The sequence below is a fragment of the Neovison vison genome, chromosome 2 (genome assembly GCF_020171115.1).
Source record: "Neovison vison isolate M4711 chromosome 2, ASM_NN_V1, whole genome shotgun sequence".
In the NCBI taxonomy this organism is placed as follows: domain Eukaryota; kingdom Metazoa; phylum Chordata; class Mammalia; order Carnivora; family Mustelidae; genus Neogale; species Neogale vison.
Window position 1 is genome coordinate 239,685,848 of NC_058092.1, and position 138,655 is coordinate 239,824,502.

At 60.8% G+C, this 138,655-nt stretch overlaps 2 protein-coding genes across 2 annotated transcripts; both read right to left on the bottom strand.

Annotated features, from left to right (window-relative positions):
• Positions 1 to 4,951: 4,951 nt before the first annotated feature.
• Positions 4,952 to 29,342, bottom strand: LOC122899308 (cilia- and flagella-associated protein 46-like). Its single transcript, XM_044236856.1, has 21 exons — positions 29,013 to 29,342; positions 25,117 to 25,299; positions 24,263 to 24,451; positions 22,753 to 22,857; positions 22,498 to 22,677; positions 21,853 to 22,023; positions 18,003 to 18,100; positions 17,499 to 17,575; positions 16,830 to 16,954; positions 16,274 to 16,395; positions 15,446 to 15,512; positions 14,077 to 14,260; positions 10,042 to 10,106; positions 9,907 to 9,967; positions 9,802 to 9,837; positions 9,176 to 9,278; positions 8,058 to 8,170; positions 6,813 to 6,894; positions 6,119 to 6,255; positions 5,936 to 6,016; positions 4,952 to 5,076 (listed from the first exon to the last, which is right to left on the bottom strand). Exons 1-21 carry the CDS (start codon positions 29,340 to 29,342, stop codon positions 4,952 to 4,954), a joined length of 2,634 nt encoding a protein of 877 aa, XP_044092791.1.
• Positions 29,343 to 29,394: 52 nt separating this feature from the next.
• On the bottom strand, positions 29,395 to 92,342 carry CFAP46 (cilia and flagella associated protein 46). Its single transcript, XM_044240769.1, has 40 exons — positions 92,281 to 92,342; positions 91,521 to 91,645; positions 91,198 to 91,329; positions 90,575 to 90,639; positions 89,222 to 89,386; positions 88,223 to 88,346; positions 87,683 to 87,777; positions 86,789 to 86,899; positions 82,682 to 82,781; positions 72,121 to 72,219; positions 70,866 to 71,056; positions 67,367 to 67,595; positions 67,130 to 67,250; positions 65,897 to 66,020; positions 65,576 to 65,706; positions 64,951 to 65,078; positions 64,020 to 64,153; positions 62,712 to 62,924; positions 61,521 to 61,686; positions 61,072 to 61,221; positions 60,449 to 60,556; positions 60,049 to 60,215; positions 52,765 to 52,896; positions 52,252 to 52,414; positions 48,206 to 48,290; positions 46,818 to 46,956; positions 46,294 to 46,477; positions 43,751 to 43,910; positions 43,353 to 43,558; positions 42,409 to 42,549; positions 41,670 to 41,819; positions 36,333 to 36,481; positions 35,450 to 35,548; positions 34,943 to 35,075; positions 34,051 to 34,197; positions 32,144 to 32,344; positions 31,957 to 32,063; positions 30,744 to 30,920; positions 29,547 to 29,682; positions 29,395 to 29,445 (listed from the first exon to the last, which is right to left on the bottom strand). The coding sequence occupies exons 1-40, from the start codon at positions 92,327 to 92,329 to the stop codon at positions 29,395 to 29,397; spliced, it is 5,487 nt and encodes a 1,828-aa protein (XP_044096704.1). The 5' UTR covers positions 92,330 to 92,342.
• Positions 92,343 to 138,655: the final 46,313 nt, after the last annotated feature.

Here is a 138,655-nt window from a genome sequence, read left to right on the forward strand (position 1 = left end):
TCAGCAGCCCCAGACTGGGGCCTGGGGGACGGGTGGTGGGGTGGGGGATCGATGCTGAGGGAGATGGGAGCGGGCAGCCCCTGGGGGCTGACCCCGAGGGAGGGGCAGCACGTCCAGCCGGTGCGCAGACCCTCACGGGCCACGTCTCCCTGAGGGGCGTCCCCAGCGTGCGGGGTCCGGGCCCCGAGCACCCCACCGAGGGCTGCGAGCCGAGACGGTCTGCGGCGGCCCTGTTGAGCGCCCGGGCGGCCAGCCCTGCCCTAGAGCGGCACTGCCGGCTTCTTCCTCCGTTTAAGGGTGAAGACGTGTTGAAAATTGATTTCTGCTGGAAATGGGATAATTAAACAGGTTGTTTCTATCTCCATCATCGTCATAATAAAACGAGGGACAGCAGGGTTGTGCATGGCATGAAGTAATATTGTCCGTCTTAATGCAAGGGAGCATTAATTGAATACAGATGGCCTTCCTGGAGCGGCTCGGTTATATTTCAGAGAAACGGGATAATGACGCCAGTTAATCATTTTTACAAGATAGAAAATTACTGGCTCCTCGGGGAAGATCATTAAGGAAAACAATTGTTCACAGCAATTGAAAATAGAGTTTTAATTATTTAATATAGAAATTAAACTATTGGAGACGGGTGCTGGACGACGGAACTTAATAGAAATTTATACACAAGCATCTGTGAGCGTTTTAGCTTTATTAACCCGCCTAATTTCTTAACCTGGGTCCAGCAGGGAGCCTGCTTCAGCCGTGGCTGGACTTACTGCTTGCGGAGGGCCTGGCGCACAGGCGCCTGCGGACCCCACACTCGCTGTCCCAGGAGCACCTGCTGGGAGCCGCTGGGGCCGGGGGGGGGTACCCAGGAGCCCAGAGCACCTGCGCCAGGAGGCGCATACGCCCGTCCAGGACGGGCCGCGGCCAGGGTCTCCCGCTCGGCAGAGGCAGTGGGGCGTGTGAGGGCCGCATCACAGAGGGGGCACCTCGGGTGCGGCCGGGTGATGCTGCTCCACGGGGACTGAGGCACGCATGTGAAGGGTTAAGCTGGGGCAACCCACCTTACGGGCCACGTGACTGTGACCCCCTGGGGGTCCTGGCCAGAGCGAGGTACTGACCCCGGCTGGTCGGGCTCAGAGCCCTTGTGACCCGAGCCCCCAGCCCACTCCTCCTCAGGCTCACCTCCCCAGGGCGGAGGGGGACACCCCCATACTGCCTGCCGGATCTGAGGACCCTCAGTGCTGGCGCACTGGGCTCCCACGTGGGCAAGTGTCCCCTGGAGGCCAGGGTGCTTTCAAGACTTCTGACTCAAACATCTGGGAATGGGAACCCCTGCTGAGCGGCCGCCTGGGGGGCGGCTGAGCATAGGAACGCGGGCAGAGAAATCCAGAAATCCATCCAAACACCGACCTCAGGTGTGGGCTGGGAGCACATTTTTCCCTTTGTTTTTATTCTCCAAATTTCCTACAAGAAAACAGTTTAAAAAAAAGTCCTTTTTAAAAAAATATGGAAATCACAGGGCACCTGGGCGACTCAGCGGGTTGAGGGTGGGATTCAGCTGAGGTCCTGGTCTCGGGCACTGAGATCCAGGCCCACCTCTGTGCTCAGCGGCAAGCCTGCTGGGGGTTCTCACGCCCTCTGCCCCTCCCCCACCTCTCTACGCTATGCGACTCTTGAAAAAATATGGAAATCACTATTTTCTTCTTTTTTTTAAGATTTTATTTATTTGACAGACAGATCACAAGCAGGCAGAGGGGGCGGGGGAAGCAGGCTCCCCGCTGAGCAGGGAGCCCGATGCGGGGCTCGATCCCAGGACCCTGAGATCATGACCTGAGCCGAAGGCAGAGGCTCAACCCCCTGAGCCCCCCAGGCGCCCCAGCAATCACTATTTTCAGGACTTGTATTAGAAAAGTGGAGGCCGCTTTTAAAAAGGTGGTGACGCGCACGCAGAGAACCCCGGGTGCGAGCGAGGGGCCCCGCCACGCTGGGCTGGGCCTGCGCCGGCAGTCGGCCCCCTCCCGTCCCCCGCAGGCCCCAGCCCTGGGCAGCTGAGGCCGGGGCTCACGAGCGAGGGGCTCCGGTCAGGAAGCCTGGCTCCGGCCAAGGGCTCCTGCGACCAGCGGTGCAGGGAGGGCCTCCTGGAGCCCCCCGGCCCTCGCGACATTGCCGATCCGACCGCCCTTCCTCTGAGGGCTGCCGCTGTTCTAATTACAGACTGTCTATTATGACCTATAAATTCCGAGCGATCTTTTTTCTCCTTATAGTTTTTAGGGTTCCATAAATCCCCCCTTTGCAATTTTCCGTGCTTGAATATATTACGGAATGCCACGTCTGTTACAGAAGCAAATTGATAACGTGATTCGTCATGTGGCTGGGCATAATTCAGAAAGGTATTTCAAAGCCTCCGATACGCGGACCAGCACTCGCGTTTCATATTTCTCACAGGAGCAGACACGGTGCGAGGTAAAAAATGTGGGCTGTGCAGATGAAATATTCCCAGAGGCTTTTATTCTCACTGTTTGGGTGGGAGCCAGCAGCGCCCCAGAAGGGAGCTCATCTGTCCACGGCGGCTCGGACTTGAATTTATTTCCTGATCATTAGTTAGCTCTTTTTTTTTTTAAACTGGAAGAAGTATGTGTACATGTTTGACAAAAGGGAAAAATTAACCAAGGAGGAGGGAGTCACCATGCTTAGACGCTGTCAGTGATGAGCTGCTTTTAAACTCCCCTGCGGAGCGGCTTACGGACGTCCGAGAAGTTGCAGAAACAGCGCTGTGGACGCGCCCTTCACCGGCCGCCCTGGGGCAGCGTGGGAGCCCCCGGGCACAGTGCCACGCACAGACAGCGGACCATGCTCCGTCCGCCACGTTCACAGGCCACGTGCAAGGGTTTCCCACACGCGGATCTCTGGCCTGTGGCTGTGGGGGCTCCCTCCTGCCCCCCCATGCTGTGCCCGCGACGCCTGCTCTCCCCGACTGCGGCTTTGACATCTGCGGAACCGGCAGAGAAGACGATGACCTCGTCCGGGTGTGACCTTGCCGTCGTGGCCCTTGCTCGCGGCCTTGTGCCCCTGGAGCCATCTGGGGGCCATCGTCCGCGGCTTCTCCTCGTGGAGTCCCGTTGGCTCGTGAACTGGAGCTTGCTCAGCCGTCCCCGGCGAAGGACCCTCTTGATCCTAGGGCTTGCTCTGGGGGGGTAAGGCCGCTGTGGACGCGCCCGTACGTGTTCTCTGGGACGCGTGCCCGGGAGCGCAGGGCCTGCCCACAAGCTGGTCACAGGCAGAGTTCCTGAGAACCCGTCCAACGGTCGTCCTATGGCCGGGGTCCTTTCACAGTCTCAGCACGGACGGGTGTGGGCCCGGGTGCCCCCCGCCTTCCCCAGCACGCCGTGTAGGCGCTGGTGTCTGCTTCAGCGGCTTTAGGGGTGCGCTGGGATACCTCATTGCTGTCCGATTTCTCACCGTGTGGCCCGGCCTGCGCTCCGACCCAGGTGGCCCAGGGCGGGTCCGTCTGACTCAGGGCAGGGAGGCTACAGTGTGGGCTTCCCTCCCTCCCCCGAGTCCAGGACACATCAGGATGAAACCCCACCTTCCACACCCCCTCACGTGCCTCACGGACGTGTGCTATCTCCCATCCACTTAGCTCCTGGTTCTCACAGCCCAGAGGGGACCAGTGGGCACCTGGCCTGAGGCCTGACACCCTCTGGCCTGTGGGTCATTGTCTCTGGCTCCCCGGGGGCCCCCGTGGTGGTGCTTAGAGGCCAGAAGTCTCCAGGTGAGGCAGGCAGAAGACATGACCTCTGGGCGGACACCTCGCCGGGTCGGGGGCCTGGGAAGAGCTGTCCTAGCAGCCCCCAGGGCCAGCGTCCCCAGGCCTTGCCACAGGCTTCCGGGGGCCCAGGGCGTTCTGTGGCCTGGCCCTGGCCGATGTCTGAGGGGCTGCTTGCCAGGACCCAGTGCCCGAAGACACTTCGACCCGCTTGCCCCCCGACCATGGGCTCTCTAACGGCACCGGCTCCACCGGAGAGAAACCTGGAGCTCTCCCTGTCCCCGTCCCCGTCCCCAGCCCGCGAGACTCTTGGGACACAGGCTCCTACTCCCTCCTAGCACCTCGCCCTGGTCTCCCTGCGGGCCAGGAAGGCTTGGGGCCCGGTGGGAGAACGCCTTCTTCCAACGGCCACCCTCGAGTCTGGCTGAGCGTCCAGCTCTGCGGACAGCGGCTTCTCCCCAGGCTCCCCCGGTCTGCTGCGGTGCCCACAGGCGGCTGCGGCACGCTCTGCCCTGGGGCCTCTGAGACCCACTTCCGGCCTCCAGCAGACTCACTGTGGCTCTCCATGGAGCTTCTGGTCCTCTCCTGGGGGGCATCCACGGGCCCTGGGCTGGATTTCACGCATTCACTCATTCGGCAAACACTGGCTGAGCGCCACCTGGCACAGCGCTGGACAGAGAGCGTCCCCTTCCGGGGACTCGGGCCTTGCTGCGCACCCAGGGTCACAGACCACAGCACAGACACGTGATGCAGACACTCGATGTCATTTACTAAAGCGCTTACACCAAACACGATGGCTTTCCTTGTCCGGGGACCACCGTGGGCCTCGAGGGACCGAGAGCCTCAGCCCCAGGGCCAGCCCCTGCCCCAAATACAGGCGGCTCCCCCACCACTGGGACCCGAGGGAACGCACAGGGCAGGGGAGGGTTCTGGGGGTCCTGGCTGCTGTGTGGTCAGCCCCCAGGCAGAGCCCCCCAGAGACGCTCCTCACCCCGCAAGGGGCCCCGTGCGGGCTGGGCAGGAGGAAGCTGAGGAGGCACTGCCAGAGCAGATCAGACTCGGGAGGGCCCTGGCGTGACGGAACAGAACTGGGGTCCGGGGGCAGGGCCACCGCAGGAGGGGCACCCTAGGTCGGCAGGGCTGGTGGTGGGTCCTGGGAGGGGCAGTCCACGTCCTTCCCAGGGGGAGTCACCCGATGGCCAGGTGCGGCAGCCCGTACAGGACCAAGTTGAGGGCGACGGGCAGGCGCTCAGAGTCGCTGAGCTGTGGCGGGGGGGACAGCTGCTTGTCCCTGGAGGCCCACGGAGGCTCGCCTGAGGGAGAGTGGGGCAGCGCGGCTCACTGGGGTGGGGCTCGCCGTGGACAAGGGTGCTCCTGCCCCTGCCTCCAGACGCAGCCTTACCTGTGGACCTGCCACGCATCCACATCCACGGACACGGAGGCCCACAGGCGGTGGCACCCAGCCAGGGAGGGACCTCGCCAGGCCTGGGCCCGCCTGCCCCTCCCACACCAGTCCCAGCCCTGCGGGCCAGGGGCCGGAAGATCCCACCTGCTCTGGGCCTCTCTGGCCACCAGCTGACGGCCACCCTGACCATTGGGGGGACTGTATGACAGTCACGGTTTCGTCCCTTCCTTTCAGTGCACATCCACATGGGACAACAGGCCACGCGGCGCCGTGGCTTCCCCTTCTTCTGTCCCCAAAGCGACTCCCTAGCAGCTGCTCACCCCACGGACTCGTCTAGCCGTCCCCCCCTCTTCAGGCACCGGCCAGCGCCTGGCCCTCCCTCCCTTCCTCCCACACGCGTTCAATAGCCTCTACTGTTTGGTGGCCGCGTTCTGGGCACTGTGGACTATGTCACTTCTAAGTTTTCAGCTCCTTTTGCACAGTGCGTTTTGAAGGTTTCATGCTCCCGCCCCAGAGAGCACGCCTGGCCTTCCAGAACGTGGGCGCCTTGAGCCTTTCCAGCGCCCGGTGTGTTTGGCCCTGAGGACCTGTGCTGCCAGCACTCACTGGGGAGGCTGTGCTCTCGGGCAGCACGTGCTGAGCCCCAGAAGTGGCCTGGAAATGGCGGGCACCCCAGCCCTGCAGCACCGCGGGGACGCTGGCTGGGAGGTGGCCCTGCACAGCCGGAGCAGCAGCAGGGACAGGGGATGGGGGACAGCATCCATTACCGTGGTTCCTTGGGTCACCAGCTCCCATTCTCTGAAGGAGACGGACGGCTCTCCCGATCGGCCGGCCAACAGTTAGCATGCCTAGGAAGGAAACCTCCCTCAGACTGGCCGGGGCGCTGCTGGCGGGCTTCAAGAGAGGCCCACAGGGCTGGGGACGGACCTGGGACACCCGCGCCCGCTCACTTTCCCACAGGATGCTGGCCCGCAGCGCGTTGTCCTGCAGGAATGTCGGCCACTGGTTTGCCAGGATGCTCCTGACCCCCACCAGACTCAGAAGGACGGCGGTCTTGATGGGGTCCTCCAAGGACAGCTGGGGCACACTGGGGGGGATCGAGGTCCAGTGGGACGGCCTGAGCCAACCCCAGGCCACAGCCCAACTGGCACCAAGTATGGACTGACAACTCTTCAGGTTCTTAAAAGACTCAAGAACCACCTCCCCCCACCCCCGCCCGCTTGAAATGCCATTTAACAAAACAAGGCTTCCGGAGTTTCGCGACCCACTCCCAGCCTTGCGGTGGAATCAGAAGACAAAGCATCACGGCTGCCACCTTGGCAGCCCACATAGGCCCTGGGGTGCATGAGATGTGGGGAGCTTGGAAGCCAGGGCGCCCTCCAGCTGCCTGCCCTCCGCCCCCTGGCCCAGTCCCCACAGGCCTTAGTTGGCCGCTGCTCCCCACCCTCCTCCACTGCACACACCCCCAACAAGACTCTTCCAGGAAAGGCACTGGGGGCAAATGGCTCTGCCCAGGGACACAGGGACACTCTGTCCCCCTCCTCCCTGGGAAGCACACCCATCAGTCGTAGGCCCTGGACACCCCCATTCAGTGTGTGGAGGCCAGGCTGCTGGCTCAAGCTGGTGTAGGGGGACGGCAGGCACCTCTTCTTCTCGGAGTTCTCCATATGCCGCTGCATGCTCTCGTAGGACCGCATCAGGTCCAGCAGGACCATCATCTGGCACTCTGCGGGGCACAGGAGGGACAGTCCTGCAGTCGCACGCCCAGGAGCAGGAGGCCGGTGCAGCCCGGTGCAGCCCGGGGTGTTGCCCGGGGTGTGGGAGCCTCAGGGAAACGCAGCCCAACATGCCCGAGGCTCAGACCTGACGTCCATATGCCCTTTCCCAAGACCCACCGGCTGCACCAGCACACGGGGACGTTATCTGCCTCGGGAACCCCACACCCTTCCAGTCATCTTGCGCAACTGGCTCAGCTCTGGCTCCCCAAACTGCCGGGGATGGTCTCAGGCTCACGGCCCTGTGTGCCCAATGACACGGCAACACTCGGCCGTGGGCATGCCGGCAGCCCCATGCGCGCAGTCGGCTCCCCGCTTCCTGCAGTGGCCTGGCCGAGGGCGGGCACCAGGACCAGCCTCGGTTGGGAACAGAGGCTCCAGGAGCGCTGCTGCTCCCGCACGAGCCTGCTGGGCCTAAGAATTCCTGCGACCTCACACATCTGAGCCTTGTTTCTACCTCCACTTGGGGCAAGGAACGCGCCGCGGGCAGGCTTCCGGGGCTAGGCGGGCCGTTGCATGGCCCTTCTCCAGGGGGCTGGGAGGGAGCCAGACAGCAGATAATGATGTGAGGGTGTTCAGGTGCCCTGACCACGGGACACATGCCCACGTGCTTGTTATGCCGTCATCACTGGGCTACGGGCCTCTTGAGGGTCCCTGAAAAGGCTCTCCTAGTGACAGTGTGGTGCGGCCGGTCTGCCCCTGCCTCGGGAACAAGGTCACTCAAGAGCGAGACAGACCACCCACTCAGAAGTCCTCAGGGGGCAGCCAGAGGGATCGCAAGGCCTAGAGTGCCCATGTTTACCGGGGGGGGGGGGCTCTCGTCAGTGTGTTCTGGAAGTGCCCACCGTAGCCCTCCTGGTCTCTGCAGGCCCAGCTCTGCGGGTGACCCTCCCAGTTCCTGCCTCCGGCTGAACCGCCCAGGTCTGGAATTCTGAACTGGGTCTCTGAGAAATGGGGGAGGGGACATCCCCCAGAGCCGTGTTGTGCTCGCCCGGGCCCCCTGAACCCTTCTTTAGACAATGACCGATGGGGTCACAGGAGCCTTGCTCTGTCCCTGAGTGGACGCATCTCACGCACTTGGGGGGCTGCTGGGGGCTCCGAGGGACCGTCTCACCTCGTAGGTTCATGGCAGCCAAGCGCTCCACCAGGATGTGGGACAGAAAGCTCTCCATCCCGTAGAAGAAGAAGCCGCTGCAGCTGCCCAGGAGCTGCTCCCACTCGGCCTGGCTGCGGAGGGAAGCAGGGAGCCCGGGGGGCTGGGGCCGGAGGCAGGCAGCGGGAGTCAGGGTGCCCCGGGGGTGCTGGGGCCCGGACCGCATCTGGCGCACGGCAGCAGGCCCGACAGACGTCAGGACGTGCTCTGAAAGCACAGCCTGCCCTGCGCTCCTCACTCCCCGCCCCACCCCTGCCGGGACAAGGCTAACGTCCACCGTCCTGGAGCAGGTCCACCTCCGTCTCGGGTTCTAGCCCCGGTTCTCCCGAGAATGGACCTCAGGTACCGCAACGCTCTCTCCTCTCGCTGAGCAGTGGCTCTGGAAAGGGCTGGAAGGACTCTTCCCTGATGGCCAACCACCCCCAGGTTTCTGAGAAAACGCCCGGGGGGGTGGGGGGGTAGGGGGGGAGCGTCCCCGCCCCCAGCAGGCCGCACCCCAGCAGGCCCCGCCCCTCCCACAGGCCCCGCCCACTCAGGCCCCGCCCGCGGGCCCCGCCTTTTCTCTCGCAGCCCCGCCCCATGGGGGCCCCACCTTCTCTCTCTCTCGCGCAGTCCACAGTCCGGCAGTCCGTCCCTCTCCAGCAGGTTCTCCCTCACACACACCCCTCCACCCCTCCCACCTCCCCACGCCCCTCTGCAAGTCTCAAGTCCGGAAGCCGGGGGCACGCCCTGCACTGGACCGGCTGGGGGACCCCGGGGCAGCAGCACACTCCAGGGGCCCTCGTCTGTGAGGCAGGGGCAAGGGCAGTGAGGCCTCCACGCAGGCGCCATGAGGACCGGGGAGCCTACTGTGTGATGAAGGAAGGCCAGACACTGGGCTCCTCTGCGGATGGGGTGGGGGGTGGGGGGAGTTGACAGGACAGAATGGGGGGGCTCAGGGTTGGGGAGCCTGAGGGAGAGAGGAAGGAGGGACGGGGGGAGGGGGGCGGAGGACAGCAGTCCCTCCCACCGTGTGTGCAGCACCCCAGCTAGCTCACGTGGACCTGCAGGACCGTGTCCCCAGACGCCCCGACACCAACCTGGGGACGTGCTTGTTTCCCAGATGCCCCACCCAGAGCGCAGTGAGCGAGTCTCGGTGTCTTTCCAAGATGTCCCGGGTGACGAAGACAGGAGTCAGCTTTTCTGCAGCAGGAATTGAACGACACAGAACACGGGAGCTCGTCTGACAGGGGGACTCGGAGGGGTGGGCAGCAGGCAGCCCCTGGCGTGGCCCCTGGCGTGGAGATCCCAGACGTGCTGGAGTCGGTCTGGTGTTTGTGCAAATGCCCGTGCTCCTTCCATCCTTCGTAAAGAGATTTTACACTTGATCTTGGCCAAAAGGCCGAGAAGTGATGGAAAGAAATTTTAAAAACCCATTTAGAAAAGAAGAACCACAGGAATTAGACACTTAGGCTGCGGAGGGTGGGGGGTTTCCGGCTCTGGGAAGGGGGCGGCGTACCTCACTTCAGGGTTCACTTTTCCTACCGTATCGTCCTGACTTGGCTGTGATGGCCACAGGCCACAGGACCCCACTGCCCTCACCTCCCGTGGTCCGTGGAATGGGAGGCAGCTGAAGGCAGAGCCCGGAGGGTGGCATGTGGCTTGTGTATGTGCACGTGTGTGTGCACGTGTGTGTGTGCGTCGAGGGCCCGAGGGAGGCGCTCACCGATGCCCCGCGCCTCCTCGTAGGGGTCCACGACGACTAGGTCTGGGTTAAGGAGAAACAGCGCTCGCCCCGGGGTGTCCCGGGCAGCGGGGCCATAAAGGATACACTTGAAGTTGTCGGTGTCCACGAGGATGCAGTCATGGGGGAGGAGCCGGGGCGGGGCGTCCTGCACCAGAGACAAGGGTCGTTGGAGGCCTGCGTCCTGCGGTGGGGGCCCCGCCCCCCACGCCCGCCTGCCACCTTCGGTCCCTTCTTCGCGGGGCTCCTCTTCCTGCTGCGGCCCTCCTTCCTCACGGCCCCCTCGGCTGTGGACAGCAGCAGAAGAAGAAGGGGGTGTTTGGGGCTAGACAGGAGGTAGCATTCTGAACACACGAAATGCCCCTGAACGGTTCACTTTATTTTTTTTTTAAAGGTTTTATTTATTTATTTGACAGAGAGAGATCACAAGCAGGCACAGAGGCAGAGAGAGAGGGGGAAGCAGGCTCCCCGCTGAGCAGAGAGCCCGATGCGGGGCTCGATCCAGGACCCTGGGATCATGACCTGAGCCGAAGGCAGAGGCTTTAACCCACTGAGCCCCCCAAGCGCCCCTGAACGGTTCACTTTAAAATGGTTAATTTTTTCACCTTAATAGAAAAATGCATAACGTGGTGAGAACAACTGGCTTTCAGGTTCATAAAGCCAAGAAAGCCAGAGTTTCTGAAACGTGAAGGCGCGCAGGGCCCGGAGCAGAACAGTCACTGGAGGCTCCGCAGCCGGCCTGGCTGTCCGTTCGCCCAGCGCGCCCGCGGCGGCTTGGTCAGAGGCCCCGGGCCCAGCGGCTCCTGTGCCTGCTGCTGGCAGATGTGAACGTCTCTGTTCCAGCGGCTGCCGGATTCTGCGGCAAAATCGCGGTGGGCCCCAAACCCAGGACAGTTCCCTTCCCCTCCTTCCGCCCCCGCCGCTCCTTTCTGCCGGGGCAGCTCCCTGGCTGTGCCGTCGGGCCCAGGTTCTGCACGGGCTTCCCCGGGGCGCAGGGTGTTCCATGCGTCCCACTCGCGGGCCACGTCTGTCACGAACGCACACATCGGCCCGCTGCTCTCCGCCTGCAGTGACGGCCCCGCATAGACGTCCGCTTCCCCGTAACCCGATGTGACCACCCCGGTGAGCTCTTGAGGGCAGGCTGGGCGGCGCGCGTTCTGTTTTACTTTCTTGTGCTGCTCTTGGCCGTTTGGGTGTCGGGGGCCGACAGAAGCCTAGGACGGGTTGGCCCCTTTCCCTCCTCTCAGGGAGGTCTGTTGAGACTGATGTGAACTGTTTCTGGAAAGTCTGATGATCTCAAAGGAGCAGCTCTGTCTTCTCCCTTCCGGGCTGGTTCCGGGAACGCGGGCTTTTCCCTCTTGAGTCTGGGAGCTGTTTTTCCGCAGGACTTGGTCCGCTTTGCCTCAGGGTGCGAATACGCTGTCCTCAGGGCTCTTAGGATCTAAGTCTCTGATGCATCTTGGAGTTGGTGTCTTTTCATTCCTAACTTTGTGAATTTGTGCCCCATCTGCTTTTTTTCTTGGTCATTCTTACCAGAATGTGTCTATTTTACGAGTTTGTAAAACTTTTTATTTCCAGATGCCTGGCGGGGGCTCAGTCGTTAAGCATCTGCCCTCGGCTCACATCCTGATCCTGGGGTCCTGCCCTGGGCGTGGGCCGCTCCTTGCTTCAGATGCTACTGGGATCCTGGGATCGCGTCCCGCATCGGGCTCCCCGCTCGGTGGGGAGTCTGCTTCTCCCTCTCCTCCCCCCACTAGTGCTCTCTCCCTCTCTGCCAAATAAACAAATACTGTATTTTTAAAAATGCAAATTGCTTTGTTTTGTTTTGTCTGCTCACGTGCTCATTGCACACGTTCCCCGGCTTTCTTGGGGTCTTTCTCCCGTTTCGTGTGCTGTCCTTGCTCCAGCTGCGGGAGCCGGGGCTCGGCTCGCGCGCCTCCAGCCCCCCTGCTCTGACACGAACGTCGGGAGCCGCGAGCCCCTTCGCACCTGCTGCTCTAACACGGGTCCCGCGCGGCCACGGGGCTGGCAGGTGTGGCCCCGTGCTGACTTCCGACCGCGCGGACTCCTGCCCGCCACGGTGCCCTTTGACTTTTATTCTTCCCACTCGTCCTCCCGCTGGCCGCTGGGGCGAGCTGTCCGCATCGCTTCTTCTCCTGCCGGTTTCCTCTGTTGGTCTGGAGGTCAAGCACCGGTTCTGTCTCCGGTGGTTCTCCTGAAAGACCTACCGGGAACGTTTCACCCTCAAGCCTGCCTGCGGCCAGAGCAGCTCCCGGCCTCGGGCTGCGCGGGGCCCTCAGCGCTCGGCGCCGCGTGCAGACCCTGAGCTCACACTCGGCCGGCATTTCCCGTGGCCGCGGCAGCAAATTACCCCACACGTGTGGTGTCTCACAGACCTGGAGGTCAGGGTCGAACGGGGTCCCCATGGGCGACAATCAGGGTGTGGGTGTGGCGCTGGGGAGAACCGGGTTCGTCTCCTGCAGCCTCTAATGGCCACGGCGGGGCCTCCCCGTCCTCAGAGGCAGCAGCCCGGCCTCCTCCCGAGTCTCTGTGACCCTCCTGCCTCCGTCTTGGGAGAGGCCGGTGCTGTCCTCGGGGCTCCCGGCTCATCCAGGACACGCTCCCGTGCCAGCCCGGCCCCCGGGTCCTACTCCCAGATCGCAGCAAACTGGGGGTGCACGTCCAGGCCAGCACGCCTCCCGCCGCCCCGGGGAGGCTCTTCTCTGCCGCGGCCGCCAGCCCTGGCCACGCGGAGTGGAGGAGAAAGGATAGTCCCGTCGAGGGCGCTCGCACGGGGAGAAAGGGAGCCGCACCTCCCGCTGTGGGCAGGGAGGGAAAACAGACGGACTTATGCGGTGTCACGGAGAGGAGCTTCATGGCCGCGAAGTAAGAAAACAAGTTTTTACAAAGGCCCAAAGCGCCAGCAGGTGAGAGGCAGAAGGATCCTTTGGCTCTATTAGAACCTCGTGCTGGAAAAGGGCCACAGAGGCCCGCGAGCGGACGCGCTAGAGCGGGAGACGGCCTCTGTCCCTCACTTAAATAATCAGCAGCTCCATGTGGAAACCTACGGAACCCCACAAACCGAAAAGAACAAAAGCCAGATAACTGGCAAAACGTGGCCCCAGACGCGGACACGAGCACGTCTACAACGCAGCCCGGAACGTGGGGCGGCCAGTGGCCGTCCCGTTGTTTGAGGGGGTCTCGGACCCCGCGAGCTGCCCCGCGGAGGGCCTCCCTGCTGGTCGCGGCCGGCCCCGTCCGAGGAGGGCACGTGCGCCGCTGTCCGTCTCCCCGGCCCCTCCGCTCTTCGTGCCGCTGTCCCTCTTTTCCTGCCTTTTCCACATTCTCCTGAGCTCGGTGCTCCCCTCGCCTTCACGGTGTGTGGGGGCCGGTGGCTGTCGCTCGCCGCCGGGCTGTCTCCGTCGGAAGTCGGGGTCTCTCCTGCCCTCGCTTCCGCGTGGCCCGTGGCAGCTGCTGAGCTCTCGTCCCTCTGAACACCTTCCCCGGACTCTCCGCTTCCTCTGTCTGGGGTTTATGGAAACTTCTGGACACATGGGCTTACGGTTTTCATCAGATCGCGGTGGGGGGAGACACTGGCCATACTAATTCCTGTGTCCCCCTCCGAGGGCTCTGACGCCAGGTGGTCAGCTCCTCTGGGCGCACGGCCCGTCCTCCGTGGGTCGGCCGTGTTCTCAGGGACCGGGCTCCACGCGGCCTGTCCTCCGCTGTCCGAAACCCACGCGCTACCTATTCCGGTCTTCATTTGTCCCGCTGGAGGGCAAATTCGGTCCGTTAGCTCCTCCTGATGGAAGCCAAAGTCCAAGCTAGTTGTCTTTAGCCGAGCAGCAGCCCGCACAGAGCACAGGCGACCGGCACTGGGCACGTGGGCGCGAACAGCCCCCGGGACACGCACGGTCCGCCCGAGTGCGCGGCTGCCCCTGGCCTGAGTGCCCTCCGTCCTCCTGGTCGCCTCCCTCACCGCCTCTCACACCTGGGAAAGGAGGAGCCCTAGGGTGGGTCACAGCCATCCCCGCCTTCCGAGCAGAGGTCTGGGAGGCAAGAACGACGCGTTGTGTCCCCTTCAGCTTTGGCCCCTCGCTGACACGGGGCGCACGGCAGGGGCTCTCTGACCACCTCCGAGCAGAGGAGGGCCTGGACAGGAGCGGGACAAGCAGCCTCTGATAGGAGCACACGCGAGGCACTTCAGACGGGCCCGGACGGACGGTCAGTGTGAGTGTGGCCCGGGGCGCCCCTTACCTGTGTCCTCCTTACGGAGGCGGTTGCACAGCATCTGCAGGGAGAAGTCTCGGGACAGAGCGGAGACCGTCCCCTCCTCGAACACGGGAAGACCTTCCAGCGGCAGCTCCAGGAGATGCTTGTCCACCAAGAGGACGACGTTGTCTGCAGCGTCGAGCTGAACTGTGGACCGGGGAGACACCAGCTACAAAGGCAGCAGGAGACACGCTCCCGCGGACGGGCAAGGCCCTGGGTGGGTCTGTCTGGGTCCGTCTGTCCACGGGGCAGCCGATGGCTCACACGCACAGGAAAAGTCTGGGCTGGGCTCGGCCTGTGAGGAGTAGGGCCTGGGGCGCGCCTGGATTCTCTGGGGGAAAGGGACACCGGTTCAGGCTGAGTCACAGCTCAGACCCAGGCAGGGCCCAGGTCACAGGGCCATTGCGTCCTCCGTGTTTCGAGGACCTGCCCCCCATGGGGCAGCCAGTTCCCAGGGCAGGTCCAGGAATGTCATGACTCCTCCCAGCCTCGGAATGAAGACATAAGCTAAAGGGCTTGCACCCCGCAGTGTGGCAGCCTCTCCGGGGGCCATGCAGCCCGTGGAGGAGCTATCGGACCCCCCGGCCTGGGAGAAAACCGGCTCTTTGTGGCAGGTGTAAGGGGACAAGGGGCAAGGCCACTACACGGGGACCAGATTCACTGTACAAAGTGATCGGAGGCCTTAATCTGGGGAATTTTTAGGGCAGAATCTCGTTCACAAAAGTGGTCTCAGGTGGGCAAACTCTGGCCCCTCACCCTCAGGGCCGGCCCCAGGAGGCGGGGCCCCGGCGTGGGAGCTGGAGTGGCCGTGTCTGGGGCGTGCTGTCGGCCCGAAGCCTCTGCCAGGCGCTTTTGGGATGGAGCCGCCCGCCTTTCCCTTCTATTGAATAATTCCGTGGGGGCGACAGAAGATCAACCAATGAAAATGCCCCCGAGAAAGTGATTTATAAAACGGCAGGTGCCGGGCTGAGTGACTGAACCGCACGGACAGGCCACAGCCCAGCGGCGGCTCCTGGCACACCTTCCTTCAAGGTCAGCGGATCGCGCACACAGCAGCTCTCTGCCCCTCGTGTCCTCTGGGGTGCGCACTCAGGACGCGCTGGGCAGCGGGACAGCAGACCAACAGCAACACGGTCACTGCCACTTCCCCAGGAGGGGCAAACACGCCGGGGTCGGCGGGGCTGTCGGCAGCGGCCCCAGCCCCCACACGGGGACCTCCCACCTCTCCGGGAGCCCCTCTGGGGAGGCCTGTTCCCATTCTGCCTGGGCTCTCCCAGAGGGACGGGCAAATCCCAGCCCAAGTTCTCCAGCAGACGCTCCCCTCGGGCCCCCACTCACCGTGGGACAGAGACACTTTCCTTTCCTTGTCTTTACCCTTTGATTTCCCGTGGGAATCTGCAGCGGCCGTGGGAATCTGTGTTCTGGAAGTCAAAGGCATGTCCTCAGGTTCTTACAAACATGTAAACATCACATGTACTAAGAATAGGGGGAACATCAGGGCAGTGAGCGCCATGAGGCCCTTTCCGTGGCTCACTCCTGGGGACAGGTCTCCCTGCGCTGGGGGCCAGCGATAACGGCACACGCGGGAACAAACGGGGCTCAGGGTTGTCTCCGACCTCCAGGCAAGTCTCAAAACTACCACGTGCCCAAGCTCTCCAACTCCTTCTCTACCGAGCCTGAATCACGGGGGCTCGGGACCTGGGCCGCACCCCCCACAGCCCCCAGCAGCAGAGGGGACCAGAGTGGCCAGGATGCGCCCCCAGAGAAGACTTGGAGCAGCACAAGGGCTTGATCCCTACGACAGAGGGTCCCAAGTCGGGCATCGTGGATGCGAGTTCTGCAGGGTTTGACTCAGCTTCACGACGTCCAAGGCTCAGAGGTCCACGTGGGAACAGCGTCCCCATCCCACAGCCGGCTCCTCCCAGGATTCAGGGAGGCAACAGAGGAGGCCTGCAGGCTGAGCCCCCCCACCCTGTCCGCCCCGGCTCCCAGGCACCCTATCCCTGACTGCCCCCACCATTTCAAGGCCCTGCTGGGGACAGAAAGATGGTGGCCCTCCTGTCTGTCCCAAGAAGGATGCCAACTTGGGGCCCGAAGCCCACCCCCAATCAGGAGATGTGGCCGGCCCCTCCCTGGCCCCCCGCAGACCCTGCCCTCGGAGCTGGCAGCCCACAGCCGGCACCTGGTCTCCGGGCATCTGAGCACTGGGAACAGCGGCCTCAGGTAATCCTCCACGGACGCGAGGACGTCACTGAATCGCTGCAGAGACCGTCCTTCCCTTTCTGGGCGCGCACTTTCCAATTCCTGTGCCAACCCCAACGTCACCCGGGATCAGGAGGGTCTGGGGGCGGGGGAGGGGCTCATAACCCCCCACCCGGGTAGAGCAGAGAGTGGGAAGGGCCCTGTGGAGCCCTCGAACCTGCCCTTCCCCCCAAAACCTGGGCTCCCTGCACCCCCTACTCCACAACCAGGGCCCACCCGAGCCCCCACAGACCGAGTTCCTCCGCAAGGCCCCCCGCCCCCGCCTGGCGTGTCTGCGGACGCCGGGAGGAAGCCAAGCTCAAGAACTCCGAGAGCCGGCTACGTGAGGGAACCCGCCCGGGCGTCCAGCAGTGCCCGGGGTCTGGATGGCCGGTGCCACTCACCTAGCCCTCCCGCCCCACCCTGCAGCAGCCGTACCGGGACCGGCCCCTGCACTGTGGCCATGGCACTCCGGGAGTTGGGCTCAGGGGCCTCACCATGCCTGAGCTGGGAGCCGGGTCTTCATTGCTGACCTCGGCCATCTCCCTGCACCGCTGGGCACCGGCCAATAGGCAGGAGAGGGTGTCTGGATTCACGGCCACCCGTGTCACCTGGCAAGAGCCTGTGGAGAGCGACACCCTCCTGTCCCCACCCCACGGCCTCACAGACCGCCCTCGGGCAGAGGACAGCACGGGGGTGTGCGTGAGCACGGGGGGCGGGAAGCGTGAGCAGAGGGCGGGCACGGGGCTGCTCCACGTGAGAAGAAGGTCCCGGCTGTGGACAGGGCTGGCTCGGGGGCGCTCGTGAGGGCTGGCAGAAGCGGGGACACAGACGGATGTCTCCGTTCCACAGAGACATGCTTTACATGAAATGTTAAGTGGGATTATATGCCTGAGACGTAAGGAAGAAAGTGGGAATGTGCGGGTTTTGGGAGAAGAAATCCTGGAGGGGGAGGGGGCAGCTGATCCATATCTGTGTGGCACTGGCCCCAAGGGCTGCGGGGGTCCAGGAAGCACACACCCCACCTCCTTCCCTGTCTCTCGTGGGCTCAACAACCCCACGCAAGCATAGGAAGGGCTGGGCCCCAAGTGTGGGTCGTGGACCCGCCTGCAGCATGTGTCCCCGGGCCAGGCGCGCCCCGGGGCTGCCGAGGAGGCAGGACTCACCTCCCACTTGCAGCAACTTCCCTTTGGCCGCGGGAACCGGCCTGGGTCTCTCATAAGCAGCGCAGTACAGATGCGTCCTGTGGGCAGGACGCAGGGCGGGGTCACCAGACCGTGGGGTCCCAGACGAGCCCCAGAGATGCAGACTCAGTGAACCGCCTACCTCCATCCCGGCCGGAGCCCCGCCCCAGGATCGCCGCGGCCACGTCGGGAGCCAGAACGGACACAGGCCCATCTGGACTGCGCCCGGCAAGCCTTCTGCCCCACGGTGACCGTGGCCTTCACCCGCCGCATGGGCGCCATGCTGCGGACTGCAGGAGCCAGCCTGGCCTCGACGGGGGCCGTGCTGCCCCACCCATCTCGGCTGGGCGCCTCGGCCAGCCTGGGGGGGCCTTTGGTCCACCCCAACATGCCCTCCAGCCTGGCAGCCCCGGTGCCCGTTCGCGCCCACGGCCAGATGTGCTAGCAGGGTGGGGAGCGGCCCCAGAGAGGGGCGGGAAGGCGCACCTGTCCGGCGAGTGCTGCAGAGTGAGGACCCGAAAGCTGGGCGGGATTTCGTTCAGGAGGGTCAAGTGCTGCTCCGTGACCCTGAGATTCTGCCAGGCCTGTGGGTGACCGGCAGCAATCACTGCCCGCGCCGCTGCAGGCCCCTCGCCGAGAGGTCCGCAGAGGCTCTGTGCAGGGTGCGGGGCGCTCAGACCGGGTGCCCTGTGGCCCGGCTGGGGCGCGACCCCTGCAGGACTCGTGGCCGCCACTGGGGGCAGAGGGCGCACCAGGAATCCCCGCCGGGTCTCCCGCACAAAGCTGACCTGCGGGCGCCAGTGAGCCTGAGAGCCCCAGCAAGCAGCGGCGGGAAGCCTGTCTGGCCAGCTCGAGCCCTCCCTCCGCCCTCTGCCCGTGCCCCGAGCGCCCCCGGCGACACGCACACGGCCCCCTGCCTTCTGCGCCGTGGCCCCGCAGCCTTCCCGGAGCAGCCACCGCGCCCCCAAGCACAGTTCCCCACTTGCTGATGAAACCAGCTTTGCGTTTGCAAGTGTGCTGGGGGCCGCACGGTGTCCTCGCCCCAAACCCCCAGCGGGTGACGCCCGTCAGCGCGGAGGAGAAGCCAGGATCGGGGGTCGCAGGCGCAGAGTCCTGGGCTGTCCGTGCGCGTCCGTGGCCTGTGTCCGCTCCGGGCCATGTCTGCTTTGGCCGAAGCCACTGGACGGGCCCTGGGGACCGGGAGCACCTGCGCCGGGGGCAGGCCGCCCGCCGGGGTGCCGAGGCTCTTCCATCCTGCGCCCGCTGGTGCCGCAGCACGGGCCCGTGGCAGCTGTCCGGGTGGCCCGGCGGTGACGGAAGCCGCCTTCCTCTGTGCACTTGCCCGGGAACGAATGAAGCTGGGCGCCGTTCGGAATGTTTGCGGACCTTCTGCTGTCTTTTGGGATGTTCCCGTCTGTGGGAGCGTCTGTCTTACTCTTATCGAAGGGAGAACAGAACACGCGCTCCGAGAGTCCCCTCGGGGGTTCGCTCATTGTTTAGGTTTTTATTTTAACAGCAGCAGGGCTGACACAGTGTTGTACGAGTCTCGTGCACAGCATCGTGGCCCGACACTCGCACGTGTCTCCGGAGCTCAGCACAAGGGCACGCCTCCACCCCGTCACCTAACTGTCCCCCTACTCCCCGCTGGGGACCATCAGCCCCTTCTTTAGAGTTACAGTCTGTCCCTTGGCTTGTCTTTTTCTGTCGGGTCATTTTGTTTCTTAAATTCCATATATGGGTGAAATCCTATGGTATCTGTTTTTCTCTGACTTCCTTTGCTTAGCACGACACTGTCTAGCCCCATCCTTGTCGTTGTAAAGGGCGAGATTTCATTCTTATGGCTTAATAATTCTCCATTGTACTCACAGACCCCCTCTCCTTTCTCCGTTCATCAGTCAGGGGACACTTGGGCGGCTTCTATCTCTCGTCCACTGTAAATAATGCTGCTAAAAACATCGGGGTTCGTGTGTCCCTTTGAATTGGTGTTTCTGTATTTCTTGGGTAAATAGCCCGTCGTGCAAGCCCTGGGTCATATGGAAGTGGTATTGTAGTTCGTCTGAGGGACCTCCATACAGTTTTCCAGAGTGGCCACCAGCTTGCATTCCACAGCAGCGTAATACGAGGGTCCCCTTTCTCCACATCCTCACCAAGTGGGCTGGGATTTTTCTTTGCAGGGTTTTTAATAAAAGATTCAATTTCTTTAACAGATAATAAATTACTCAGATTTTCCGTTCTATCAGCTTTGGTAATTTGTATTTTTTGAGAAATTTCTCTATTCCATCCAGATTGTCCAACTTTGCTGGAGTATGGTTATATAGAACATGTCCTAATGGCTGTGGGAAGTCTGAAGGTGGTCCGTCATGTCTTTTTATCACCGATAGTGGAATTTGGGGTTTTCTTTCTTTCTTTTTTTCTTTTTTTTTCTTTCTCCTTTTCAGATCGTCTAAATGTTCATCAGTTTCTTTAGTCTTCTCTTTGGAACGCTTCTACCACTGCTGGTGTCCTCTACCATTTTAATTCCATTGTTTCTATTGTAGTTCTTACTACCGTTTATTTTTCTTAGGGGTGTTCTTATTCTAGCTTCTAGAATTCAAAACCTAGATTACTGTTTGTGAGATTTTCTCCCTGTATTCAAGGCTGTATTTTTCCTCTAAGCCCTGCTTTAGATAAGTCTCATAGGTTTTGACATATGATATTTTCATTCTCTAAGTTAGCTTAAAACATTTTCTAAATTTCATTGTGATTTCTCCTTTGACTGATTGATGATGGTAAGGATATTGTTTAATTTCAAACTGATTGTATCTTTCAGTTGTTGATTTCTAATTTAATTGCATTGTGGCAGGACGACAAAGGGAACGATTTTCCTTCAGCTGGAGAGTCTTCAGGCTTTGCTAGGGCCAGCACTGGTCCATAGAGCACACGCTCCCTGCAAGCTTGGTAAGAAGAGAACCCAGTCATAGTCAGCGCTGTGCTCAGGGGATGTCTCTGTGAATGTCCGGGCAGACCCGCATGCGAACAACTCTCCTACACGTCCCTGCATGCTTACTGATCTATATAGGGTCCGTGGCTTCCACGGGAAGCTGAGGCGGCGTGGATGTCCTGACCAGCACTACTTTATTCCCACCACTTCTGTTTCGTGCCTGTGAAGCTTGATGATGGCACGTACGGACCAAGGACGTGGATTCCCTGCTGAATGATCCTCGGGTCACCTGGCTTTCACCGGACGAGTGTCTTCATGACTTAGATACTGTTTCTCAGCTTTTCCTTCCAACATTTCTGTGTCCTTACATGGGAAGCAGGTCTCTCTTAAGCAACATATAATTCAATTTTGTTTTTCTTCTCAGCCAACCTGACAATCTTGGTTTTTGACCTATAGAGTTTGGTTGATTTACATTTATTGTTATTCTATATTTATATTTGGGTTCCCAACTGCTTTCTTCCTACTGGGACTATTATGGTTTTATATTCTCCCCCCGCCTTTTTTGCCTGTCTTTGGGATAATAAAATGCTACCATTTGATTTTTCTCTTTTTACTAACTTACACATTATTCTAGTGGTTATCCTAGGGACCATGACATTCATCTTTGGTTTACTGTGATCTAATAAAAATGTAACTTTAACCTACCCTAGGAGCGGCAGAACCCATCCTTTGTAAGCTCTAATCTTCCTGCTCTTCGCATCGTCTTCCACAAGATAAGCTCAATTCCACAAGGTGTTAGGATGACGGTTTTACACTCTGAATTTATTTCCCTGTATGTGTGTGCTCTGGGCTGTTCCTAGCTGTCTCCTGCACCCACTGTTTCTGCCTGCCCCTGCCCCAGCTTCTTGCGCTGCAGGCCGCACAGTGGTCCACACAAAGGACAGCCCGACCCCAAGCATCAGAGGGAGAAGAGCAGCCCTGGAGGAAGGGCTGAGGTCAGATCCACACAGGTGCGCCCAGAGAAGCAGGGGGCAGTGGGGGATCCCTCAGAGCGCCCGGGCTGCCGTCCTGATCCATTGCATTTCACTGAGGTTTCTCTAAACACTCCTGCTCACACCTGCTCCTCCAAGCAAAGGAGGAAGTGCTAGTGTCCACGGTGTTCTGCGGTGGCTGAAGGAAGTGCATCCCCTCCAGAAGACCCTCAGGGGCCCTGTGCCCCCCTGACCTGCTGCAGGCCTGGTCACTTACGGTCACCAGGGGGCCCTCGAGGAGGTGGAGGTCAGGGAGGGCGAGGGACACCCCCAGAACCACACAGCTGGTGGGAGGCCGCGCTGGTGCATGCTATCTTCAGGCTGATGACGCGGTGACGCCAGAGGGCTGCGTGGCCAGGGCAGACGTGGACGGCTCGCCACTCACCTTGGAGATGACTTCCAGCCTCTGCTCCACACTCGCATACAAGCTGGTGGACGTCCTCCCCTTCTGCTTCAGCTGGTGCTCGAGATGCAGGAGGGCTGCCAGCTGCGAGCTGCTGGTATTGGCCGTGGCCGTGGACAGGACGTCCCGCATCATCTCTGAAGCCAAGCAGCTCTGAAGAAGACACAGGACGGAGCTAAGAGGCTGAGCCCTGCCAGGGCCTATGGGCGCCCCTGTTGAGGGCGGGAGGGGGAGGAAGGTGTGGCCAGGGGCTGCTCAGCGTCTCCCGGCACCAGCTTCTTGGATGCCGTGCTTCTCCTGGCCACTGGCTGTCACCAGGCCCTGCCCCATGGTGCCCCCGGCATCCGCCCACTTCTCTGCTCTGAGCCTCAAGAGCATGAGGCTTGGTGGACCCACAGGATGTCAGTAGCTAGGGGATGGACCAGGGGACCCTCTGGAGCATAGGGCGCCCTCCCTACTTCCTCCAGAGGGTCCTCTTCCAGCTGAGCGCCACGCTCCCGAGGCAGAGAGGCCGGACGCGGCCCGGGGGCCAACCCACCCGTAGGAGCGAGTGCCGGGTACTCCGGGAACGCCCCCTTCCCAGGCGGCCGAGAAAGGCCTTAGGCAGGGGCGCCGAGCAGACCGTACCTGAGACAGCGCCAGGAACTGGCAGGTGGCCGCGGGGTCCAGGGTGCCGGTACACTCCACCATCTCCAGGCTGGCGGCAGCGGCAACATCCAGGAGACGGCTGGCCAGGGCGACCTGCAGGCCCTGCAGCAGCAGCTCGGAGGCCTGGGCCAGGAACTGCTGGGCCAGCACCATCCTCCTCTGTGGGGGCGCAGGGCTTGGGCTCAGGGGGGCTCTGCGGGCCCAGAATCCTGGGGTGGGGGTGAGTGGCCGTACCTGCTGGTCTGAGCCCTTCCTGCTGTGCTCCTCGTAGTGACCCCTGCCGGCCCCATCCTCGGGGACGGTCTCCAGATGCTTAAGGCCGTTCAGCTCAGCAGTGGCCTGCGGAGAAGTACCTCCTGTCAGCCCGCGCCCGTCCCACCGCCCAGCCTGGCTGCGCCTGCCGCACGTGGGGCATCTCCGTGGGACCTCTCGGTGAGGTGTGCTGCAGGGAGCGGTCGGGCCTCTCGCCAACCGGGTTGACCCCCGAGGCCCTGGCCCAGAATCCCCGGCAGCTGGCAGGTGCAGTGTGTGTGGGGAAGCAGCTCTAGAGAAGCAAGTCTGAGTGTCCCCGGTCTCAGAACAATCGAATTCTGTGCTTACTTTCCTCGGTCCTTCAAAATCACCTCCCCAAGTACAGGCAGCGGCCAGTACCGTGCAGCCCGGACTGAGCAAGTCAGATGCCCGCCCACCCCAGGGACCGCAGGACCAGCCACGCGGACGAGGTCCTCTGGAGTGCCAGGGTACTCTGCCGGGGGGGGGGCGGCAGCAGGCACAGGGGAGCCCCTGGGTCTGTGCGGTCACGGCCAGGAGCAGCAGGGGAAAGCCTGGCTGGGGGACGGGGCTGGGGCTGCGGGGGCACAGGGCCGGGGCTGCGGGGTCACGCTTCTTGGAAGCTGCTTGCGTGTGTTTCCCTGATGGCCTCTGAGAGGGAGCGTTGCCAGTGCCATTCTGTAGGCAAGGACCCCAGCCCCGAGGGGAGGGGGCTACCGGCATCGCTGGCCGACGCCCACCTGCTCAGAGCCACCTGTGCAGGTGCTCAAGGGACACAGACGGAGGGAGGGGCCGGAGTTCCATCATGTCACCCGCGTGTGGGCCCAGTCCCAGGTCCTGGGATCCAGACCGGTGAGGCATCAGGACCGGTGGTGTGGGGCCCTGCTGCTCGGGGCCTGGGTCTTCCTAAAAGAGCAGAGTCCAGGGGGACGAGCCTGACCTTGCCTCTGAGCAGGTGCCCTCCAGACAGAAGGATACATTTAGGACGGTGGCCAGCAGGGTCTACAGCCCGCGGCAGCAGCTGTCCCCAGCCTGCCTTCCTGGCTGCGGTGCTGCCCCGTGACCACCAGGCCTGCCTGGGCAGCCTTGCAGGGGGCTCCGGAGAAGCAGAGGACACCAGACGCTGTGATGGTGGAAGGGAGCTTGGGGTCCCCTGCGGCACATGAGGAGGGGGCTTCGCTCCCAGCACTCAGGCAGACCCCAGACTCCTGGAGGAAAGCTGCCGAGATGCAGACGGGACACCCACTTTGGGGGCTGGGACGTCCTGCCCTTGGACTCTGTATGTGCTTGCCCCCCCTTCTCTCCCGAGTCCGTCCCCAGAAGCCCGTGTTTCTCTCCCACCCACTGGTCACGCCGGACAGACGTCTCGCCTTGTCCTTGCTTTTTCAGGCCGCACGACCCTTCTCAGTCAGGGGCAGTTCGAGGCCTGTCTCCCATCGCCCTCCCTCCTGAGGGGCTGCGGGTGAGCACGTACCGACGGGCCGTCCTCCCAGTGGCAGGTGGGGCGCTCGGGGTCCGTGTGCACAGCCAGCAGGCGGAGGGCCTTCCCCGCCAGGCCCAGGACCTGCGCCCGGATCTGCACGCAGCCGGCGGACAGTGAGTGCAGGCTCCCCAGCTGCGCCAGCGCCGCATGGGCTAGGGTCCGCCGTAGCGTGAACCACTTCTGTGGGGACAGGAGCGCCTTGGGGTTGCCCTGAGCAACAGCAGAGGCTCCCCGACACCCCGACCTTCCCCACCACCCCGTCCCGTCCCTGAGCCCCCTGGTCTGACACCCCCAGGAGGGGCGACGTCCCGGGTGAGAAATGCACCCTCTGGCCTCTGCGGGGGGTGGGGGAGGGCGGCCTCCAGGGCTTAGGTGTTGGGGAGTCACTAAAATCCGCTTAGAGAACCTTGGCTTGGGACTCACTGACAAATAGATAAGCTCATGGTGAGTTCAATTTTAGGGCCAACTTTGACGTATTTACGGTTACATCGAGTTGCTCTGGTTCACAGTGTGTGAAGTCGGAGAAAGTGTCCGAAATGGCAGGATGCTCCCTTCAGAGATGTTCAACCTCAACTTCTTTAACCAACGAACTCACCCCTGCTGAGCCCTTCCTCGTGCGGAAATAATCGGCCCAAGCGCACGCCCAGGGAGGAGAGGGCAGTGCGCCCGGGACATCCCCCAAGAGCCCCCCAAGGCCATCCGACCAGGGGGTGGGGGGCCGGGAGCCCCGGGGGCTGAGGACACAGCGCCGGTCAGAGGGCTCCACCCCCGCCACCCCCTGGTCGGTCCTGCCGTGCCCCCCACACCCTGGTGCCCCGCAGGCAGGAAGCTCTCGGGCCGGTTACCAGGTCCACGGAGGTGACGTCGCTCAGGCTGTGCAGGTAGTCGGCCAGCAGCCTGTCCGCCGAGCCCTGCCCCCGCCGCCGGGCCTGCGCCTCCGCCCACGTGAGCTGCAGCAGGTCCAGGGACGCCTCGGCCAAGTGGAGCCGCAGCCGCGCCAGCTTCCTCGTCAGGGGCGTGCTGACGCTCTGCAGCCCGGCGGGCCAGACACACGCGGTCAGAGCGCCACGGGGAGGGCCACGCCCATGTCCCTGTGCCCCACACCCTCACGCCCCCTTTCTAGCTGGTCCCTCCTGCCCACACAGCCCAGGGCCACACTCCACCCCACGAGCCCATTCGCAGGTTCTAGGGTCCACACAGGGACCGTCCCCGTGGCGGGTGCTCCCTCTGATTGATGCCGCTCACGAGATGACTCGGACCCTCCCGCGCTACTGCCGCGCTCACGCCTGTCCACGGACACGTGTCCACGGACCCGGGGCACCTGCAGTCCAGGAGGGCCCAGCGCGCGTACCCACTCACACGCGGGGCCACTGCAAACCCAGCGGCCGTGAACACGTGTGCACGGGCTTCTGCGTGGACGTGCACTTTCACCTTTCGCAGGCAAATTCCTGGGTGTGGGGTGCCAGCTCCTCCAGGGCCCTGTTTAACGGCCAGGCTGCTGTCCGTGCTTCCGCCCCCGCATCGGTCCCTCTGTGTCCTTGCTGACCCCTGCCACGCCCCGTCTTCTAAGCTGCAGGCGTTTTAGGCGGTGTGCGGTGGTTTCCCTGACTCACCGGTGAGTTCACCGTCCCCTCATGGAATTCTTCATCAGCCACATGTCCTCTTTGGAGAAATGTCTGCTCAACTCTTTGCCCACTTTTTATGGGGGTGTTTCTCTTAGTACTAAGTTTTAAGAGGGTTTTATATTCTGGATACAAGACCTTGTCCATCACATGATTCGCAAATATTTTCTACAGGCTCGTGCCTGGTCTTGGCACCCCCTGAATAGTGTCTTTTGAAGAGCAGGTCTCAGTTTGTCTCCCTAGAGCCGTGTGTAAGGAATCTTTGCTGAACCCAAGGTCCCCAAGGTGTGTTTTCCTCCAGAAGCAGTCTCGGCTCTCACCTTCAGATCTCCCGTCGTCTTGGGTTGAATCTGGCGTCTGGTGTGAGGAATGCACTGAAGCCGTCTGGGTTTCCAGAGGCTCCAACACCACTGCCATACACAGTGGCCTGTCTTCACTGAACTGCCTTTGCTCTTTTGTTGAAAAGCGATCTTCTATTTCCGGATTCACTGTTATGTGCCACTGGTCTGCTCGTCTTACTTCTACACTAAAACCACACGGCGTTGGTTCCTGTCACTTTACAATAAGTCTTACAATCAGGTAGTGTTAGATCTCCAACTCAGTCTTTCTTAAGTTCTGTTTGCTGTGCTACATCTTTTGCAGTTTTAAATGAATTTAAATTTTTTTTTCAAATTTTTATGAAAAGCCTGCAGCTTCTTGGTCAGGATTACAGCAAGTCTTCTGGTCCATGAACATGGTATACCTCGCTATCTACTTAAGTCTTCTTCTCTCAGTGATGTTTTCTAGTTCTCAGGGGTAAATTTTCCCTTTTTTTGGTCAAATTTCATTTTTACACTATCCAATGGTTTTGTTTTTGAACTTCTAATACCTGATCAATTGTTGTGAGTATATAGAAATATAAAATTAATTTTTTATATTGTTCTCGTGTCCTAAGCTTTACGTTACCATTTTTGTAGATTGCATGAGAGTCTTTCTTCCTTTTCTTTTCTAAGAATGCTCAAGTGTGCGAGTAGGTAGGACAGGGGCAGTGGGAGAAGAAAAGAGAATCTTTTTTTTTTTTAAGACTTTATTTGTTTATTTGACAGACAGAGATCACAAAGAGGCAGAGAGGCAGGCAGAGAGAGTGGAGGAAGCAGGCTTCCGGCTGAGCAGAGAGCCTGATGCATGGCTCGATCCCAGGATCCTGGGATCATGACCTGAGCCGAAGGCAGAGGCTTAACCCACTGAGCCACCCAGGCACTCCAGAAAAAAGAATCTTAAATAGGCTTCTAACCCAGCATGGAGCCCAACTCAGGGCTCCATCTCATGACCCTGCGATCAGGATCGGAGCCGAAAATCAAGAGTCGGACGCTCAACCAACTAAGCCACCCAGGTGCCCCTGCATGAGATTTTCTACACAGATGATCATGCCCTCTGTACACAAAGACAGTTTTACTTCTTCCTTTCTAGACTGGGCATTTTTGGTTTCTTCCTCTTACTGAGTTGACTACAACCCAAGTACAATTCAGAATGAAGGTGGGGGGAAGGGGCCATATCAGTGCTTTGCCTTCCCCCATCAGTGTGATGTGAGTCCTAGTGTTTTCACAGATGCAGTCTATCAGCTGGGAGAGCTTTCCTTCTGGTAATAGTTTGCTGAGAGTCTTCCCCCGCCCAGTCAGGAATGAGTGTTGGGTTTTGTCTACTGAGGTGATCATATTTTTAAGGTGATTTTTAAGAAAATACGGTGAGCCAAATTGATTGATTTTTGAAAGTTACAACAATCCCAGGATAACCCCAACTTGGCATTGATGTGTTATCTTTTCTACATTTTTTACATATTTTTACATACTTTCCATATTATTCTTTTTTACATATTATTGGATTTAATTCGCTGAAGTTTTATTTAGAACTTCTGCATCTGTGCTCATGAATCTGTAGGTTTTGTTTTGGTATCACAGTCATGCTAGCCTTACAGATGGGGATGGGTTCTCTCCTTCTCAATTTTCTAGAAGACTCTGTGTTGAATTGGTGTTATGTTCTCCTTAAATGTTTGCTAGGAATCACCAGTAAAACAGTCTGGCTCTGATGTTTTCTTTGTGGAAAGACTTACTAAAAATTCCGTTTCTTTAACAGATGAAGGGCTGTTCAGGTAATCTATTTCTTTTTGAATGAGTTTTGGTTGTTTGTGTCCATCGAGGAATTGTTCTATATCGTCACAAAGTTGCTCAGAATATTCCCTTTTATCCTTTTAATACGCGTAGGCTAGCTGGTGATGCTACAACTCTTATCTCAGATATCGAGCATTTATGTCCTTTTCTTCCCCCTCATCAGTCTGCACAGAAGTGTAGGAACTTTTTTATCTCAAATAACAACCTGTGGTTTTATTGATTTTGCCTTTTATTTTTATGTCTCTGATTTCACTGATCGCTGCTTAGATCTTCAAGCCCCATTTTCCTGCTCATTTGCATTTGGCTCTTCTCTTTCCTTACAATGAAGGCTAAGGTCATTAGTCTGGGATCTTCTTTCTTTTGTCGTGTGGTTATACAGTGCTACAAATTTTCCCCTAAGCACTGCAATTAGAGACGTCATGAAATTTCTGAGGTTTTTTCCGCCTTCAGTTCAGAAATACTTTCGCTTTTGATTTGTTCTCTGGCTCATAGTTATTCTGATAGACGCTATTTACTTTCCAAATATTTGGGTATCTCACCCATAGCTTTCTGGTGTTTTTAATCGAGGTAGAATTCATACGACATAAAACCACCGTTTGGAAGTGCACAGCGCAGGGACCCTTCGTGCCCTCACCCTCGCGGTTCGTCCTTCCAAAAGGGAAACCCCACCTCACTCAGCAGCCTCGTCTTCGGCCCCTCCCTGGCCCCCTCCCCTACAACCACTAATCAGCTTTCTGTATCTATGGACTTAACTCTTCTTTTATGTTGCTTTTTGATTTCTACTTTAATCGCATCCTGGCCTTGACCCACACATTGTCCTCAAGAGTGACTTCTGACTCACTTGTACCCTCGCCCTGTCCCTGTCCTCGTCCTTGCATTGTGACATCCGCGCCGGTTCCCGGTCGGTCCGGACGGACTGGTCCGCATGTTGGGAAGCGTATTTTCCCTGCTTTCTGGCGTGCTGCTTCTCACTGGTTGCCAGACGTCTTCTGGCAGGGACACTTGAGCTGTTGGTTTGCCTTCGCTCCCGGACAGCCGTCGGCAGACACTGTGGCCCTCCCGGGTCTGCGTGCAGCCGACCCAGGGCGGAGTTCGTCCTGGACCCATCACCCCCAGCTGAGATAAGACCTTCCGTCTGCTTGGCGCAGCTCCTGGGGTCACGAGGTTGTCCCGTCTGGCTGGCGGGAGCAGGTGCTGCTCCAGGCCTGAGTGGGGGCCCACCACCTTCCTGAGGGCCCCTTGCTTCCGTGGTAAGTGCGGGCCGGGGTGGGGCCACCCGTGCTCAGGAACGGCGCTGCCCATGTGGGCATCTAGCATGTTGAAAATCTGTTTCACATTTTTGTCTACTCTTTGGTTATTTCGGAAGGGAGGGCGAATCTTGCTGCAATGCTGCGTCCCAGCCGGACTGCAAGGAGGCAGGCTGCCTTTTTAGGGCAAGTGCGGGGTGTATCTGTGTGCGCCGAGGGGTGCTCAGGGCTCCGGGGAGGGACCGGGACCCAGACTCACCTCCTGCGAGGACAGTAAGCCCCGCACGCTGAGAAACAGTGCCTCTGCCTCGGCCACGGCGCTCTGGACCAAGTCGTAGGCCTCCAGGTGATACGCCGTTCTCTGCCCTTCCCCTCTTTCGTGTCGGGCGCATAATCTTTAGAAGACAGAAGAGTGGGGTTTGGAACCAGAACCTTCAGCATCATTCCATCGATACTAACAAGCTGCACAGTGTCTGATTTTAAATGATTCTATCGTATCTTTATGAGTACTTCAAGTTTTATGACTGGATGTTCTGTTTGTAAAGATATCGTCACTGTAGCTTGGCCCCAAAATACGTATGCACTTTATTCTATTTTTGTAAAATTAAATCTATCCAACGAACCAACGCCATGACATTAATTGTGCTGATTTAACTGCCTTGTTTTCCTCTTCATGCCTTCCTGCATTTTTTAAAGTTTGACAAGGACCACATATCGATTCTGTAATCACAGGATCAACGTTACACCCCATGTGTCCAGGTGGCTTTTTCCTCATAAAGGCTGTTTTTAACACCTTCGACACAAGATTTGCTTGTTGCGCTTCGAAATGCCTGTGCGCACCCCACGCAGGTGGGCAGCCCAGGGCCGGGGGGGACGGAGGGGCGGTGGGAGAGGGAGGTCGCTGAGGCTCGGCCTCCTTCCTCTGTTTCTGGGTCAGCCCCTGCCCTCGAAGACGGTGGGGACTTCGAGCGGTCGCACGGGGGAGGCTGACCGTGGGCTGCTGCAGGGCTAGCGAGGGCGAGCATGTCCAGGGGCACACGGGGCCGAGTGTGTGTGCCTGTGAGTGACCACAGGTAATGTGCACACACGGGTGTGACGTGTGTCTGCACGAGTGTGACCAGAGTGTGAACAAGGTGGGGGTGTGTGTGTGGAGCTCGGAGGCGCATGTTGCTGTGTTTGCTGAGACGCTGCGGGGGGCGGTGGAGGGGACACCGAGGGGGCGGGACAAGAGCGCGGACGTCCCCACCCCCCATGCCGCTGTCCTGGAGGGATGTGCAGCTGGCCCCAGGGCCAGGAGGAGGCTCTGCTAGGACACAAGGGGGCTGGGGAGTCCTGAGCCAGGAGGAGAGCCCGGCATGGGGTCAGGCCACGGGACAGGGGGGCAGGGGCTAGGGGGCAGGAGCTGAGGGATAGACCCTCAGCCCCCCACCCCGGGGGCCCCCGCAGGACTGCTCACCTCTTGATCTTTGCGCGCTCTAGTTTTATGTCCACACACTTCTCTTTGTAGCCGCAGGCGGTCAGCTTTTTCTCAATCTCCATCAAACGATCGTGCAGCTCGGTCAGCAGGAGCAAGCGCTCGGGAGGCTCACAGCCAGCGAGGTCCTCGACGGCCCTGACCCGGAGGCTCACACATCTGCGGGCGGCAGGACCGTCCTACGTGGCCACCGCGGTCCGGCCTGCGTCAGCCCGACACGGAGCGCTCCCGGGACCAGAAAGCGTGCGGGCCACGTGCTTCCACCACGAGAGTGTCCTGCCCCGGCACCGCCCTCCTGTGGCGCAGGCGCAGATCCCACGCGGGCACCCAGGACGACGTGCGGGTGCGGCCAGCTGGAGCCCCGGGAGCCCGAGCCCCTCCGACCAAGAACCCAGAGCTGAGCAAACACAAGGTGGAAACAAGGGGAAGCCGCGAGGACAAGCCTCGGCCGCTACTTTGTTAAGGTCAGCGGGAGGCGATGCCCAAGTCTGACCGAGGGGAAGGTGGGCCTGGGCATGGGCGGGGACAGACCTGTGACAAAGACTGTGACGTTACAAGAAAAGAGTCCAGAAACAGACACAGCAACACGACCCAAAACCCAGAGTTCGCAATTTTCTGGAAGAATACAAAGTGCCACAAAGAGGCCAAACATCCGAAGGACCCCAAGCCCGGGAGGCGAGTGTCGGTCTCCGAAGCTCTTTACCCAAAGCGCCTGCCACTGACCCAGACAGGACAGACCCCACGGAGGCACATGCTCACGGGACGAAGGTCACACCATCACGGGGGGCGGGATGGAGAAAACCCCGCGGCCAGACCCCTGCTGGGGCTGTGCCTGCCCCTCACCCCGCGGGGGTCCACGTGCACGTGGGGGAGCTCAGACGTGTCCCCAGAGAATGTAGGAACCAAACGAGCCACCTGCGTCCTTGTCCCGACAAAAAGGCACGTTGGAAAGGAAGAGACACTGTCCCCGGGAGCCAGAAGGCTGAAGGTCAGGCTCTGGTGACCTCCCCGGGGCCCCTGCCCCCCGGGGCCATGGGCTGTGGACAAGGGTCCCCAGGTGGAAGGCTCCGCTTCAGAGAAGACCAGCTGGGTCAGGGGTGTTGTGTGACTCTCTGCACCTCGGAGGTCTGGGAAGCCGCGTGAGGACAGTCAGCCCCGACCTCGTGTGAATTCAGTTTTCCTCGCACACAACTACCTGGCTTCCAGGTCTGTGCTCATAAACTCCAGGATGGGCGCTCGGTTCGGTCTCTCCCTCTGCAGGTCCCTGAAGACGTCGATGAGTCTCTGCAACTCCCGGCAGGCCTGAGGAGGGCGGGGATGTCCGCGGGTGGCTCCGGGCCATGGGGACCCACCACCCCCCACACGCGCCCGGGCGGCCCTACCGTCACTTTGCTGCCTTCGCCTCCCGTGGCCAGGAGCGCGTCTGCCAGGGTCAGCGCGGAGCTGTGCCAGAACTCCTCGTCCCCGCCCAGGCGCTGGGCCTTCTCCAGCAGCGTCAGGGCGCGCGCGTGGTTCTTCTCCTTGTTCGACAGCTGCGCTAGAAGGTGCAGGCACTTTGCTTCCGCACAAGGGTCCCCAAGCTCCTGAAACAGACACGTGTGAGCAGAGTCTGCGGGAGCCGGACGGCGTGACAGCAGCTCCGGGCACCAGGCCTCGCCCCACACAGAGGCCACTGGGCGGCTCCCTCCCCTCTGAAGGGCCCGGGGCTGGGGGGGCTTGAGGCCTTTGCATGTGCTAATGTCCACTTCCAGGGTCCCCGAGCCCTCCCTTGGCAGCAGTCCCCAGTGCCCTCCTAGGAGCTGTCCAGACGCTGGCCACGGACGGCGGACATTTGCACCCAAGCCAGCCGGGGCTGCCTCATCCCCCGTCCCTCACACACAGTGCAGGGAGCCTGGGCATGCGGTGCGGGTGCTGTCGGCCTCTGAACCCCACCCGGGCAGGAGGACGCCGGGCGCTCAGGCGGGAAGGGCAGGAGTCTGCGGTGGCCAGCTCCGGACAGAGCAGCGAGCGTGCAGCTCGAAGACACTGAAGTGGGGCCTGCTGGGCCTGGGGCCCGTGGTCCCAACAGCCAAGGCCCCAGAAGCCAGGGCAGGCTGGGGGCGAGGCGGGCCAGGCGCTCACAGGGGGCAGACATGCTGGTGGGGGTGGTGGGGGCAGCCGCGGCGGAGAGGCGGATGGCGGACTGCTGTGGAGGGACGCAGCGGCTGGGGCGGGCAGACGCCCCAGGGAGACATCGCCAGGCGCCGACCGCTACGGCCCCACGGAGATGCGGTTCAGGGCAGGAAGGAAAAGCCTTCCGGCAAGGCGCCGTCCATGTGTGTGGGACACCGGACAGAAGGCTCAGGAGGGGCCGAGTGGCGTCTGGAGGAGCAAAGGTGCCCCAGCCACCACCTGGGCACGGACACGCCCAGGAGCTCTCTGACGGCCGAATCCTCGGCCCGCGGGTCTCAGAAGAGGCCGCTGCCAGCAGAGTGCGGCCTCTCGGTCCCACCGGACGCTCCCCCTTCTGCCCCCGCCTCGCCCCTCCGCCGTCTGGCCCGCACGCAGCCGTCTGTGAGGGACAAGCGCTCTGCCCACGGCCTGAATCTCCACGGCCTTGAATTCTGTGCTGTTAAGGTCCTTCTCTCTCTGGAGTCCTTTAAAACCCGTGACAGCCCGTCTGGTCCTGTAGCTTTGCCTTGCCCCCCAGTGAATGTGGTTCTCCGAGCCGGACGCCGATCGAACCGCCTGTCCCAGGCACCCCGTTCTCCGCGGGGAGGGGTGCACACATGGGCAACCTTTCTCACGGGGGACGGAGCTCAGGAGGACACAGCTGGGGCTTTGGGGCCTCCAGCTGCGGGCAGTAGATGCCAATCATGGGGGCACCTGAACCTGTGTGCCCGGGGCAGGGCAGGTCCAAGGAGCACAGCAGACGGGGATGACGGGGGGGGCGCTGGGAGCCAAGGTCTGAACAGCCAGGCTGGAGTGCAAGCCTCTCGGGGGCTCAGAAGACCTCAGGCTTCCAGCGAGGCCCCCCGAGAGACGACGGACGCCTGGGCTGGTCCCACAGCGAGGAACCCTCCTGTCTCTCGGCCCCCGCACACGACATCAGGAAACACCCGTGGGGTCAGACCCGCAGCCGCCGCAGGAAGCAAGGACTTCAGCAAACTCTCCACGGACAGAACGAAAACCAGAGAAACCACAGGCCAAGGGCAGAGACTTAGATCTGAGTCCAGGCCAGCCTGCGTCCCAGAGAGCCGTCGTGTGCAGGCGCCCCCCCGCCCGGACCCAGGGCGTGGCGGCCCCTCACCTGGAAGGCCAGGCAGGCCTCCGCCAGCAGCAGCCTCGCGGGCTGGTGCAGGTCCATCTCCAGCAGCACGTCGGCTTTGAGCATCCACAGCTGGGGGAAGGACGTCCCTTCCAGGCCCCTCCCCGTGTCTCCGTTCACCGTCAGGAGCTGGAAGATGGGGCGGCAGGTCTGCGCCGGATGCTGAGGAAGCTCCCGCCGTCCCTGCTTCCCCCCAGGCCTGGCCCCCGACCTCTTCAGCGAGCCGTCTCCTGGGACAGCGTGTCTTCTCACCCGCCAGCCCACCCCGAGGGGTCAGAGCAGGTCCTGTGCTGCCCCTGCTCCAGCCGCTGCCCCATGCTCCGGGACCCGGGTCTCCGGTACCAGGCGGCACCCGGACCGGCATGTGAGGGGTCAGTGAGCCCCTGAATTCCTCAAGACACAAGGGGGCCTGGCACGTTCCTACCGCGCTTCCCAGATGGTTGACGCCCGGGGCTCGAGGACGGAGGCCCAAGGCTGGTGGCCCCGGGGTGACAGCTGTTCGGAGCGTGGTGGCCTGACGGCTGCTCTTCTCGAGGCGCGAGCCCACACCAGTGATCCCGCCGTGTGGGCAGTGGTCAGACCTCTGGGGCAACTCTCCAACTGCCCCGGCCTCGGCCACCCTTCCTGGGAATCCCTCTGTGCTGCCCCCGTCCGTCTTCTCTGAACCCTGCCCAGGCCCCTGGTGGGTGCACTCCGAGGTGATCTGTAGCCTCGATCTCCCCAGAGACACCCAGGGCGCACAGGGAGGGGACGCACCCCGGCTTTCCCAGGGAACCCGACATGAGGGTCTGTACACAGCTCGTGGTGAAGGCCCGTCCCACTAGGGGCCGAGCTGTGGCTCAGGAACACGGTTCTGCTGGCGGAGCGAGGGTACCTTGTCTTGGGCCACGAGGGGCTTCGTCTCCGGGGGCGGCACTGCAGTTCCGGGCTCAGCCGGCGTCGGCACACTGTCGTCTAAGACCGCTACCTTATTCTTCTCCTTTCTCAAGGCAATTTCCTTTCTGCAGCTAATGTAAGCAACACAGGTGACATGCCAAAGAAATGCCACGGCCAAGAAGCAAGTATCTGGAAATGTCCAATGTCATTAGTGATCCAGAAATGCAAATTAAAACAGCCACCGATCACTCACGTGTTCACAGAGATGACACACAAAACTCCCACGACTGCCCCCGGAGCTGCCCCTGACCCCCGGCACTGCCCCCACCCCAGGCCAAGCGTCGTCCCCCCTCCGCCCACGACCCGGCTGTGTGTGATGCAGGATGGGCCTGGGGTTGGAGAGGACACAGCCGGGAGCAGCTCCGTGCTGGCCAAATCCTTCCTTGTTTGCAGGCGAGCTGGCGTCCCCTGGGCGGGTCGGGACCGCGGGGGCTGGGGGGCGCACCTCGCCTGCTCCAGATCGTAGATGTAGGTCCGCCCGGCCTGCTCCTCGTGGTGAGTAGCTGCTTCTCTCAATTTCAAGTCGGAACAAGCAAGGGCAAGTCTAGGGGAAGGGGCAACAGAGCAAGCACATGGTCACACGGGACGTGTGGGTAAGGGTCAGGCTGCACTGGGCCCAGTGCGCCTCATAAAAGCTGGTAAACGAGAAAAGAATGGATAATTTAGGGATGTTTTCAGTAATATTCAGACCTAAGCAAGATGGCACACGTGCCTCTTGAGACCTTCAGGCGGCAAGAATGTTCACACGCACTCACACACCGGACTCCGTCCGGACTCACCGTCTAGGTCACCCTCAGAGGGAAAAATAAGGCTCCACGGGCGGGGCCCTGAGCTCCGCGACACGGGCAAGGTCTGCTTCGGTTCTGGCGTGAAACGGCGTCGTGGGAAAGGGTTTTCAGCTTCCAGAAGAGCTGCCCGAGCACCGCAGAGCCCGACTGTACGCCCCTCGCCGAGCCCTGGGCGCAAGCGCTCACCGCGCCTGCTCACGGCTTGTCTCCCTGCCCCCGCCACCCTGTAAATACTTCTTCTGGATGACTGGGGAGCAGGCCACACAGCGGTCCTTCGTTCTAACACATCAGCATACATTTCCTTAGAACAATGATCTTCCCTTAAGAACCCAGTCGAAATTTTAAAACAAAAACAGTATTTTCATGATCGAATATGTGGATTTATTGGGTTTTACAAATCACTGGGCTATTACTTATGGAATTAGCCAACCACAGAATTAGTATTTGGAAATGCTGTTTCTCTTGCATTGCTTTGGAGTTTTCCCCTTCAGCCTCCCAAGTGTCCCCCAGTCTCCCCGAACGTGCATCAGCCGTACTGACCGCAGGTGGTAGAGGTCTCCGAGGCTCTTGCTGTCCACCACCGCGGCCGCGATGGCTGCCCCCAGCTGCAGGAGCGGGACGGTGAGCTCGTGAAGGGACAGCTTCTGCAGGGCTCTGACCAAGTGGTCCAGATAGTACAAAGTGTACGTCTACGGAAACACACGACAGACGTGTAAGGTCAAGGACGGGAGGGACGGCAGGCCGCCAGCTCACAAGGTCTTTCGTCAGCGGCCTCCGCCCTTCCCCACGCCATGCACATGTCCCGACGCACACCGGACGGAGCCGTGTTTGCTGAGTGAATGGACGATGTGCTCCCGCCTTCCCTTCCTCACGCACGGCTTTCATCTCGTCGTGCGCGATCTCCCGTAATCGCCCACACGCAACACAGTTGAAGTCCACACGAGAAACAGCCCATTCCCATGTTCACTCCAGTGAATGTTTCTGTTAGATTTCCTCCACGAGAAACTGCCGATCCATTGCAAACAGAGTCTCTCGATGCAACATACAACTGCCTTAAAACCGAGTGCGGGTAGAGACCATCTCGGATCATGAAGACAGACGGGGTTTGACATGACTATTACTCTGGGTGGAAAATTCGAGAAGCTGGACCAAGCGCAGGTCACTGGGTGGTGCTGGGGCAGTTACTGGGCCAGAAGACAACAGGGTCTCAAGAAGTGAGCCACATCGGGGTGCCCTCGTCCTGGGGGTTTCTGAGGACTCAGGAGCCGGCTGGGAGGCTGGTAGTGCTTCTGGGTTTTGTTTGCTAGTTTGGAGTTTTTCCTGTCGGGGAGGAGGGGACAACCAGCCGCGTGGAGGGCCCACCGCAAGCTACGCACCCGGCTGGGTCCCCAAAGGCCTGCACCTTAGGGTCAGGGTGATCTACATGCAACGCAGCCGTCTCAGGGACTTCCCAAAAGCCAGTGGCTTTGGGCGGCCAGGAGAACATGCGTTTTCTTTGAGAGATTAATACCGATAACCCTGGTGAGGCGGGTCGGGAAGCAGGGGTGGGAAGGCTCGCATCCTACAGAGCCTACAGACACTCCAAGATCATGAAAGGACATTAGGAACAACATTATTTTACAAACGTGTAATTTTACGTTAAGTGGGAATACCCTAGAAAAACACAATCCACCAAATTATAAGAGAAACAGAAAATCAGAAAAGTTCTTAAACTACAAAGTAAACTGAATCGTAACTTATGACTTTCCCCCAAAGAAGAAAAGATCCAGAAGTCCCCACCAGGGAACTCTCCCAGATTTCAGGCAGAACGAACAAATAATCTTTTACAACCTCCCCAAGAATCAAGAAAAATAAAGATGGGGGACCGTCCGCGGTGGCGACCCACGTGTCCTGGCCCCACGCACCCCGCATGCCCCCAGGCCAGCAAAGATTGTCTAAAGTCACAAGGAAGATGGTAGAAAGGACGCTGTCGCCGCTGCCAGAAAGAGTAACTTATGGTTTTGTCCTGTTTTCAGGCCCCAGGCTGGCTTCGCGCTCTTTTCTGTGCGAACCGTTACACCCGTGCCTTGACCCGACTCCGTAGGCTTGACCGATGGCCTCAAACACACGGGGCAGCCGCGCTCCGTCGGCCTCCCCGTACGTACGGTAATCGGGGATGTGCTCTTACTTAGCACGGAGGCGGCGAGTGTCTCTCCACTGCACCCCATTCCCACAACCGCAGACAGCGATGCTAAGAGCCGCCGCAGGGACACGGAGGAGCGGCCGCCCCAGCAGCGGGGGGCTCCCCACGAGCGACGTGACTCTAGTGTTCTCTCTTACAAAGAACTTTACGCCAAAAACTAAATGGTATGTAGACTAATATCAAGCATTTATTGTTTGTTTTGATGTAGTAATGTTGACCATAATTTTTACTTTCTCTTGTTAATACCCTAATATTGAAATGTAAAACAATTAAACTTTTTTTAGGTCATGTTCCATTAACATTAAAATGTTCTCAAATATTAGTTATTAATGGACAGAATAAATAAAAAACCACGGGTATTTTGTCACATTCCAGACTTTTCTAAAAAATTAGTATCAGTAGAAGCATGAAGTCCTTCAAGAAAAAGAAGGGGGGGGCGCCTGGGTGGCTCAGTGGGTTGAGCCACTGCCTTTGGCTCAGGTCATGATCTCAGGGTCCTGGGATCGAGTCCCGCATCGGGCTCTCTGCTCGGCGGGGAGCCTGCTTCCTCCTCTCTCTGCCTGCCTCTCTGTCTACTTGTAATCTCTCTGTCAAATAAATAAATAAAATCTTAAAAAAAAAAAAAGAATAAGAAAAAGAAGGGGGGGAGACACTTCCTAACTGATGAAAGGGTCAGTGTGACATTGTGACCCACAAGGACACGGACCCGCTGCTGGCCCTGAGCTCCATCAACCCTTGCGACCTCGAGACCCAGGAGGCCCTTCCGAGCAGCTGAGTTTGCCCCCGCGAGGTGACTCCGGGCGGCCCCCGGACAGCTGGGGAGGGGGACCGCGTGCCGGGGACCCAACCCTGTGACCAGAGGCTGGAGGTCTGGTCCCGCCCCCTGGTGCCGGGGACAGGGAGGGGCCAAAGATTCCCTCACTCGCGCCTGCGTCGCGGGACCTCCCTAAAGCCCACACGGAGCGGCGAGGCGCGTCCGGGGGGTGACACATCCACACGCGGCGGTGCCCCCGGAGCCAGGCGTGCAGGAGCGCCCGCGCTCGGCACCAGACCCCGACCCGCGGACCTCTTCACCCGGCTGCTCACTCGCGTCCTTGCTAACAACGCGGGGATCCAGAAAACACGGTGTTTCGCTGAGTTCCGTGAGCCGCCCTAGCAAATCGTCAGCCTGCACAGGGGCGTCACGGGACCCTCCAGCGCAGCCACCTCGGGTGGCCGTGCACGTGGCCTAGGGCCCCGGCACCGTCGACGCGGGGGCCGCCTTGAGAGCCTGAGCTCCGAGGCCGAGGAGCCCACACCCACCAACCCTGGGTGGTCCGTGCCGGGATGCGGTGAATTCACGGGACACCCAGCGGGTGTCCACAGGCAGCAGGAGAGCTGGACGTCGGTGTGGAAAAGCCGCGTGGCTGGGACCGGCTGGGAACCAGAATCTGGATAACTTTTTACCAAATCCTGACACGGGGGCCGGATGCACGGGAGAGGGCTGTGGACACCAAGGCCGCAAGGTGACAAACACGAGTATGCAGGAGACGAATGACACGTTTCAGCCACACGGATCTTCTCCGGGTGACCATCGGCAAAAGAGCCACGCGATCAGCTGGAAGCAGGAAGGAAACGCGCGGCCGCTGGATACGGCCACTCCGGCTCCGGCCGCTCACGACTAAGCTCTGGGCAGCGAGAAACGAAAACTTTCTGGCGGGCGAAGAATGTCCCTGAAACCACGACAAACAGCCGTCACCCCGCTAGCGAGTGTCGCCAACCCTCCCGTCAGAGCCGGCAGCGCGATAAGGCCCTTGCCGTGCCCGGCGTCTCTCCTGCACCTGCCCGGGCCTGGACCCGCAGAGCCCGGTGCGGGAGTGACGGCAGCGATGACGGGTCGGACAGAGCGACGTCCCACACGACGCCCAGAAGACGTGAAGACACGTCACCACAGCTACTGAAAGGTCAACAAAACTGTCTGTTTTTAACGTGGCGTTCAGGCGTGACCCAGAAAAGCCTATTTGCAACAGGATCAAAGACGTCGAGTCAAACACAGGGAACCCCACCGACACGCGCGTGTGCCCCGCACGGGAAACGCACCCCCGCCACGCATCGAAGGAAGGCCTGAGCCGGGGGAGGGGTCGGGCTGGTCACGCTCCGGAGGGCCGTGGGCGTCCGCTCTCCCCGAGCCGGTGGCCGACCGGAGCCTCTGAGCGGTCAGGAGCCGGGCCCCAGCCGCGGACTCCATGGTGCACGCGGAGATGTGAGGGGAACGGGAAGAACGTCCAGGACCTTCTCGAAGGCCACGGAGGCTCCGGCGTCGCGGCCGTGAGGGGCGGGCGCGCGTGGACACGGTCGCAGGGCAAACATGGCTCCGCAGAGAAGACGGGCGCACGCTCTTCCCACAGACGGGCTGGAACATCTGACACCCAGACTGGAAAGCCCGCGCTGACCTCGCCCGACACCACACCCCCGGCCTCAGGCGACAGCCTGTGGGACTCTGGCACAGAACCCCAGAAAGCTTCGGGAAGACGCCGTGAGCGGGCATCTTCACGACCTCTGGAGACGGAAACGGTCCTGTCAAACAGGACCCACGAAGTCCTAGTGACAAAGGAGCAGATCTCTCATTTTATCACACGGACGCGGAATCTCGAGTCACGCGAAGACCTCAGGGGAGCCCGCGAAGAGGGGAAGGTGACGCGCCCTCCGTACGCCGTCAGGGTGTGGTTTCCAGGGAAGGTTAGGGATTCCTTCAAATCAGTAAGAAAGAGACAGAAACCTTACTAAAATGTGGGCAACAGCCTGGAAAGGCCACAGAGGCGACATCCGAAGGCCAGAGGGCAGAGTGAGGTGCGGCCGTGCTTCCTACCTGGGCCCAGGTAGGAGAAGGGGAACCACGCGAGGCCGGCACGGCGTGGACGATGCCCCCCCCCCCGCTGCAGGGGGCACGGCGCTGGCTCAGCCACCTCGGAAGGCCGTTTGGCCAGAGGTGACCTGGTCGGCCAAACCCACGCTCCACGGCCACGGGTGCCGTCAGGAACACTCACAGCAGCTTACGGTGAAGCCACCAACTGGAGACAACACGAGCGTCCCCCAGTGTCGCAGGGACACGCGTACTGTGGCCTAGTCCGGGCGTGGGACGGCTCCACGGCCGAGAAAGCCAACAGGCGACAGAGACACGGACGAGACGGGGCGAACGAACCCGAACACGGGAGGGATACGGGGACGATTCCCACGTTGTTAAGCACAAAAGACGGGAGGAAGGCGCTGGGCAGTGAAGGTCCCGGGTCATGGGGTCTAACCCCAGGGACCTCCCAGCAAACGGCTTCCTTGCCAGCGTGGCTGGCGGAAATCCAGAGAGGGGGCGTTTCCGCAGTTACCCAGGTGGGCCCTGGAGCCGGAGACGGGGACGGCCACGGCTCGCCGCCACAGCAGCCACAGACAGGGCCAGCGGCGGCGTTTCCGCATCGGGGCGCGCTCCCGGCGGGGAGGGCACCGCACGACAAGAGGGAGCACGTGCTTCCCACCGACACTGGCTGTCGCCTGGGGACGGCGGGGGCCTGGGAGGCCACGCACAGGTGCGTCGTCAACGAGGCACCAAGCCAGGCCCTGCTCACGTGCCCTCTTTCTGGATGTACATCACGGCACCACGGCTACGGGGCGGGGAGTCGGGGTTCGGGACGCCGGCCGGCACCCGCCCCTCGAAGTCGCCTTACCGGCTTCCGGATGCTGGAGGGGTTAATGGTAAAGTCGCTGTTATCATGTCGGAACAGTGACATCACTCCTTCGGGGCAGCAGTAGGAAGCCCATTCTTCCACGCTGGCCGGCGCGTCCTGGAGCTGCTTGCCCGCGGCGGCGCTTTGCTGCTGCGGAGCAAGAAGGCGGGAGTCGCTTCGGAATCCCGCCCAGCCTGAGCCGGTGGGGGGGGGGGTTGCTGAACCCAGAGAGGGCACTGCCTTCGGGGGCCCAGCGCTGCCTGGATCAGGGGCCCCCCTGCCCCGATGGTGCCCCTGCTTGTGGCTGCCCTCCCTGTAACCCACTCCCCAGCCACGTTCACTGTCACAGCCGAACGCGCTCTGATATCACTTGCCAAGCGGATGCTGTTGGCTGTGTGCACGGCCAGAGTCTCCCCGGGGAGCCACCGCGCTCGGACGACGGACGACGTGGTGCCGGAGCCCAGCGGGAGGCCCGCTCTGCACGGCCGCCCCGGGATGCCCGCGCTGCCCCTCTGCTCCAGAGATCCGGCCTCCGACCAGAGACACGCACCCTGGGTCACCCTCCTAACAGCCCGGGGGGTCCTCCACTTTACGGAAGAGGACACTGAGGGACAGGGGGTCCGTCGGGCCCCACAGCCTGGGTGTGTCCAGGCCCAGCCACGTGAACCCAGTCTGTGGCCCTGGCCTTCCGCGGCTGGGGGCCCAGACACAGTCCCACACTCGAATGCGTACACGGTACCTGCTTGGGGTCTTTGCCCTTCTCTCTGTCCTTCCCCTTCTTCTTGTCCTTTTCTTTTTTAGGCAATAACAAATGTGAGCTGGCTGTTGCTTCTAGAATTTTGCTTTCTGAAATTGCTTTTCCTGCTGTTAATAAAGACACCTGCGGAAAGTGAAATCCAGATTCGCAGCGTTAAGAGCAGCCGTGCACACGTTCCTGCGCCTGCTCAGATCCGAGGGGTGGCTAGTGGTCCTGCGGCTCTGAGGGGCAACCTGGTGTCTACTCGGGCACCAGGGCCACACCAGTGAGCATAGGGGACTGTGGTGTCCTTCAGTGGGTGGGACACTGCAGTCCCCAGGATGCTGGACCAGCGGGGACACAGAGCCAACCTCCAAGGAGTGCCGGTCACCTCCATGAAGTGAGTTCACGTCTCTGACTGAGAACGCGTAAAGATTTTAGCTGTTCTCCTAGGAGAAGTGTTGAAGAATCCTTGTTTTGTGGTGGGCCTGGGGCATCTTGAAGACCAAGGAGGCCTTCCAGGTCTCATTCTTCCCACCGCCAAGGGCTGGCGGTCCCACTGTCCCCCGCACACTGCTGGGAGGGGCAGGGGCATTGCCCTCAAATGTCCTCGAGAACCAGAAGCTCCAAGAGCCGCTCTGGGAGGGCCTGTACACAGAGGGCGGGGACGGGGGATGCACAGAAGGTTCTTGAGGGCCAGGCTGCCGAGGGAAGCAGAGGCACACATGGGCTGCCTGTCGCCCCGACACACCGTTGCCCTGAGGCACTTCGTGGTGGATGGGCCGGGGTGGTGGTGTGCTTCAGAGAAGAGTGTCCCCGGCCACCGCAGTGGGGGCAGGGCTGTTGTCTGAGGACGGCACCAGCCGGCGAGGCCCGTGGGCTGCAGGGGGAGGTGTCGGCCCCTGCCAAGAGCTGGGGACGGGGCAGCGGGCAGCCTGGCGCCTCACCTGCCAGATGCGCCTGAGGCACATGTAGGCCAGGAGGCAGTATTCCTCATAGCCGGCGGCGCTCGGGGACACCATCAGCGCCAGCAGGGTGTAGGCCCGGGCCAGTGCCTCCAGCTGCCTCACGTTCCAGAGCTTCTCCACGGGGACTGTCCCCGTGTCCTTGGACACCATGCTTTCTGGGGCTTCCGGAGTGGACACTGGCTCCTCTGCAACACAGGGGTGCTCCAGCCATGAGCTGTCCTGACCGGGCCCTTCGAGAAGGCATCCCTGCCATCAGGAGCCGCGCTGGCCTCAGGGATACTGTCCCAGGCTCCTGCCCCTGGCGCAGGTCCCAGCGGAGGCCGTGAGGACACGTCCACGCCGGGCCGGCCCCGAATCAGAGCAGACCGCACCCTCACCTGCCCCCTCAGGCCTGTCCCTGGCCGGGGTGATCAGCGTCAGGATGTCGACCGCCCACTGCAGGTGGAAAATCACATCTTCCATAGGAAACTGCTTGTAGTACAGCCATCCGCTGAGCTCCAGGATGTACTCAACTTTCTGCCACTCGCTCTCTGGTTTCTTTGGGATGAAGCAAAAAAAGACAGAAGAGACCGCGCTTACCACTCCGCATCCCAAACGCTGCAATGGTCGGCGTCCGCTGCTTCCTTTTCTGGGAGCCAGTGGTGGGCCCTCACCCCGCCTCCACGCGGCGGGACCCGCGACCGGGACATCTGCTGCCCACACTCGTTAGAACCTTTCTGTCGCTCATGGTTTTGTCCCAAGACCAAAGCCTGGCACAGTCTCGCTGGGTCCTCCAGTTCCTGGCCTATGCCCGTCTGCCCCTCCCGGCACCCGGACTCCTCAGTCGGGCTGTCTTTGGTCCGTGAGCAGCTCTGTTTCCTCAGACGGGCCTTCAAACGTGTATGGGAGGCAGGCTCTGGATGGTTCTGCGGTTCAGCAGAGCTCCAGGGCCAGGGAAGCCGCTGCTCCATCCCTGCGGCAGCCCCAGAGCCCGGCCCCAGGCCCAGCCGCACAGACTAGGTCACAAAGCATGGCAGGCGGCAGAGGAGCTGCTCCCCACCCGCCAGAGCAGAGCCAGCCTCCCGCCTGCTGCCTCTCTGCCTCCGGCCTGCTAACCCTAACCCTAACCCCACGCCTGACCCCCTGCGAGTGGGGGGGGGGTGCCTTCTGTGGGGCGGAGAAGGCAGGAAGGAGGAGGGGGTGCCGAGGAGCAGGAGTTCGACTTCGGGTGTTGGGCTGACGCATCGGGAGATGGAAGGGGCGCGGGCAGCGGGGCGTGGGGGCGAGGGGCGAGGGGTCCAGGCTAGACACTAAGCTGCGAGGCGACTCAGGGAAGAGGGAGCGTTCAGCCCGGGAGCCTGGCTGAGATCATCAGGGAGGAAGGCTTGTGGACGGAGGGGAGCCGAGCCCTGAGCCCCCGCCACCCCCCTCAGTAAGTGGTGTGGGGGGAGGCTGAAAAGAACAATACACAGAAGGAGAGAAAAAATTTACAAATCTTTTATCTGATAAGGGGTCGTGCCCAGGATGCACGAGGAAGTCCTACAGCTCAACAATAAAAAGTTAACCAAATCAAAAATTGGGCAAAGCATCAGAATAGACATTTTGCCCAAAAAGATAGACCAATGGCCAATACACGTATGAAAATACACGCATCCGTCGCCTGGGAACTGCAATCAGACAGCGCCGTGGCCGCCAGGATGCTAGAACAAGGCGGCCAGGAGACGGCGTCACCGGTGCGTGGAGAGACCGGAGCCTCGCCCGGCTGGTGGGAAAGCCCTCCTGGAAGGTCGGGTGGGGAGACCCCGCGGGGCCCCGCAGTTACGCTGCGCGGGCAGAGCCCAAGAGAAAGGTGACCGTGTGTCCACACGGAAAGAGCCCCCCGGAAGAACAGGAGGCCCCTCTGAAGGGAGGCCCGCAGCCCTGAGCCAGCGAGAGCTCCCGGCCGCACACACGAGGCCTGGCCACCTGACACGATGCGGAAGAAGCCGGTCACAGCGACACACCTTGTGCGACCGCGCATGTCCAGACAGAAACCCTCACAGGCAGGGAGCGGCTCACTGGGGTCGGCAGTGGGAAGGACAGAGAACAGACCTGCGGGGTTCTGGGTGGTGATGAAACATTGTGCCGCTGACTGTGGTGATGGCCCTGTGACCTTGTGAATTGCTAAAAACATCTCGTACCCCTGAGAAACCGGGAGCAAGGGAGGAGGGGCTTGGGGTCAGTGGGGACGGAGAGCCTTTGCAAGAAGGCAGGTGCCTTTCTGTGAAGTCGTGGGGGCCACGCTGCCTGGCCCCGGTGAACCTGACGGGGACCTTGGTCTTCACCGACCACTCAGCATTGACCACACACAGCAGTGTCCCGACCCGTCCCAGTTAACTCCTTCCAGAGAGACACCCCCACCCCCGGGACCCTGGCTCCGTCGAGAACCCGCCCAGCAGGACGCGCTCCATGAGAGAGAAACGAGAGAGACGCTCTCTGGAACAGGCACGTGGGGCCGGGGAGCGTCTTCAGGACACCCTTAGTCCCCCCTGCCAGGGCTTCCTTGTCCTTCCCTGAGTCCCACCGGCTCTGCACCAGGCACCTCCCCTTCCCCGATTCGCCCCCCCCCCCATGTCACTCCCATCTGCTCGGTTCTTGTGGGCGTGGGGCGTCTCAGAAGGCTGCAGAGCCCTGCTCCCTCCGCAGCCCAGTCCAGCCTCGGGCGTCCCCTCCTCGGGTGGACTCCCCTGCAGAGCAGGACGCCGCGCCCCGCAAGGTGCATCCCTCCACGCTGGGGAGGTGCGACAGAAGAGGGCGGTCTGTCAAGCGCCCCTGACTCATCAGAAGGGCACATGCCCTCCCTCAAGTCCTCTGCTGGGCGAGGAGGGGCTCAGCCTACCCCCCACGGGTCACGTCTCTACCCCCGAAGCGGAGTCGCAAGCAGCCGAAGCCCCGGTCAGACCTGCAGGGCCCGGATGGCGTTGTGGTGGCAGACCAGCTGCCCGGACGCGCTGCTCGAGTTCAAGGCCAGTTGGCGCCACATGTGTGCCAGATAATCTTCCCTCTCGTCCTTGAACTTCTGGATTTCCATGGTGAAGTTCTGGCCAAGTTTGGCTTTCACCATGACCATATGTTTAAAAATCAAGCTTAAAAAAAGCAAAAAAGAAAAATTAGTGCTTGAAGGAAAAACAAATATAGATGATGCATCTAAAACTAAGGAATTCGCGTCCTTCTCCTAGTGACCAAACAAAAAAGACAAGCCACGGAGCCCGAGTTCCTCGCATCTGTGTGCGGTTGTTCCTTGCCTTGATTCCCCTCCAGGTGAGGAAGAGGCGGACAGGGGAAGGCGGTAGAGCCAGAGCAGGGGAGGGAGGTTCTGGGGGAGGGGGGGTTCCCTGGGGGGAGGGGTGGGGAGGGGGAAGGAGGGCGAGAAGGGAGGAGGGCAGGGGAGGGGCCGGGGAGGGGAGGTCCGGGCAGAGCGCTCACAGGCGGTGGGCCGTCCGCGGCAGCACCTGCACCGCCTCGTCCAGCACCTTGAGGCCGCCCTCCCAGTCCCCGAGGTCCGCGTGGCAGTGGAACAGCAGCCCGTAGAGCGCGGCGCGCAGCGTCAGGTCGTCCTCGGCACCTGCGGCGGGAGAGGCGGCTGTGCGGGGGCGAGGCTGGGCTGCCCCGGACCCACCACCAAGCCCAGTGGGACTCGCGGAGCCCCACGGAGCTTCCTCCGCCCCCGGTGCCTCCCGCGCGCCGCCGGCCCCTGCTGAGCTCGGACTCTGCGCCCCCCCACCCGCCCCCAGGTCCTGCGGGGGTCCCTCTGCGGCTCTACAGATCGGGCGGCCAGGGCTGCACCCTTGGGTGTGCAAGCGGCCTGCGGAGGGACAGAGACAAAACTGTCCTGGGGACTTGCCACCGCACACCCCAGGGCGCGCCCGAGCCTCCGCGCCCCCGGGGTCCCACTTGAGCAGAGGCCCCGCCGTGGGTGCAGGACCCTCGGGGTCTCTGTTTGCAGGGTGGGCCCCAGAGCAGACGAAGGCCATGGCCGGAGACACTGCTGCCACCAGTACCCGCCGCGTGGGACCCGCGTGCCCCGTGGCCTCTGCACGGCCAGCGGGGGGGGGGGTCTCAGTACGCAGGTCCCTGCCGCCCACACCCAGCAGCGGGACCCAGACGCTGCTCAGCCTCTGGGACTGGGCCGCAAGGGCTGCTCCTGCCTGTCGTTTCAGGCCCTACGGGCTGGGGGTCCTGCCCTGTGGGGGGGGGCGTTCCACCGGCGCCAGGAGCCCGGGTGCGCTCTGCGAGGAGCCTGTGGGAACCGTGGCGGCTCAGTGCTCCAAAGTCAGTGACACGTGGTCCTACGTTTCGTTCATTATTTTAAATCAAGTTTCTCTCTCCGACAGACCTGAAGTCCTTGGGACCCGAGACGGTCCCCGGTATTTACACTCCCCAGCAGATACTGCCAGATATAAGGATGATGATTTTTCTCCGCAGAATTAAACACGAATTCTTAAATATGGTTTTACCTCCTAGTTCAGTTTGTGTATTGGTTTGGTTTTGCAAGACGACATCTCCGCCTTGTGCAGAAGAGCAAGACTGGGAGGGGCCTGCCGGGTACCCCAGGGCTGGGTCCCATAGCAGCCACTAGGCGGAGCAAGCGGGCCCTGACCCCAGGGCGTCCGGGACAGGGCCCCTAGTTGGCGTCCTTGTGCACACCATGGGGGCTCCATGAGTTTGTTGCCCATCACACCCCAAGTGACGAGCCAACACTCCCTGTGGTCTCCCTCCGGATTGAGCAGGCTTCATGCAAGGCCGTCGAATTACGGCGCAGAGCACTTGCCTCTCCTCGTGCCTGCGGCTGTGTCTGTCTTGTGTCTACAAACCTGGGAGAAAGTGACCTTCTGTCATCCCTCCACTGTGGGAGTCCGCCGTAGGCCACTGGTGAAGAAGCAGCACTTTCCCCTTTCCCTGCAGTCGAAACAAGGACACGTATATCCCATGAAGTAGTGAATCCATCACCGTCTTGAGGTTTATTTGGCTCAGTACCTAATTACAGAAGTTGCAACTAAGTTTCTGAAATACTAAGTCATAAAAAGCAAAGTCCCATTTCACCCAGGAGAAGAATCTCCCAGTGCCCAGGAGAGCCCATATGCAGAGACTACCCCCAACACAGACAGCAGCTTCCTCAATGGCATGAAGTGTCCAAACCCATTTTAGAGGCTGAAATCAATGGGATCAAAAGCACATTAGAAAAAGCTTATTAAGAAAGATGCCTGGGTGGCTCAGTCAGTTAAGAGTCTGACCGATTTTGGCTCAGTCCTGATCTCTGGGTCCTGGGATCGAGCCCCAAGGCAGGCTCCATGCTCAGCAGGGAGTCTTAGGATTCTCTCTGTCCCTCCGCTGCCTGTGCGCACTCTAAACAAACACAAATGACTTGTAGGAGATGCAAACACAGCGCTCGGGGGAGGCAAGTTTACAGCTGCAAATGCCAACATGGAAAAAGAAGATGTCAAGTGAACAACCTGACTTTCTACCTGAAGGAACTAGAAAAAGAACAAACTAGACCCAAAGCCAGCAGAAGGCAGGTAGTAATAAAGGCAGGTAGAATAAAGTAATTGACAAAACAGAGGTTGGAAAAATAACAGAGAAAATCAACGAGAAGATCAAGTAAATTGACAAACCTTTAGCAAGACTAGCAAGGAAAAAAAGAAGGCACAAATAACTAAAATCAGAAGTGAAAGTGGGAATTTGAACACCAACCCTGGAGAGATAAGAAGGGTTCTAGGAGAACCCTGTGGGCTAGCATGCACCAGCCAACTATAAGACTGGAAGAAATGGGCATATACCTTGAAACATGCACGTTGCCTACACTGACTCAATAAGAAATGGAAAATCTCAACAAACGTACACAAGTAACAACTGAACCAACAATCAGAAACAACCCAATAAAGAAAATTCCTGGACCCGAGGGCTTGTGGTTGGGTTCTACCAAATGTCTACACAATTGACAATAATCCTCCTCAACTTCTCAAACACCAAAGTGGAAGAAATACTTCCAAACTGATTCTGATACCGAGAGCAATCTAGACACACACACAGCAAGAAAAATCATAGACCAATACCCATTAGGAATTTAGATGAGGGAAACATCCTCAACAAAATTTAGCAAATCAAATCCACGACCACGTGGTGTTCATCCCGGGAGTACGAGAGTGCTTCCATGTAACATCAATCAATGTGATACATCACGTTAACAGAATGAAGGAGAAAAACGCCACGATCATCTCAACGGATGGAAAAAGGCATTAGACGAAATCCAACAGCTTTTCATAAAATCTCAGAAAACTGGGAAAAATGGGAGCATTTCTCAACACATGAAGGATATTTATCAAAACCCCACAGCTGACATTGTGCTCAGTGGTGAGCAACTGAAGTTCCCTCCTAAGACCAGGAACAAGATGAAGATCGTTTCCCTGCTGCTGTTCCAAATTCTACTGGAAATTCCAGCCAGAGTAACAAGACAAGAAAAAGAATAAAAGGTATCCCAAATGGAAAGAAGAGGTGAAACTCTCCCCATTCACAGATGATATGATCCTACATATAGAAGAATCCAAAAAAGTTCCCAAGAAAATCATTAGAGCTAATAAATCAATTTAGAAAACCTGTAGGACACAGTATAAGAGTCCGTGGTTTTTCTATATATCAGCAACTAACAATCCACAAAGGCAACTAGGAACGTGCTGTGCACTTACTTGTGTCCCCTGCCACTACCGCATTCACGTGTAGAAGTCTTCGTGTCCAGTGTGCTGCTATTTGGGGGGTAATTAGGATTAGATGAGGTCATGAGGGGAAGGGTCCTTCATAAGACCATAAGATGAGACAGAAGACATCTTGCTCTGTCCCTACATTGCCCCCAGAGGAGGACACAGCAAGAAGGCAGATGGATGCAAGACAGAAGAGGGCCTTCGCCAGAACCGGGCCACGCTGGTTCCCTGGTCTCAGAACTGCAGACTCCAGAAGAACATGACGCAGACTTCTGTTGGGTAGGCCACCCAGTCATGCACCATGTTGTTAGAGCAGCCAGAGCTAAGACAGAAAGAAAAATCATTTATGCTAGCACCTAAAGGAATTAAATACTTCCAAAGAGGTAAAAGACGTATCTGCCAAAAACGATGAAAACATCCCTGAAAGAAATTAAGGAAGACCTATATGAATGGAAAAACATCCATGTTCATGGATAGAAAGGCTTTCACACGCTCAACCGTACGTATTACCCAAAGTGATCTAAAGAGTCAACACACCCGCCTCAAAGCTCCAACACCGTTTTTAGAAGAAATGGAAAAGCCAATCCTCAAATTCACGTGGAATTGCAAGGAGGCCCCAAATAGCCACAACAATCTCAAAAAGGATTAACAAACTTGCAAGGCGCCTAGCTCCTGACTCCGAAATTTGTCCCAAAGCTACAGTCGTCAAATCAGCGTGGCCCTGGCTTTACGACAGACACACATACCAGTGGAACAGAAGAAAGACCCCAGAAGTAAACTCTTCCGTAAGTGGTGAAATGAGTTTTGACAAGGAAGGACGCCAAGATCATTCAACGGGAAAAGAACCACCTTTTCAACAGCTGGTGCTGGGACACGGGACTTTCACACACGATGGAACAAAGCTGTCCCCCTGCTTTACGGCAGAGACCGAAACTAACTCAAGTGGGGGGAAAAACCCTGAACACAAGAGGTAAAGCTATAAAACTCTTAGAAGAAAATACCGGAAAAATTCTCCATGACATTAGATTTGACAATGGCTCCATGGATGTGACACCAAAACATAGGCAAAAAGAAAAAAAAATTAAATTTCATCAAAACTAAGAACCTCTGTGCATCAAAAGATACCACCAAGGGAGTGAAAAGGCAGTCAAACAAATGGAGAAAAAAATCTGCAAATCTTCTGTCTGATAAGGGATTCATATCCAGAATGTGCAGAGAACTCTTTACAACGCAACAAAAAACAAACCAATTCAAAAAAGGGCAAGGAACTTGAAAAGATGTTTCCCAAAGAAAATATGCAGATAGCGAAGGTAAGCGCATGAAAAGATGCTCTATCCTTACTGCAAGAGAAATGCAAATCAAAACCACAATGAGGTAGAGGTGCCCCTGGGGGGCTCAGTCAGTTAAACATCTGACTTCGGTTCGGACTTTGGTCCCCGCCAAACCTCCCAGAGCCTGTCTGTCCGCTGGCCTCGGAGGCATCACTGGGCCCTGGACTGCGGGCTCAAGAAGCTCTGTCCGTGGGCTCCTGCCTGGTCTGGGCACGGACCTCTGTCTGCCAACGACTTGGACCTGCAGGCCTTCGTTTCGGAAGGATCCTGCTAAAAACTGTAGGAGTGTGGCTTTCCTGGCAGACGGGAAGCCCTGTGGGGAGCCGAGTCCTAGGGCTGGGAGTCTCCAGGAGGGGCAGAGGACACACGTGGTCAGCAGGCGAGTGGGACAGTCCTCATGACCTGCACACACCCTCTCAAGCTGGGACCGGGCCCAGCTCTGCCAGCCCGAGGGAGCCACACAGGGACAAGGCCTTTACCAAGGCCACCCATGCTGGTGATGGGGTGGGCATCGGGTAGAGCCAGGCCAGGACGCCCGCTCTTCTGAGGTTTTCCTCAGCTGTCTGAGCCTCCTGCTCTGTTCCCACCTCCTCCGTCCCTTCCTCCCTCCTGCTGGAGTTTGCTGGGTACGGGTCAGTGTTCTCTAGGGGAGGAGGGAGGGCGGGGTGGGGTTTTGCCAGCTGGGATTTTGGAAATGCCCTTGTCCTCCGGGGCCCCCCACTCTGCTGGCCTTCATGTTCCTGGTTTCAAGAGCTCCGTGGAGTCTGCCCTTCCGGGGATCTTGCCCAGCCTTTCTGGGAGAGGCCTGCCCCGCCGTGGCCGCACACAGCGCACCTGCTTTTTCGCTTCTGTCTTGTTGATGATGCTGATGATCCGCTGTAGGACGTTCTTGGTTGTCCTCCTGCTGGCTGCGGAGGCCAGGAACGGAAGCCAGGTGTTCCAGTAGTGCCTCACAGCCACCATCACCAGGGCGCTGCTCCTTGCAATGCCCCCAAACCTGAAAGGGAATTCCTGACCTGGCCAGGTGTAGACAGGGACGGACGGTGCAGCAGCAACACGTGCGGCTCCTGGATTTACAGGGGAGGCGGCGCGGTTGGCTGCCGTGAAATAGCCCTCCGTACGGGCGCTCCCTCCCTCCGACGGCCACGCCTGCGGTGACCTGCTCATGCCCAGGCGGGTGGGGGGGGGTAGGTGTCCCCACGAAGCGGAGATCGCCCTGGCCATGGGGCCTCCGCGGCCGTCCCCACCGAGCATCGTGCCCGTCGGTTCGTGGCACTACAGCCGCCGCTCACGGCCCACATGCAGTGCGCAGCCCACACCACCGGCCCGGAGCGCGACACGGCGTACTTGGCACTTTTTATGAAGGCCTTGGCGGCCGCCAGGCGCAGCTGCTTTCTCCCCTTCAGGTTCTCCATGATGCTCCTGCCCCGGAGGCAGGCTGTGGTGCTCAGCATCTCCGCCACCAGTTCAGTCTCGACCCTGGAGACAGAGAAGGGCCTCAAATGCAGGACGGCCTTCGCGGGAGGCGAACGAGCCCTGGGGGCATCCCCAGGAACCCCACAGAAGTCCCTAAGCCACAGCTAACTAGCTGAATCCGGTCAACCCACGGAACCAGGACACAGAATCGTGAGCTGGTGTTGGAGCGACCCACTCACGTCTCTGGTTTCTAGCTCTTGAAACCGGGAACACGGAGGCCAGCAGTGAGTGAGCCTGTCTGCTGCGACCTGCCCGTAGGATGGCCAAGCGCCCCCAGATCATGGGCCCCATCCCGTGTGCCCCAGTGTGTCTGGTCCCAGGGGCCGTCGTCTGTGTGCTGAGAGCCCGGTCCTAAACGGTTTCAACTCAAAGCGACGTCAAGAATGCTGTGGGATCCCTTCCTCCAGGTTTCCTAGCTTAGCCACACTGTGGGTTGTGCACATACAACACCAGTACACGAAGAGGTCACCCCCTGTCCAGGGCTGGAGGGGAGCAAATCCCTGAAACTCCACTTAGGGGGCACTGGATTTATTCTGAGAGAAATATACTGGCTGCCGGGGAGACTCCCTCCGTGGGCCACCCGAGTCTATTTTGGAAGCGTCTCTGAAAACAGCTCTAGTTGGGTCTTACTTACTGGATCCGGCGGGAGAAGCCGCGCGCATTTCACTACAGTGCTGGCCCGCGGCCGTTTAGTGCGTACGTGGACGCAGCCGGGGTGGGATCTTCCACTTGGCTTTGCTGTCCTTTCACCCCATATGTTGTTCCTTTCCTCCACTTTTTTGGGTTAATTGAATATTTTCTAGCATTCCATTTTATCTCCTCTATTGGACTTAGTTACACTTTTTAATTACTTTTAGGGACTTGCTCTAGAGATCCTTAACCAGGCACAGTCTGTCTAGAATTAACGTCTTACCATCTCACGGGGCACGTCAGGACTCCGAGCAGTAAACTTCTGTGTTCCTCATGCCCATCGTTTGTGCTATCGTGGTCATGCATTTTACTTCTACACTTATTAATAGTCCCACAACTCAATGTACTTTGTTTTAAACAGGCAAGTGTCCTTTAAAGGACCGGCAAACCGAAGGTGGGGGCCTTCCGTGCGCCCACACATTCACCAGGGCGGGTGCCTCGGCGGCTTCTTGGACCAACTTTCCACCTGCTCTCGTCTTCCTTTAGCCTGAAGAGTTTCTTTTGGCATCTCTTCTAGGAACGGATTATTTTACCTTTAGTTTATCTTAAAACATCTTGATTTTGAGTTCGTTTCCTGAAGGCTATTCTTGGACATGGAATTCTAGATTGACAGTTTTTTTTTTTTAAAGCACTTAAAGCGTTGGGCAGTCTGCATTGTTTCTGCAGAGAAGTCTGCAGTTTTGACCTTGCTTTCCTGTACGTAGTGCATCTGTTTGCCTTCTGACTCCTTTCTAATGATTTCGCGTCACCTTTGCTCCGCAGCAGTCTGACTACAGTGAACATGGTGTGGTTTTCTGTGTGTTCATCCTGCCTGGGGTCATTGAAAGTCTTGGATCTCTGGGCTGATGTTTTTAACTGAATTTGAGAAAATGTAAGTACGTATATTTCTGCCTCCCTTTCTTGCCTCTGTGCCGAGACTCCCAGTAGGTGTGGGTTGGGCCACTTGATTCTGCTCTGGATGCTGCTGAAGTGATGTCCATTTTGCTTTTCTGGCTTTTCTCCCTGTGCCTCGGCTTCAGTGCTGTGTAGACCTGCCGTCAGTCACTACCACTTCCTCAGGGTTCGGACACTAAGCTCTCCCAGTAATGTTTGCAGAGACTATATTTGTCAGTCCTAGAGTTTCCACTTACTTCGTAACATTTTTCATTTCTTTGTTGAAATTCCCCCCTTGTACACTAGTTTTTCCAGTAAAAATATATTCTTATATTTATAATAGTTGTTTTAATTTAAATTTTAAATGTGTTGTCTGCTAATTCCAAAATGTGTGTCGTATCTGGGTCTGTTGACTGTTTCTAGTCAATTTTGTAAAGATCTGTTTTTATTTCAGAGAGAGAAAGTGTGGGCAAGAACAGGGGAGAGGGGCAGAGAGACACACAGAGGAGCAGACTTCCCACTGAGCCCGTAGCCCAATGTGGGGCTCAGTCCCCCACTCTGAAAACAGATGCTTAACCCCACTGAGCCACACAGGCATCTGTTTCTATTCTGTTGACTGTGTTTCCTCCTGGTATGGAAGGACATTTCCTCATTATCCCACGCGTCTAGTAATTTTTTATCTTATGTTGGACACTGAAGGGCTGTACTGTTGAGAGCACCGGTGAGCGCGTGGGTCGCGTTGCCTTCCTTGAAAGGTTTTCTTCTGACGCAGGTAATGTAGTGGCGCTTCCGCTCATCTTCTCCAGATCTGAGGGAGGCTTTTCAGGGCAGGTCTACAGTAGCCCTTACAGCCCTATTCTTAAGGTGTGATCTCGATGAATGCCTGGCAAGATCCGTGCGGCCCCCGCGACCCCTGTGGGTCAATTCCACCATCTCTCTTGATCTTAGAGCCCACATGTCCGTGCCTGTGAGCACACGTGCTCCGTCCACACCCTGCAAACGCCTGCTGCCTGGGCAGCCCCTGCACGGATCCGTTTCACTCCAGTACGGCTTCTGTCTGGCTCCACCCCTCGGTGCTGGTTAGGCCAGCGCTGCAACCCCACCTGGCAGACAGGGAGTGTGAAGGTAGAGCCCACTTTGATGTTCCCTCCTGCAAAAATTTCTGCTTTGGACCATCTGTTGTCCAATGCCCAAAAATCTTTACTTCATGTATTTTGTTAAGCCTTACAGTTTTGTTTTGTTTTGTTTTTTCACAGAATAAGACTATAATATCCGTTACTATACCATGGTCAGAACTGGTAGAAAGGGACTTTCAAATTTATATAAAGACCCAACATTGATGATTATGTTGAATAAAAATGCTGAACAAAGTAGAAATGTCCCAAATATTCTTAGACTACTTCCTTTTAATCTATTTTCTGTCTATTTTAGGGATTCACATGAAATTTCTCATTAATGTATATTCATGTACATTGATAGTGTGAATGTGAAAATTATTCTAGTAATTGAACACTTGGAGGTGAAAATATGAGTTGATTAGCAACTGAAATTTTTCATTAAGAACTAAAAATTGGGGCGCCTGGGTGGCTCAGTGGGTTAAGCCTCTGCCTTCGGCTCAGGTCATGATCTCAGGGTCCTGGGATCGAGCCCCACATCGGGCTCTCTGCTCAGCAGGGAGCCTGCTTCCTCCTCTCTCTCTGCCTGCCTCTCTGCCTGCTTGTGATCTCTCTCTCTCTGTCAAATAAATAAATAAAAATAAAATATTTTTTTAAAAAAATTACATTTACTCTTTAATGTAAGTTCTGTTATGAAATTACTCTGGGACCAATCCCACATAGAGTTTCTTCAAGTAACTAGCAAAATGCAAAAATTAGCACGAAAATTTGAAATATGTGTAAGTAAAACACATGTGTAAGTGAGCCATCTGCAGTGCACGCCGTGTGGCCGGGTGTGACCACGGATCCCGCGCAGCTTCAGGGTCCAGTGCTCTGAGTGACCAGCAAGATCACTACAAGTGTGGCACCTCCTGCAGAACCACGGCGCTCCCGGCTCTCCAGCCGCCTAGCTAGCGCCCAGGACCACGCCCAGACACGGCGCGCGCCCCGTGTGCTTGGACAAGCGGTCAGAACCGCAGTCAACCCGGTTCAGCGGCTGCGTAGGCAAGTCCACGGGGTGCCGTGACACCAGTCACCGCTAGAGGGCAGCGACGTTCTACAAATGAATTTTTGGAAACTAATTTTTATCTTCGTAAAAGACTTGTCATTTTAAGATAAAACTCAATTTAAGAATCACCGATGCAGAATGGCAAAGCCAGGGCCCACGTCCTTCATTACCCGGCGGCGTCCTCCTGACCAGCCTTCAGCCAGCAGCAAAGGACGTTTTGGCCCCGCGGCAGGAGGACCAAGGCAGCGGCTCGCCCGTACCAACTCCTACGTCTCTGCAGCGTCTCTTTTCAGAACAACTTCTGAATTTCTATCCAGGTGGCACCTGCACATGGCTGGGAAGAAGGGCCTCCTACCTGGCTCCCAGGGCCGCTCCCCGGAGGGAACGACTGCGACATCCTTAGCCCTGGCTGCCCGCAGGCAGGTGCTGGTCCGGCCCTCGCCTCGCGCGTGCTGGCAGCGGACGGACGCCACACGTCGCCTGTGGAGCTCTGAGAGGCCCCACGGAAGCTTACGGCGCTCAGACCCCCCGTGCCTCTTCCCAACGTAGGAGCATCGTTGATTATAGCAGGACTTTAATTCCCCTATTCATCATCTTTGCACCTTAAAATGTTACAGCAGCTCCAGGTCTCGTGGACCCTGCGCCGGTGACCCCCGACCGCTCACCTTCTCGGGCAAGGACGTTCCCACAGCTATTCTCCTCCCTTCTAGACACTCCCCTGCCCTGCTGAAGCGCGTCGGCAGGACTTCTACTTCTGTACTGTCAGACTGATAAGCACAAGGAGATTTCCTGTGTCAAATGTTAGTCCTAAAACTGGAACATCAGTGAACACCATGGTAACGAAATGTTTCCCACCGCGGAGTCGGGCTCTGTAGGACTCTCGTCTCTTCGGGAGTTTCCAACTGGCTCTTCTCCACTGTATTATTTTCCTGTGGCACAACACGTCGGGTCCCCTCTTCATGGCCCTGGCTCGCGGCCGCCTCCGTCCCGCTGTCCTTTACACAGGTGGCTCTCGGGCCGGCACGGCTTGACAACTTTTCTGGGTTGAATATTATTTCCAACATCCCACATTTTTCTCTTTTTTTGGTTTATTCCCTTGTTTTTCTGGAGCATATCCTTCAAGGAACTTTCTAAAAACAGGTGTGTGGCACATGTATAATCTAGGTCTCTGCCCGTCTAAAAATGGCTTTCCATACCCAGACTGGACTGAAAGTTTGGATGAGTTAGAATTCTAGGTTTTTAAAATTATTTCCACCTAGAAAGCTCCATTTTTCCTCCACCTTCCAGTGATGGGTTCTCAGCAGCCTGCGGCCCTTCTGCCTCCTGCGACCTTGCTGGGCACTGTCGGTGGTGACTCGGCGTGTCCACGGGGCCACACGCGAGGGACTCTTCTCTGCCTCACTCAGGCCCCTTTCTCAAGGGCTCCTGCTACGGCTCCCAAAGTAAAACTCCCCACACGTCTTCCGGCTTCTGTCACATTTTCTGTGCGTCCGCCCCTTCTCGTGTATTTCCCACGGCATTTCCTCGCACTTGCGCACCGAGTCCGTGCCCAGCAGAGCTCGGTCCTGCGCGGCTCCCGTCCCACGGCAAGCTGTGCCTTACCTCCGAGCGCCGCAGCCTCCCGGATGTTCTCCTCGGACCACCGTGCGGTCGTGCGTCCCAGTAACTCCCTGTTCACGCCTGCGGCCAGGACGCTGCTGGGGGCTCTCGGGACAGGGCTGCGGCCCACCTGCTGCCGGGTGGGCGCTCCGGGGCCCCGCGTCCCGCAGGCCGCCGCGAGCTCCGTGGAGGCCGCCCAGGAGCCAGGGTGGGCCGAGTCTTCTTGCAGCCCTCAAGCCGCAGGGCCTGAGAACGCCCCTCGGTCCCCGGGTCTCTAACCCGTCCCCGCCCGGGCCGCCCCAGGAGCTTCCTGTGTCCCCGTGTGGTCAGAGCTCCTCTTCACGTACGGTCCCCTGCCTCGACCCGCCCCTTCCCCATGCCAGGCCTCTGCCGTCCCACCTGAGGAGGGTGGGTCCTGGGGGCCCAGGCTGTCCCAACCCCGTCACCACGCTGCGGCCACCCCCAGGGAGCGGGTAGAACGGAAAGTCGGCGGCTGGAGTGCGTGAGCCTGTCTTCTGCTTGCGGGGCGGCGGGTTCTCAGAACGAGAGCTGCCCCCACGACGTCTGATTCTGGGGGAAGCTATGTGAACTAACCAGGTACGAGGGTTCCTAGTCCAATTCAGATGGTTTTCCCAGGACTTTTCAGAATCAGACTTCGTTCCTTGGGCCCAGGCCCTTGGAGTCGCCTCATGGGAGGGGGGCCTCTCCTGCCCCCAGCCACCCCGCATTCCGGGAAGTCCCATCAGTCACCCTGTGCGGCACGCGTCTTGGGGACACACGCTCACAGGGACGCGGCTGACTTCTGGAACTTTCCATCGTGCCCCTGCTGACAGAGAGGGTGCCGTGCTCTCGTCCGAGAGGTGGCGTCCAGTGGCCTCTAGGAGCGTGGGCTTGTAGAGCCAGACGCCGGGGCCCCAGCCCAGCTCTGCGCCTGCCGGCAGGGCCTGTGAATCGCCCTCGACCTGCCTCAGTTTCTCCCATCAACGTGGGAGCCGTGGTGCCTAGCAGAGAGCTGCCCCGGGGAGGGAGTGAGGCAGCGCCGCAGGGTCCTCGGGCGAACCGTGCCAGCCCCCCGCGCTGAGGCCCTGGCCACGGGCTGGCCGGCGGCGTGCAGACCTCTTGGGTGGCTTTCACCTGTGGCCCCAAACGCGTATCAGGCGTGTCTGACGAGGGCCGTGGAGTGGCTGACCTCGGGTAGACGCGTCCCCGTCCCTGGGATTCAGTGTGTGGGACAGACCCCCCCCCAAACGGCCTGTGGCAGCGGGCAGCCTGCGACGGGGACGCGGTCCGAGCCTGGGGACGCGGAGCTGTCCGGCGCGGCTGGGGCCTGGCCTCGGGGTGCCAGACCGACCGGCTGCTTGGCCGCCACGAATGTCTTCATACGCTTGGGTCAGTGATTTCATCATTTCCAGGAAAGAGCCTGAAAAGAACCTCAAGGAAACCCGTCCTTGCCTCAGAAACTTCCACCACGGCAGCGGGCGTGAGGCAGCCTCGCACTCACGGGGAGGGAAGGCCTCCGCGTGCCTGCGGCCAGGGTAGCTGCGGCCGGCGCCAGGCAGGGACCGCGGTCAGCCCGTGGCCTGCTCGGGGGCTAAGTCAGAGCTTCGGGTCCATGGGGAGCAGCAGATGACGGGGCCTCTGTGCCCCTCACGTCGCAGCTGGTGAGGCTGGCGAGGGCTAAGTGTCTCGCTCGGTGGCCCCCGCCGGCCTTGCTCCTCGGCCCCGCACACGGAGGTGTGACACGGAGGCTCCACGGGACGTCCCCTGCCCCCCCAGCCGCCGGGAAATGAGCGTCACCGGGACAGCGAGTGGGGTCAGGAGGGCACTCACGGGTCGCAGGCCCGCAGGAGTCTGACGCCCATCTGGGCGGCCTTCTGCGAGCAGAGCATGGTGAGCTCGTGGTCGCGCGCGGCGTGGGCGAAGCGCGTGAGTCGCATCAGGGTCTGCAGCCCCACCAGCGGGTCGGACCAGCCGCACTCGGACGCCGTCCTCACCAGCTGCAGCGCGGGGGAAGGCGCGTCCGTGAGCACCTCCGTGAGCCCGGAGGAGGCACTCGGGGGAGCTCCCACACGGGCCCGAACCGGGGGCCCCGCACCCGGGTGCTGAGTGCTGTGGCAAGGACGGGGTCACTCCCCGGGGCCGCAGTCTGCCCCCTCAGGCGAGGCCCCGACCCTGGCTCCACGTTGGAGCCGCCGGTTCCATGAACGGCCTCGGGTCAGGGTCTTCCTACCTGGGCCAGGGGGGGCACGGCGAAGTCCATGAGGCCCAGCCCGTTGCAGGAGTACATCTCCAGAGCGACGAGGACCTGCGTCACCAAGTCGATGTCCTCGTTGGGACTCTGGGGGAAGGAAGCATCATCAGCCCAGGGGTGCCGGGCCACGCCGGGCCACGGCAGCACAGCGGCAACGACCAGAGCCACCGAAGGGTCTCTCCAAGACCCGTGTTCAGCCGCCAGCCGGCAGAAGGGCTGGGCCGTGGCCCGGGTGCGGCTCCAACTGCCCACCAGCCCAGGGTCCGCGTCTGTGGGGGCAAAGCCTGCCGGCCCCCACCCCACTCCCACAGTCTCAGGTTCACGCTCGGGGGGCGCCCTCTGGCCTGGGTGCACCTCCAGGTAAGGCCGCAGAACTAAGGAGAAGATGCTGCGGCCCACGGCAGCGACCTCTCTGGGGACAGACCTTCCCAGAGGGCGGGGCTCCTCTACAGGACGAGGGAGCCCTCCCCCACGCGCGCCACTGTCCCGTGGGGGAGAGCTCAGCAGGAGGCTTCTACGCAGCAGGGCCGGGCACATGGGGACCAGCCTCTTCCAGCCCCCGGGCCCCCCCGACCCCGGCCCGCGCCCCGCGGCCGCGGCACCTGCTCGTCCACGCCCAGCCGCGGCCCGACCTGCTGCTGCAGCAGCTGCTTGCCCTTCACCCAGGTGGCGACGAGCTGCTGCCGGGCGCTGGTGGGCAGCACCTCCTCGGGCACAGGCCCGTCCGTCGGGCTCAGGGCAAACTCGCAGACCTAAAGTGGGCGGGTCCTGACTCACGTGGCCCGGACGTGACGGGGAAGCCCGAGCCAAGACCCACATGATTTAAAGACCAGTGGACGCGGCTCCCGGTCAGGCCGCACCGGTGGCTGAAGCAGATGCCAGTCCCGGCCCCAGCCCCTCCCCCCGGGGGCCCGGAGCGTCCCCAGAACTTCCAGGGCTCTGCGCGTTCCCCTCCTTGCCCGCGCCCCGCGTCCGGCTCCTCGCTGCTCTGCCACCCGTCAGCTCCGCGAAGGGGGTGCGGGTCCCCCGGCCTCGCGCGGGGCGCTTCTACCTCCACGGCGGTCCTGACTTCAGAGCTGGCCACCGAGTCCAGTGGGGCGTGAAACAGGTTGGAGCGTACGGGTCTCTTCGATTTTTCTGGCACGTGGGCTGGAATCCACTTAATGATCAAGCCGCGGGCCAGCGTGTTACAGAGCATGGCCAGCACGGTGGGGTGTCTGCAAAGCAACGTGCCGGCGGTGAGGGCACGGCCGCTCGCACAGAGGCGGACGCGGGGCCTCGGAGTCCCGGCCCCGTCTCACGGGGACCTGACGACAGGCGCTCATGGTTCCAGCCCTAGGCCATGGGGCTGTTCTCAGACCTTCCAGGGGACACTGGCTATGACGAGGGCCACACGGGGACACTTCAGTCCCCCACTGCAGGTCTTCGCACTGAGAGGGCCGCCCCATGTCAGGTGGGTGGGCTCCTCAGGGCCGGGACATCTGTCCATCCGGCCCAGTCGTGGCTCAGGTTAGAGTTGTTGAAATGGCCTCCCCATGCCAGGAATCAGGGCCTCAAAGTCTGCTCCCCGTCCACAACAGCGATCTGCGGGAGCGCGGCCCAGAGGGGAGAGGCGGGTGTCCACGGGGTCCCAGTGGGCGCTCGAGTCGGAGGGGCGTCCCAGGCCGCTGAGCAGCCCTGGGTCTCAGGGTCCACTTTGGTTATTTGGCCCGCACAAAAATCCACACACGCTGCCGCGTCCCGACCGACGGCTCTGTCTCTACCTCAGCCTCCGAAGCAAAACTCTGACGTCTTATTGCTCCGACCAAAAGCCAAGCCAATAACAAGAAAAGAGCGATCGGAAGCATCATCCCTGTCAGAAAACTCTGACCAGACCTGACGCTTTCCAATGTCTCGTTTTAGCTCCTCGTTCACGTCCAGCGGGACAAGAAATCACGGGCACAGATCCTACCCCTCTCCGACCCGCTCCAAAACCAGCACGAGGCTCCCTGCTGGGGTTGCTCTTTCCGTCTGTTCTCCAAGAGGACTCGGGTCTCAGCAAATGTTCCTTAAAACCCTTCAGTTTGGAAAACAGTGAGGCGGGCGGGATTCTGCACGGGCGCTGTAGGCGCAGGGGTGAGCCTCTGTGCAGCTCGGAGACAGAGCCTGCGGAGGCTTGAGCAGCCCTCGGGTTTCCCCGCGTCCCCATCACCGCCACACACCAGCCAACCGCAGCCCCGAACCATCCACGAGCCACACCTACCCGCTGTGGCCCGTGGCCTTGACAATGCTCAGGAGGTGGTCCAAGGTGTCCACGAGCTCCCTCTGCCGCCCGGCCACAATGAGGTGATAGTTGTGGTTCAGGACGTAGACCACCGCGTTCTGCACGATCCAGCCCTCCTGGAGCTCCCGTCCGATCTCAGCAGACCGCAGCCAGCTGCCCATGGCGCTCTGCGACAGACCCTCGACCCAGGTCCTGCGGGCAGCACACCCCGCCGAGCCTTCGCTCAGACGGGCGTCACAGACGCAAACACGGCACCTGCGACGGCCCAGCTCTCCGCAGCATCTGGGCTGCCTGCTGGAACCCGCCGTGTTCCCTCCCGGGGCGCAGCCCTGCTCAGCATATCCCGTCCCCCAGCTGGACGTCCTCCCTCGGCGCCGAGTTCCCAAATCACACCCCTACTCTGCCTCAAACCTCCGTCCGGGCCACCAGCCGCCCCTCGCCCTCTGCGGGACGGCCTGTTCTCTCGGACCTGTGGTCCCAGCGCCTTAGGGTAAGGAGCCCAGTGGCAAGTACCCTCGGCTTTGTGAGCCGTGGGAGTCTCTGTTGCCCATTTTTCTCTAGTTTACTTCGCAGACTTCTAATACCACTCAGCACGTCGGCTGTACAGAAGCATTCGTGGGTCGGGCGTGGCTGGGCCGTGGCTTACGGAGCCTCCTCCAGCACAGGCAGGCCCTTGCCGCGTGGCAGCTGGCACCCGGGGACGGGGCCCTGGGCTCTGCTCCGTGGGACCCCCCGAGACGCCGTCCACGTGACAAACACCGAGACAAACGTTCCGAGCGCCGAACGCGGGGGCCGCCCCCCACAGGAGGCTGTTCACTGCGTGGAACCCGCGGGGAGAGGCTCACCGGCCCCCCAGTGAGGGAGAAGGGCCGCGGCTCCTGCGCGACGCGCGGACGCCCACTCGGTACCACGTCCTCTTGCAGGAGTACTTTACACTGAACATGACTAGAACCCAGCACTGTGAAACCAGCACCACGAACTATGAGTGCTTCCGTGGCGGCGGCTCACGGGGCACGTCTTCCGGGCTGTTGAACACAAAGAGCTCCTACCCATCCACACGCACCATGACTGAGCCCAGACGCCGTGGGCAGAGCTGACCACCGCTCCTCCCGTGAGCTCCTCCCCGTCTCTGGTAACACGCTACCCGGGAGGAGCCACGTGTGTCACACGCAGCACGAGCCACGGCCCCGAGTCTGGGCCCTATCGTCCCCGGCCACCCAGCCCGTGCCCGTGGCCAAGCCGTGCCCGCAGCTGCGGGGGTCGCCTGGGCCCCGTCGGGCCACCTACCGGTACGTGATCCACTGCGCGTTGTCCTCCGGGGACTCGACCGTGTAGCCGGCTGAGTGCTGGCTCAGGTCCTCCGGGGGGCGGGGACGGCTGTTCAGCTCCACACCCTCGGAGCGCAGCAAGTGCACCGTGGCCTGCGAAGGAAGCGGCATGAGCGGTCACGGGCGCGGGCACCGGGCGCCGGGGGGTGCACAGTCAGGCCTGAGGGGGGCAGGCCCTGTGATGAACCTGTGGTCTTCCAGAGGGTCCTCCCCACCCCCCATCTGCCCCACGTCCCCCATGCATACGGCGTCTCAGGAAGAGGAGGCCCCGTTCTCGGACCCCCGTCACCGCACGAGTGAGCACAGACACCGGCGGCTGCCGAGGGCACCGGCACAGGCGGAGGAGCCGCACACAGGGCGGGGCGGGACGCTCCTGCCCCCACCGGCTGCCGGCTCCCTGCACCGGACTCTGCCCCAGGCGTCACCGTGTCCCCGGCTCACGGCCCAGGCACGATCTCCAGTGAGGGCTCTAGCCACGTCCCCCACTGACCCCAAGACACACAGGCCAAGGCGGCCCCGAGAACAGTGATGGGACGAGACGTCAGCGGGGACGCCGCCCTGGGGGGAGCGGCAGGTGCGGTGCAGACCACGGCCCCGGCCTGGCGCCGACCCTGGGGTCTGGGTGTGCTCACTGTGGGACGCGCTGGTGAACCCCAGAGGGGCCAGCCCCGCTCCGGCGCGAGCAGAGGGAACGCACAGCTCACTCAGAGCACCGTTGAGGGGACACCCCAAAAGCCCAGCCGTCGCCTCCGTGCCTGCGAAATGGCTGCAGACGCAGAAAGGGCTTCCACAGAAGGACGTGGATTGACACAAGATCGTGACCCATCTGTGAACCGGGGAGGCGTCCCTCCTCTGCACGGCGCTTCAGGAGCCACGGGGCAGGGGCGCACCTCCGCGCTGATGAAGCCCACTTCCGCAAACGTGCGCAGCAGGCTGGGGCTCGTCTGCCTCTGCAGGGTGACCTCCGACGGGCCCCAGGCGTCCTGGGCCGGGCTGTCTCCGCCCCTCCTCTTCTTTCCTGAGGGAGAGTGCGACGCTGGGGCTCAGGCCGGACATGCTCGTCTTTACCAGCAAACAACATACAGGGATTCCCAGCCGGGAAGGGGCCGGAGGAAACCCCCTGTGGGCGGGCCTCCCGGGGGGGTGGGAAAGCCCCCCCCACCCGACAACGCGTTCCTGGTCTGGCCTCTCGAGAAGCCCCGTCCCCCAAGCCTGCGGCACCCACGTCCCCGACCATGTGGGACCCCTGGCACGTCCCTGGGTCCTAAGTGTCCCCTCGACCAGAGCTGCTGCAGGGAGCCGCCCCCACAGTCCCGAGAAGCCCAGGGGCCCACGCTCGGCCCCCACCTTCATGTCACCCCTGCCCTCCGGCCCGACGGGTCCCCGTGAGCTGGGGTCCAGCATGGGCGCACCGACCTGGACCCAGCCTCTGGCGGGAGCCCGTCCCACTGAGCACCGTGCGGACAGCCCCTGCCCAGCCACTGCCCGTGGCTCCGAGGCACCGGGCCCGGGTACCTTTCTTCAGCTGCGCCAGCCTCTTCACCTTGACGTTGTCGTACAGGAGGCAGAAGCGGCTCGCCGCCCGGCAGACGTCCCACACGCCTTGCTTCCGGGACACTTTGGCGAGCTCCGCCCAGATCTGGATTCTGCTCACCAGACGGGAGGAGGTGGACAGGTGAGCAGGGGCGACATTAGGAACCCCCAGCGTGGGGGCGCCCAGTGGATCCGCGATGGGGCCGCAGGTGCCCACGTGCTTCCCTCAGGACCACCTGCCCCACGGACGCGTCCCGACAGCCCGGCCGAGCCGGCGCCCGGTGCCCGCGCCGCATCACCCACCTCTCCTTGTCGTTCTCGGCCCCCAGACGCCGCAGGTGCCCGGCGGCTTTGTCCACGCTGACCATGTGGTGCCGCGCCTTCGCAAACAGGTAGGTGAAGCGGCCCCTGACTTTCCCCATGGACACTGAGGGTAGACGTGGAGACGCCAGGCTCACATCGCAATGTTCGGGGCCACAGGACTGGGAGGCGCCACGTCTCTGTCCTGGGGACCCTGCGCCGTAAGCACAGCCACCGTGCCCGGCAGCTTGGGCTCCGCGGTCTGGGGGCCTCTCCCTCACGGCGGCCCCTGCCCAACAACCCCCCAACCCCGCGGTCTGCTGGGTGGTGGACCGTGCCCAGTGGACCGTGCTGCCCCCTCGCTGCCGACACACCAGCCTCCGGCAGCCGGCCCTAGGAGCCTCTTGAAGGCCTCACCGGGCTGGGCCGTGGGGCCGACTTCGGCTGGGAGGTCAGCGGCACGCTGGTTCATCGGAGCGGTCGGGACGGCCAACACAGCCCCACACCGGCCGGGGCAAGGTGGAAACCCAAGGTGGCACCACCAGGCCCCGGAGAAGCCGGAGGCCGACAGAAGGCCACGTCCCGGAGCAGTCCGCTCCCCAGCGCTGGGGCGTGCCAGCCGGCGAGGGCAGAGCCGTGGGTGGGCTCCCCAGTCAGGCACGAACCTGCCGTCCACAGGATGCGATGCGCTGGGCACGTCCGTGATGTGGGCGGAACTGTGCCCCAGAAAGGTACGATGAAGCCCTAACCCCAGGACTCTAGTGACCTTATTTGTGTCTCTACGGGGGCAATCCAGTTCAAATGAGACCGTGAGGCCGGCCCTAATCTGTTACGACGGATGTCCTTAAAAGGGAGCAGCTCTGGAGCCAGAGAAGCAGGTACAGAGGGAAGATGGTGTGAAGACGCGGAGAAGACTCCGTCTGCACGCCGAAGGGGGCTGAAGCCACCCTCCACCCAGCCCCGGGGGGAGCTCCTAGCCCTGCCGACCCCTCATCAGGAGCCCCGGCCTCCAGCGCATGATGGTCAGTCCTGCCGTGAACAAGGTCCTGGGGGACAGTGGCCGAGCTGAGGCCCAGACTGCACGCATGTCAAGGCCGGGACGGGCGGGGTCAGAGCTTGGGCGGGGCGCAGCCTGGTCCCCATGGGCCGGGCTGGGGGTCAGCCTGCGGACGCAGGAGGCTCAGGGCAGCTCCTGAGCAGAAACACGCTGGGCTCCAGGGGCGAGGCAGCACGTACCTTTGGCCTCATTCTCGCTGTCGAGCACAATTTGGAAGGTGTCAGGGGCCAGCGCCAGGCCCGCGTTCACCAGGAGAGCCCGCTTCTTCCTGACGCTGTCCTTGGGGACAGCCTTCTTCGCCTGCAGCAGGAAGACCCGGTGTGACGCGCGGGCTACTACATCACCTAAACGGACCCTGTGCCGGGCTGCTCGGCCGGCCCCGTCCCTGGGCAGCCCCACGGAGCCCGGGTCGGCACCTGCTCAATGGCCATGATGGCCTTGTCCTCGGCACGCTCGGGGGACTGGTACAGCATGGTGCACAGGCGCAGCCGGTTCAAGTCACTGGTGAGCTTGTCCTGGTAGAGGCCGAGGCTGTCCAGGAGCACGGCCTTCTGCAGGTGCTGGATGGCCGGCTCCAGCCGGTCCTCGTCCTCCTCAATGTGCGCCATCTCCATGTGCACTTGGCAGCGGAGCAGGACCATGAGGCTGGGGAGGACAGCACGGTGTGACGCAGGCCTGGGCGCGGACCTGCCGTGAGACCCCCCGGATCCTGGGCTTCCCAGCGTGCTTCAGCTCCCGCCGGCTTTGCCTGGAGGCCTCGTTCGGGGACAAGCAGGGAGGCCCCTGCAGGGCAGCTGTAGCACCTGGGCTCTGGGGCTGAGGAGCAGCAGGTCAGCGGACGGGGAACCGTGCGGTGGGACCTGCTGGGTAGGGGCTTAGCAGACACGGGGGGCTCGCGACGCTGCCGCTACCGCCCGTGGTCGTCAGAACCGTCCCATTGCGTGCCCGCTGCTGCCTGCTGCCCGCGACAGAAGTCTGCCATTTGCCCCCCGGGATGGGGCCCTGCTCTGGTCTCAGCAGCTCAGAGACACCCTCCAAGGGGCCTGCCCCCTGCCTGGCTGCTGCTCCGGCTGCTTCCTCTGCCGGTGTCTGCACATGTCACGGAAGTGTCCTCGGAGCTTTTCCATCAACAAGAGGCAGAGACCCACACCACAGCCACCGCCCTGGGACACCAGCATCAACAAATCCAACAGATTCGGCTGAACAGAGGCGCTGCAGGACCCGCGAGCTGACGGCGCACACAGAGGTGTGAATGCCATGTGATACGGCTGTGACCTTGGGGACACGGAGGCAAGGAATGCCTGTGGCTTCACCCACGCCCGTGAGGGGTCCCTGGTTGGTGCCAGACTGAGGTCCCTGCTCTTCCTCAGGAAACCAGGCTCTGCAGACCCTGCCCAGAATGTGCCACAGTTTGGGGCAGGCCCTGCCCTGAATCTTGCTCCTTTGGGCAGCAGGAGACCCGTCCAGGGCTGACCGAGCTGGGGCGCCGACTGAGGCCAACAGCACACACACAGCATGGGGCGCTGCACACAGGGACAGTCAGGAACAGTCTGGCAGAGCACGGGGCCAAGGAGGTGCCATCGCAGCGCAGCCTGGGCAGCTGCAGCCACAGGCGGGACGGGGTGAGGGGCTCCGCGGGGCCGGAGACCGCACGTGCCGCAGCCTGTGTGTGGATACGGCCAGGGCCAGGCGTTGGGTTTGCCAGATAAATCCTTCAATGCAGATATTAAAATGCAAATATAAATGTATGGTAAAAACCTGAAGGAAGACGATGTTAAGGACGGAACAGACACGGACTCTCGGGAGAGGAGAACCTGCGGGAACCGAGACAGCAGAGCTCAGAACCGGGACAGGCGACGTTGGAAAGCTCCTGCGGGTGCCACAGCAGGCTGCACCCGAGCCAGCCACAGCCTAGACGTCACGCCTCGGAGGGACAGACTGAAGTCGGTTCTTAAAAAGAGCAGAGGCTTGGGACGTGGGGGCCGTGTCCAGGGCACGGGCGAAGCTTGAGTCCCAGGAGGCAGAGAGAGAACCAATGGGAACAGCTAATGCTTCCTGGTGAGAGGCCCGGTCCCGCGCCTGCACATCTCAGCAGACCCAACGAGGAGCGTTAAAGGCTCCAAGGGTGGGCGCCTGGGGGGCTTAGCGGGTTGAGCCGCTGCCTTCGGCTCAGGTCATGATCTCAGGGTCCTGGGATCGAGTCCTGCATCGGGCTCTCTGCTCAGCCGGGAGCCTGCTTCCTCCTCTCTCTCTCTGCCTGCCTCTCTGCCTGCTTGTCATCTCTCTCTGTCAAATAAATAAATAAATAAAATCTTAAAAAAAAATTTTTTTTAATTAAAAAAAAAAAAAAGGCTCCGAGGGTACCGCAGTCAGAACTCTGAAAACAGAAAGGAGCAGAGCCCCTGAAAACAGTGCACGTTTTTACCAGGAATCCGGATGGCCAGAAGAACTAGAACAGCCTTGCCAAGGTGTTTAAAGAAGAAAATACCTGGAAACCCAGAACCCAACAGCCAGCGATGACAGTCTTCAAAGAGGAGAGTGAGGGAAAGTCATTTCAGACCAACGAGGGTCCGTCGCCAGCAGGGAGGTCTTCGGGTGGAAACAAAGCACGTGGGAACCGGGATGTGTAGGAAGGGGAGAGCCAGTAGGATCAGCGGAGTAGGTAAACGTGAGAAACCACCGTTTTCCTCTGCAATTTCCTTAACACCAAGCAAGCAAGCAAATGCACGGGCTGGGAGACCAGACGGCAGCTCCGCGAGGGACGGAGATCTGCTCATGCCGGAGCCACGTGGCGTCCAGACGGGAAACCCACCGGCAGGACAGCGCGAGGGCAGCGGGTGGGGACGTGGGGAGGGGCGCCGCGGGGCTCTGCCGTCAGGACGCGGGGAGGGTGCACCAGCGGCCCACACGGACCTGGCTGCCCGAAGACCTGCATTACTGGCCCTGGGGCAGCCCTCCGTCCTGGGAGGGTGGGTGGAGAAACGAGCCAGTGGAGGAAGTGGGGCCGAATTCTAAAAATTAACCTCAAGGCAGGCAGGGAAGGAGCCGCCAGAAGCCGAAGGGACGCACAGAAAGAAACGAGGTCAAGATCAGCTCAAGGCAACACCAAACGCCGCGGGGCTGGAGCTGCAGGCCCCACAGACGGTCCCAGTAGATGAAAGGAAGGTGGGTGGATGCTGCCCACCGGACGCCTGCCTCGCAGCCCAGAGCAGCACCCCTGGCCCTCTTCTCCCGGGTTTACTACGTTCCCGGCACTTAACACAGCCGGCCTGCTGGAAGAGAGGGGGTGCCGGTGCGGGTGGACGGAGGTGCAGATGTGGGTACAGGGGCCGGTGCGGGTCCCGGTGTGGGTGCTCGGCTGTACACCCCGCAGCACGTCTCTAGGCCCAGGGCCGTGCCCGGCCCAGGGCAGCGGCTCAGCAAGTGTGTGACAAATGTGTCCAACCCGGTGCGGACCGCAGACTCAGAGCCCCACACCTCAGCACTGACCCGTTGGTGCCACACACCAGCTCATGCCCCTGGTGTCACGGCCAGCGGGCACCGCACCATGGCTGTGGCAGGCTCTTCCATCAGAGCCCGTGGAGCGGAGACAACAGGGCACCGGCACCGGTCTACGGAGGAGGTCGGGCCTGCCCTGAATCCTGCCGTCGGCGTGTGGCCGCGGGCAGTCAGAGCCTGGGTGCCGGGACGCGGCTGGCCCTAACTTTGTGTCAGCCAGTGGGGAGGGCCACCCTGTCCTGCCCAGGGCACGCTCGTGACCCCGTCACCACCGGCCAAGCCCTTTCTGATGTAGGTAGAGTTTCCTGCTGGCACCACTTTTGGGGGACAAGAGCCGGACCTCATCTTCCTCCCGTTGTTGAGGGATCCGCCCAGGCCTCCCCACACGAGCACCCACCTCTTGGGGGCACAGACTACCTGTCTGCCTTCTCCAGGACATCGGCGACGTTGCTCAGCGGCTTCCGCAGCTGGCGCCGCAGGTTGTGCTGCAGCAGAGGGAGACACATGTTCCACTGCGTAGCACACACCGCGTGGATGGGCCCCGGCTCGCCCAGGCGCACAGCTCGCTGCAGGGCCACGTCGAGCCTCTGGACTATGCTCAGCTGCATCTGCACGAGACACACGGGCCGCCTGTGCGGACGGGAGGCAAACCCCGCGCCCCACCCAGGGAGCTGGAGGCTCGGGAGGCTGCGGGGGCCAGGGCCTCTGTCACCAGCCCTACAAGGGGCTGCTTGTCTGCGAGACACTTCCCTGAAAGGCCTGGAATGGGCCCCGCACACCCACACGGTGCTTCTCTCGCACGAGCTGCTTCCATCCAAGGGTGTGCATTTCTCGAGCTGGTACAGTGACCACTGTGGCCGGTGGCCGGCTCTGTCTACGACCCAGAGATCCCCTCCTCTGTCCTGTGCTACATGCGCCCTTCCCACCAGACGGGCTCTGGTCTCACATCTGAGCATGTGGGGAGCCGGCTTACGGCCCATGCTTCCTCAGAGCCCCCTGGGGCTGCCCGCTGACCCGAAGCTTGGTCCCACGGCCTCTTGCTACTGGCAGCCTCAGGGCCTCCCCTCACTCTGCCTCCCGAGCCGGCAGCCAATGCGCCCTGACCGGTGCCAGTGGGCAGCAGCGGAGGGACTGAGCTTGACACAGCGCCCATTGCAGCCCCTCGGGCCACCCATGCTGCTGCAGCCCGTGACCAGACGTGGGGCCGGGGTGCTCGGGAAACCATGCCCGACCCTGCCCTGGTCAGGCTCCTGCCAGGTGCCAGGTGGGCTCAGGGCTAGAGAAGCCCACGAGCAAGTCCGAGAGGAACACGGGCATCCGCCGGGCAGCAGTGAAGGCGCAGAGCCTGCTGCAGGTGCGGGGGACAGAGCCCCGCGGCCGGCTGCTGCTCTCTGGCTGGAAGGCTCTCTGGGGCGCCCCGAGCAAACCCCAGGAGCCCCCGCCTCAGCCATCACCAGTCGGTGCCAACCGTTTGCTTTTCCTTTTAAGCTGCCAAATTCTCATTAACGAGTAGTCGAAAACAATCTCTGGATTCCTTTCCTGGCCGGGGCTGCTGGTCCAAACCTACTGTGTTATACAGCAGATGCCCTTGTGTCCCCGCGATCCGAGGGGCCGGCAACTTCCAGGAAATGCACAAACGCTGAGTGATGCCGTCTCCTGTTCAGGGGTTTACCTCAACGGCCGCTCGGACATAGACTTCAAGTTTACTTTCGAGACTCAAAGCTTCCAGTTCACACTCCAGGCACTCGATTTCAATCAGCTTCCCAGGATCCTGCGGGACACACACAGTCTCTGCATATATGGGAGATTTTTAACGGAAGCAATCACACACGTTCATTAACCTCAAAGACCATTTAAAAATACTACTAACATACTAGGTAGAAATTCAACAACGAAAACAAGAGAATACAAAGACATATAACAAAAACTTTAAATATTCCCCCAAAATGCAAAGCTTTTTTTTTTTTAAGGTTTTATTTATTTATCCGACAGACAGAGACACAGCGAGAGACGGAACACAAGCAGGGGGAGTGGGAGAGGGGGAAGTAGGCTTCGCTGCGGGGCTCGATCCCAGGACCCTGAGACCACGACCTGAGCTGAAGGCAGAGCCTTAACGACTGAGCCACCCAGGTGCCCCCAAATGCAAAGCTTTAGGTGAGAAAGCAAACAACATTTTTGATACCTTTTTAATTGTGGGGAAAAAAAGATAATTTCACTGGACCTTGAATTTTTACATAATTACACCAACTTCAGATAAATGCTTACAACCCTTGGCAAACACGTTTTCTTTCACTTACTCCCTGTGGGGTTGGGATGAGAGCATCCTGCTTGGCAGGGCCAAGGTGTGGGCAGTAGGAACCCAGGATTTGTCTCGCGGGCCTCACTCTGCTTCTACGAACTGCTAAGCTCTTCCAAAGGCGCTGTGCCATTCTGCATTCCCGCTGGCCGGAGAGCTGTGGCGTCCCCACGTCCTCTCCCAAGCCGAGTGGGGTCGGTCTGTGCGTGCAGCCATCTAGGGCGTGTGTCGCCGTGAGTTAGTCCAGAACGCACACAGGTCTCCGCCTCGGTTCCCAGCACAGCGCTCCTGAAACGCTTGTGATGCTCTAAGTGTTAGAGCACTGGGGGCATCTTTCCTTCCAAAGACTGGGGGCTGGTCCACAAAGGCCAAGCCCTGACGACAAGCTGGGGGCTCTCAGCCCCACCCCCGCCCTCCAGAAATGCATCGCTAATTGGATCGTGCGTATGTGAGGAAACCCCCGTAAAATCCCAATAGTACAGGGTCCGGGGCGTCTCCAGGTTGGCAAACACGTCCACATACTGGGAGGGCAGCCCACCCGGCTCCACGGGGACAGAAGCTTCTGCCCTTGCTCAGGACCCCTCCCCCCAACTCTCCCCTACGTCTCTATCTGGCCACTCATCTGCACCTTTATTATATAATAAATGGGTAAACGTGTTCCCCTGAGTTCTGTGAGTTGCTCTGGAAAACGGATGAAACCCAAGGAGGGGGTTGTGGGAGCCCTTCGGTGGGGGGTACCTTGGGGGCCTTGTCCTCGCCATTGGCACCAAAGCAGGGGAGCAGCTCTGCGGGACTGAGTCCCTCAGCGTGGGATCTGGCGCTGTCCCCAGGGAGAGCATGAGAACTGTCAAAACCGGCGGACACGCAGCAGGTGTCCCGAGACCCGGGGTGCGGCGGGAGCGCGGAGGACGCGGAAACCAGCGCTTCTCGGAGTCTGCGCTTCGGTCCCTCCACGGGCTTCACCGGGGAAAGTGTCTACCCAGAGCTCTCCGGTTTCTTTCTTCTTTTCTTTCTTTTTTTTTTTTTTTTGGTTGTTTTCTCGAGCACTGAGCGCCCCCCGCACAGTCCGGGCGCAGCCCTTGGTCAGACACGGGACTCGCGGACACCTTCACTCAGGCCCTACTTGGCGTTTCGTTTTCTGAACAGCATCAGAGACCGAAGCTTCTTCATTGTAACAAAACGTATCAACTTCTTGTATGAATCACGCTCGACATCGAATCTAAGAAGTCTTTGCCGAACCCCAAACCACACAGACTCGCGGCGGCTGCTCTGGAAGTCTCCCCCGACGCTCGCCCCACGTGAGGTCTCGCGTCCGCGTGCGGCGGGAAGCGGGGGCCGGTGCGCGCTGGTCCGGCTCGGCTCCGGCTCGGCCGCGGGCAGCTCCGGCGCCGTCGTGTAAGGGGCCACGTCCTCACCCCCCGACGCCGTCACGCCTCTGTCAAAAGGCAAGCGGCCGGACGTTCGCGGGTCTAACGCTGGACTCGCCCCGTGGACATCGCGTCCTTTGGGCCTGCGCCAGGGCGGCTGACGCGGGCGCCGATGCCGTCCCCCCGCGGGCCGGGCCGCGGCCGCGCTCGACGCCCTCCTGCAGGTGCAGCGCTGCGCGTGGTGCCGGCGCGTCTCCGCACACGTTCTGTGACCCGCGGCCCGTCTCCGGAGCTCTCCTGCCGGGCCTCTGCCTGCGACGGCGCCAGCGCCGTCGACCCGGACAGAGTCTGGGGATTCACAGCGGGATCTTCCCTCTAAACGCCAGTGACCCTCTGAGGAGATTTCAATATTTGTCGAGTCTTTCTCTCCTGCTCCCTACTTTCTGCAGACCCGGGCTTCCCTCCCGCGCCACTTTCCTCCACATGAAGAGCTTCCCCTACGCTTCCTGTCGTCTGAGTCACTCTTTCAGACTCGGTATATTTTAATAAATATTTAGCTCTTTTTTAAATTCTTAAATATTTCTTTAAAATTTGAGAGTGAGAGAGCATGAGCCTTCAGAAGGAGAGGGAGAAGCAGACGCCCCACCGAGCAGGGAGCCTGACGAGGGGCTCGATCCCAGCACCCCAGGGTCATGACCTGGGCTAAGGCAGACATGTCCCTGACTGAGCCCCCCAGGCGCCCCTTACAACTGGTTTTTAAAGATCCTTTCGGAGCGTAGATTTCCTGTTTTTCATATTTTAACGATGTCGCTCTTACATGTCTTGGCTGCATCGTCTCCACCGAGAAGTGAGCGGCTGTTCTCACCCGGGCTCCTTAGTACCCAGCGTTCCCCTTAGAGATGACCACGTTGGGCATTCTGACCCACCGTGTCTCGGTGTCCTTCTCTGCCCTCCTCTCCTCTCCTCGGGGACTCCGACTACGCGCACGGTACTCTGCCCGAAGCTGCCCCACGACGCGTGGGACCTCGGTTATTCCCGTGTTTCTCCGCTGCTGCATTCTGGTAGTGCTAATCTTTTCCTCGGACATGTCAGTTCTGCTTTATTTTTAAAAAATTTTATCGAGGTAAAACTGACGAATCTGTATGTGTGGAGGGCAGATGTCATGATATACGTATACATTAGGATCTTATTACTGTAATGAGGTAAATTAACAAATCAATCACTTCACATATTTTGTTTTATTTTTTCCTTTTCACAAGAATGCCTAAGATCTACCCTTTGGGCAACTTTCCAACACACAGCCCAGTCCTCAAGCCGTACGCGAGCACCTCCAGCGCAGTCAGTGCCCCGACCAACGTCTCCTCCTCCCTGCACGTCAGGCCCTCGCAAGGCCCATTTTATTGTTTCTCCGTCTGGCTTCTCTACACGAGTGCACGCTGTCACAAACGGCAGGATGGCCTCTGTGTGCCCTGTGGTGTGTGTGGTGTGTGTGTGCACACGTATACGCGCACACACGTTCCCTTTATCCGCTCGCCCGCGGGCGTCGGGTCGTCTGCCTGCCGTGGCTGTCGTGACCAGCGCTCCGACGAGCACGGAGCACAGGCAGCGCGTCCGGGGACTGAGTTCACGGCCCTCGGGCGTATTCCCAGGAGCAGCATCGCTGGCTCTGCCGCAGTCTGGCTTCAGTTTCCCGTCATGGCTGTACCACTTCACTTTCCCACCTCGAGTGTACAAGGGTTTCCTGTTCTCCAGATCCTGGGACATCTGAAGGGGGTGGGAGCCAACACCTGTTACCGCCTGTGCCTTTGCTGGCAGCCACTCTAACGGCTGTGAGGGACACCACGGCTTCTGTTTGTAGCCCCTGACGGCGGGGGAGGGTAACTTCCTTTTCACGTACCGCTCGGCCATCCGGGTCTCTTGTCTGAGAAAGTGTTTACGCGGGTCTTTAGCTCATTTCATTCACTAGAGTACTGGGGGTTTTGCTACTGAATTACATGAGCTCCTTGTCTGGTTTAGGTGCCAACCCCTTCTCAGACACTCCGTCGGCAAGGGCTTCCCTCCTATGCCCTACGCTGCTGCTCCCCTGTGGACCGTTTTGTTTGCTGTGCAGAAGCTGCTGTTTGATGTAGTCCGTCTTGCTTACTTTTGCTTTCATTGTCAAAGTCAAAACGTCGCCAAGACCCATGTCAAGAAGTTTTTTCCCTATGGATGCGCATGGGAGAGGCTTAATGGTTTCAGGTCTTCAAGGTCTTTAATCCATCTCAAGTCAGTTTGTGAGTGCTGTAAGGTGGGGTCCAGTTGCACTCCTCTGTACGAGGTCGCCCGGTTTCCCCAAGGTGTGCTACCGGGGCTCTGCCAAAGACCAGTTGACATTATGCGTGTGCACAGACTTCTGGGCTCCCGATTCTATTCCGCTGCTCGCCTCTATTTCTAAGCCAGTACCCCGTAATTCCGATTACTATAGTTTTAACGGGGAGATGAAGCAGGACACCTGCCGCTCCACTCTCCCTTCTCAAGAGTGCTGCGACTCTCTGGTGCTCCACAGATTGTCCACAAGCTTTAAGATTTCTTTTTTAAAGATCTTATTTATTTATTTGACAGGGATCACAAGCAGGCAGAGAGGCAGGCAGAGAGAGAGAGGGGGAAGCAGGCTCCCCGCTGAGCAGAGAGCCCGATGCGGGACTCGATCCCAGGACCCTGAGACCATGACCTGAGCCGAAGGCAGAGGCTCAACCCACGGAGCCACCCAGGCGCCCCCTAAGATTTTTTTTTAATCTTTTGTGAGAAAGACCATTGGAATTTTGATAGAGATTGCGTTGAATCTGTAGAAGGTTTAGGGTAGTATGGGCATTCTAACAATTTTAATTCTTCCAATCCATAAACATTGAATATCTTTCCATTTACGTGTGTCCTCCTCGACGTCGTCCACCAACCCCGCGCAGTTCTCGGCGCACAGGTCCCTCACGTCCTCGGTTAAACTCACTCCCGAGCAGTTCGTGGTGTGTGATGCTGTCGTAGACGGGGTTGCTTTCTCGAGTTCTCTTGGATAGTTAGTCTTAGTGCACAGAATCAACAGATTTCTGTTGATTGTGAGTTTTCTAACTTTACTGAATTTGCTCATTAGCTCTGACAGCTTTTAGTGCAACTTTCCTTCTAGCTTTTCACCACAGAGTACGATGTGAGTCGTGGGCTGGTCGCAGGAGACCTCTGTGGAGACAACATCACTTCCGTGTCCAGTTTGTTGAGCGTCGTATCACGAAAGGATGTTGAATCTTGACAAACGCTTTTCTTGCGTGTATCGAGATTATCATGTGGTTCTTACCCTTCTTCACGTTAAGGTGCGGCGCCACATTTACTGGACCCGCCTGCGCTAACCCTTCCTCGCGTCCTCAGGATACGTCACGCGCGCTCTGGGCACCTGATCTCCATGACGCGCTGAGTCTGAGCTGGCCTCCATGTCCATCAGGGACACCGGCCCGCACTTTCCTTCTCTTGTAGGGTCTTTATCTGGCTGTGCTACCAGAGCACTGGTGGCCTTAAAGGTGAGCAGGGGAGTGTTCCTTTCTCTTCAGTTTTTTGGGGTTTTTTTTTTGAAGACTTCGTAAAGGACCGGCATCAGTTCTTTAATGTCTGGTGTAATTCCCTGGTGAAGTCCTCTGGTCCTGGGCATTTCTTCGTCGGGGATTTTTTTCACCAGCTCAAGCTGCTTGCTAGTTGTCAGCCCATTCAGAGTCGTGACTCGCGGTTCTGCCTCGGTAGGTTTGTGTCTCCGGGAACGGACCCCACGGGTTATGGTCTCCTCGGGGCGCAGCTGCTCCCAGCGCCGTCGTCCCTGGGGTGTCGGCGGCACCGTCTCTGCTTCCACTTCTGGTTTCGTGTGAGTCGCCTCTGTTCTGTGTGCGTCTGTGAAGCCCAGCGGGTCCGGAGGGCAGCGCCAGCCAGCAGGTCCCCGGTCATTTCCTGCGAGGGACAGGTCCCTGGGGAAGGCGAAGGGCCGCAGACCCTGCGGTTACCGGGTCGCGCTTTACTTCTGCTTCCAGGTGTGGTAAGACTCGCCACGCGCCGGGTGCTCCGACGCGGGACACCCGCACGCACGACGGTCCCGGCCTCGTGACGTTTCTCACCAGGAACGATTCTCTGTCCCGCTGCGTCTGTTCCGACTTCGGGTAAGTGCGGCGGCTCCGGCTCTCGCGCCCACCGTCCTGCACGCGGCCTTCCCGCCCTTCGCTTTCAGTCCGCCGCGGCCGAGGTGGCCTCCTGTGGGCAGCGGACGGCCGGGCCCGTCTTCGACCTGCAGTGCACTCGGCACCCCGTCTCTTCGGGGGAGAAGTCGGTCCGGCTCCGCCACGTCGCCGTGAGCAGGAAACGGCTCACCGGGGTCGTCTTCCTCTCCGCCGGCCGGTGTCCCCTGTGACCCGCGAGTCCCCGCTCGGCGCGCTCCCCTCCCCCCAACCCCCAGCCCCGCTCTTCTCCCGCGCATGCGCCGTGGGCAGCCGAAGCTTCCAGAAAACCCCCCGCGGCGAGCGTCTGCTCAACCTCCTGCAGGCACACAAAACTCCCTTGTCACGACTGCCCACTACACGGCATGCTTCCACGTCACAATTCACGATTTTAATGTTTCGTGCCCGTTACCCAGTCACTGCGGCGCGCCGTCCCGAGTGACTCTGACTTCCAGACCGCACCGGCCACCGAAGCGCCGTCCGAGGCGTCCCCGCTGCCCGCACCGGTGCGGTGCTTCTGCCGGCATCTGGCTGATCCCCGCCCTGTCCTCTCCCGTCTCCCTCCGTCCTCCGCTGCTCACGGACAGCGTCGCTGGACAACACACTCCTGCCCGGCAGCTTCTGCCTTCCGCGCTCGGAATGCGTCTCCCGGTCCCTTCCTGGCCTGCGAGGTCTCTGCCGACAAACCCTCCGACGGCCTCACGGCGACTCCCTTGGATGAATCGGCGTGTTTCTCCTGCTGCTTCCAAAACTCCTTTATAATAATAATACTTCGTACATCAGACCGTCTGGCACTTGGATTCTAAGATCCTTCGGTGCAGTCTTCACTGGGTTGAATCTCTCTGGGACCTGTGAGCCTCGCGTCCTTGGACGACCACCTCTTCTCCAGACTAGGGGAATGTTCAACCGTTATTTTTTTAAACCTGTTTTCTTGCCCCTTCCTCTCCCCTTGCTTTCTGGGACCCCCGGGACGCGCACACCCATAATTCACATCAGCCTTCTGTACTGTTTCGTTTCTTCTGGGAAATGTCAAGTGACCTTTCAGTTTACAAATTCTCTTCTGCTTGGATCAAGCCCCCGACCGAAGCTCCCCACTACGCTTCTCACTTCATTCACTGTATTTGTTCTTCAGCCCCAGGATTTGTACTCGATCGTGGTTTTTAAGAACTTTTCATCACCACTAACTTCTCATTTTGTTCCCTTGTTACTCCTGACTTCCTTATGTCTCTGTGCTCTCTCGCAGCTGAGCTTCCTGGAAACAATCACTTCGAATTCCCTGGCAATTCACAAACCTCCGTTTCTTCGGAGCACCTTACTGGAAAATTGTTGTGTCCCTTTGGTGGCGTCGTGTTTCCTTGTTGTGTGTGTCTGTGATGATGTCTGTGCATCTGATGATGCTGTCTCTCTTCCAGGTCCGGCCGGGAGAGACCCTCCCCTGTGGGGCAGGGTGAGAATGCCAGCCAGGGAGACACGGCCGGCAGCTCCAGTGCGGGGAAGGCCCGGTGTTGCCGTCCCACGCAGCTCCGCCAGCCGAGGTCCGCCTCAGCAGACACGGTAGGTTCCTCAACAGTCAAGGCTGCTGGTCTCTAGTTTCAAGGTCTGTAGGGGTCCTTGGTGGCGAAGGCTGCTGGGGACCTCCGGATCCCTTTCTCTCCCACAGGGGATCTCTTTGGGCACTAGGGCTGGGTCGCAAGCACTCTAGCAGCGCTGGCCCTGACCCCTGGCCCACGGGCGCCCACGGAGCAGCCGCGGAGCTGGAGACCACGTCGGGAGGCTTGCAGAGCAACGGCGGTTCTGGGGTCCCGGGCACTGGCTGCGGGCATAAGCAACACTGTGCTTACGTGGGTGTGTGTGGTGGCCAGGCATCAGGACCTAGATCGAACTGCTTTAAATTCCAGTCTAGGAGCGATTCTCAGCCCTGTGTTCCCGGTCAGACTGTTCCTGGTCGGTGGCTCCCTCAGCGGCGTGCACGGGTCCCGGACGCACGGACGCGAGTCGGATCCCAGCTGAAGACTCGAAGGGGGGCCTCGGGCCTGTCCGGACCCCCCCCCCCCGGTGCAGCTCGCTGCTCCCTGGCGCTCTGTCCTGTGAACCGGGACTGCTCTGTCCTCCGGGCGACCCACGGCTCCGCGGCTTGGTACGGTCTCGGGCTTCTCCCGCTCCTGCGCCAAGCCGCAGCGCCCCGCCTCCCGAGTTTCGCCTTCCTTCACTCTCCACCATTTGGTCCCTTGAAGATTTTTGTCTCCTATTTTGTTTGTTTTTTTTAGTTGTTTCAGACTTGAGGACCTTTTACTCCAACTTGGCCAGAAAACAAGTTCATTTCTTTCACGATGTCACTTTCATGTCTTTCCCCTTTTAAGGAAAGGTTCCCGCTCTTCTGAAGTATCGTAAAATGACACGGTTGTCTTTGTCTACCGTCCCCTCCGGAGGACGGCGAACCACCAGGCACTGCCGCTCAGTCTCCCGTCTCCACTGCGCCTCTGCCCTCTTGCTCGGCGTTGACCCACCCTGACCCCCCGAGTGACCCGGCATGTGGACTTTCCAACCACATGGCCTGTCCCTGCAGAGAGACCCTACGAAGAGAAGCGGACAAACCCTGAAAACCTGAACACGCCCGCTTCACAGAGACCGTAATGACCTTCACATCCGCTCACCTGGTCAACAAAATTTGCCGAGCACCTCCTGAGTGCCAGACATTATACGCTGGGAAGGGGGTCACAGCAGCAAACCGCTCAGACGGGTCCCTGTCCCCCAAGACATTGTGTCCTCACAGGGAAAACGGACGACACAAACGTCACCGTCACGCAAAAAGGTCAAGGTGTAATAATGTGACTAACAACTCACCGGGAAAACGGCTCCAAACCGAGACGAGCCAGTACCCGTGTGAAAGGACAAACGTGGACGTAAACTGAGATACTCGTATTTGTAGGAAGAGACTTAACACATTTCTCAGCACACAGATGAAAACGAACCAAATAACAGCGAGGCTGTTTAATGGAACCAGAATCCTTCACTTAAAAAATGAAGACATCCTCTCCGAGTCCGCCAGAATATCGACAAACTCCCAGAACAGGAAATACGGAGTACGCTGCCAAGGGCCAGTGAGGAGAGGGGGCTGTGGTCCCAGAGGCGCGATTCACGGGGCTGTCGGCGCGGGAGCTCCGCGTTTAAGAAAGAAGCCGGCCTCGGCGTTTCCACGGATACCACGGGCCACGCAGCAGCTCTGCCCTGGGGGAACGGCCCTCTCGTGGGAGGTCGCTGTCTGCGCGTGGCCTGAGCGGGGGGAGACCCCAGAGCTAAGGTTGGGCCACTGTGTGTGGAAACAGAAGATGGGAATGGCTCCGTAAAGAACTCTGAAGTCCTCCAAAAATGTGCCTCCGCTGGTTCTGGCCCCTGCGCTCTCCGGCCCCGCCGCGCACCCAGCCTCCCTCCCAGCCGGCAGTGCCATCCAGGTACCACTGCCGTCCCGGTCCGGGTGAAGTTTTCCTTCCTCTTCAGAACAATTTCCAGACCAACAGAACCACAAACGTGACGGCTCTCCCCGCGGAACTGTCTCATGACCCGCGCCGCGGAGGGGACACTGCGCTGGGGCTGTATTTGGAGGCAAATGTCGGAGAAGCAGCCGAGGTCTGCGACTCACGGGGACTCTGGGACCAAACACGGCAGGTGCTCAGGGGAAAGTGCAGGACGTGGCGGAGGCGGAACGGCCCCAGCGTCCGGGCGACCCCTCCCTCCCCTCTCCCGCTCTCACGGCCGTGGCGCCCACCGCGGCAGCAGCTGCTGTCGGGGAGCCGCGTCCACGGCGCGGGCAGCCCAGGAGCCTCTGTTCTGCCAAGAGCCCTCGCAGCCCCCGCAGTCAAGGCACACGCCGAGCTGCGCACCCGCGGGAAGCTCGGGCAGGGACGTAAGTCTTTCGTTGGAGCCAATATTTTAACACGTATTTTTAAATCTTGAAAGTGCAATTCGTGAGTACTTTCGTGTCCGTGGACTTACTATAGGAAAAAAAGGTAAGTACGGGTAAAAGCTTTAGGTACAAAATGCTGATTTCAGCCCCTTCTGTGAAAGCAGAGGGACGGGACGCAAGTGTCCAGTCATGGGGCTGGCAACAGGCTGTGGGTCGGGAACACTATGAGACACTGGGCAGCCCCTCCGGTGAGTCGTGGGGCAGCTGGCAGCAACCTGGGCCGCGGCCTCAAGGGCGGCGAGACTGGGGGCATGAGCCGCACCCTCTTGCCAAGGGGCTGCACCCCTGCACAACTGGTGCCTCTTCGCCGCCACACCCCCTGCTGCGGGCTTCAGACCCGCTCTCCCTCCCCTGCCCTCCCCGAGCGCGCGCCGCAGGCCCCTTACTCTGCCGTCGACACTCTGCAGGTCGGAGAGGCAGGCGGAGGCGATCTCCTCACACTTCAAGGCCAGAGAGAGCCGGGCCAGTTCGAAGAGCAGAAGAATTCTGCGAGTGAGGAAACAGAGGGGCCCCGTGTCGGTGCGGGCGTCGGGGGGCACGGCCGCGTGCTCCTCTGCCCGACAGGGGAAGCAGCGGTCGCTGGTTAACCCCACAAGGGAGATAAACACCAAACAAACCTACGGCCACGGTCCCCACACCCGGCCCCCGCCAGGCCCTGATGCCACACTTGGCGGAAATGAAGAGCTCGGTCCGCTTAGGGACCTGCTCCTCCTCCTGTGCCCTCCGACGTACAAGCACAGGGAGGGGACGGGGACGAGCAGCCCCGCACAGCCGTCAGCACCCCGACGTCACCGTCGGACTCAGCAGAGCCGTGGGAGCAACACAGGGAACAGACACGAACTTCCTGACTCAAAGCCTCTTCCTCTGGCCACGGACACACATCCGGAGGCACCGCTGGTCCCGGTCTCTGCAGGAAGCGGCAAGCGGATGCTAACGTCGTCGGGGAGCGCAAAGGACCCGTGGCGCCCGGGGCCACTTGGGGAACGAGCTGGAGGCCGGGCGGCGTGATCTGAGACTACTGGAGCAGGACGGGCCCGGCCCCGCCTTGACCGGACATCCCGGCCCAGGCTGCTCTTCGTGGGCTCGGGAGACCCATCCTGCACACCCAGGACCTCAGCAGCACCCCTGGCTGCCGGCCACCAGGTGCCAGCAGCAGCCCCCCGCCGGGGCCCCCAGCGGCCTCCAGACATGCCAAACACCCCCTGGGACAAGCCGGCGCCCCTTCTGCCCTTCGCAAGTGAACCACCGCCGTCTCACTCAGGACCAAGTGGACTGTCGGCTGTCATCACCGAGCCAGGGGCGCCGCCCTCCCGCCCCTGCGTTCCCGCTGTCCCGGCCCAACGCCTCCTCCACCTGCTCAGCCCCTGGAGCCCCAAGGGCCCCGGCAGGCCTCGCCTCGTGACATCCGGCCCCTCCGTGCTCCCGGACCTCTGGCCGCCTGGACCCACTGCACAGGCTAAGAGGGAGAACCCGAAAAGGTACAAATCACAGAGTTTCAGTCCTTTTTTTTTTTTAAGTTTTAAACAGAACGTTTTTCCCGCCCAGAACTCTGGGCACAGAAGCCCAGGTGGAAGGCGGTCAGCAGAGCCCCTCCCTCGGAGCCGTCAGACAAGGAACGACCCCAAGCAAACACAGAAGGCAGCTGCGGCCGGTGAGACGGAGCCCAGGCCGCACGGGACGGGCCCCTCCTGCAGCCCGAGCAGCACCTCTGGCGAAGGCCGACCGTGCGGGAAGCCGAGGAAACTGAGCTGTCAGCGTCAGGAGCCGCGACGCAGCCCCCGGGGCCACACACAGGAAAAGCAGACGTTCCTGGGAAAGGAAAGCCCGAGCCACACCACAGGGGCAAGGACCCTCTCCAAACCTGGAGGGTGGGCGGGCCTTGCTGGGCTCAGAGGGAGAGGTGGGGACACAAGGCCAAGGCTGGCTCCCGCCGGGCGGAAGCACCCGGCCCTGGGCTTCTGGGGGACCCAGGTCAGCCTCGACTCTCGGGGCTGCTGGGGAAGGACTGAGCAACAGGCCCCCGACTGGCGGGATAAATGTGAGTTCGAATGAGTCTTATATCAAGTAACACATTTCTGTACATCAAAATTAATATTAAACACCTAAAAGGTGCACAAACTGGGACAAGGGGTAAACACAGCAGCTGGAGAGCCCAAATTTTAAAACAGAAAAAGCTTCTGCGAGTCAGTAATGAGATGGTTTATGCCCTTATTAAAAAACTGGGCAAAACAAGTGTATAGGAAACTAATAAAGGGGGAAAATGCCAAGAAACCCAGGACAGAAGAGCAGCAGTCCGAGGGGGGAGCAGTGGCACGCCCCTCCCCCAACTTGCCCTGCGGCGACCAGGGAGGTCAGAGGCCAGGGTCTGCCCAGGTGGGCTCCACATGGCTTTTGCAGCATGTCTGCAGCACGTCAGAGTCCCATTTCTAGAAACTTCCTGGAGCTGCCCATATCAGTAGCGAGAGCCCAGGGCCCAGCTGTCCCACGGCCGGCCGGAGGGGACGCGGCAGTCGTGCAGACACGTGCCGTGTGTGCAGGGCCGCTCTGACCCGACGTGCTCTGCCTGGCTCCCCAGAGGGCCTGAACACCCACGTTAAGGACTTCGCTGCAGACAGTCTGGGATGTAGGAACAGCCTCACAATTTCTATGGGAAAAGCAGTTAACAACCTGTGAGATGCGAATGCTGGAAGTTCACACTGATCCATTTCCAAACTCCCTATAATGATTGCATGTTCAATTGGAAATAAGAGAAAAATGATGGAATCCATCCATTTAAAGATTTATTTGTTTTAGACGGCGTGAGCTCGGGGTGGGGCACGGGGAGAGAAAATCACGAGTGGACGTTGCCCAGAGCGGGAAGCCCGACGAGGGGCTCCATCTCACATCCCTGACCTTGGGACCTGAGCCAAAACCAACAGTCAGATGTTTAACCAACTGCGTCCCCAGGCACCGCAATGATGAAAATAATTTTAGAAGTATGTATAGACACCACCCCTGGCCCATTAAATCCGTATTAATGCAAGACCCGTGGAGGAGCGCCTCCAGAAGTGACAACACGGACAGGAGACACGGACAGGAGGCCAGACGCTCCCCAGTCTACCACGGGCGGCCTCCAGAGACCTGGCTCACAGCCTGCGTGACCCCGTCCTCTAGGAGCGTGCAGCCTGGCGCCTGACCACATCCCCCACAGTTCCGACTCCCCGTGCACGGGTCACGGTCCCCAGCTGGCTCCGACAGAGCACCCCTGCGCCCCGCCGACCCCTGCACGGCAGCGGCGCCCGGATGCCCGTCCGCAGGCAGCGCGGGACAACGAGCGCGTGTCGTGGGCCGCTGGCCCTGGGGTACCTTGTGACGCAGCGACTGGTTATCACACCCCCGAGACGAGTTTCCGGAGGCGGCAGTGATGGGCTACCAGCTACTGATTGGCTTAAACAACAGAACTGCATCTCGTACAGTTTGGAGACAAGGAGCCTGAGGTCCGGGGCCAGACCCGTCCTGCTGGGTCGCCGGCAGCCTTGTGCTCATCGGCCTGGAGCTACGACGCTCTGACCTCTGCCCCCGGCGTCACCCGGCCTTCTGCCCCATGACAATCTGCATCCCAGACCTCCCTCTTCTTACGAGGACCCAAGCCACCCATGAGGGCCCACCCCAATCCGGTATGACCCCACCCGAGCCTGATGACCTCTGTAAAAACCCTGTTTCCAAATAAAATCATGTTCACCAGAAGCAAGGGCTGGGACTTGAATAGGTCTTTTTGGGGGACACCGTTCCACCCAAAACACCCCAAAATGAACGAATGAGTGACAGAGTGAAAAAATACACGAGTAATGATTACAGACCTTGGCCACAGTGTTTCGTGAGTTGGGAGTGTGGAGAAGGGGAGGGGACAATCACCGGGAACTCAAAGGCCGTCGTTCAGAGGCCGCCCCACGGCGAGCGGTACGCCCCGCGGTAATCGGGGCGCGCGGACGGGACCAGAGCAGGGAGGTCACTTCAGCCACCACCGCGGCAGGGCAGGGCGGGTGCTTCTTCCTCCGAGTCAGCACCCGTGAGCACGTGACGGGACCGCGGCCCGACCGGGAAGCCCGTCACCCCTGCGGCACACGCCAGGGCGCACACTCCTGCTCCTGCCGACAGCCGCTGGCGCAGCTCCCCGCTCCCGGGAACCCAGTCCGGGGTGTCTGCAAACGCCAGCGGCGCCAGGGGACGGAGGAAGGCGCAGACTGAAAAGCGAAGTCCGCGGGCAGGGGAGTGTGGCCGCTGACACGTTTCACTGCCGCGCAGAAAGCTGTGAGATGTTCCAATACCCTGGAACGTACCTACGCTGGGAGCTGAATTTGATTTTAAAAGTACGACATGAAGTTACATATCCCATACGCTCCCCAGACAGCACAAACCTCGAGGCCCGAACAAGAGCAGACTCCCCGCCGGGCTGACCCTTGCTACGGTCCGGTGACCACGCAGACGTGACGCGGAAAAACGCGAACACTTACTTCTCCTCTCGGACCGCAGGGGAGCGCTGGTGATTGTAGGAACTTAAATGTCCGTAGGCCTCCTTCAGAATCGCACCCACATCTTCAGGTAACTCATTCTTATCCAATTTCCTAGAATTTATTCAAACGTTATGTCAGATTTGTTCCAATTATCCTAAGAGAGACAGAAGGTCTAGGAACCGGTGTTTCCCACTGCACGGAGGCCTTCAAAAGCCTCCTCCCTCGCTCCTTCACTGTCCAAGATGACTTCTCCTACCTCCTGACGCCCCTCGCTCCCAGAACAGGCCCTCTGTGCCCACACAGGCCTCTGCCGGAACCAGACCCCCAGGAGGGCCAACCTGCAGGCTGGCTGGGCCCTTGGTGCCTCCCCTGCTCAGGACCCTGGGCGGCAAACCACCTCCCTCTACTGAGGCACACAGCGATCTCCCCGCGGACCTCGCCTCACACGCTCCGGATCTCCCCACGGCTCTTCCCTCGCACACGGCGGCTCTCCTCCTGTTTCACCCCCTCCGGCCGCTCGAGCCGGCGTCTGCCCGCGCCCGGGTCCGTTCTTCCTCCACTTCGGACCACGACCGTCAGGGGCTATCCAAGTCAACCCCTCCTGCTTTGCTCAACGTCAAGGTCCAGCGTGAAGGCTCATCTGGAAGGGCCTATCCGACGAGCTCGCTCTGCCGGTGCCTCTGCTCCTTAACCACCGTCCTCGCTGCCTTAGAAGCTACGCTCACCCACTGGCAGCCTCTCGGGCCACTTCTAGGTAACGGGAGGCAGAGTCCCGTCCTCCGGGCCCCGGCCCCTCCCTCCTGTCCCACCGTCACCCACCCCCCGGCACAGCCACACCCCCTCTAGGTGCCCCCCAGACCCTGAGTCGGCGCCTAAAACCCCTAAGCCACTTACGCTTTCAGCACGTTGATGTGGTAAGTGACGGCCAGGCTGGTGGAGGTCTTCTTCTCTTCCGCTAACTGTTGCTCGTCCGCCAGTCCGTGTCGCACCTGTCACGGGGCGGACGAGAATTACCCATCGACGTAAACAAATAATTAGGTAGAAATCCCGATATTAGTTATTATTTTACAATTATTTCGCTCTTAAAATAATACTTCTAACGAACAAGTACCTCTTCCTTAGTTACATTTTAATCTTAGTTTTCATGGAGAACCCAAGTTGGTTTCCCGTACGCCAAAGTTAGCAGAAGATGACGTTCCCCGTGCACGCTCGGGGTTTAGGATTCCTTAATTGTAACACATCTTCTGCTAGCCTGTCCTCAGTTCAGCGCTGTCACAAGTGAAATATTCAAAGATTTTGGTTTTTTGTCAACGGAGGCACGACGCACGTGTGCTTTTCTCTCGGTGGATGGACCCGGCCGTGGTCACACACAGTTCCCCAAAGACGACACTTAAGACCGTCCCTTCTGCCCGCTTCTCTCGCGCGCCGACTCACCATGACGGAATACATGTGTCGGTATCTGTGCGGCACGTTAGCTTTTATAAACGGTGCTGCGGTGACACAAAATTTTGCGGCCTCGTCCTTTTTTCCGGCTTGGAGATAACAGTCCAGAAGCTCCCTGGGTAATATAAACCAACTAGATATTAAACCCTGATAAAATCGTTTCCCACCGCAGATGTCTGATAACCAGGTTATTGTGCATTTATTATGTCTTGCAAACTGCAGAAAGACACACGGCTCCGCAGGCTCCTTACTGCGCCCCCGCGGCACGCGGCTCGGCAGCGTCCACAAGCTGTGCTACCCTTGGCAGCAGGGAAAGGAAATGTCTGCACTGGAACTACCTCAAACATTTAAAATAGCAGTTTTCGGAAAGATTGTACTTATACTTATTTCCTAAACAGCCATACAGCAGGGAAAGGAAAGCCTATGGATTCTGGATTCCAAGTTCAGGGCCCGTCCTCTGGGTCCCCCTTGGAGACACTCCCCCCGTCTCTGGCCTGCATGTCGTCCTCCCCAGAGATAGGGAAAGTCTGGCTGCTCGCCCCCCGGTCCCCTCAGCACAAGGATCACACGCTGACCGTGTGATCTCACCGTGGCTTCTCAGGGCTGTGTCTCTGGTGAGGCACTAGGCACACACCTCCCTAAACAGGGCCATCCTGGCTGAGTTTTATGTTGCTAACACGTCTACCCCATTAACAATTTACTGAACCGAGTTAAAACCACAAGCCAGGATCATGACCCAAGCTCACATTTCCTGTGTCCTGAGTCCACACACGCATCTTGTTATAACCCCCCGTGATCAGGACGCTGTGATTTCGTCTGCAGACCTCATCAGACAAGACACACACAAACGTAACTGTAGCTACAGATTAGAAAGCAGTGATATCCGCCCAGCCCTGGGACGTGACCGTCCTGCCAGGAGCGAGCGGGAGAGGCGAGTGGCCAGAGGCTGCCGGTGCGCGGGTTAGGGCCCACGGCCGGCGTCCGACTCACAGCATCAGCTCAGCGCGCCAGTCCTTGTCTTCCTCCTCAGTCTGGTGCAGCACACTGACAATCTGGGCCAGGCTGGAGAGCAGACGGTGGTGAAAGCCCGGCTTGAGAAACGGCCTCACCATGTGCCAGTAGAGGACCGATGCGTTATACACCAGGAAGTAGTACCTGCAGGGCGCGCAAAGGTCACCTGAGAGCAGGTCCCTGCCCGCCGGAGCCCGTCCCAAGCCAGTCCTGAGTGCTCTGTCTCTAGCAGATGGCAACAGCGCCATGGGAGCCGCTCTGGGCCAATCGCACCCACACGGCCTGTGCAGGAGGGCGTGGAGGCTACAGGTCAAGTCCAGCCGCACTAGAGATCCCTTCACCCATTCGGTCATTCCAAAAGTGATAGGCTCCCTGTGAAAACGCACCAGCCAGCAAGGTCTCCTTTGGTTCCCAAGAGATAGACAAGAACAGGCAAGTGCAGAGGGGATCAAGGAAGGCTTCCTGGAGGAAGGAACATCCTGCTGAGACCAGACAACAGCGCAGGGAAAGGGTCTGGCAGGTTAAAAAAAAAAAAAAAAAGAAGAGCAGAAACTTTGGGGACCAAAGTCCCCATGCCTGAGCGTGAAGTGCAAAGTGGGGCAGAAGGAGGGGTGAGGAGGGAGCAGGGACACCCCTCAGAGGGTGGGCTTTTTCCTGAAGGCTGGACAGAGCCTGGAGGAATCTGAGTGAAGGTCCCACAGGGGCCAATGGGCCTTTCTTGCTCCCGGCCCCTCTGAGAGGCCAGCTCTGCCTTGTAAGGCCCCAGGGGCCTGGGGAGGAGCCCGTCAGAGCACTGATCGGGAGACCCAGGGAGCGAGTCGGGATTCACACCTGCACCTCCCGTAAGCGGCGTACCCTACTCAAATGGGTTGAGTTACTACCACTTCGCGTGCAAACGTTACGGTTTCTCTAACATTTCTTTTGGATGAAGGAAACCTTCAGTAGGAGAGTGTGCGGGACTTGCAGCTCAATTGCTGTGCGCGTGAGGCCTCGGCCCGTCTGCCAGAGGCGACGTGGGCGAGCGGGGGCCGGGGAGGGAGGGACCCTGATGCTGAACCCACAGAGGCCCAGAAAGTAAGGGGGCCATGGAGACCAGCCAAAGGAGAAGTTCCCACAGACAAACGCCATGTGGTCACAGGAACCGCAGGAGACAAAAGGGTGAAGCCAAGGGACTTGTGTGCTCGGCCCAGACCTACACGTTAGCAACAGAGCATTCGGCGAGGGCACCAAGGACAACCCCCACAGTCTCAACAGGCAGAAGCACGTGGTAAATCCTGGTCCTGGACCTTTTACCCAATCCCAGTTAGAAACGGCCGATTCTATTACGCCTACCTGGGTTCTGCTTTTGCAAAGTTTATTGCCTTCATATACTGAGTCACACAATTTTCAAATTCCTCCTAAAACAACATAAAAATTCAACATTATATTGAATTGGCCACTGAAACATTAGTCATTCGTCGTGGCCATGTCCGTGGACATTAAGCCGCCTACGGACTGGCCTGTGTGAGAGCAGCCGGAGCCGGGGCACCTCGCGGGTCCGCACGCACACCCGGCCCAGGTCCAGGGCAGCTGTCCTGGGCACGACCAGAGCAGGAGCATGCAGACGCCCAAGGTCAGACAGGAACTTGGGGAAAGCACAGGCGGGGAACAGGCCCGTTTCCCACCACTGACAAGGAATCGCTCACGGACCTCTCCCTGGAGTTCTTGAGGGTTTGCCTGACCCGACTGCAATTTCGGGAGCAATTTCGGGAGCCGGGTGAGACTGTAAGTCTTTTGACACAAGATGTAACATTTTGAGAGAATCAAGGCAGCCTCGGGGAAAAACCCGGAGCGGTACAAGCCGTTAGCATTTGCTTAGGAACAGGGACCTAGTGTGTGGGGTGCAGTGGGGGGCTGGCTGCGCCCCGAAAAGCTTCACCCTCAAATGGAGGCCTGCCCTCTGGGGCGTCTCTCACCAGGTTTTCGGTGGACTTGGGGGCACAGAGCTGGGCCCTGCACAGGTGCGCTCGGCCCAGGAACTGGGTGACGGGCCCCTTCACCTTGAAGTACATCCGGAGGCAGTCATCGCTCAGGGCGGGGTGCCCCATCTGCAAGACACCGCAGTCCTGCCACGAACACCCCAGAAGGGGTGTCTGCAGGGGTGTCTGGCTCTGAAGACAGACCTGAGGACCACATCGCCCCACCCCCACCCGGGGGCGCCTGCTCTCTGCGGCTCCGCCTCCTGCTCCCAGAAACAGTGACCCTCCTAGGGCACCGCCCCCCGCCCCGCACTCAGTACCTTCAGGGCTTGTTCTGCGCACAAAACAAACAGATCGGGGCTGAAGCTTTCCATGGGGTCAAACTCTGACCTCCCGAGGTTGGCCGACTTGATCAGCTCGTAGGCCCTCTTCAGGGAGGCCTCATCTGCCGGGCCGCAGAGAAGACAGCGCACGTGGCTTCACTGTGCGCGGGGGCCGGTGTGGGAGGGGCCTGCTGTCCGGGCCCCACCCCCCGCGGTACGGGTTCCGCCCCCCGCGCTCCAAGCTCCGCCCCCGAGGTCCGGGCTCCGCCCCCCGCGGTCCGGGCTCCACCCCCTGCGGTCCGAGCTCCGCCCCCCGCGGTCCGGGCTCCACCCCCCACGGTCCGGGCTCCACCCCCCGCGGCCCAGGCTCCGCCCCCCGCGGCCCGAGCTCCACCCCCCGCGGTCCAGGCTCCACCCCCAGCGGCCCGAGCTCCACCCCCCGCGGTCCGGGCTCCGCCCCCCGCGGCCACACACACACACACACACACGCACCGCCCCCCCCGCCCCCGTCTGCACCAGGCCGGAGCGTCCGCAGCAGGGGGCAGGCATCCCGAGCCCCCGCGGAGGACGACGACGCGGGCCGCGGGGGTCCGGCGGCGGGGGTGGGGGCGCGGGCCGGACCGCCTCCAGTGGGAACCCCCAGGCGGGACCCGGCCGCCCCGGGTCTGCGGTCCGCTGGGACGGGTGTGTCGCCTCCCCGGGACAGGGTCCTGGGGGCTTCCGGGTCCCTCGGGCCGGGGACGGGGCCCCCGCCCACCCTGCTGGCTCTGGGCGCGGGCCAGCTCCTGCGTGATGGCCAGGTCCATGGCGCCGCACCGAGCGCCGCAGGCTTTCTCCGGCCGCCGGCGGCGGGGGGTTGCCTAGCGACCGAGGGGACGCGGCCGGCGCTACGGGTCGGCGACGGGGCCACACCGGTCCGAGGCGAACCGCCGCCCGGGCCCCGCCCTGAGCGCTCCCTCCCGCCGGTTCCCGCCAGCGACGTCGGGGCGGAGCCAGGGCAGGGCGCGCTCGCGTCGGGGCCCCGCGCTGGCCCGGGCGCCCCGCCTCGCGCCGCTCCCCCCACCCTCCCCGGGAGATGCTGCAGCCGCCCCGCGCCCCCGCCCGAGCGGCCCCCAGGTCGGGACGCCCCTGGCTCTGGCCCGACTGGTCCTGCCCAGACTCCTGCCCGGGGCGGTTCCCGAGCGTCCTCGCGCGTCCTGCAGACCCGGGATCCCGCGCACCGTTGCTCGGCCCGCCTGGGCGGAGGCCCGGCGACCTGGAGACGCCGCGGGCGCAGCGGCCGCGACCGTGGATGCGGGTCTGGGGCTCGGATCCTGAGAGGGTCGCGCCCGCGGGCCGGCTGAGCCCAGCTGCGGCTCCCGAGCCGGGGCGGCCGCTCCGTCCGGGCTGGAGGTGGTCAGCGCGCCTCCGCCTACGCGTGCGGCTGTGGACGAGCGCCCGGGGGGGGGGGAGAGCGGGGCTGGAGACCCCCCAGCCTTGGAGACCCCTCGGCCAGGAGCAGCGGGAAGAGCTGGGGGGGTGCAGAGAGGTGGAGGGCGAGCCGGGCAGGGCCCCAGGGAGCCGAGGGAGGGGTGTTGGGGAGGGGCCGCTGCATGGGATGTGGCGGAGAGGTCAGGGAGATGAGCCCTGAGAAGGGCGGTTGGGGTGAACAAGGGCGAGGCCTTGAGCGACCGAGAATAGCCATTTTCTGAAGCGGGGGGAGCAGTGGGTGGGTGGCTGGGCGGCCGCAGTAGAGACAGAGAGGAGCGCCAGCCTTTCCCGGTGCTTGGCCTCTGGTGGAAAGCGATGAGGCAGGGACTTGGTCTTCTGGGGAGGGACGTTTCTAAAGGACACGACAGTCGAGCCCTTTCCAGGTTGACGGTTTCATTGGTTAATGGGACGGCGAGGTAGAGAGTCCCGCGGCATCTCCAGACCCGCAGCGGCGGAGCAAGTGAAGTCGGCGGGATCGGGGCAGCACCAGCTTGTGGGTGTGGACGGGATCCCTAAATGCCGCAACAAACAGAAGAGCACAGAGGCCCCCGCGTTGAGAAGAGCATCGAAAACAAACCACGGTGGAACGGATTGAACAAAAGAGGGGACTGTCCCGGCACTACAGCTGCAAAGCCTGGTTGAGAGAAGTGGGGAGAGGGCGGCGTCGGGGGCAGGAAGACCCGGGTTTGCGAGCGGTCCTTCCCGCGGAGGTGCAGTTCAGCCGCAAGCCCAGCAGACCTTTTTCTGGAAATCAACAGCTGACCCTAACACGTCCATGGAGACACAAAGGACCTGGAGTGGCCAAGACGACCGTGAGGGGGACAGCAGCGCTGGAGGACTCACTCCATCACTTCAAGACTGACAGTAAGGCCGTCCCAGTACAGAAGACAGTGTAGACCCGCGGAGCAGACAGAGCTCAGAACCAGATCCCGTGTGCGGAGTCCACTGATCTGGCCGACATGCTGATGCAGGGAACAGGACGGCCTTTCCTCACCATGGTGCCAGAACACCTTGGAGGTGGGTAGGCACCGGGACACGCAGCCCCCTGCCCCGCCAGGCAGCCCTCGTCAGAGCCAGGTCACAGGCCATGTGTGGGGGACAGAAAGGAAATAGCGCACCATCTTGGAGCAGACGGAAGCGTCCTAGCTAGGGCACGAAGAGTGAAGCCATCAAGGAAAAAACAAAGCTGAGCTCATCAAAAATAAAACCCCTACTCTTCAAAAGACTGTAAAGAAAATGAGCAAAATGGGAGAAAATATTCGTGACAAATAATCCTGACGTGCAAACTGCACCCAGGGCATAGTTTTTTGTTTGTTTGTTTTTAAAGATTTCATTTATTTATTTGACAGACAGAGATCACAAGCAGGCAGAGAGGCAGGCAGAGAGAGAGAAGAGGAAGCAGGCTCCCTGCTGAGCAGAGAGCCCGATGCGGGACTCGATCCCAGGACCCTGAGATCATGACCTGAGCCAAAGGCAGCGGCTTAACCCACTGAGCCACCCAGGTGCCCCAGGGCATAGTTTTAAAAGCCAATAAATCTAAGGAAAGACAACACACCAAAAACTGGGCAGAAGATGCGGACAGGCACTGGACAGTGGAAGAGCTGAGTCCGCAGGAAACACAGATCTAACGCGCAGCGAGATTCTGCTGTGGACCCACGCGGACTGCTGAAACGGAAGAGACTGCCCCTGATGAGTATCGGTGAGATCCACCCACGGGGACCTCTCCCACGGCCAGTGGGAATGAAACATGGTGCTGAGAAACAGAAGGTTTTTAATGAAGTTACACAAGCTGCTACCCTAAAGCCCCACAATCTAGTTTCAGGGGTTTACCCAAGTTAGATGGCGTGTCCGCAGAGAGCCGTGCTCCGGGTGTCCACTGCAGCTCGGTTCCTGTTAGCCCTGAAGTGGAAACAGCACACGTAGCCAGCAGGGAGCCCGGTGTGCTGTGGGCACACGACGGGCTGCCTCCCTGCGGGCAGGAGGACCGAGCCGGGGCACCGACCAGCATCGTGCACGAGGGAGGGCAGCGGCACCAGGCGTGCAGGAGCCCTCTCTGCGAGTCCGTGTCCACCCGGTTCTGGCCCAGGCAGAGGGAACCAAAGGCTGGGGAGACCAGGGTGTGGCTCAGAGGGAAGAGGGCAGGCAGGGCCCTTTCTTTCCTGGAGCATCAGGCACATGGTTGTACTCCCTTCCAAACTCCCTGCAGTCGCCGTTCGCAGCGGAGAGCCTGCAGAATACCACGGGCGGTCGTGGAGGCGCCTGGTCCCAGGGCCAGTGGGACCGAGCTGAGACTCGGTTGTGTGGGGAGGAGCACCGGCCTGGGGCAGCAGGACGGGGTAGCTGTGAGCCGCTGGCGGCCGCTGGCACCCGGAGGAGCCGGATGCTGCGGGATGAGCCCGGGAAGGCAGACGGAAGAAAAGAGTGTTGAGCGCTGGTCAAGTGTTAGCTTTCCCCGCTGCGTTGCCTCCCAGACGGTGCGGAAGTCCGTGCAGCTCCACGTTCCGTTTGTCTCTCTTTACGCCTTCTCCCCCACTTCTTCTGCCCCAGGAACAGGCTCCGATTTTCGGCAAGCAGAAGGCTACCTCACTTCCCACCTCTCTTGTAGCCAGTGTGGTCAAGTGACCAAGTTCTGGTCACTTTGAAGCAATTTTAGGGGAGGGTTCTCACAGGGAGAGCAACCCCTTGGTGGGTCCTCTCTTGCTTGATGGTGGTAATAGGGCCATGAAGGCTGGAGCTTGCGCAGCTATTTTGTGCCATGAGGTGATGACCTCCATACGTGGACGAAGAAGCCTGGGTCTCCCGGCTGTGGGGCAGCTGCTCGGTCCTGGGTGGCCTTACATGAAAAAGAAACAGACATTTCTCTTGTTAAACCTAAGCTGCTCCTTTTTCCCTGGGACACTCCCAGCGGATGTCCTCACCAGGGTTTCATTTTGCATTTTCAAGATTAAGATGCGGGCCGACCCCGGGGCGGATTTCTGGCCAGTGTCAGTGTACGTTTTCTTAGATAAGATTTAAAATTTGAAGCATGACGAAGGACATACACACGTGTACCTATGTGCATACAGGGTAGTGTGTGGCACATGTGTGTGTGTTTGTATATCTGATAGAATTGCTTCTGCCCAGACGTGATTCTGAAACCCACAACTCCGTTTCGCTCGGGCTCTGGAGTCCTGCAACGTCTTGGGGGTGGAAGGCTCAGGCCAGTCGGTCGGCCGCTGTGTGCTCCCAGAGCGCCCTCGGATGTGGGTTTATTCAGAGGGACGCTTGGCACCGTGCGCACGGCGGTTACATTTATTCCCCCCAAGGAAGTATCTCCCAACGTCACATAGTAAGAGATTTTCCAAATCTTAGAGCATTAAATGTTAAACTCACTCCTCTAGTCACACAGTAGCCTTAACCCTGAAGACAGGGACGCGGAACTCTCTCTGCTAGATGGCGTCTCATGAGCGAGGACAGTGGCGGTCAGGCCCAACCTGCTCTTTCCCTTTTTCCGCCTGAGCACTGAGTGTGGAACTCGTGGGGTGCTGTGTGTTTCCCTGGCCAGTGCTCGTCCTCGCCGGTGCTCTGACCCCGGACACCTCGAGGACAGGCCACGGCGGCCCCGACGCACCCCTCCGAGGGCACAGCACTGCCCGTGTAGGGACACACCGCGCTCACGGGAGGGTTTCGGCGTGGGCCACCCTTCCCCTGACGGGCCTCGGGCCTCCCGGACTGGCCTCCTGATGGCGTCTGCGCCCGCCTGCAGCAGGAGGTCCCTGACACGCAGCTGGGTGACCCTCAAATCAGCACCTTGGTCACCCTCTTCCACACGGGGGCCCGCGTCCACTCGGGCTGCTCTAACGGCGGCTCCCACGGCAGGGGTGCCCAGTCTCAGCTCAGAGCCAGACGTCCGCGAGCCGGGGATGCTGGGCTGCTGCCTCCTGGGGCCCCGGGGAAGGGTCTGGTGCCGCTAACCAGTTCCTCAGAATCCCTGCCTCGGCGCTGCCGCAGGAGGCGGGTCTAGGGTGTCCGTCCAGACTTCAGAAGCCCGTCCCTCTGCGCTTGCGGACTGCTTCCGTGACACGGCAGCGGTGCCTTCGAGCTCGCCGGTGCTGGGGAAACGGCACGTTCTCTTCTTTTTCTTGAGCAGGAGTTTGTGCGTGGGCGTGCGTATGCCTGTGGGACAGTCACTGGTTCCTCCCAGCCCCGTGGGTATGTGTCTGAAACCGCGTCCGTGTCACCCAGACCTGAGAACGCACAGACGTGAACATGTGCCTGCCTCTCGACCCCTCTGTATCTTGGGCTCTTTTCCTACTGTTTCTTTATTTTGTGTCTCTTTCTTGTCTTCTTGGTCAGGCTAGCTGGGTTCTACTTTATTATTTTCCTTTAAAAAAAAAAAAAAGAATGAGCTTTCAGGTATATTTATTGATCCTAGAATTTGTTTTTTTACTATTTTTTCTTTCATTCTTACCTTCCCTTTCTGTCACTGAACTCGGCCGTGTGTTCTAGTTCTTCTTGAGTCGGACGCTTACTTACATCACTTTCCCCTTTTCTCATGAGTTAATGGAACTAAGCAGGGGTGTGGCGTTTTGTCCGAGCTCCACGGGCGCATCATTTCGGGTACGTAGGGCAAAAGCTTGATTCTCGGGCACCTGACTGCTTCCGCGCTTGCAGTGAGCGGCCCTTGATCTCAGGGTCGTGGGCTCGAGCCCCATATTCAGTGCAGAGATTACCTAAAAACAAAATCACTTTTCAAACCCTGGTTTAATTCTCACATTGTTGAAGCATGTTTTCTTACACAAATGCGGAGGGAGGGACGAGGCCCCGTGCCCTTTCCCTCATTAGCAAGGAGACGCGCAGCACGGCAGTCGGCTGGGTCTGGGGAGAAGCCCCCGCGGGCGGGGGTGGGATGCGGTGACTGAGATGAGGCGCTCCCGGGGCCCGGCGTCAGGGCAGAGACCCCAGGGGGACCTCCGTGTCCCCAGGTCGGACAGCCATCCGGAGGGTCCGGGCCTGAGCTGTGCCGTCTGCGTGGCAGACGTTAACCGGCACAGTGCTGTCCCCTTGCTGACTTCCGAATTCTGGCTGTTTTACCGGACGGTGGGGTTTTCCATGTCATTTGCCGGATGATCTGTAACGAGAGCGCTCATTTCTTCTTTGGCTCAACAGATTCCTAAAGAAGTCGGGTGTTCAGATGGGGGTGTTTGTGGTCTGGTGGTGTTCTTGCTTCCCTGGCGCTGGGAGCCTGGCCGCGTGTGCTCCGGGGGCTCCCTGAGGTTCCTCCGGGCACAGACGCGTACTCGGCTCCCAGCCTCCACGGACGTTTGCAAGGCTGTGCCGGCCATCAGCTGAGGGGGCCATGGTGTTGCTTTTGTTTGTCCGTGGGCAGGTTCCCGTCCAGGCCCCCGGCTCCGTGAACTCGATTCTGCACAGTTGGGTGCAGAGGGTTTATGGCCGTCCCGTCTTCACTGTGGGCTGCCCCCTTGGTCGCTGTAAAGCACGCATCCCTGTCTCATTAGGGCATTTGCCTTGCATCCAAGCTCGTCTGACACTAAGGTCTCAAGCCCTCTGTCCCCTCTTTACTGTGCCACCATCCGCCTGCAGTGACACACACTGGCCTTAAACGTCCCATTTTCAGAGTTCTGACAAATGCATTTGCAGGTCATTCGGTCCCCCCGTGGAGGCCCCTACTGTCCTAGCCACTGCCCCCGCCCACGGAACGCATCCGCCCCCGCTTCCCTCAGCACGGCTGGCCTGGCGTCCAGCTCCGCGTGAGATCTGACCCAATGTTCTCAGGCGTCCGGCTCTCCTCACGCAGCACGGGGCTCTCCAGACTGTGCACGGGGCCGTGTGTGAAGCTTATTCCCAAATACGCTGCGTAGCATAGCTGGCCCCAAACGGCGCGGGGTAAGAGGCTCAGAGCCCCGTGCAGCAGAAAATCGCATGTCACTCTTTTTTTTTTTTTTTTAAAGATTTTATTTATTTATTTGGGAGAGAATGAGAGAGAGAGAGCATGAAGGGGGAGAAGCAGACTCCCCGCCGAGCACGGAGCCCGGTGCGGGGCTCCATCCCAGGACCGGCGGGAATCACACGCTCACTGGCCGGCTCACCCTTAACAAACACCTGCGCACACCCGTGTTGTTTGTACGCATGTGACGCGTCTATCTGCTGTGTCCTTACCACGCAGTGAGCCAGAGCGGGGACGTGTCCGTGAGGAGATCACAGTGAGGTCACCGTGGAGACTTCTGTGTAGCACGGGACGCGAGCAGTCCACGCCGCGTCGCCCCGGTGGGAGCTGTGCTCCGGCCTCCCGCACCGGCGCTCCTGCTGGGGGCGGCGGCGACACGGCTCCCGCCAGTCCCCGTGTTCGCAGGACTTGGCCTTGGCTTCTCGGGGGCAGATGCTGACGCGCGGGACGGGCGCAGGCTTCGGCAACACTGCCGGCTGCTTCCCACAGGCTGCGCCGTTTCCATTTCTGCCAGCAGCGCGGGACCGTTCCAGCCGCCCCGGATCTCTGGCGGGGTTTGCCCTCCCCTCTTGTGGGTAGTGACGTGGCACACGGAATCCGAGTGGCTGAAGGAGCCCCAGGGCCGCCGCCGGGACGTCTGGGCCGCGCTCCCGACACTCCGTGGCTCCTCTTGAGTTTGTCTGCACGGCTGTTCCCGGGAACCGGCACTTTGTCCAGTTCTCAGCCGCATGCGTGGTCCACCTGTGAGCCCAGAGCTGCTGAGCCTCCGGCAGGCACCCACGCCGCCCACCTCGGCGACCCCCAGCCCCCCATGCTCCCCCGCACCCAAAATGGCGATGCCCCCGCTGTATCTGGCTGCAGGACCGAGGGAGACTACACCTCTGCGTCTCTCTGGTGCGGGTCGGCCCGCACACCTCCCTCCCACCCAGGCGCCCCGGGAGCTGAGCACAGGGACCCACGCAAGATCCAAAACAGCAGCTTCTCCTGGAACTGCTAAAAAATGAAATTCAACAAGTAAATTTTAAGGCTCTTACTGGCTTTGTTCAGTAATTCAGGAATCGGAGGGCGCCTGGGTGGCTCCATGGGTTGAGCCGCTGCCTTCGGCTCAGGTCATGATCCCAGGGTCCCGGGATCGAGCCCCGCGTCGGGCTCCCTGCTCAGCGGGGCGTCTGCCTCTCCCTCTCCGTTGCAGCCCCTGCTGTGCTCGGTCTCTCTCAGATACGTAAATAAAATCTTAAAAGAAAGAGAGAGAGAGAAAATCGGGCGTCCCACCCAGCAGACGGGAGGCCCTCGGAGGTGCTGCAGGTGGACTTACAGGCAGGAGGGGCAGGACGAGGACGTCCCAGCAGCACAACGCGGGTGGGTCACTGCACGGCGACTTTTCTTTAGGGGACGACGCAGGGGCCTCTGGGACAGGTGACCCGCCCAGGGCCGACCCGGCCGCTCCCGCCTCGCTGCTCTACGGATCCGGTTCTGGGTTCGGGTTGTGACCTGGGGCTCGGGGTGAGCGATTCCATTTTGGGTGTGTTGTCTTGTTTGTACAGAACCTACAGGAAGGTCTCTCGCCTGACCCACCCCTGGGAGGGACTCAGTCCCTCCCCCAACCCCTGGGACCCCAGGCCTTGCCTTCCAAAGACACTGGCAGTGGTGCCCCTGGGCGGGGGGATGGGTTTTCCCTTAGGCCCCGGTCTGAGGGCGAGAAAGAGGCCCAGAAGGGTTTCCGTTGTGTGCAAGCACAAGGCAAGGAGAGCCTGCCAGAACGGGAGCTCTGTCTCACACCCGCAGCAGGGCCTGGTGGAGGGGGCAGCCCGTCTGAAACGTCCACAAACTGGGAGATCTGCCGGCGCGTTTCCGCATCGGGGGCTCAGCACACACCCGGTGCTCAGGGTCACAGCCAGCGCTTTAGGTAGAAAAGTGCAGGAAGAAACTTCTGGGAGGCCCAGGCAGGATGGGACCCTCATGCTCACCGACCCAGACTGGGGACCCCCGGGGGAAAGCAGAGCCCCGGACGCTTGAGCAGTTTGGAGCCCACATTTGGGCACCTCGCTGTGCACTGGGCCTCACGCAGGTGCGCCGGGACGCAGGGATGAAGGCAGAGGCGCAGAGCCCCTGCGCCCAGGGCAGAGGCAGATCCTGCACGGGTGGGGGGGGTGCGGTTTCTGAGCAAGGCCCAGATGCTCTGACCTCTCCCTGCTGGCTGGGCGGATGCCCACCTGGATGCACACCCCACCCCTCCGCTCAGGAGCCCCCAGGCCTGGCCTAGAGCAGCTCACGTGGTGTCCCTGGCCATTGCTTGTTTTAGGAGACCTCAAATAGTTATTCATGTGTTCACATCTCTGTGCTCTGGGCCTTGGAGTCCGGCCGGACAGCCGGGTGGCCTGGCTCTCTCAGGGAAGGGGGACCACAGGACAGGCCGGCCTGGGAGCGTGGGCACGCAGGGGCTGAGGCCCGGGGCATCTGGAGGTCGGGGCAGGGGCCATCAGGGGGCCTTCTGTGCCGGCTGTCGGCCACTCCCGAGCAGAGGGATGGGCAGTGATGCCGGGCGGAGCTGCCGGGAAGGAGAGCTCATTCAGGCAGGGGGAGGGTGTGGACCGTGGCGCGGGAGTCCGTGTGGTGCCGATCCCCATCCAACCAGGCTGGCTGCGCAGGAGGGTCTCGCAGGGTGAAGGCCCAGGAAGGAGGGGCCTTGCTGCTGTAACAACCTTGCCCAGGAGAGAGGATTTCAGTTGCTCCAGAAAGTTCTGGGAGCTGGGAGCAGCCCCCACCAGTGTGCCTGGGGTGGATGGGATGACAGAGCCACCCAGAGATGGGTCCCTCCCGACCGGCGCCGTGGAGGGCAGGAACCGAGCCGTGTGTCCTGGAGCTGGAGGGCAAGCAGCCCCCACGGCCACGGTCCCAGCCCCCACGGCACCGGCGTCCTTCCCCAATGACTGGGCGGGGGGGTCCCTCAGTTCTGGGCTCGCTCCGAGGGTGCTGGGCCTGTACTCCGACCACTCCCCGGGCCCCTGTCACGGAGGCTCAACCTCACCCCAGAGACTTAAAAGTTATTATTGCAAAAAAAAAATGTATCGAGGGGGAAAAGCCAGGAAAAAAGTCAACGCAGGGGTGAGGAAGCAGGAGGCGCCCGGGACGCCGGTGCAGCCGCCCAAGAAGCCGGCCAGGGAGAAGCCTCCCACGAGGGCACGGCCTCTACCGAGACCCGCACGAACCCCAGCACCAGAGTCACAGATCATCTGGGGAAAGAAAAAGCTAAAGATAATCAAGATAGGAAGCATCACATAAAAATACAAAATATGAGTAAACATAAAACATAAATGAAACCAATAAATACAAATATAAATACATCAAATAGAATAAGACCGAAGTCATCAACGCTACGGGCCTGAAACTCATCTGTTGGTGGAAAAAGACTCAAACTGGAACACAAAGCAAACGAGTCACCTGCTGCTGCAGACCCACCCACACCCCAGCGGCCCCGGGAGGCCGGACAGATGGGACCAGGCGGGAGGGAGAGACAGGGAGAGTCCTGCTGTCGGGCAAGGTTAAAATCAAAGTAAGAGAACATTAAATAAAAAAAGGTTTGAAAATATTCATAACAAGAAACTGTATTCTGTCTTACCTAAAACGGGCCAAGAAGACAGGTGGAAGATTCTGTCTCCGCCGGAGACATCTGGCTGAGATCTGTGTCTTATGCTGGACATAGGGAACAAAACTTCCCAAGTGAAGTTCCCAAAAACCCTTAAATAGTCCCCAAAGTTGAAACAGTGCAGAGAACATTGTTGGATCGTGACAACACAATCAGACGTTAAAACCCAACTGCAAACAGCCCGCCTCGCCAAAGAAAAACCCCCGTGTCTCGGCCGACTCTGAGACCCAAGGGAAACAAGCCCGTCACACAGACCGTCTCAGACAGAACCGGAGGGAGGCACGCGTGTTCCTGCCGGAAGCCTTCCTCTGAGGGAGAACGAATGTTTGACTATGAACCAGAGTGCCAAGCATCCGACTCAAGTGTTCGAAGGAAGGACATTCACATGAACGCACAAGGAAGGAATTTACACGGTGATGTAGGAAGGAGAGCAGAGGCACCAAATAAACCCAGCTCCCAGGGAGCCGGTGCTAGCTGAGAAAAATGGGAAAAACACAAATATAGAAAATAATAAACGACAAAGGAAGAATTGCATAGAGATCTAAGCTTAAAACCCATGGAAACTTAAAACTCATGGGAGAGTACCTTGTTTTTATGATGCTTTCCTAGGAAAAGGTGAAGGAGTAGAGCACCCAGAAGACAGAGGCCTCTCCATGGCCCCGTCACCATGGAGGACACCGAGCCCGGTGCCCCAGACAGAGACCCAGCACCACGGGACACAGGCCACAGAATCGCCCCAGGAAAGCTGTTCCCAGGAGACTGGAGAAGGGACAGGGACTTGGGTATTCTTGGATACAGAGCCTCAATAATACAAAGATATTGGTTCCTTTAAACAGAATTAATAATTAATGCTGTGTAAACACTCCCAGAGCACAGAAAAAGAAGGAAATCTTCCAAATTATGTCTATGAAGACAGAACAACATCGATACAACAAGGTAGCAGGAAAGTGAAAGGTACAAACCCGTCTTGCCCGTGAAGTCAACGCAGAACCTTCCATAAATAAGACGTCGGCCAACAAAATCTAACAGCACAGGGAAGAGGGCGGCCGGGCTCATCCTGGGAATTCAAAGGCAGCTCAACACTCGGACACCGATTCCGTAAATCAGCATGTAACAAGCTGAAACAGGACATAATGATTATTTCCGTAAGTGCCTGAAACGCATTTGATAAAATCCAGCGTCTACTCTTGATTAAAAGCTCTGAATCGATTAGAAAGAAAAGAGCATTTTCCGACGCCCTAAGGACAGAGTATCGCTGCTTCCACTAAGTCAGAAACAATATGAAGATGTTCAAGATTCCCTTGGTGTAATCGGTGACATAAAGGAATCTGAGGCATAAAGTGGGGAAAAGAAGTAAAGTGACCTATTTCGGGAAGGCAGGGCCGTGTGCCTGGCCCTCCAGGGGTCTGCTGCTCTCTCTCACCCGGCTTGCTGCCCACGGCCCCTCCCTGTCCCTCCACGTCCAGAGTGGCCAGTTACCATGTGGCTGGCTGAGTCCGTGGCCTCCATCCGTGGTGCAGAGGGCTTCTGTTGGCATGAAGACCACACTCCCTGCTTCCAGACAGACGGCCTCTGTAACAGCTCACGGAGTCCTTGGCGTGGCGGGGACAGGCTGCACCTACTTCTGCTGCCCGAGCTCCTTAAGGTCTGAGGACCTGGGATGCACTTTGGGAAGGTGCCGCGGCCGTGGCCTGGGGACTGAGGAGACGGAGCCGGCAGGACCCGCACCAGTGCTGCCGGGAGGACTTCTCTAGGCATCGTCCCTCCTGCCCGGTGCCGTTGGGGGCCTGGCCCCTTCCAGCCGGGAGGCCGGGCTGTCTCCGCTGGGTCCACAAACAGGGCAGAACTCCGACCTGCCATGAGCCTGGGACCCCCGGGAGTCGCTGTGGGGCGGTGGCCTGGGTGAGGCTCCGGAGCCGGACCCGGCGGGCGCAGGCCCCACCCTGCTCGTGCCTCCCGGGCGGCTGCAGGCCACTCACTCCGCCGTCAAGCCCGGTTCTCCATCTGTGACCTGGGAACCCTGTGCAAGTGTGGGGGCCGCGCCGAGGCTGGCGAGGACATCTGTGCGAGGTGGGGGGTGTTCGGGTGGCTTTAGGATATTTGGGCACCCAGACGTCCGGTTCTGGCTCCTGGGCTCACGTAAGTCCAGCTGCAAAGGGTCCTGCTCACCTCCTTCGTGTCCGTGCAGGCCCGTGTCCGCGGACCGCCCCTCCGGTGGGAAGGGAAGAACCTCCAAACGGCGCGGGCTGCGTGTTTCCAGCTGTGCTGCGGCTCGCGAGCGTGTCCTGCTCTCCTGTGCCGAGACAGCACAGGCCGCTGCTCAAAGGGAAGCTCAGTTGGCCGTGACAGAGACTCAGCAACTTGGTAAAATCGGAAATTCCACAGTTCCGCTCACCGAAGTTGGGGACGCACGGGAGTGTCGGCCTTGAGCCCACTGTCCTCGCGCACGGAGCACGCAGCCACCCTCCAGGACCACGGCCCAAGGGTACCACGCGCCCTCCCCAGGGGACGGGCTGCACCGCTGCTCCTGGTCGTCCTGGCCCCGACCGGCCCTCTGGTCCTGCAGGTGACCCCAGCATGAGGACGGAGCACCCCTCCAGGACTCATGGGCGCCCAGGGGTGCTGTCTGTTCTTGGAGCTGCTGGGCTGGGCTGGTGCTGCGGGGCCAGGGCAGCCCAGGCGACAGCCACACCAGGGAGGGCATTGCCGGGGGACTGGGAGCTACCGGTGGACCCGCGCGAGGCTGAGGGGGCAGAGCGACGAGCTGGTCAACGCCGTCGCCAGGCCCCCACCCAGCCTCCATCCCCATACCTGAGGGAGGGACAGTCTGCCCACGTGCTGGGGACATCTGAGGGGCCGTGAGTGTCCCAAGGCTGGGACAGCACCACCCAAGGCTTCCCAAGCATCACAGAGAGTCAGCCACTAGTGAGCAGATCAGTGAAGGTTCACGAGGCGCCCAGCCGGGAATTCGCGCTGGGAAGGGTCCAGCTGCGGGGAGAGCGCCAGATGCCGCCGGACCTGTGACCAGGCCCCTCCCTGTCCCTGGACAGCCCACGGCGGGCTCACAGTGAGGACACTGGTCCCTGGAGGGGCTTCCACACACGAAGACCCCACCACTTGCCGTAGTCCGAAGCCCGACACCCCAGCCTCTGGGAAGGGGCCCCCATCCCGTGGGTGAGCTGCTGCCTCCAGGGCGGGGATCTCGGCCGCCTGTCAGGCTCCGCGGTGTGCCATGAGGACGCGCGGAGCCCTCTGCCGGTCCAGCTCTCGTCTGCTGCCGGGCGTCCCGAGGCTGCCCCGTTGTGCTCAGGAACACCGTCGGATCTGCAACAGCCTCGTGGGGCTGCAGGAGCTGCTCTCCGCTGCCCCGAAGACAGCGTTGTCCCTGCCTGCGGCTCTGCCTCCACGGCCTGTCCCTGGGCTCTGAGGTGGCCCAGCCGCTGTGACCCTCCGAAGACGGGTCCTCACTGGATCCTGAGGCCCAGACCGGGGTGGACGCTGGCGTGATGGGTGAGTCCGCGGACGGCGGCGCCCACAGGGGTCTGTGCTAGCAAGCCGTGCAAACCTGGGGTTCCGAAAGTGGTGGCGTCCCGCGCTCCCGTCCCGGGGTTGCCCGGGTCGGTCACGCCTACGGGAGCCCGTTATGGAGCCCAGGGGCCCCTCACTAACGGGGCTGACTGAGCTGGGTTGTCACCTCACGGTTTTCCTTACGAACATCCCCTGGTCAGGGGGAGTCGGCGTTTCTCAAGTGGCCGCGTGAGCAGAGGCCCCGACTCAAACCTTCTTCTTGGCGCGTCTTGTTTTCTGCAGAAGGGCGGCTGCGATCTCTGGGGTCAGGGCCGGGCCCCGTTCTCGGACACTGAACCCCAAGACAAGAGGCACCTGGGGCAGTGGCCACGTGGCCAAGACCCTCGGGCGGAGAGGACCCAGCCGCCTGAGAGAAGGCGCCCATCCTCCCCGGCCACGCCTGCCTGGCCGCTGGGGTCAGGGCGGACTGTCTCCGCAGCACAAAGGCGCCAGCACCTTCTGGGGCCCGACAGCCCCGGGGGAGGCTCTGTAGTCATCCTGGGAGGGTGGCTTTTTGTAGTTCACACAGAAGTGCACTGGGCCTGCCCACCTAGGGAGTCGGGCCGCTGGGAGCCCCTTGCCCAGGCTGGTGGAACCTGAGGATTCTCCACGTCTCGTGGGTCCCAGCAGGACTCGGCCCTGGGGCCAGAGCAGCAGCGCACGTCTACACTGCCGACTGCCTCCCCACCTCCCTCCTGCATGCCCCGTCGTGCTCCCAAGGCCCTTCCCCGGCACACGTGCCCTCGGAACCTTCCATCAGGCCTGTGGCCAGGCCAGCTCACGACACAGCCAAGTGCCTCCTGGGGATGCTCCCTGGCCATGGGGCGACCCAGCTCAGCGACCTCAACCCCAAGTCCGCGTCTGACCCACTGGGTCACGTGTCCCGCCCATCTGGCCAGGCAGCTGAGCAGGGAGGCGAACGGGAGTGTGGACGGAGCTCGGAGTGGGTGAGGGACTCAGCTGCCCCCCTGACGGCAAGGACGGCCACCACCGGATGGCCTGGCTCGCGTCAGCAGCCTTGTCCGACGCTGCTCTCAACACGCCTTGCTAGGAACGGGGCCTCTGCGAGTGGGAAGCCCAGCTGCGTCACTGCGGAGGTCCCAGGGCCTGGCCCCCTCCCAGGGACACCGCAGCCCATGCCCTGAGGAACACTTGTGAGTCCCCACTGTCCGGATCAGGCCCCAGGTTCGTGGGAGGATGACGGGGCCTGGGAGACAGTTCTGTGTCCCCGACCGGCCGCGGGACTGGCCCCCAGGGGACAAGCCTGCTCCTGAGGCCCAGGAAGGGCTCGCAACGCTCCAGCTGTGCGAGCGGGAGGGAGAGGGGCACGACTCATGGTGTCAGCGGAGGTCCTGGGAGATTCGGGAACGGGCGGACGTACGTGGGCTTTACTTACATGCCTACAGCCTGGCGCAAGGACGAGGGGCTGAACTTCCAGGAGGACCCGCGGGAATGTGGACGTTTCCGCGCACAGCGAGACCTGCAGCCGCCAGCCTGTGCCCTGGGGACCCCGGACGCAGGCCAGCCAGCTTCCGAGATGGTGGGCTGCGTGTGTGAGCACACGTGTGATTCGCGAGTGTGGGGGGTGAGTGTGAACACACGTGTGCGTCTCTGAACCTGGGCGAGCGTGAGCGCACTGTGCGTCTGTGAGTGGGGGGCACATGTGTGCGTCTGTGAGTGTGTCACACGAGTGTGAGCGTGGGGGGCACACGTGTGCGTCTCTGAACCTGGGCGAGCGTGAGCGCGCTGTGCGTCTGGGACCGACGTCCCCACGCGTGCGTCCCAAGCAGGCCGTCCGGGCCCCGCAGGCCCCCTCGCCCTGACGGACGGCGGCCGCTCCCACCTGGGCCGCTGGCGACACCGACCACGCGGCGAGGGGACACGGCGAGGCGGGTGTTGGCCGCGTCTCAGCAGGAGCGGCCGCGCCGGCAGCGTCTTCTGGGAGCGAACAGGCCTCGCCGTGCGGGGAGGTGAGCGGACGGAGGCCTCGCAGGTCCTCTTGAGTATAAATATCTTTCTTCATTGAATTGGAAAACGAAAGTGACTCCTGCCTTAATTTTAAACAAATGACATGAAGAGAATCAAGGGAAGGAGGCCCGGCCCGCCTACGCCCCCCACCCCCTGCCCCCAGGCCCCCCGAGGCCTTGTTATTGCAACACAAGGAGCCTCCGGTTATTTGCTGAAATATTCATGGACTCGTGAAAAATTAAGCATTCGTCGCTGGCCTTGTTCCACTATTTGCTGAGCGACTTACTTGTCTCTTGGCGAGGAGCTTCCAGTCCCTTCCAAGAAAACACACAAGTAGGCAACAGTAGCAGCCATATTTTGAGCCATTAAAATGAAAAATTTAAGTGACCTCCCCACCCAAAGCAAATACCAAATGGGCTCACGGGTGCAGCGTGATCGAAAATGAAAAGCGTCAGAGCTTTGTGCCACTCGCTCTGTGAGTGGATTTTGTCCAGTGACTCCCCCGAGCTGACGGCGCCGCCCCCTCCCCGTCAGGGCAGCTGTCCGCCTTGCTGTCCAGGGGTCCTGTCTGCCCCCGCGCCCTGCGTCCACCGGCATCTCCGGTCACCGGCCTGCAGGTGTGGTGCCCAGAGTCCGCGGGACTCCCGCAGAGCCCCCCACCCCCACCCTGGGGACCCAGCGTTTGGGGGCCGGTGGCTGCGTGAGGACACGGGAAAGGACCTGCCAGAATGCGGGGACAGGCCGGGCGCTCTCGCTGCCGGAGGCGAGCCGGACGGTGCACGTGAGCCCCGCCGGACCCCACCGCCAGACGAGACTCCGGCTGGGCAGGGCTGAGGCGGGGCTGGGGGGCTGCCGGTCGTGGTGGGCGTCGCTTGGTGGTATTTCTTTGGGCTCCTGTTACTAATGCGGGTCTTTCAGAAATTATACAAAATCATACAAAATACCTAGACATTTGTCCATGTTCCTACTGCGCCTACAAGCAGTCGTATTTCCAATGATTACGATCCCAAGCGGTGGCGCATTGCAGAAGCGACCGGGTTCCCCCATCGGCGCATCGTGTGTCACGAGGGAACCCGCACAGATCGGCCCCGGCCGCAGCACGGTCCGGCACCGCGGTTCCGCGCTCGATTCCTCCCGGACGGGCTTCCCAGTCGCCAGCAGGCCGTCGGGAAAGGACCCTGACAAGTCCCGCAGACAGCGGCCTCGGGGACGTTAGGGTCCCACGCTCGAACCCGGTGAGAATTTCGACAACTCTGACCAAGAAACTGATTCACGAAACCACCAGCTCCAGACCAAGCAAAGGGCGAACCAACGACTCGCGTCTGAAGGAACTGACGGGGGTGATTACAAGGTGCACAGCTTTCATTTTCAAAGGTCCCTCCCCACGTCAGCAACACATCGCTCCGGGGCACACAAAGCTCCCCTCTTGCAAGCCGAGCAGACGCGTGTCACCGTGAGATCGTCCACTGTCTCCGTCCTCCCTGAGCCGTCCCCCCTCAGAGCTGGAGCCCCAGCAGCACCGGCCGCTAAGGGGAAGGCGCAGGGCCCCCTTCCCTTTGGCACCGACCCCCAGACGAGGAGCCGTGGCTGCTTCTGAAGGAGCCGCCGTTGGAGACGTGGAGACGTGAGCTTCCCCGTGAGCCAGCAGGACCCGATGCAGAAGAAGCCTTTCGTGCTGGAGACGCAGCCCCCGGGCATCCAGGGAGCCCGGGCGGCCAGGAAGCACTTGGCTCCTCTGCTCCTTCCTGACCGTCAGGCTTGCTCGGGCTTGCAGGTCTGGAGGAGCTGACGGCAAGTCTGAAATGTGGGATTTCTCGACCTTCCCTGCGCACCTCGTCGGTTAGCAGCCCGGCGGTTTTGCACACGCCGCTCGCTCTCCGAGAGGACCGCCCCCCTCCTGCCGGCCCCGGCGTTCCGGCGCACCGGCCATGGCCTCGGAAGTTACCTTCCAGATGCGCGACATTCTCCGCCGGGAACCGAAGCTTCGCTGAAAAATGTGCACATCCCGTTCGGAAACTCTTATTTACTGTGAACCAAAATAGCTTCGTGCCACACGTCTGCAGCAGGATGGCTGGAAACCGCCGTCGATCCTTCACCCGTGGTCGCCTCCGGCCGACCACGGACACGTTCCGGGAAAGGGAGTCCTCAGCAGCGCACGGCTTGTTTTACTTCAACGAGAGAGAGGGAAATAAATAAAAATGAAGCCAAAAAAAAATAATTAGAAGCCAGAATGGGGACGCCTGGGTGGCTCAGTTGGTTAAGCAGCTGCCTTCAGCTCAGGTCATGATCCCGGCGTCCTGGGATCGAGTCCCACATCGGGCTCCTTGCTCGGCCGGGAGCCTGCTTCTGCCTCTGCCTCTGCTGCCGCTCTGTCTGCCTGTGCTTGCTTGCACGCGCGCTCTCTCTCCCTCTCCCTCTCCCTCTCTCTCTGGCAAATAAATAAATAAAATCTTTAAAAAAAAAAAAAAAAGAAGCCAGAATGAATCAAGCTCCTCAAGGCGTGGGGGTCCGGCACTGAGGACGCGTGGCCACAGGGCTGCTGGCATCCGCCGGTCCTGCCCTGGGGCCCCCGTGGGGCTGCCAGCCAGCCTGGTTGGAAGGTTGGGGTTGGGGGGGAGGCTTTCGACTTCCACAGTTGGACACGAGTATCCAAAAGCTCGTTACCTTCTTTACCGGCGAGTGAACTGTCCGTCGGGCAAAGGCTTCGGCAGCCGCTGGCGGGAGCTGAGCGGCTTCTCACACACGTCTTCACGGTCGCGCTGGAGTCAAGAGACCGGAACGTCTTGGTTTAAGTGGGTGTGTTGGATTTACGGGACTTGCTTCGGGGCCGTGGGTGGGCACATCCTGCGCTCCCCGGGGTGACTGTCCCTTTTGGGGCGCACGGCAGGGAGCGTAGTCAGCCCCTTTCCTTGTCCTCGCTCGGCCCCTTGGGGGGCCTCTGTCCCCAGCTTGAAGAGCAGCGACCACAGGGGGCAGCAAGCCAGGCTGACCCTCCTGGCCTCTGTCCATTGACCCCTGGGCTGTGAGTTAATCGCCCACCTGTGGTCATTCTCCAAGGAACCTGCCCCTCGTGGGGCTCAGGCCACACCAGGGACACAGCTTCCTGACAACCCCTCCGGCTCCCTGGTAGCCCCCGAGGGCCCAGCTTATGCCCACGTCCGTCCGGACGGCTCCCCTCGCTCACCCCTCACCAGGGCCACTCCTCCTCCTGTCCGTGCACTGTCCGGCTCCACGCTCAGGCCGGGGGCGGGGGACGCGCTGGGCCAGCCTGGAGAGGGTGACCTTCGTCCTGGGGCGGGCTGCCACTCCCGCCTCCGATGCGTCTGGGCTGTACCTCTGTGTGTCCACCGGCCCGTGGCTCTGCTCTAACCTGTGTCCAGTGAGACGGGAGCCCCCGCCCCGCCCCGGTCTTGGCCAGGCCCAGGGCATAAGTGTGTGGGAGCTAGTTACTGACTGTCTACCCCGCTCTCAGGGTGGGGCCGGCGCGCACAGCGGCCAAGCCGAGGGGCGGCCCTTCCTCCCCTGCTCCTCAGTGGCCCTCTGGCCAGTCCCGGCTCCACCAACCTCAGCAGGGGCTGGGCCGCTGTGGGGTCCTGCTGCGCCTTCCAGGATCAGCACCTGTGACTCCAAGTGCCAGGAGACCAGCTTCAGCCGGCCGAAGGGGAGAAGCCTGGGGAAGGGTCCGAGTTGGGGTGAGGCTCGGGGAGACTTTCTGCCCCTCAGGCAGCTTCTCCGGGGGTGGGGAGCCCTCGGGAGAGCTCGGGCTGTTCTGCACCCACAACCGTGTATGGAGGCCGGGTCTGGCCTTTTCCTGGGATGAAAACGTCTTGGAAAAGTCTACTGCATAAATGATTCAAACCCTGTCGGTTTTGGAAAAGAATTCCGGCTCAGATAGTTTCAAATACATAGTTTACCGGAATTTTATTGAAAATTTGCTTAGATTTTTGAGGATAGATTTTGTCGTTAGTAGCAGAAGCTGTGGAGCAAGAAAAAAGCCAGGCCTTTCTCTTCTATAAAAAGTCCAGGGGATGTAGTTAAAAATAGCCCAGCTGCCCCGCTCAGCGACCCGCACGCGCCTTGCTCCGTGCAGGTGGTGAAGGCTCCTGGCGGGGCTGGGCGCTCCCACGGGCGGCCAAGAGGCTGTGGGGGGCTGGCCGGGGAGGAGCTTCTCAGTTACGGGGAGGCAGAGGGGCCGGTGCTCTCACTGAAGGTGATTTCTTCCGAATTCAGAACCCGCCACTGGGCGACGCGCAGGAAGGGCTGTGCCACTCACCGCGGGCCCATCAGGCCACGTCCGGCACCATCTGGCTCCCAGGCCACCTCGGGTTTTTCACCCCGGAAGGTGTGTCCTTCTGTATCCCAAGGTGGCTTCCCGAGGGCGCCCAGCCCGGCGTGGCCTCCATCTGTGGCGGCTTGAACCGCCTCCCCACGCTGCTCAGGGACACCGGAGAGTCGTCTTCTTGGAGTAATGGGGCCGCTTCCACGCTGCAGGGAGTGCTCCCGGAGGACACCTTCCTGTTGCTTCGTTATGAAGACATCAGACACGAACCCTGACCCCAAAACGTCCTCTGAAGGTCACAGATGCTGGGAATAAACAAAACCAAGCATCGTCTGAGGGGCCTTCGGAGCAGATCGGGGAGCTGCGCGTCTGTGCTCTCCGGGGAGCTTCCGAGGCACCGGAGCACGTAGGGACGGTCACCAGCAGTGCCTGGGCAGCCTTGGACGATGAGGACGAACCTCCACGCAAAGGGAGGGGACAGTGGCATTCTAGCCGAGGGTCAGCTGGACAAGTGTGGGCTAAGAGCAGATGGGACCTCGAGAGTGTGAGTGGGTTCTTGTCCACGGTCCCAGGCCCCCCGGCAGAGCAGCCGCTCACTGGCCGCCTGAGCCGTGCGCGTCTCTCCACGGGGGTCAGACTGTGCAGGGATGCGTGTGAGGGCGGCCACGGTTCACGTGTGGGGCGACAGCCCTGACCATGGACCTGTGGGACGGTCCCACCATCCCGACTCCCGACACCGCAGGGCTGCAGGGAGATGAGTTCGCCCCGGGGCCCGCGGGCACTGCAGGCCGTCTGTCTGCCCCGGTCTGTCCCTCTGTGCTGCGGACGCTGCCCGTGCGCAACCGCGTCGCCCTGAGAGGCGGCGCAGGTGATACTCCACGGGCTTCACGGCCCTCATGGTGAAAACTGAAACGGTTGACGGAAACCGGGTGGACTGGTAAGGTCGACTCGCCCTTCACTCTCAAGACAGCGTCACTGTTCTGAGGCGTTTCGTGGCATCTGGTTGCTAGGAGACGGAGGGAGAAGCGGGCGTCTTCGCCCCATTTTCTGTACCGACAGCGAAGCCCGGAGGTGGGGGCCGCGGCAGGGGAGGGGCCTGAGCTGTGAACTCGTGAGCCTGGGGGTGTGCGGGGTGGGCCTCTGTCCCAACCCCCAGGCCGGGCTCCGCCAGCCGGAGCAGATGTGCGCCCCGAGGCCGCCCGTGTGAGGACCCGCGTGGGACGCACGGCCGGACCCGTGAGGAACCGGGGTCGCCCTGAGTTCAGAGCACGCGTGACCTGCACCCAAACCAGCAGGAGGCAAGCCGCTGCCAAGGCTGGACGGTGCGTCGGGCTCCCCAGCGCTGAGGTCGGGCCACAGCCAGCAGCACGGTGCGCGCCAACGGGGACCCGTGAGACGGTCCACAAGCGGCCTCGGGCCCAGGCCCGCCCCGGAGCAGGGACACTCCCCCCACCTGCTCGGCCCGGCCTCCAACCAGCACCGGGCCTGGACTCCGGGGGGCCTCGAGCTGGAAGGAGCTCCGGAGCCGGGAACCCAGAAAAGCAGACTTTCTGTCCGTGGGCCGGGTCCTCGCTACGCACCCACTCTGCGGGGAAGTGTGCTCTGCCCCAGAGAGTGGCAGGTCGAAGCCCGGGGCCCCGGTCTGGCCTGGCCTCATCCAGGTCACGTCCTGGCTGCCGGCCTCCCCGCACCCTGGCCCCACCAGCCCCCCAGGACCTCGCAGCCACCCCTCGTCTCCACCACTGCCCTGGGTCTGAGGGGGCCCTGATCCGCGGGGAGAGGCCCCGCCCGGGGTCCTGGGGGCAGCCTGTGGGGCGGCGTTCTCGGCGCAGTGGACCCGTTTTCCTGCTTGAGAGGACGGGCTGGGTCAGTGTAGAAACCGTCCCTCGGGGCCCGGGTCCCCCGTGCTGACGGCCCCCAGCGTCCGTCCGTGTGTTCCCAGCACGGGCCCCAACGGCATCTCTTTAGTATTTGTAAACAGCACCTCCTGCGGCGGCAGCCTCGGGTCGGGCTGTAGTTTGGGATGAGGAGAGCCCGTCAGACATGGTGACACGGGGTGCGGTGGGGGGGCACAGAGACCGGGACCCTCCTGCCCGTGGGGCAGGATCCAGGACGGGGGCTGGGGCTGGAGTCCGGGGCTAGGGTCCAGGGTGGGGGTCGGGGACAGGGTCTGGGGCGGGGATCCAGGGTGGGCAACCAGGGCTGAGGTCTGGGACGGGGTCCGGGACTGAGACCCTGGGAGCCCCATGCCCCCGGCCGCGATGCAAGTCGGGACGCTGCGCCCTCACGTTTCACAAGGAGGTGCCCCGTGCGGTGGTGCCAGGCTGAGGCCGTCCGCGGAGCCCCACTTCCTGCCGACCTCGGCCCTGCCTTCCTCCGGCGGCTGCAAGGGGCTTCCCGTGAGGCAGCCACACCTGCCGTGACCTCCTGACTCCGGCGTGACTTCCAGGCTCTGGGCAGGGTCGGGGTGCTGCCGGGGGACCCGCCGGAGTCCTGGGTGCATGTGGGCACAGGTCCCCCGGGCACCACATCTGAAAGAGCAGAGCCCCGATGGGCACCGGGCGGAGTGGTCCACCCAAGGGGCTGAGGTTTAGGCCGACAGGACCCCTGCACCACCGATGGCCCGCGGGGCATCTGCTCCCCACCGTGGGGATGGGGCGGCTGAGCCTTGCCCGGTCACAGGGCAGTGGGTCCCCAGGGAGGACGCAGCAGGGATTCAGGCTGGAGACAGCAAATGTGCTTATTTGTGACCTCGGCGTTTCTCCCAGGACCCACGGCCTCTCACTCAGCGGCGAAGTCACAGCCCATCGGAGGCTGTGCCCGGCTCACACCCCGGCCCCTGCCTCCTCCCAGCCAGGACGGGATGGACAGCCAGGCGCACGCTGGTGGACGCTGGGGAGGAGGCTCCCTGGGCGTCCTGCGCCTTCTCCTGTGTCTCTGTCCTCCCGATGTCCAGCCAGGGTCCTCACCCCCTCCGACGCCAGAGCGCGCCTCCACCTAGTGACGCCCAGCCTCCCCTCCGGCACATCCCTGGGTGGGAGCTCTGGTCCAGGACGGACAGCAGTGGCAGCGTCCTCTCCACGGGACCCGGTGATGGACAATCTGTCTGCCAGGCATTTGCCGGGTTCCCGTAGATGCCCATGGAGCAGAGGCAGGGGCTGGGCCCGGAGGGGCAGCTGTGCACGTGGGTGAAACAAGCCGGGCCCTGTGCCGTGGGGGCGGGGGTGCCTTCCACCTGGGTTGGGGGTCCTTTGGGCAGCTCCTCAGCTCTCCTTGTGGTGGGGCACGTGGTGTGAGAGCGGTCTGGTCTAACACCGCCCTCCTCAGCCAGGGAGGTCCGTGTGTGGCTCCCCGGCCCTCGCCCGTCCGTGACTGTCTTACAGCGGCCGGAAGGGTTCTCCCTGGACCGGCTGGGGCCGCAGCATGTCGTCCCGTGCAGATCTGGACCTTGTTGCGGCTAAACCGGGGGGAGGGACGAGCTCCCCGGCCGGGCCCAGGGTCAGGAGAGGCGGCAAGACGGACCGCTGACCACGCGTCCTGAGCGCTGTCCTGGTTCTAGGACCAAGAAGGAACGGCATCTGGTGACGTTCGCGTCCCGCTCTGGCTCTGTCGGCCGAGCTCCCACTGCCCCTCCCGGCCCCTTCATCGGCCCCGAGCGCGTCAGCCGCGTCCCCCACCGCAGCCGCCAACCTGCCCTCTGTGTGCGAATCTGCCTTTTCTGGACACGTCTCATCCGTGGTTTCCATCACCACGCGGCTTCTCTCGCTGCGCTGCGGTGTCTGCGTCTCGCTCCTGCTCGTGGGGGCAGGCACCCCCGTGTCGGCCTGGACAGTCGCCGGTGGACACTGGCTTGCTCCCACCTTCTGGCCGTCACGAGCAGCGTTGCAGGCGCACCCGTGCGAAATGCTGTGCTTGGTCACTTGTCTTCAGGTCCTGCGGCGTAAGCTGCGGACAACGGGGGACGGCCGGCGGGGGTCAGAGGGTGTGGGACGGCCGGCGGGGGTCAGAGGGCGCAGCTGGAAGCTCCACGCCCCGCTCGCAGGGGCCCTGCTGTGGCTCCGGCCCTCGGCGGGCTCTTGGAGCGGGACCGGCGTGGTCGGGTGCGCGGGGCGAGCCCTGGCAGAGTCGGCCGAAACGCTGGTTCCGTCCCGCAACGCGGGGACTCACAGCCTCCGAGGACCGTCCCCACGAGGTTCAGCCGCCTCTTCCTCCTAGTTCTGTGTTTATAAAATAAGTGACTTCTAGGATTTTGTCAGTTAAAAATCTTAACAAACCTTATCACAGACATGAACACAAATGGGTGAGGCCCTCCAAGGCATCAAATGTCTTCCGGGCACAAAAATACAAGGGGCACTGGTGGGGGTTGTTCCCGTGTGCACGGAGACGCCCCGCGGCTGCCCGCCGAGCCCCTGCGGGTCTTGCGGTGTAGCGCGTGCGGGGAGGAGGCGTCGGGCACGGTGTCCTCCATGCTCCTGCGCGGCCGGTGGGCCGCCTCCGCCTCCGAGCCTCCTCCGGGAACGGAGAAGTGCGGCCCCAGAAGATGGTCCCTGTGGCTACTGTTTGGGCTTCTCTGGTGGCCTCGATCTCTACGCAGATGCTCTCGGTTTAAGGCCCACGTCGGTGTCCCTGACCTTCCCTGGCCTTCCCTGGCCTTCCTGGCTGTTAGTGAGCAGCACCTCTGCTCGGGGCGGGGCTCAGACGCGGTCCCTGTCATGGGGACATCTCCAGGCTCACGTGCACGGGAGGGCTGATGCTAGCCGAGGCCCGTGTGGAGGATCCAGCGGAGGCCACTTGGGCCCAGGACGTCAGTGGGAGCCTGTGGGCTGACCCAGGCTGTACCGGACTGGGCTTGGCTCAGTGAGCATCGCCTGGCCTTGGAGCGCCTGCATGTCCACTGCCCCTCACGTGCTCCCAAAGGCCTTCTGCTCTGGTGCTGGCCACTGCGGGGTGAGCTGGTCACCCTTGGGCACAGGGGAGCTCAGGCTGGGGGCCGGGGTGGACAGGCGCAGCGTGGGAAACACAGATCTTTTGTCCCCACGGCAGAGATCCCGGCGTCCCCGTCCTGGGAGTCACTCGGCACCTGCCACCAGGTGTCTCCGGGCGGCGCAGGTCACGGTGGGCGGGAGGCCGGCTCCTCTTCACTGGGACCTCCGGGGGGCAGGCCCCATCACTCTCCCACAGGGGTGGGGGCACTAGAGGAGGGTGGCCACGCGTGGACGGTGTGACCTGAGGTCTTCAGGGAGGGCTGCTCCCAGAAGGAAGCGTGTCAGTGTTGGGGTGCAGAGCAGGTCGGGACGGAGGGCATGAGGCAAAGAGGCTAAATCGGGGCATCCTTGGCACCGCGGGTGGCCCGTGGCGAGGCGCTGGGTCACGGCCAATACTCACCTTGCCGCACAGCCTCATCGCGGCACAATCTACACAGAATAAAATGCACGCGTGCCAGGACACAGTCCGCCGGCGGTCAGCACCAAACCGGGGTCCAGTCGGCTTCACCCCGGGTGTGCTCACCCCCATCAGCCCCACCCTGAGCCCCGCGCAGCCGCGGATCCCTCCTGACCCGTAGCGGAGTCTCGCCTGCGTGGGACTTGCTGTGCGTGGAGCACACGGGGGGTCTCGGGGACCGTCCTGCGTGAGAGCCAGCGGCCGGAGCTCCCGCTCTCGCGGCTCTGGACACGACGCGGCGCCGCCTGTGCCCCACTCCGGCGACCGCTGGCGTGTTCCCAGCTCCGGCCAGGACGGAGAAGCTGCTCCAAGCGCTCCTGTTCAAGTCTGCGGGGGACGGGCCGTCGTTTGTCCCGGCTGGACGCCGAGAGGTGGGACGGGGGATCCTCGGACTGCGTGCACGGCCAGGGAAGTGCCGAGGGCTTGCTCCGGAGCACACGTGGCCGCCCGGGTCACACCACACCACGCACACTCTTGCTCGCCGTTCCGTCCACTTACTGCATTTTTCAAAGAGTGAAAGTTTTGTTAATCAACTCTGATTTTCCAATGTTTTCTTTAATTTTAAATAATTTTCTCATTCCTGAATTGGTGTTTTCTGCCCCCCTTCTGCTCAATCTAGCAAGACTTTATCAATTTTATTGATATTCTGAAACTGATTTCTCTATTTTTTCCCTGTTTTTCTATTTCATTGACTTCTGCTCTGCTCTTTACAATCTACCTTCTTCTGCTTACTCTGCATTTGATTTTCTCCTTTTTTTTTTTTTTTTGGTTTCTTGTAGTAAAAGCTGAATTCATTGATTTGAGACTCTTTACTTTCTAAAAGAAGCATTTACTGTGATCCATACACCCCTAGGGGCGAGGTTAGTGGCATCCCACAAATTCTAAAATGTTTTATTCAGTTCCAAATATTTCTTAATTTCCTTTCTGGTTTCCTCCTTGACTCCAGGCTTTATGGCGTCTGAAGACTTGCAGTCTTTCCAAGCCCTTTCTGTTACTAACATCTGGTCTTACTGCACAGCAGTTGGAGAACACGCCGCCTAGTTTGGATTTCCTGAGACTTCCTTCTGGCCCAGAGGCTGCTCTGTCCGCGAACACCCACGTGTTCTGGAAAGGAGAGTGCCCTCCGACGATGTGGGGCTCTGCAGGTGTTGGCTGGACAATGGTGAGACTCAGACCTGCCTATTTATTCTGGAGTTAACTCTCCTTTGACTGTTTGGTAGAGTTCCCCGGAAGCCACCTGGGCTGGCTCCTGTCTGGAGGTTTGCACGCTGTTCCTCCCACCCCCTTGGGCTGTAGTGTACTCCAGATCCTCTGTCCCCTTCGAGGCCGTTTCAGGGCTGCCTTCCCCGGGACATGTCCGTCCTCACCTGGGTTACTTTCGTGTGTGGCTGTTCTTCTCGTTTCCTTATCATCCTTTTCATTCCCACAAGGCTCCGCCGGTCACTGGAGTCCTCTCTTTGCAGCTAAAGGGCTGTCAGCATCATTGACCTTCTCAGGGAAACTGTTTTTGGCTTTGCTAATTTTCTCCGTTGTTCTCCTGCTCCCCACTTGGACTTCTGTGCTCTCATCTTTGAAGGCAGACACCCTGCCTGCCCTCTCCTCGCTCCACACTGACCTTCCTCTTCTTTTTCTAGCTTCTAAAGGCAGAAGACTGAATGACTAGTTTGCACGCTCTCCCCTTGTTAAGACCCGTATTCCCCAGAGCGCGGCTTCCGTGGCGTCTTGTGGCCTTTGTCATGTGCCGTCATCCCTGACCCAAGTTATCAGGAAGGCCCTGTTCAACAGCCAGACATTCGGAATCCTTCTGTCATCAGTTTCGATTTTCATTCCATCGCCAAGTTAGAAACACAGCCTGGACAAGTTCGGTCCTTTCCAAAATCCTGGAACAATTATGAGCCCAACTTACTACCTAATCTGGAGAGTTCTCAAGGATGTGCCAGGAACACGTGGGAAGAACATGGCTCCCATTGTTGGGTGGGGTTTCTGGGTGTCCGGTAGGCAGCTCCCTGTACTGTCCGTCTGCACTTTTCCAGCTGATCCTCTCTCTGGCCATCCTATGCAGCATAGATGGTGGGGGCCAGGCGCACAATCGCTGCACCTGACTCTGCCATTTGTTGCCCCGTCTTCAGAGCCATGTTGTGGGGTATGTGTGCGTTTATGATTCTTCTACCTCCTTGAAGGATTAAGGCTTTTGTCACCTAAACATGTCTTTCTTTGTGTCTAGTAACAAGTTTTGTCTTAAGTTCGATCTCGCCTCCCATTAGTGTGGCTGCTCCAAGTCACCATCTGCAGCTGCACACCTTCCGTGCTTCTGCGATCAATCCGTCCGTGTCTTTGAAGCTAAAGTGTGTCTCCTGCAGATGGCGCAGAGTTGCATCACTTGAAAAATCCATTTGATTGATCTCTGCCTTTTGAGTATGTGTTTAACCCATTTGCATTTAATGTAATTACTGATAGGATTTATAAGTCTTATTGTTATTTGTTCACAAATGTCTTTTTTAAAAATGTGTATATCACTTACTGAAAACCCACTTCAAGTGTCTTACTAGGTGTTTGGATTTTTTCCCAACTTTTTAATACTATGCTATAATACACGTAGCATCAAAGTTTCCATCCTGTCCATTGACAGATGAGTGGATAAAGATGTGGTGTATATACACAATGGAATACTATGCGGCCATCAAAAACCAAAATCTTGCCATTTGCAATGATGTGGTTGGAACTAGAGGGTATTATGCTGAGCGAAATAAGTCAATCAGAGAAAGACAATTATCATATGATCTCCCTGATATGAGGAATTTGAGAGGCCGGGTGGGAGGTCCTGGAGGAAAGGAGGGAAAAATGAAACAAGATGGGATCGGGAGGGAGACAAACCGTAAGAAACTCTTCATCCCAGGAAACAAACTAAGGGTCGCTGGTGGGAGAGAGAGTTGGGGTGGCTGGGTGATGGACACTGGGGAGGGTGTGTGCTATGGTGAGTGCTGTAAATTGTATAAGATTGATGATTCACAGACCTGTACCCCTGGGGCAAATAATACATTATATGTTAATTTAACAAATAAAGTAAAATTTGCCATCCTTACTGTTCTTAAGTGTACGACTCCATGATATTCAGTACATTAGCTTCTGCAGCCATCACAGACTGTTCTTCTTTGAAATGCCTTTCACGTTGTAAAAACAAAATTCTGCCCCTACTACACCTGGGCTTCTCCCCTCTCCCAGCCCTGGGCACCACCTCTCTCCATGCTGTCTGCATGACTCTGACCACTCTAAGAACCTCCTAGAAGTGCAATCATGTGTTTGTCTTTTTGTGGTTGATGGTCTCACGGAGCCTAGTGTCCTCAAGGTCCGGCCACGTTGTTGCGGAATTCATGTCCTTTTAGGGCTGAATAACATTCCAGGGTGTGTCTACACCACATTTGCTTGTCCATGATCAATCGACGGATGCTCGTTTTGTTTCCCCGGCTTAGCTCTTGTGAACCGAGCCGCAGTGAACGTGAGGGTGCAGGTGTCTCCCTGAATCCTGCTTTCCACTCTTGGGTGCACACCCAGACATGGAATCCCCGGGCCACGTGGTGATTCTGTTTACCAGTGACTGCGCCGTGTTTCGTTCTCACCATTTTCTCCACCTCCTCCCAACATTTGATATTTTCCAGCTTCTTTGAAACTAGCTGTCCTCCTGACTGTGAGGTGACATCTCAGGGTGGTCTGGGTCTGCGTTTCCCTGGCAACTAGTGATGCTGACCGTCTTTTCACAGCCTTATCGGCCATCGGCCCCTCTTCTCTGGAGGGATGTCTGTACAAGGCCTTTGCTTGTATTTTCACTGGGTTTTTTTGTTGTTGAATTCTAGGAACTTGCTGTATATACTGGATACTAGTCTCTCACCAGATATATGATTTGCAAATACTTTCTCCCATTCCGTGGGTTGCCTGTTTACTCTGTGGATAGTGTCTTTTGATGCGCGAATTGAAATTTTTTTATGAAGTCAGATTTATCTATTTTTTTTTTTATTCTGTTGCCTGTGCCTTTGGTAGCACGTCCAAGAAATCACTGTCATGGCCCGTGTCGTGGAGACCTCACCCTGTGTTGTCTTCCAAGAGTCTTAGCTATCACATTTAGGTCCTGACCCATTTTTAATTAATTTCCGTGTACGCGTGAGCTAAGAGTACGGCTTCGTGCCTTCGCGGGGGGCGAGAAGGAGAAGAAGATTCCTAGCGCCGCTGGCTGGTGAAGGACTGGCCATCTTTGAGGCAGCCCTGCCCGGGGACTGTCACAGGTCTGGGGACTGAGGGTGGGGACAGCGAGGAGGCGTCTGTGGGTCTAGCGGCCATGGTCCCGCGGGCACCTTGCCCTCCTTGCCCCTGGACTGCCCAGCGCGGGGTTCCAGCTCTGTGGAGCACCGGGCTCATTGGTCTGGGATGGGGTGGTGTGAACAGCCCCCCGGCCCCCACGCTGCCCCAGGTGCAGGGCTCGGGCCTCCCCGGTTGCTGCACCCTGAGCCATAGCGACGGATTCCCCCTCGCCACCGGGCACCGCGAATCAGCTCCGCGTTCTGTAGGTGTTTCCACAGCAGCCTGTTTCCCCGAGTTGGGAAGCCAGTGGCATTTCTGAGATTTCAGACCATGTTCCCGTTGAGATCCATCAAAATCACTCAGAATAAGGCTGCCACTTTGCAGGCCACTCTGAAGGAAGGGCACCAAGCCAGACCTCTGCAAGGGCCTCGCTCCATTCTTGGGGCCCACCGACGGGCCTGTGTGCCATAAGGACACCTGCTGTGTTGTTGGGTGTCACTCTTGGACAGGGCAGGGCAGGAGGCCAGAGGGGGCCTGCAGAGGCCGGAATCTCACCATGCGGTGTCCTGCGAGTTTGATGTTTTCTTTGTTTTATTATAGCAAAATACAGTTAAGGCACATCGTAGTCACTTAAATAATGTCTCCCAAAAAGATATGTCCAAGGCCCCACCCTTACTTGGCTCCTATGAACGTGACCTTGCTTGGCAAAGTCCTGTAAAGGTGTGATTGAGTTAAGGAATTAGGGGAGTCCCAAGCCCAGTGACGAGTGTCCCCAAGAGAGGCGGAGGGGGATTGGAGGCGGGGGGAGAAGCAGGTGGCTGGGGCCAGGGGGAGGCACACCCAGGACAGGGGAAGCTGGAAGGAATGGGGGGCTGTGCTCCGGGGTCTCTGGAGGGAGCACAGTGCGCAGGCACCGCGATGTCACACTTCTGGGATGACCCGTGTGTGTTGTCTAAGCCTCCGGCTTCGGGTGATTCGCTTCGCCAGCCTGGCCACTCCCACACACGTGTCCCCAGATGGAGCCGATGGCACGTCGCCCAGATTGTGTCGTCGGTCGAATACACACTTTTCCAAAAGCATCTTTATCCAATTACATCCAATTCCCACCATTTATGTAGGAATCACTGGTGTTGTTTTAATGCTCCCTAAGCACATAAACGTCGGGCAGAGGGTCAAAGGATGTGGGCTTTGCTCCCTGGGGACGCTGTCCTGGTTGCTTATTCGGGCCGTCCTGGCCCCAGACCCCTCCATGCTCACCTTCTCAGATGGGGTCTCCCTGCTGGACTTTGACATCTGCCTCCAGGCCCGGGGCCATGCCCCCTCCAAGAGTGGGCCTGGCTCCAAGTTGTGCCCGGGGACCCTCCGATCAAGGAAACCGTGGGGTTTGTGCCCTGACTGGTTGTCCAGTCCTTCAACTTTCAGGGCCCCGGGACTGACCAGGCTGAAGGACTAGCCCAGGGGAGGGGTCAGATCGCAGGAAGAGAGCCAGATCTCGGGAGCGAGGCCAGACCCTCGAGGACAGGGTCAGACCCCAGGAATAGAGTCAGACCCTTAGGAATAGAGCCAGACCCCAGGGTCAGGGGCAGACCCCCCAGGGCTAGGGCCAGGTTGAGGCAGTTTGCGGGTGTTGCCGAGAGAGCGGGGCCGTGGAGAGCACGTGTGAGGCCCGGCCATAGCCGATAAGCCGGGGTCCACTCACAGAGGCTCACAGTGGCTCACACCGGGCAGTACCAGGCAGCAAAGGTGCACTGTTGCATTTTCAGGCATTTCGCACCTGGTTTTCCACCGGCAGCTGGCAGTCGGCCCTGGTGGGACTTCTTACATGAGAACAAATGGGAAACCAGGGCCTCCCCCTTCCCCACGATCACGTCCCCGGGGGTGGGGAGGCCTTATGCCCTGAGACCTAAATTTCTCCTTTCTGTGGCCTGGGCAATGGTTGCGGGGAGGACACCGAGCTGAAGAGGGCAGAGGGCACGGGCCAGCCAGCCCGGGAGGGAGGCACGGCACATGGGACAGGCTGTGGCGTGTTTGGTGCTGGTTCATTTTTCACTTACATCAGTGCAGATTACGCAGGTTCTACTGACCTCCCTCAGGCGGTGGGCCTCTGAGAAGGACTCCTCCAGGATGCCCTCCCTGAGCTCCCCCTGCAGGGAGACCTGCTCACGAGCGAGGCCCCAAGACATCAGGGTCACACGGAGACCAGCCGCCTGACCCGGCCCACACCAGGACCCAGTGACCAAGGACTCCAGACACACAGCGTCTGTGCCCTGAACTCCCAGCTGCTTGGTGAAGGTCTGTCCACGGAGAACACACAGGATAAAGGAGGCCCTTCCCCAGGGGTACGCACGGCTGCCTCAGAGCCTGACGCCTGTGACCCTGGGCACGGCCACGGCAGGACCCTGGCCCCCGCTTGTTAAGAAGTTGGCAATTACCGTCCCGTGCGCAGAGCATGTGCAGGGAGAGGGACGCGCAACCTGGGCTGTGGTGACGGGCCTTACGGGCTTCTGTCCTCCGCACTCCGCACAGCCAGGCCTCGGGGGTTCTCGCCGGCTGCCTCCTGAGCTCCTGCAAAGTCCTGAGCAACGAGCAGCCGCCGGGGGGTGAGACGCTGCTTTCCGCGGTCCGGAGCCCCCGACACGCTGTGAGGAAGGCGTCCCGACCCTGGTGCTGCGGCACGTCGGGCTGAAGCAGGAGACGGTGAGGGGCTGGGGAGGCCCTGGGTCTGGTCGCTGACGGTTAACAAGGAGGCAGACAACACAGGCCCGGGGGCTGCCCAAACCCCGGGCGGCTTCTACAGATCCCAGATCGGCCACGTGGCTGGAGGCCGGCTGCGCCGCCCACTCAGGGCGCCCTGTGGACACGGCAGCTGCCCCTAGACCGGCCCCGCCAGGCTCTGTCCGGAGGACACTACCTCCCAGGGCCCCGGGGACTCTCCGTATCACTAGCGGGAGGGACACAGCGCAGACCCCCACGCTGTCTGGCCCAGCGGCTGCCGCGTTAGCCCCTGCCCTGGGAAGGTGTCCGTGCTCCTGGGTGTGTAGAGCGAGGGGGGAATGGTGTCCCCACTGACCCCACCAGCAGAGCCCGGCAGGAGCCGTGGGCTTGGCACGCCTCGGACGCCCCGCGGACACATCCTGCGGCCAAGATAAAAGAGCCCTTGTTTCTGGCCCAGGACGGGCCCGCTCCTGGGTGAGCTACCCCAGGGACCACACCAGAGGGGTCGTCTGCAAGGTCAGCTTCATTTGTACGGACTGGGAGGCCACAGGGGAGAATTTCCAAAGCCGTTGACCCCCGAACGGATAAGCGGGCTCCTTTGATGAGGGCTTGGGACGGATCATGAGGGCAGAGGCCTCCGTGTCACAGTGGGCAGGCGTGAAGCTGGGTGTGTGCTGGTCACGCTCGCGCCCCTCGCACGGCGGGGATACTAACGTCTCGGCGGGGCCGCCGCACCTGCCCGCCTGTCTGCCGGCGCGTCTGGGCAGGGGCTCAAGCCTTTCCTGTCCTGCTCCAGCACGTCCTTAGTCTGCTTCCGGAACATAAAGTCAGTAGTTAGGCAGAAGCTTCTAGGAGCTTCCTGAGTCCAGGGGGGTCTTACCAGGGCCATCCCAAGCCCGGGCGTGGGGCGGAGTGCGGGGGTGTCTGGAGCCACATGTGAGCCCACTCGTCCCCATCCTGTGAGGACCCCGGGCCGCCGCCGCCTCGCCCCCTGTTGATGGTGGGTCGGCGGCCCCCACCGCAGCCACACCTGCCCGTGTGGGGTTCCCTGTGGGGCCGGGAGCACCCGCTTCCCGACCGAGCTGCGGCCAGGCCTGCCGGGGCCGCAGTCTCCACTGCCCTGAGCGCAGGGCCTGTTCCAGACCGGTTCTCACTGAGCCCTGAAGAGCCCAAGTGTGTGCGGCCCGACGCGGGAGCCGTGACGTTCACGGAGGATGGTGAGTGTCCAGACGGCACCTTCGTGTGGCCGGCGTGGAGAGTGGAGACGCGTCGCCTCACCCGCGTGGGGGCGGGCGCCGAGAACCACGCGGGGTTCCAGGAATTCCTCCCTGGGATGCTTCACGGGTGGCCACTCGCGAGACCGAGGAAGGGGCGCCTTCCCGACAGACGGTGCGCTCGCTGGTCCGCAACAAGGAAGAAGGTGCCATTTGGGTGAGGTGAGTCCGCAGCTGGTTCGCTCCAGGGGCGCCTCCGCCACGGCCGCGGCCTCGCCGCATCTCGCAACTGTCCTGCTGCCGCCACGCGTCGGGGCTCGGGTTCAACCTGACCTCAGCCTGCAGTTGTGAAGAACTAAGAGGCGTGTGTGCGTGTGTGCGGATGAGTGTGTCACAGATGAGTGTTCGTGGGTGGGGGTCTGTGTGTGTGTGTGCGGGTGAGTGTGTGCGTGGGTGGGGGTAGGAGTCTGTGCGCGTGCAGATGTGTGTACTTGTGAGCGTGTGTGTGCAGATGCGTCTGTCCACGCTCGAGGAGCCCCGGCCCGCAGGAGGACACAGGGCTGAGGGTCCCGTTTCCCGGGGCCGGCGCTCTGGCCGTCAGGCTCTCGACCGGACGGCGCTCTGACCCCAGAGCACAGTGAGGTCGTCGGTCCCAGGCCAGGCACCGGGACTGAGGTGGACACACACGCGTGCACAGAGGGGAACAGCCGCGTGTGCGTACACACCGGCACGCACAGGGGCACACACATACGCCCACTACGGGCTCACTCGAGACACACTCGCATGCCCCAGCTACCCCCGTGCACACTCACGCGCACACTCGAGACCTGTTCACACATTCACGCCCGCACGCGCGTCCCCAGCCCCTGGCATTTCTGGGTCTGTCCGTTTCTACGTTTTTCCGTTTCAAGGCCGTCCCATAAGTGAGTCCTCTGTGTGACCTCCGGGACTGGCCTTTATCCCCCAGCGTGGCCCCCGGCAGAGTCACCGGGGGCCCGCGGCGCAGCTGCGGCCCGCGGTGCAGGGTCTCGGCGTGTTGAACCGCCTGAAGAGCACCAGGCGTCCCACATTGGGGCGATTCTGGATAAAAGTTTATATCGGGGGCACCCGGGGGGCTCTGTCAGTTAAGCCTCTGCCTTCGGCTCAGGTCATGGTCTCAGGCTCCTGGGATCGAGCCCCGCGTCGGGCTCCCTGCTCGGCGGGGACCCTGCTTCTCCGTCTGCCCCTCCCCCTGCTCGTGCACACTCTCCCCCATCTCTGTGTCAAATAAATGAATAAAATCTTCGAAATAGAAGGTTATAATACCCACGCGTGGATTTTTCTGTGAAGGAATCTTCCGTTTCTCCAGGATAAAGTCCCGTGTGCCGCTGTGGGTCGTACTAACCGCGTGTTCGGTGGTTTAGGAAGCTCCGCACCGCGTCCCAGCACCCGGCCGCGCCACGAGCCGGATTCTCGGCACCCGCCGGCGCGGGCATGTCCTGCTTCAGCCGGCCGGCAGGCTGCGGTTTTAATGTGCACTTTCCTGGTGGCTCCCAATGCAGGCCGCCGTCCACGTGCCGCCGGGCGTTCTGGACGCCTTTGCCGAATGCCTCGCCGCACCCCTGCTCGTCCGATTGGATTGTCTGTTTTTCCCGCGGAATTCTGGGAGTTCTCTGTCTCCGTACCAGTCCAGATGTGGGCTTCGTACCTGCTTCACATCTATGCCCGTGACGCATCTGGACTTAACTTTCATTGAAGGTGAGAGGCTGAGAGCAAGACTTAGGGGAGGGTCTCCTGTGAAGACAGCGCTGCCCTGCGGCGGGTCCCCCAGGAGGCCTCCCACCCAGAGGACACCTTCTCGGGGGGACTGGGAACCTCAGGGCAGTTCCCTGGTGAACCGAGCCCAGGGGCAGGAGGGCTGGCACGGGTCTCCACGGTGTCCCCCACTGAATCCCGGCCTGTTCCCGGGTCGGCTGGGACCCACCTGGGGGCAGATTGGGAGGGACGGGGTTCTGCGGGAAGGAGCATCGTTTCTGATGTAAGATTTGGACTGTGATTAATTGCACGAAGGATGAGCCAGTCCCAAACCTTGGAGGGTGGTTGGGCAGACAGAGGCCGCAGCCCTCCGCCTGAGCTCAGATGACCGTTCAGCGTTCTGGAACCTCCTTCTAACCGTAGAGAGGAAGGGGCAGGCGAGGGGCGAGATGCCCCCACGTCTACGGGGAAGCATTGCCCTGAGTGACAGACATGGATTTGTCCGGGGGCTGAGGGAGCAAAGGTGGGAACCGGCGCTTGGCAAGACTGGGCAAGGGACCCACGTGTGGAGCCCGCGGTCACCCAGAACTAGCCACGCTTCCCGGCCTGCTGTCCTGTGGCCATGGGCAGGGGCCCTGGGCCTCGCCGTTCCCCATGATGGGGTGACCTTGAGGCCTTGTCCCCACAGGTCTCCACAGGCGGAGGCCCTCGTGGTTGGCGCTGCTGTCATTGTGCAAAGATGTGGGGTCTGGCTTCTCTCCAGTGTCCTGCATGGCCGTCACCAGCAGTGCAGCTGTCCCCGCAGAGGCCCTGGGGCGGGACGGGCAGGAGGAAGCATCCTCCAGGAGCAGGTGGTGCCTCTGCAGACGTCTGAACGGCCGCGACCCAGACTCCTGTCGGATTGAGTGTGACAGGAAAGAGGCCGCCGTGAGCTCTAGGGCAGGAGACGGGGTCCAGGCACGGCTGGTCGGGGAGGCCTTCAGGTGCGCACCGGAGGCCGCCGCTGACCCACACGGCCGTCTTCCTCCTCTTAGCTCATTCGGGCGTGCGTGGGCGCTCGGACCAAAAGAACACGGCCCTCGAAACGATGGTAAATCACCTGACTCCGTCATGATCCTGGAGGGGATTCTATCGTATTTGGGAAAGGATTGGGAACAGACAACCTTCTGGAAACGCGTGGGTCGGGAGCTCTGTCTCCGCGTCCACGCCGCAGAACGGAGGGCGAGTCGGTGTCCAAGCCGGGGCGGGGAAGGCTTCCTGGCAGGGCCGAGGGATCGGGGCTCTTTGGTGCTTTTACCAGCAGCGCAGGGAGAGCACGCGTCGCACACGCAAACGGAGAGCAAGGGCGTCTCCGGACCCTTACAGAGGAACACGGCAAATTCCATCACGAGAAGGAGCAAACGCTTTTCTCACCTTTTGCTGCTACATATATTCTCGGCCCACGATGGGGGTGGGGGCCGGGAGCCCCGTGACCGCCGCATGACCTGGGCCCACGCAGGGCCGCAGCTGGGCCGGGGGCTCTCGGGCGGAACTGGCCGCTCCAGAAATGCCGCCAACAGCGCTCCGGCCACGGCCCTGCCTCGTGGCCTGCACCCGTGGGCGCTCGGCTCCCCCAGCCCCTCCCTGGAGCTCTGCTGACTGCTGAGGCCCCCGGCTCTTCCCGGCTCCAGTGTCAAAGACTGTCCAGCCGTGGGGTGTCCGGCGTCGGGTGTCCTTCGCTGCGCTGTCACACGGCTCCGCGGCCCCGAGTGCCCTCCCTGCTCCCCCAGCCCTGGCGACCGCGGACCCTCTCCCGAGGGCGGAGCCGGCCTCCCGCGGAGTGGCACGTGTGGAATCGCACGGTGGCCCGGCCTCCTTCTGGCTCCCTTTATCCCGCGGACAGACTGCCTGACAGACCCCAGTGCGCCTCCCCGTCCCCCGCGGCAGGACGGCTGGGCAGCGTTCGGGTTTCGGCAGCTGCTGTAAAAACCGTGTGCAGATTCCCGTGTGGACTCCAGTGTCCCCTTCTCTGGTCAACCCCAACAGCACCACTGCTGGGTCATGTGTTTGATTCTGCAAGAAACGGCAGCCGTGCCGTCTGCGGGGGCTGTGCCCTGCCGGTGACCCCGGCCGTGGCAGGGGTCCCGCTGCGTCACCCCCCCGGCGGCTGGTGCGTGCCGAGGCTGGAACAGGGGTGCAGTGGTGGCCCCTCGTTGCCAGAACTTGTGACGACACGTGATGTGGGGCACCTTGCCTGTGTTCTGGGCTATGCGTGCGTCCCCTTTGGTGACTGTCTATGAAGGTCTTTGGCCATTTAATCAGCAGCTTATTTCCTGACTCTTGAATTCTAGGAGATCTTTGCATATTTTGGAAAACAGTCCTTTCCGTGATGTGTCCTTTGCAATTTTTTTCTCCCTCTCTGTGGCTTCTTCTTTTGTTTTCTTCAAACCGTCTTTCGGGAGCAAAAGTCTAATTTGAATGAAGTCCCGCTGACTGGGCGCTTCTTGCGTGGCTGGTGTTTTCGGTGTTGTGTGTGGAAGGTCATCGCTCCCCCATGGTCCTGGCCTGAGCCTCGGGGTGACGGCAGATACTCTGGTGGCCTGGGCTACGTGGACGGAGGGCAAGGCCCCCCAGCGCCAGCAGCATCAACGCCGTCTCCCCAGGAGGAGGCTCTTGGGACGGGGGCTGCCACGTGGGGAGACGCCAGCTCCGGGCTCTGTCTTCCCCTGCCTCGGTTTCCCCACGGCTGTGTGTTTCTCTGGTGTCCGGCTGCGTCTCCCCTGCAGGTCCAGCCGCGAACATGGAGGTGGTTTATGTGCAGACGCGCCCGCCGTCGGGGAGAGCACACAGCCCCACACCGCGCCGTGCGGGCGCGCTCGGACCCAACGGCCTCCGCCTCCGGCTGACCAGGGTGTGAGGGCCCGAGACCTGCTCGTAAGCCTGAAGTACGACAGGACATCGCCTGTGCTTCACGCTACGTCGGATCGCGACACCGACTCCGCAGGGACACTGCCCACCCGCCCCTGACGCCGACGTCATGAGCGATGGTGCCCACAGGGCGGGGGTTGCCACCTGTTGATGGTAGGTGAGAAACAGGCCCCGGCCCCAGAGCCCCCGGTTTGCTGCCTCCAGCCCCGGGAGCGGGAAACAGCTCCTTCCGCGGGGTCTCAGGTGAGACCGTAGCCCGCCCTCACTGGCCCTGCAGACACGGAGGCCGTCAAGTCTGCGGTGACGCGGCACACGGACAGGCCAGGAGCCGGCTGGGGGTGCCGTTCCCCTGCGGCCTGTCCGGGCTGTGTGTGTCCCTCCAGGCTAGTCACCCCTGCAGCTGGTCACTCTGGCGCGGACCGGATCCATCCACAGGGGTTGGGAATGCTGTCCCCACGCAGGCTTTGTCACCGTGTCCCCAGGTCAGCCGGGCTCTTTCTGGGTTCCTTCCTGGCCGCCTTGGAGGCCTCGTGACGAGGACGGGGGGGCATTTCTGCTCTTTGTAAGGTCGCGGAGGGAACCCTGACCTGTGAAAGTGGGGGGTGGTCACCGTGCCCCTGGCCCCAACCCACCCACCAGGCTGCAGCCAACATAAGGGAAGGCCGGCCTCTCCCTTGCTGAGGACCCTGGCACAGGCAGGCTGGGTCCGCGTGGGCACGGGGGGCCGTCGGGGCCTGCTGGCTTCAGGGTGGGTGGAGGCCAGGCCTCAGCACAGAGACGAGCTGTTCGGCCGCCACACCGCTGTGCCCCGCGTGCACTTCCCAAGCATCTGGCCCCTGGGGGCCTCAGGGGGAGTTTCTGGGGAGGGGAGCCGACTCCCGCCGTCCCCAGGGGTGCGGGGAGCCTGGGCCGGCACACGCGCCATGTGGTCACCACCGCCCCCCCTGCCCCCGGTGCCCATGAAAGGCCGCAGGACGGAGCCGGGAGTGGCCGGCAGGTGGAGCCAGCCCGCCTGCTTCCCCGCAAGGCCAGCGCTCCCGAGCGCCCTTTGTGTGGCTGAGCCACCACAGCAGCGACAGAGCGTCCCTGGGAGACTGGAAGGAGGAGCAGAGCCAGGAGCGGCCCCGCGCCGGGGGCTGGCAATCCTGTCAGTGCAGAGGGCGTCTCGGTCCTGCCTGGGCCTTGGCGGGGGCACCCCCTGCCCGCTCTGGGGCTGCCCCGGGCACGGGCACCCAGACCACAGAGGGTCCCCGGCAGGTTTCAGACCCACAGTGGTTTGCCCCGAACCCAGGGATGACGGAGCGCAGCCCCTGCGCACCCTACAGGAGGGGCTCCTGGGACCCAGGACAGCTGACCGACAGCGTCCTCACTGGCTGGGGAGCCACCGGGCATTCGGGGGTCCAGCCCTCTGGCCTATGTGCCGAGAAGGCTTTGTCCGCCAAGGGGCCTGGGTTTTAGAAGGTGCCTTGCCTACATGTTGTGCGCGGGCCGTGGGAGAGGGACCCTGGGGTGAGCTGACGGACACTGCGGGCACGTCCCTGCAGCCGCGGCCCCCGACCCGACCGCTCTCCTGATGGCCCACGGTCGCGTGTGCCCACGCTCGACCCTTCTCTGAGACCCAGGGCGAGCACTCGCAAGGCTTTCCTCTCGAGTGGAAACGGTGGCTCCGCATGCTCGGAAACCATGATTGAGGAGGCGGGCGTGAGGTCCGCGGGCACGGGGACCTGCCTGCATTTCTCTGCCAGGCGGTGCTTGCGAACGCCCGCCTCCCGCAGGTGCAGGGCTGACCGCTTCAGACCCGAGCACTTGTACAAACCTCCACAGCCGTCTCCGACGGGCGGGAAATGCGGACGTGCCAGCAAGGCGACCACAGCGGCCAGGGTGGGCGCCGGCTCCCGCCGACAAACCCTGGTCCACACGTCTGAGGGCCACGTGCTCTTAGCGAGGTTCCAAGCCCCTCGTTCCTCACCCCCTCACGCCCCGAACCCCCCTCTGTCCGACAGGAACACGGAGCTCCTCCCCCGCCCCTCAGCTCCTGGGAGCCCCTCCGCCTGCTCCCCTCCAAGTCGGCCCAGAGCCCGCAGCCACTTCCCCAATGGACCCCTGGAGAGGGGCTTCCCGGCTTCTGGGACCCGGCCCGTGTGCTGGGCGAGCAGCCGCCAGAGGAGCACTGGGTCCCTTGGGCCCAGTGCTGTCCTCCTCAGGCCCCCACCCAACCTGCCCACCCCATCAGGGCCAAAGCCTCTCTGTTCTACGAGGTGTTTCTTCCTGGGGACTCTGGTGACGAGAGAAGGCGAGGAGAAGAGAGGCAGCCCCCACGGCCCACAGCCCGGCTGTCCATTTAGACTCTCGGAGGCCCCTCCATCCGCCTGGTCACTCCTGCGGTTTTCACAACAGGATCCGGCCTGTTGGAGGGAGAGTGTCTCGTCCGTGCTAACCAGCGTGAGATCTTGTGCCGGCCCGAGACGACGGGGCTCTCACCCTCAGCCAAGGCCCGAGCCTCCCCCACCCCAGACACTGTGCATCCGCCCGTCGGGGGCCCCACGCGGGAACCATGGGTGTGGGGGCTCGCAGGCCGGTCAGCAGTCCGTCCGCCCACCACGCCGGCCCCCGGCGAGAGGGCTGCGTGCAGCAAGGACACAGCGAGCTTCCTAACGAGCCTTCGTGATCCTGACGGCAGGTGAGCTCCTGCAGACTCAGATGGGACAGCAGGTCCGGTTTCCGTGGCGCTCAAGCCAATCTGCCTTCCCCATCGGTCTGAAAACACGGCAGTCCGCCCGCCCCCAGGCAGGTTCCCTTTCGCTAAACGCAGGCTTCAGTCTCCCAGCAGCTGTGCCCTGAGCAGCCGCAGGGGCGCCTGTGAGCAGACAGAAACCCAGGTCCCTGACCTCCCCTGACCTCCCCCCAACCGAGGACTTGCCTGGCCGTGGTGACCCCCGTCCCCTGGGAGGACAGGGGCCAAGGTGGCTTGGCCAGGAAGCTGCCCAGAGGCCTGGAGTGCAGGGCAGAGATGGGCGATAGCCCCATGAGATGAACTCGGAGAGGGGCACAGGGTCCTGGCAGGATGCGGGAGCTCAGCTGACCTCAGTGGGGCTCTGACAGAGGAGGGGCGCCTGCCGCTTGCCGGGTATAGGCACAGCAGGTCCGCGCCCTCGGGGCACCCGGCCCGGCCGTCCGCGTGTGGCGAGAAGCTCACAGAAGCGAAGCAGATTGTAATCAGGACAAATAACTGCTCCTAGTCGCGGGAAGCGGCAGTGAAGTCTCCCAAAATAGGACTTGTGGGGGGAGATGGACAACTTAGCACTTGTCATCAAAACAGAGAAAATGGAAAAAAACCAGCAGGCTTAAAAAGGAAGAGCGTTCACATTTAAGAAACACATTACGAGTGTGTTTTCCTTCTCTGAAAAGGGCTCTGTCCTCACCCCTGTCTTTCCCCTCTGGAGACTGTCCTCAGACTCTACTTTCCGTGCGCCCTCGAGCCTCGAACACTCGAGGGGCAGCGGCTGATGGCCGTCGTCAGGACACCAGCCTGTCGGGCTCCCGCTCGCACACTGTCCCCACCAGGCCGAGCCCCTCGCAGCCGAGGGCCTTCCACAGTGACCGGGAGGCAAACGGGTCCTGGGGTTCCTGCAGGAGGTCTCAGAGGGGCCCCAGCCCCGGGGCAGCAGCCCCCAGTCCCGGGAGGAGTGGACAGGATACCACTCTAACTGGGGGCTCCGGGCTGCTGCTCCAGGCAGGACACGGGAGCCCTGGCCAGCCCCTGGGAGAGGCGCAACCACCCTGGGCCATTGTCCGCCCCCAGCCGCCCCCGAGCCCGGCGGGGCCGGCTCGCACCTGACGGGGCTGCTTGCCCAGGGGCACTAAAGGGGTCCTAACTAGCCCCTCTGTGTTCCGGGAGCTCTCTCATCGGCAAGGTGGACGCTCGTGACCACAGAGCAGACTCTCCTCGGGCCACCGCTCCAAGGGACGCCCCCTCCCCCAGGACCCACACGTCTGCGTTGAACCCACGACTTTGGGTCCTTCCTCCGGGAACAGCGTGCGCCGGGAACAGCTGTGCCCACACGCACGAGCACACGTGTGCACACACACAGGCACGCACACCGGGACGGGCACCGGGCTGCCCAGCTGTCCCGCCAGGCCCCTGCAAACAGGGGTGTTCCCCTCACACATCTCAGGCAGAATGAACCGACGCGTCAGCACACTCCAAGAAGAAGCGAGACGCGTGATAACGTGCGGGGCTAAATTTGGCTTTAATTACTCCGAACAAAGTAAACCCAGGGGAGACGAGGTCTTTATCCAAGGTTTGCGGCCTCAGGAGAGAGGATGTCTCAGCGACGGCGTGTGCGGGGCTCGGGTGCCTCCCGGCCCGGGACCTTCATCCGGAGAGGAATCGTGCGGAGGGGACTTGGCCTGCGCGACCGCAGCCGTGGTGAAGGCGTGAGGACCACGTGACCAGGACAGTGGCCGGCCCTCCCCCCACCTCAGGGCCCAGAAACTGGCGAGGGGACCCAGCTGCCTTCTTCCCTCGGAGAAGCCGAGAGGCCCAGGAGAGAGGCCCTCCGACCCTGCCCTTGCCAGACAGTGTGGGACGTGGCCGCCGGCCACCACGGCACAGGCCTCCACCAAGGGGCAGGTCGGCCCCGAAGCTGACCGGTGCAGGAAGGGAAAACCTACCACATTCTGACAGAGGCGGGAGGGGACACGGCGCTCAGAAGTGGGAGTGGAACGGGACTTGGGGGTCACGGTGGAGGAGGGCGGCCGAGGAGCCCCATGGAGGGAGGCCGTTCTCCCGGAATCGGGACCCGAGGGCCACGCCGAGCACGCGTCTGGGGGTCCCGCAGGGATGGCTGAGGAAGCGTGGGCATGGGTGCCAAGGGGACAGAGCAGCCCCTGCCGGCGATGTCTCTGCCCGGTGTTTGCTCACGGCACTGGGTTACCAGAGCAGCGGTTTCTTCCCGCGTCCGGACGCGAGGCCCCACCAGCTGCGGGACGTGCACGCGGCTCCCCCGTCCGCGGCTCGTCTCCCCTTCAACACGCTGTCTCTGAGGCTCCGTCGGCCGGCGCTGTCCGTAATCACTTGTGCGTTGTGCGTCACGTCCCAGAAATCCCTGCCCGAGCCAAGGTCACCGAGAGCCTCTCCCGTGCCTTCTTTTAAGAGTTTTATAATTCTTGTTTGTTCCTTTAGGTCCTTTATCCATTTTGATCAAATTTGTCCCTTTCATATAAATCCCTCTTTTTACACAGGGCCGCCCGGTGCTCCTGGCCTCGTGAGTTGAGGTGATTCTTTCCCCCCTTTTAATTGCTTTTGTGCCTTTGCTGAAAGTCGATTGGCCCTAAGTGTGAGGGCGGGTCTCTGGCTCTGGATCCCGTGGCAGTGGTCCGTGCGTCTGTCCACGCCAGAGCCACAGAGCCGTGACGACGGCCACGTGGTAGCAGCCTTTGAAACCAGATCGTGAGAGCCCCCCACTTGGTTCTTTTCCAAGAACGGCTGCTCGGGCCCGTTGCATCTCCGTGTAACAGGATGGCTTTGCCAGTTTCTGGAGAATCTCCTGCTTTCTCACGTCTAGGGTCTGCACTCTGCCCGGCGTTCTCTGGCGGACCCCACAGCTGAGCCTCCGTCTCTGGGTCGTGAGCCCACGGCTCCAGCGCACGGGGTTCTGGCCCGAGGTGGTGGAGCGGCCCCTGGAAACAGGGCTCCGCTGCTCGTCCATGCCAGGATCTGGCCTTGTCCTCTGGGCTTGGTCTTCCAACCGCGGTGCTTTGGCAGCTGGTGCAATCGCAGGCCCAAGAGCACGTGGTGGGGTCGGCCCGTGCCGACGGCTGAGTAAACGCAGCTCACCCGGGTGGGTTTCGATGTTCTTTTCTAAACAGCCTTGTGTAGAAATACAGAGCCCTTACGATCCCTCCACTTTGCCCTCCAACCCAGGGGCAGAATGGCCGAAAGCTTTGGTACAGGGACAAGTGCAGTGTCCCTGCCTCGAGCCTCAGGACAGTCGGTCCTGGGCCGCAGAGCTGACGGCAGCAGGATGCTCTCCGCTCTGGCTGCAGGCAGTGACCTAAGGGCACTGAGCCCCCTTCAGAGGAGCCCGTGAGCGCGGCCTCGACAAGCCACTGAAGGAAGGACATCTCTGCAGACCAACGTGACCGCCCACAGGATGCCACCGACCCGAGACCCCTGTCCACGCCGTCCGGGTCTGTCTGCTTCACCCGTGTACCCAGGCTGACTGAACGGGAGATTATTTTTCCCGTGACACTAAGTGACACGGAGGTCCCGTCTCCATTTACCTGCTGTTTCGGGTTTAATACCGTGCCCAGTTCAGTCACCATAGTGTATGCGTCAGTGCGCGTCCCGTGCAACCTGCCCGCTGCTCGCTGTGTCCGAGGAGCAACTGACTGACCCGGCTTGGCCCTCCCCACTCGGGTGTCTGTGAGCGTTACTTCTGTTGCAGTCGCCGAGAAATTGGGCCCCTATTGACATCTGTCCCAGGGCGACTTCTGGAAAAGAACATGGTGCTGTGGGGTTTTAAAGTCTGATTTGGTTTTATTTGTGGTTTTCTCTAGATGCACATTTTGTATGCTCTCAAAACACTTTTAAAGGAGGTTTTTTTTAAAAAATCCTTTTTGCCTTGGAGCAAAAACAAAGAAAACTCCTGTTAAAAAGTGTCAAGAAAATAGATGTATCGACTCACGCTGAGAATTCTCCATGGTTAACGGATTTTAACAGCCTAGACGTAGGAATCATTTTTGATAATTAGGCCTAAACTATTTGTACGTGGAAAGTAGCCGTGACAACCGGACATTTTCCAGTGCACTTGGTGTGGCAAGGGGTGGGGACATGAGGGGTGGGGCCACCCCTCCCAACACATGCGTCCGGGCCCAGACTTCACTGTCCCTGAACCTCGCAGTCATGTCCCAAGGTCCCCCGTGACGGAGAAGGGGCTGGCCCCGTCCCATGACAGGTGCGGCCGCCCTCCTGGCATTGGGACAGTGAGGGCAGCCAGGGCACAGGGTCACCTACCCTCCCCCCTCCCCCTGGGGGGCAGGGACTGTCCCCCTGAGAGATAGGACCCCAGCCCGCGTGTCTGGCAGTGTGGGGGCCTCAGGCATCCTCTCTCCCGGTCCTGCCTTGCATCCTTTAGGCCAGTGGCAGAGCTGGGAGGAAGCCCCATCGAGGGTGCGTGAGGCCTGCCGTGCCCACATGCCTGCCCCACCGGGTTTTCTGGATGTCCCTTCACTGGCTGCCTTACTGGCCAGAGGACAGGCCCACGTGGCCCGCAGGTAGGACTGGTGACTTGATTTTCAAGGTCTAGCACAAGATGGAAATGTGGGGTCCTTGTTGAAAACCTATGATGGATTTCAAGATAGCAACAGCGTTAAACCAAGCATGGGGTCCTTGTGCGCGGGGCCCCCTCTGTCTGCCCAGGTCACAGGGTCCCCAAGGCAGGACACGGTACCATCAGGCATGTCTCTGGACAAAGCCCGTGTTTGGGGCCTTCCTCTCCGAGCCCCACAGCCCCTTCTCCAGGGGACGGCCCCTCCTGCCCTTGGCACCGGGATCCAGGCTGCTCCGGGGAGGGCGTAGGGGTCAACGATCTCCAGCGGGCTGAGATTTCTGACACCAAAGACCGGCAAACCTGAGAAGCGGCAGTGGCTGGTCCGTGTGCTGTGGGAGCCGCAGCTTCAGGTGGGGAGGACCCAGGCGACCGTGCCCGCACCCCGTGACCTCCAAGGAGCTGTTGCGATAAGCTTCTCAGCCAAATTCCCATATTCTTCCTGCATGGCTTTAGCTGAAGAAAATGAGTCACTCAGCAGACGAGACCTGCTCCTGCTGTGGGGACGTTCACGCCGTCCTGTGGGTCATTCCTACGAAGCCCTGCCACAGGCCGGGAGCTTCCGCGCCGCATGCTGACCAGCCTCACGGGAGCCCCGCCGAGCCCCCGAAGGCATTGG

Coding starts and splice junctions, on each gene's coding strand:
- CFAP46 (XM_044240769.1), bottom strand. CDS start 92,329: ATGGACCTGGCCATCACGCAGGAGCTGGCCCGCGCCCAGAGCCAGCAG. Junction 65,707..65,896: donor GCCGAGAACGACAAGGAGAG/GTGGGTGATGCG, acceptor TCTGGTGAGCAG/AATCCAGATCTGGGCGGAGC. Junction 46,957..48,205: donor AGAAGGTCACTTTCTCCCAG/GTTTGTAGACAC, acceptor CTCCCGCCGCAG/GTGCCGAGGACGACCTGACG.
- LOC122899308 (XM_044236856.1), bottom strand. CDS start 29,342: ATGGGCAGCGCCGTTCCTGAGCACGGGTGGCCCCACCCCGGCCCGCAC. Junction 22,858..24,262: donor ACTGGGAGGACGGCCCGTCG/GTACGTGCTCAC, acceptor ACTTCTCCGCAG/GCCACTGCTGAGCTGAACGG. Junction 15,513..16,273: donor CTCAGATGCCCGGAGACCAG/GTGCCGGCTGTG, acceptor TTTGACTTCCAG/AACACAGATTCCCACGGCCG.